The sequence below is a fragment of the Chiroxiphia lanceolata genome, chromosome Z (genome assembly GCF_009829145.1).
Source record: "Chiroxiphia lanceolata isolate bChiLan1 chromosome Z, bChiLan1.pri, whole genome shotgun sequence".
Taxonomy (NCBI): Eukaryota; Metazoa; Chordata; class Aves; order Passeriformes; family Pipridae; genus Chiroxiphia; species Chiroxiphia lanceolata.
In genome coordinates, this window is record NC_045671.1 from 56,040,897 (window position 1) to 56,185,075 (window position 144,179).

At 40.4% G+C, this 144,179-nt stretch overlaps 1 protein-coding gene across 6 annotated transcripts; it reads right to left on the reverse strand.

The window, feature by feature from the left end:
• Nucleotides 1-2,017: 2,017 nt before the first annotated feature.
• On the reverse strand, nucleotides 2,018-119,436 carry SEMA6A (semaphorin 6A). 6 transcript variants are annotated; one of them, XM_032675054.1, is made up of 20 exons: nucleotides 118,840-119,436; nucleotides 69,083-69,220; nucleotides 67,026-67,143; nucleotides 61,875-61,935; nucleotides 60,342-60,404; nucleotides 59,400-59,501; nucleotides 56,631-56,721; nucleotides 53,249-53,368; nucleotides 52,056-52,144; nucleotides 50,937-51,154; nucleotides 47,321-47,452; nucleotides 43,859-44,014; nucleotides 42,283-42,459; nucleotides 41,423-41,563; nucleotides 41,249-41,329; nucleotides 39,067-39,125; nucleotides 37,262-37,282; nucleotides 37,079-37,129; nucleotides 30,159-30,323; nucleotides 2,018-6,109 (listed from the first exon to the last, which is right to left on the reverse strand). In XM_032675054.1, exons 2-20 carry the CDS (start codon nucleotides 69,180-69,182, stop codon nucleotides 4,920-4,922), a joined length of 3,135 nt encoding a protein of 1,044 aa, XP_032530945.1. In that variant the 5' UTR covers nucleotides 69,183-69,220; nucleotides 118,840-119,436; the 3' UTR covers nucleotides 2,018-4,919. The 6 variants fall into 6 exon arrangements, with proteins under 6 accessions (XP_032530945.1, XP_032530946.1, XP_032530947.1 ...); XM_032675055.1 differs by lacking the exon at nucleotides 37,079-37,129; XM_032675056.1 differs by lacking the exon at nucleotides 30,159-30,323.
• Nucleotides 119,437-144,179: the final 24,743 nt, after the last annotated feature.

Below are 144,179 nucleotides of genomic sequence, written 5' to 3' on the forward strand. Positions count from 1 at the left end.
CATTTTGTGTAAAAACATGTATGCAAATTAATGCTGATTGGAAAGGAACTGCCATGCATCATTGATGACATGCTAAATAAGGTCAACATGAGTACCATTAATGCGATAAATAAGATGACACTAACTTGACAGAAGTGCTCAAAGCATCCTTGCTTTCTCTTGGGTTTCTTGTTTGCCCTGTTCAGCCTCAGGGAGCTTCTTCAGTGTGGCACTAGCAGTCCCTGTAGGGGACAGATCTCATGATTCAAATAGACAGCATGTAGCTCAGTGGTCTCCTCCCCTGTCAAAAGCCAACATACTGCAGGCTGAAGGCACTGCCTCTTTTGGGGTGGGGAGCTGTGGGTGCTCAGTTGAAGAACTATTCCTTAGCAGGGTGCTGCTGTGGGTGCCTGCACTCTGCTTGGCTGCCAAGACCCCACCAGGGCAGTGGTTCCTTCAGTTCCTCTCCCAGTCACTCCTGCACAGTAGAAGGTAAGACAAGTCTCTGTCAGAGACTGTTGTTCATGCCATCTCAGAAGTGTACCTTTGGGGAGGTGTTGCAAAGGAATAATTCTTTAAGGGGCTAGGTTCACACTTTCCCTTTGGCAGCAGGTTTTGGACACATAAGCAGAGCAGTTATCCCAAATGGCTTGTGCATCAGGGCACCTTCTTGCCCTCTCTCCTTTAAATGGACCCATGCCCATGCTTTAAATGGACCTTCCTTTTCCAGGCAAGACATGGAGGAGCTATGCAAAAGGAGTCATCCAGCACCACTACTAGAGACATTCCTGGGCCTGTCCCCCAGGTAGTAGCTTGCAATTGTTTATAGAGGAATATTTATATTAATGTTAAAATAGAGGTATATTGATTTTGAATAGCTTCTGCAGGTGTTGCTCATATGAAGCATTTCAAACATTTATAGATAAAGGATTGGCTGCAGGACTGAAAATGATACAGGTCCCTAAACACCCAGAGAGCTTTCACCTTCCCATTTACTGCAGCTCTGGGAGTTTGCAGGTCAAATGCAGCAGAGCATGGAGCACTGTGTGACTGTACAGTGCTTTCAGTCCCCAGACCAGCAGGTCCTTTAGCATTACTTGGGGCACACCCCAGTCCTGGAAGACATCCTCCCTGCATCCACACCACATACCTGCATGCTAGTGTGCCCAGCTTGAAGGGAGCCTGAACTGAGAAAAAAACCGGTGAATATGTGGGGAAGGCACTGAAAAATGGTTTTAGTAATGCTCTGCATTTGCATGTCACACATGCAGCACATATCAGGAGGGTTCTAGATCCAGAACAGGGTGTACTGGCAGGGCAGAAAAGCCCAAACATGATCAGAGGAAGGGTAGATTACTGGATTAGATCCCTTGTTTCTAAGGGATCACACTCTCACATTGCCTGTTCCTCTCACAAAACAAACCCACTAAGTCCAGTTACAAACATAACCAAGCATTTCTCTGTACTGTTGGTAATGGTTGTGCATAAGTGATCCCCATTTACACAAAATAAATGTGGAGAATGCAGCTATGTTTTAGTGACTCCCAGGACTAGGGTGATTTTACACTCTTTTGTTGTTATCTGTTTTCTACTATTTTCTTGCAGAATTAGTCTCAGGCATCATCCTTTAAATCAGCCCTATGAAGCACAACAGATTTATGCAGCTAAAAGAAAATACAGGCTCCTCCGTTATTAATATGTAAAGTCTGGAGATGAAGTCACATCTCTATGATCTATTTTGGTGGCCACGTGTGCTTAAATCCCAGGCTTGATCTTTCAAACTATTAAGTCTGCCATAAATATTTGACAGTGAACAAGCTTATAAAAAGAAAATGCAAAATATGAATAGAGGGAGAGCAAATGTGTGATTCAATTTTTAATTATCAGCACCACTACATTCAAGTTCATCTTCTTTAAGAGGCAGAAAGTAACAAATTTCTTTCTCACTATAACCTAAATGATCAGTATTGCATTTGTTTGTATTTTTAAAGGAAAAGGATAAATCATTGTAGAAACAACAGAAGCTGGAAACAAGAAACAAAGTAGAACAGTCTGGTTTTATTACCATATGTAATCAAGAGCTTTTATTTCCCATTTCTCCTCCTTTTTTGTTTTTCTTTCTTGCCTTTTTTTTTTTACAACCGACATTAAGTTGTGAATCATATGTTAGGGGGAAGTGGAAATGAAGGGAAACTGGTGACATCACAATACTTTACAACTTTACAACAAATGAGAGTCTGAATTTGTTGCATCTACCAGTGTATAGCAAGGGTGGAAAGCAAAGGCACACATAGGTTCATGAACCCCTCAAAACAGAGGGTGGAAGGGAACTGGGGGTGGGAAAGGATGAAAACAGAAGACCCACCGAGTACAAAATGCACATTTCAAGGTCAACTCATTAACTGTGGTGTACACTGCGAAGGCAGATCGCTGCACAAGCTGTTGCCGTGATTATTCATCTCTATGTTTTGGGAGAATGCTTTGAGGGATAATATCAAGGGAACCTGCGTGTTTGGTGCTTCAGGGGTTTGGAGCTTGGTGAAAAGGTTGTGAGTTGGTTCTTTTAAAAAAAATTACCTTGCTACCTACTGTTTTCAAAGGGTTTTCTGTTTTTGTTTTTATTAAAACGACAACGTTGCTTTGGATACAGATCTATCTACTCCAGTCTGCATAGTTCACTATGGGTGAACAAAACTGTTTCATAAAAGAAGCCATGATGAAATGAAAGAACATGCAAGCACCCTTGTTACACACTTTGGTGTAGACTATCCAGACCTTATATATACCATCTATAAACTAACGGACTTAAAATCGATCTTTTCAATCATTCAGAAACAAAACCAAAACCCTGAAAAACAAATGGAAGTATAAAATTTTAAAAAACAAATTGAAACAGAAACAACCACCTTACTCGAACATACTGTTCAGTAGAGATATATATATATATATATATAAAAAGCTTAGAAGCGATCCCCATCATTTTTCTACAGTATGTTGACACAGTTATTGTAACAGATTAAAAACACAACTACGTTTTTGCATAAACTGAAAGACTGGAAAGGAACTTACACACCTGCGCGCACACACACACACACACACACACCTGGGCGCGCACACACTCCCACACTAGCTACATGCACAGTCACACAAAAGAAACAAAGGAAAAAAACCCCGCGTTTTTCCCCAAAGAAGTATATGCAGCATCCTTCTGAAGCAGCAGGTAGCTACAGCAGGAGCCTGCCTGCCTGTCCTAGCTCCATGTGCCCTGCAGGCAGCAGGATGTGCGGCTGGGCTTTCGGCAGGGCTTGGCCCCTCTCACCGGTGCTCATCCCTGGCCAGGGGACATACCAGCTCTGTGGACATCATTAGCCATTTCCCTGCTGCCCAGTGAGAATGATCTCCATGCTGTAAAAGGGGAGCGGGAGGCGGGGCAAGGCAGAACCCCCAGCATGGTGTATTGGGAGCATCACCACTTGTGGGTGGTTTTGAGAGAGGACTTGGCACAGCTAGAAAGTCAAACTGCAGTGGAGGGTATGGTGCTAGCCTAGTTTCTTTAGGGATGTGGGGTTATGACAATAACCACCACGTTCTTTCAATGTCTTTACTCCAGTTTTTGAAGGGGCTTGGTGGAGGAGGAAGGATCAATAAATATTTGCATTACTCAAAGGGGAAAAAGAAAAAGGTTTTACATACTACAGCTCACAAATATACACAACTGAGGGTGTAAGGCACAAATTTACATGTGGAAGAAAACAGGCTATTCACAGATATATTCCCACGAAAAACCCGTGTGATAAGACCATAATTTATGCATGGTAACAGCCGGCATATTAGCTAGTTCACACTGTTTGAGGATTTTGTTTGCCGTCTCACATGCAAGGTGAAATGAGATGGCACATCACAAGCTGGTGCCTTCACAGAAAGTATTAGCTACTGACAAAGCCATGTTGATAGCAATGGTGCACAGATGTGCAGCTTTTAAGTTTCTCTTGCAGTTGCTTTAGAAGTTATGAACTCGCAGTATTTGTTGCTGTCTTAGGTCAGAGGCCCAGCCAGCTAATTAGCTGAGAGACTTAAATAGATATCCCCTTTTTTTTCAGCTAACCAGGCAGTCCAGGCACAAAGTTCAGAATTCCAGCTCCAACTTATCTAACTCAGTAAATTTCTTGGAAAAATAAAAGAGTTCTAATTACTCCAGTTAATGAGATTCACGTTAAATAGGTGTAATTTTCAAGGTACTTCTCTGAAAAGCTGCTCACAGGATGATATGCAGGTCAGTTCTTTAGGAAAAACAAAAGTTGATCAATAAATAAGAGGAGTTACTTGTGTTAACAGTCAAGTGTTATTTATTAAAAGAGAAGAGTAGAGGAAATCTATGACATAGTTTGCCCAACCCGGCATTTAACTGTTGTGACCGAATGGGTGTAACACTGATGGGCATCATTTCACAGTACCTGCAAGTAGTAAACTTCTGCCATTGTTAAGTCAGAGTTAGCTTTATCAATTGATTTTTTTTTCTTTTTTTCCTTCTTTTTTTTTTTTTCCCCCCGTTTGTTTGTTTTTTACATTTGTTTTGCTTTTCAGAGCACTCTTTCCCAGTTCAGGAATGCACTGTGCAGTTTGGGTGAGGGGGTGAAATGTCACAGTCATCTTTCACCTGTGTGCTTTTGGCTCAGTGTTTGTGATGGAGGATTAGTGTTTTGAGCAAAGAACTGGCAGGTTGTGGGGGTGAGTCCTGCAATTGAAACCTTCAACCATGGGTCATATGGCTCGGGTTTAAAAAAATATTCCACTTTTCCCAGAGAGCAGAAATCCAACACATTTTTAGCTTGCAACCACCATCTTCTCAGAGGAGCGAGTGATGACAGTTGCAGAACACTGGCTTTCAAGGGCAACTTCTGCTTAATTGCTGTCCTTGCCCCGCTCCCCCCCCACTCTGATTATGTACATGCATCGTTCGGCTTCATGGATGTGGAAAGAGGAGCAAAGGAAGGTTTGGGAGGTACGTCCGGCTTTAGCGAGGGCGTGCGTTTCAAACCTGACCTCGTCAGTGAGTTGTAGGTGGTGAGACTTGGCTGCCGAGATACAGTCACAGCCTGTGCCTGAGCAGCGTGGACTTGTATTGAGTCCACTCGCTGCGGGGCTGGTGGTGGGTTGTCACCCCGGCCGAAGCTCTGATTGCGGGAGAGGTGGGACGAGTTGGAGGAATTAGTGTTGTTTCTTTTGAGAGTTGATGCCTGGTGACTTCTTGTGAGTGAGTTTGTAGGGTAGCTTCTCTTGTAGTCCACGTTGTAAGCAGAAGAGTGCATCTCCAGCCGCTTGCTCAGGCCACTCTGTGACAGCGAGGCCCCTGGGGGCCCAAGGGAAGCTTCCCGCTGGGGTACTTTTGGTGGCATGCTGTCAAGATTTTCCACCAGGTTAACCCCATGGCTGGGGCTTTTGCTACTGAGGTGGTCCTTGATAGTTTTGTACTCAAGAGTGGCATTCTGGTCCTCCGCAGACATCTGAGCCCCATCGCTCATTTTTGGCTGGTCAACGTACTCATGCTGGTAGCCTTGCTGGGCTATGGGCAGGACCACAACACTGGGGATGTGGCTGGGAGAAGCCCTGAGCGGCAGGTCAGTTGGGATCACTGGTGAGGCCATTGGGGGGATATCTTTTGTGCAGGCATTGATGAGGTTCTGGTTTCTCTCCCATTCCCTGCTGCCTCGGCTGGGCTTTCTCTTCTGTTGCAGGGTTGGGGTGGACTCAGGGGTTGGCAGGGCAGCCAAGTCCAGATGGTGCTGGTCAGCTTTGATTAGCATCTTGGCAGTGCTGCCTGGGGTAGCCAGCTTCCCATTGTGCATCAGAGGCGTGAGGATAGCTTCAGGCTTTGGCTCCTTGGACTGAGCATCCCCAAAGAGGCCACTGAGCTTGGTAACGCTGCTCATGGAGCCACGTCGGGAGTGGGTCAGCTCCTTTTCCTTCCTCTGCACAACAGCCATGTCTCTGCGGCGATGGTCACAAATGCAGTACACTATGATTCCCGAAAACACGGCCCCCATGACAAAAGCAAGAATAACAGCAATGGCCAACAGGGTGACTGGCACCAGCTGATCATGACCCTTCAGGTAACTCTCTCGAATCACTCCTGCAATAAACAGCATACAGTGATTAAACAAATTAAGGACAAAGGAGGAGCAGGGAGGTGGGGGAAGCAACTTATCATTAACTACTTCATTTAAAGGCATGCCTCTGGGAGGTTAGTTTTTGTTTTGCAAGGTGATTTTGTTTATCAGGTTGCCCAAATTTGGAGACATACTGTACCTGTTAGCCACATCTTGCATGTGCAGCCTTGACTTTTCATTACAGCTTTCAGATCTGGAGCTGGAGACTACAAAGTTCGGGAAGGGAGAGGGCAAGTGCAATTGGTTTGAAATCCTGGCCCTGGGCAACTCACACTAACTTCAGCAGATCAGAGCTATTAGCTCTGCTCCTCTGACACACGGCTCATTCCTCGCCTCCCTCTTTCTGATATCTCCTTGTCTAACACCCTCTTATTTTTACTATGGTAAGCCATTCACGTTGAAAAACCTCTAAAAGGACGAGAGGAGATAGAATCTCTGCAAATACCAGAGAGGTGCATCCCACACTGTTTAAGGCTTCATTCTCTGCTCTTCCTTCTGTTATCTTTGTCATGTGTTTTTTAAGCCAGTGTCACATGCCTGAGCTTCAGGAGGATGCTTAAGTAACTATGAACAGCACAGTGTTGAAATTTACTGAGCCTGCTAGATGACTGTCCTTGCTATTTTAATTTTAAAAGCTGTCTCCTTTCTAAACACATGAATAGGTTGACCTCTGTGCTGAAGCCTATGCTTTCTCATCTGAGTGCCTCATCTTGTGGTCCTGTGCTGTGGTCAGGTCATTGTCAAATCTTACTTGGCCCTCTGAGCACCTGCTGTCTGAGAAAGCGTCTTTGGCAGAGTGCATCTCCTCCATCTGAAGTCCCTAATGCAGCATTAATGACTACTCTGAATTTCTGAAGAAAGTAGTTTGTTTTCTTTTTTTTTTCTGATATAGTTGGGCACGAAGCCAGCAGCACTAATGAAACACAAGCACAAAGCCTATAGTTTGCTTTTTTTCATTTCTGGTTTTGTTCTTACTGCTTAACATGGAGCAGCCACAGTCTGACAAGCAACTGAAGGAACATCTCTCCCACCTCTTTCTCCAGAGAGGACCTAAGTGCCAGGGCATTAAAACTCCACATGCTCAGCAGGAGACAGCAAGACAGAAAATATACCTCCAAGGCTCTCCTGAGACTTCATGAAGATACAAAACTTTCATGTTGTAAATCAACTTCTTCTAAAATAATGTCTTTTCATGTATTTGGTACAGAAGGTATTTGCAGCCCAGAATTAGAACCAAAATGCTCCTCAGCAAACTATGTTAAAAGAGCATTGAAAAGCTGCCTCTACCCCACAGGTAGATATAGTATTGTTCTATATATATATTGTTCTATATATATTCTGGCTAGATATAGTATTGTTCCTATTTTTCTGTCCCAAATTCATTGCAGCATTTAGCTGGACAAGAGATATTTGCTTACAAGACAGGAACTTTATATTTAAAAGCAAAGCTCTTGAAATCATAAGCACCTGCATGAGACATCACAGCTGGTTGCCACAGACATTATTGTGCTATGACAATATAGAGGATTATGATTTTGCAAGGTGAATAATTATCAAGAGTGGATGATCACTTAAGAAAATAAGATCCGGTATCCATATAAATATCTTAATAGTAAAAATGTAAGGGCAGGAAAGTAAATCTCAGAAAACAATATATAATTAGAAACAATCTTCAAATTAAGCGTTTCTAAGAGAACCCTTTTTTAAAGCCCAGCAGCTTCTTAAGAGGCAGATTTTTCTATTCTTTGTCATCAGCGCTTAACAAGCAGCAGCAAAACCTAGCTCTGTAATTTAAATCCATGTACAAAATTGCTGTATGTAGAAGCCCAGACTAGTGGTTACAGCACAGTCAGCAAAAACAATATTTCACTGCAAATGTGTTGGTCTCCTGTGGACTTTCACCTGCTGATATTTACGTGCTAGACTCTGCAGCATTTTGAGACCAAATTTATTTACACTGATAAAACTGCAGTCATTAACTGGAGAATCAGTTACAGATACAGATACTTACAAAGCCTAATTTCATGGACACCTTTCATGCACAAACTTCTCAGATATGCCCCTTTGGGCACTTAAGTCCAATGTTTTTTGCACGAAAAAGACTCAAAATCCCCACTCATTGTGTTGGAAATGATATAATTGTCTAATTTTTAATAGCTTTAATTAACCTTTTGATTACTTGTATTAATTAATCATAGATGCTGTGTTAGGTCTTAAATCACTTCAAGCCAGCATTTAGCAAGAAGTTGTCACGAGCTACTTTTGAACATAGCTCGGGAAAAGTACTGAAACTGTAAGTTTTGTTAAAGGTTAACCTTGATACGCTTCAGTGAACAAAGCTAAGGAGAGAGAAAGATGTATTGTTGAAGCTGGACATCTGGAACCCAAGATTTATGAACTGCAAGGACTTTTTGCAGAAATCAGCAGATAAAGAAGAAGGCTAACAAAGACTCAATATATGTGATGGAAAGTCCTTTCCAAGACAAAGATACTAAAAGGACTAAAGATGTGACCTAATTATTATAAAAAGCAAAAAATTAATAACTAATAGGAAGTAGAATACTAACTAATGAAAGAGAATTATGTAATTAAGAACCAAGGAAAATTACTTTAACTGTTTGCTAAAAATGTATAAATGGGTAGATAAATTATGTATTGGGGTCTATGTGGGACTGACTGAACTCTGTTAGTCTTACACACACACACCTCTGGCCAGAATTAAGGTAACACCTTGCTTTCTAATGCTAAAATGATGGTGTTAGAGAGTTTTATTTATCCCAGCAATTTCAGAGTATTTGGCAACACGTGCCCACCTAACGGTTCTAGCACCTACAGTCAAAGCCAGCATGGGTTCATGGAGGGAAAAGTCATATCTTAGTAACTTAATATTCTTCACTGAAAGGATGGTCAGCCATTGGAACAAGCTGCCCAGAGAAGTGGTGGAATTATCATCCCTGGAATTGTTTGAAAAGTGTGTGTCACTGCTGTCACATGCCACTTGAGGACATGGTTTAACAGAGACCATGGTAGTGCTAGGTTAATGGCAGCACTCAGTGATCTCAGAGGTTTTTCCAACCTAAATGATTCTATGATGCTGTTATTCTAATATCCTGTTATTAAAGACTTTACAGTATAGACTGTGAACAAGAGGCTGAAGTGCCGCCCTGTGGGAAGGGAAATGGCAGTTTTGGTTGATGGTAAACTCAATATGAGTCAACAACATGTCCTGGTAGATAAAAGGACCAACTGTATAAAAATATTGGAATGTGTCCAAAGGAGTGAAAAGACTACAGGGCATCACTTATGAGGAGTAGATGAAGATATTTGATTTGTTCAGCTTAGAGAAGAGGAGACCTCAGAATCACAGAATATTCTGAGTTGAAAGGGACCCACAAAGATCATCGAGTCCAGCTCTTTAGTGAATGGCCCATACAGGAATCAAACCCATGACCAGTACCATGTTCTAATCAACTGAGCTAGTTTCAGAGTCAACCACATGGCTGTGTACAACTTCCTCGTGGTGGAGAGGAGAGAGGAAAAGTGCTGTTCTCTCTCTCAGGTATCTGGTGATAGGATGCAATGAAATAGCTTAAAACTCATGTTCGTGCCTGACACTTCCTACTGGCTAAGACAAACTTCAAGTTCTACACTCTTAGCCTTCTGCTTTAGGCTAAATCTTACTCTGCAAGTGATAGCCTTAAACAGAAACATGCATCACTGCATACAAAAGCAACATGAAATCTTCAGTTTTAGGTTACCAACAGATATCAAATCATTAGCACTCACATTACAAAATTACCACACAGTCCAGACTGAATAATCATTTGTGTTCATGGGAGGGGTAGCTGGAATGAGACTGTGCAAGCTGCAGGTGTTTTATCTGCATAAATTTACGATGGTCTTAAAACAGCCTGATTCCAGCTAGTTCCGCTGGAACTCAAACCTTCCTGATGTTTGTTATGTTTTCTATACTACAGGATATTTAACATTAGTGGTTTTGCTCTAGGCAGGCGGATCTTCTCTGGACACGATGCCAGGTTAATGATATAATTTATTTTTTATCAGGGATCACATCCATGTATCTTTAGTTACGCAAGCAATCCCACTAACTTCAATGTAAATAAAATAAAATGGGTGAGATGTGACCCTGCATTAGTGTTAATGGAATGGATAAAACTAAGTAATGAAAAAGTAGGAAAAATGTTCAGCATTCTACTGTCATGACCACAGAGCAGGTGGGGGGTGAGGGGTTGGAATTTAATACAAAATGGGCTGATAATTGTGGTTATTGTCTATCAGTATCTCAAGCCCCTAACATCAGCAGTAACTGCCTTCACAGACTGGGATGAATAAGCAGGTGTGTGATCCCTAACAAGCCAGTTTGAAGCAAACAGACAGGACAGTGTTTATGCTGCTTTACAAACTGCATGTGCTTTTACCTATCCCACAGTTCTTAAAGAACAACACAGACCCCATGGCTCATTCATTTGCACTCATTATTCAAGGAATTAAAATGAATGGAGAAAGTAATCAGAAAAATGTAGGGCTTACATTTTTGAAAGTTAAGTATTCAGACTCTCACTTTTGAGGAAATACCTGCTGTTAAAAAAATCTTACAGCTATATGTTATCTGACATACTTCTAAGACATCATGTACTGCAAAACAGACTGGGCTGGCTGCATAAAATATAATGGAATGGGACTGTAAAATATGTTTGATATAATTATCATCACATTATTTTAATCTTATTTAATTATAAAACTATTATTTTAAATTAAATACTTTTAAAGTGTTATGTCTAGCACTTTCCTGTTTGCAAGGTATATAATTTTCAAAAGTGAAAATACATTGCTTACTTCATACTCCTAACTGTTTTCTGTAGTGAGACATCACTAGGGATAACAACAAGCTATTCTTTGGAAAGGGACAGTGTTGACAGAGTTACCTGTATTAACATTATACTCGGGAGATGTGTGGTGCTAAAGACGATAACAGTAAAACTGAAAATCTTACAAAGATGCAGATGACATTAAATATTTGCACCTTCAAGGATCAGACCTTACATGTCACTAATGCCACAAACATGCTGGCATTACCAACCTTCCTGAAGTCTTCCATTTAAGTCAAGCTCTCTTCCTTACGAGTCACAGCTGGGCTTACAAGTTCAGAGTCTTCCTACAAGTGATGCATTATAATTTCTAGCTACTAAAATAGCCAGTCTAGTCACCTGATATTCTCCCCTCTTCATGGCCATTCTGATTCTCACAGACAACCTGATCCTTCCTCCTCCACTAACTTTCTGTAATTTCATCCTGTGTCTTTTTGTCTGCATCTCCTAACCTCACCATTCATTTTCTTTACACCTGGTACTGTAACAGTCTGGAACATGCAAAATCACCTCTTCTTACTCATCTAATGAGAGAGAAGACCTGATATGGTATTGCATTGTTCTGCTATACATAATTCATTCTTTCTTCCGCAGAGCTGGTAGGTAAGGTAAACTGTTTTGGCTGGCTGGTTGGTAAGAGGACATTTAGAAAAGTATTTCCAAACCTTCAAAGTGATTAAATTCTAAAATGAGCTAGTGCTTTTGGATGAATCACATGAAGAGCATTGATCTAGCTTGTTCACTAAAGGTAGCTGGGGAAAAAGCAAGGAGACGTTACATTTTATGTCAATAATACATATACTTTTTCTAAAGTTCTGGAAAAGAAGCAGACTTGTGGCATGTCTCTGGGTAAAAATAAGACAGAAAAGACCAGAGGTTATACAGTGATATAGATCTCCTGTATACTAGATTATCATAAGCTGGAAGGTGAGGCTGCTTCTTAACAAAAAGTAAGGCTTTTCTTAACAAAAGTATTAAGGGCTAGGACAGTATATATGCTAAAAAACTCAACAAATTAAAAAGTAAGATGTGCACAGGGCTGAAAACATTACTGTATGAAAATGCTGATGAAGCTATTCTGGGCATGCTCTTCTCCAACTAATCCTAATAGAAAAGAAATTCCAAGGGCAGAAATGTAATTAGGATGAAATAATCACAAAGGAACAGAGTTCATCATTCTAAAGAATATATGGCATGAGCAGAGCTGAAAAAGAATAATGAATATCAACACAAAAATTTTCAATAAAGGAGGATAGATAAGGCAAGACATGGAGACTTAATTATTTACTCCTTTTCCCGCTTCACTTTTCAACAAAATTCCCCACTCTGATCTGTGATCAGAAATGTAATAAAGTCAGGGTATAAGTGTTGACCATGATAGAGAGAAAAAAGCAAACATATTTAGATAATGTCGACATTTTCAAATTGTCTAATAGAATCTGTCCCCAGCAGCTTAAGGAGCTAGCCAAAGCAATTTCTAGACATTGTACAGTATCTTGGACAACACTGGAGGTAATATAAGTAAGAAAAGCTCTGGAAAAGGACAAGCATACTATCTGCCTTTGAGAAGAGCCAAAGGGAAGACCTAACAAAACACAGACCTGGTAGTGCAATTTTAGAATGGGGATGACAACAGAACAAGTGATAAAACAATCAATTTTATGAGCATTCAAAGGATGATAAAGTAATTAAAAAAAAAAAAAAAGCCAGAGCAAATTTTTCAGTAATAAATTACATTAAACCAGACAAACTTCCTTTCATGAAAACACAAAAGGTTTACTTTTTCTTTGACTTTACTCTAAAGTCTTTGACTTATCTTCTCAGAAGTATATGAAAGTGAGATAAACCTGCTGAAAAGTTGCAGCTGAAAAGTACTGATCAAAGTTCTACCTGGAAGGAGATCTGAAGTAAGGTGCATGTCTCAAGAGAACAGCCATTAACAGGCATCTGCAGAAAGGAAGACCTCAACTCCAGAGGCCTAGCAAAAGAGCTGTGTCCTTTTATACTGTACAGTTTAAAAAGAAACATGTCATGATGAAGCCTAAATTTCCTTGTCTCACCTGTGATCCTTGTGTGACAAGAATGGCAGAACATCAAGAAAAAGCCCACTTCTTTTAAGTCTAGCTTCTTCCCAGTTTGAATAGCTTAATGTGAGGGTGTTTTAGTGATACAATAGCTTGGATGTTGCCTTGTTCCACAACCAAGCTGAAGTTGGTGAGGAAAACTCACAGGACAGATAGCAATACCTGGTCCGATCACTACAAGATCCCCTGTATGAACACCTTTCAGTTTGAGCACAACAGTTAGCTGTAGTGTGGAGACAAAGACACCTTTGTCCTTGGAATGATTTATGGCTGCAAGAGGCGTACCCTGGACAACGGGAAGACCACATCCCATGTGCACCAGGATCACTCTGTGATCAGCTCTGCAGGAAGCTGTCATTGCCCAGCTTTTCAAAGTTGCCTGCAAGAGTTCGTAAAGTAATAACCCAAAACGGTGGCACACTAAGCTGAAATATGGAAGTGGGAAATGAAGAATGATGTTTTGGAAGGGAAGTGAGGGAATAACTATCAGGAAATCAGGTAATATTTATCTCTAGAACACACATTAACAGCAATTAGGAAGGGAGTGTCATTGCTGCCTTAAACTTCACCTCTCTAGCTAAATGGGAATGCACCTACTTCCATCTACAACACCTACAAAATCACTCGAGACTTTCTACAGAACAAGTCATTGTTCCAGAAAGACACAATGATTTCTTTACTGTTATTATTTAAGGGGAAAACTTTGCAGATAATTTCACTCTTCAGTGCAAGCTTCTCTGTCTGTTGTACATCTTCTTCTCCTTAGGCTTGCAAGAAACACTGGTAAAAACCCATTATGAATTAAGACTTTTATGGGCTTCAGAATATATTTTTTAAATATCACTGAATAGTTTTCAACATGTGTCTCCAGGTGCTAGAAGTATGTTTACAGGCAGTCTCATGCTGCTAAAAGACTATTTCAGACTGGAAAATCTCTACAGGTACAAACAAGCTTTCTACCTCTTTTTAAACTAGTAATAAAAAGGCTGACAAATTTAGATTGGACAGCCAGGTTTAAAGTGATAGAAAATTCAGGAATGATCAGAGTCTACCATGGATTTCTGAGATCTCATCTCATGTTTTCCTGAAGGAATAATTTCAAGATTTGACATAAACAAAACACATTACAATCCCAATGATTTGGTGTTTGACACTTTAATGGAATTGCTTTCTTGAAAACAATAAGTAAGCTTTTTTCCTTCATCTTTGTTCCAGCTCCAAGAACTCATTCTGCTGATTCAGGGCAATACAACCCAGTACCCATTTTTCTGGACTCTCAGTGTCACCAGCTAGAAAAAAAATCAACTCAAACATTTGTAGTTAAACCTGCTGGCAAATGCTTTTTCCCCCTCCTCTCACAGTAAAGCTGTATTGTTGACTTGTAAAGGTCTGCAACTCTAAGTTTTGCATGACTGTGCTGAGAACAGTAATCCATCTCCCCTCAGATTCCACCCTAGGGCTCTCAAAGCCAGTTGCCTGAGCTAGTAGTCTGAGACACCCAACAAAGAAAAAGTGGATGCCTACACTTGTAGAGAATAATGAAGGTGGTAAAGAAAAAACCTTCAGTTACAAGAGACTGGAGGACCACTGGAGGCATAAGGAGAAATCATAGTTCAGAACTGTGAAAACAAAATCGATATATAATGTGACTGAAATAACACATAACAAAGCCTTGAAAAGTATCTAAGCAATCAGATCAGCCTTTGTTAGGGTTTTCTCTCCCTTTATTCGACCTATTTCAGAAACAATCCCTCGAGGATAGGTTCATCAATTGATCTCTAATAGCGGTTTTATTTCTCCTTTTGACTGGTTCAAATTACATCACTTCACTTTTCATGACAGACTGCCAACATGACTCTCTATAGAAAAAAAGATGGTTGTAACTTACAAAAGGAGGAGAGATGAACATGTCCATATGAGATAACTTGTGACTCTCTTGAAGTAACATTTTCAGAATGGATTTAAGTTATCTGTTTTTAGTTTGATAATGAGCCTGCAACATAATTTTTCTGCATGTCACAGTGGCCACACAAAACCCACACCATAGCCTTGTGAACTCACACTTATGAAATTTGAGAGATTAGAAACAATGGATTATAACAGATGGAAATGACAGGATCTAAACCGGAAAGTTCATGCTCAGACAACTCTCACATCCACTGAAGCGAAGGGGAGGTAGACCTGAAAAGACTGGAACAGCAAGATCTTAAAGCTTTTTTAATGGTGTTACTTCTGAGTAGTATCTCTGTAAATAAACCAGTTTATTAAGTTTGCAGGTATGGGAGAAGTGTTGTTTGACACAACCTCCTGCATATGTAATATAATGATGAAAGTCATTACAGTCCTGAAGCCAGCTCAATTTTGTTTGTCCCAGAGGCTAAGCTCAGGGCCAGCTCCTGCACTAGAAAGCATTTGACAACCTTTGTCCCACTGGCAGGTGGTATGCAGTGACTGATCACTTTGAACTCTCCTGATTTCAGTACTTTCCTTCACCTCTCACCCTTTCCCAGCGAGTGATGATAATTTTAGATGCCTGTGTGATGGCAAAAAGCAGACATAGCATGTCCTTTACAAAAAAGTAAAACACAGGCGTTCACAGTAGTTAAAACCAAGAAGTATAAAATCCAAATGTCAAGGAAAATTAATTCTTTTGTAGTTTGTCTCGGCAGAGACAAACTTTATGCTGCTGTGCTTCTTAAAACACTAATTTCCTTTAAAGTCTGCAGCATTTCCTCTAGTGACGTAAAAAAAGCTCAGTATACATTCTGGGATCTTTCTACTATGCCTGGGATGAGCTTAAACATATCCAGCTGCTCTTTATTAGCTTACTTCGGGGGATCTTTCACAGCTGGGTTAAAACAGATTTACATATGTTTGGCTGAATATGCATGATTTCAGGGCTCTAGAGAAGTTGTTGTAGCTTGCAAAGTGAATTTCTCATCTTCACAGTTCCCATTTCACTGCATGGAGCTCCTCTGATGGTGCAGAACAAATGCTGGGTGTTGTTTGTTTTTTTGTTTTTTTTTTTTTTTTTTTTTTTTTTTTTTTTTTTTTTTTTTTTTGTTTTTTGTTTTTTGTTTTTTTTTTGGTTTTTTGTTTTTTTTTGTTTGTTTGTTTGTTTTTTTCTTTCTTTTTTCTTTTTTCTTTTTCTATTCCTGATGTGAGCATTTTGTATTCTGGACAGCCCAGTGCCTTTCTGGAAGACGTTTTTATGAACAGTGTCAAGGAAAGAGAAGCTGTCGCTGAGAAATTCTGTGTCTTTTCCTCTCCTTTTATACAGCCTGTTTTGAACTATGGCCTTTCTGCACAACAGGGAAAAGTGAAGTTTGCAGAATGTCAACATTAGCAGCTCTGCTTAGCAGGCTGAAGCTCAAAGCAGCTTTAAGGAAGAATTCGGGTTAAATTTCAAATACTGCATATGACCTAAAAGTGAAAATTGTTTCCTCATCAGCTCTGATCTTCTTTAAAGGCACAAAAATGTAAATGCTAATTTTGAGCTACTCGTGTAACTGAACACATCACAGCTGAACTAACAAAGGAGTTATCTATTATACATTCAAGACATTTAAATAAGACATTACTCTATACTTCCTATTCCCTGAGGTCCCTGGAAATTATTATTAAACTGTTGAACAACTATGTGACCAAGCCAACAATGTTTATTCATGCACATAGATTGTATTTCTTAGGAACAGTCCTGCTGCCCACAGCTGGGTTCCTGGTGCATGTTAGAATATGGCTGGACCAGGTCTGCTTTTATACAGAGAAAGGATGAAACCTCTTCTGTCATTAAAATGCTACCACTGTATACTGCATGATAGAAAGCAAACACTGTGGATTAACTCTTAATTTCTCCCATACTCGTGAACACAGCAGGTGTAGTCAAAAGACCTGGACTTAAGAATTAAAACATGCCCCCATCACTTGTCAGTAAAAGACAAGACTTCTTCCAGAAATATTTGCAAGGCTGGTGATGTAGGTAAAAAATAGCTTATACATATCTGATATTAGGTCTATATTGCAATCCCATAGCCTCATCTGCCTATGGATACATTAAATGACTGAGGAACTGCAATGAGTTTGAAACACTGGCTACAGTCAGCAAGACTCATTTTACTGCTAGTTCTTCACCGACATCTCACTATTCTTCAGATATAAATATCAGCACACTTCTTTCTCTGTTACATAAATCTGAAACCACAGTATGTCCAGTAAAGCAAGCATAGTCACTCCAGCCACATCCTGAGGTAAAAGACAGTATTTTCCTGGTGGACTTCTTGCCCTGGTGCTGCTATGATCTCTCTCTTACTTAATTTTCTGTCTTCAGTAGTGATCTGCATTTTTCTGTATGTCAGACTTATAGTTCTTTGCTTTTTTTTAACCTAATTTTTTTAGCACCTCCCCACCTTGCAGGCAATGCATGTACATTTATACTTTGATGCCAGAACTTCATGGATGTTTCCTTTGTGCATTTTTTAACACGCTCAGTAGTTACTAGGGCCAGTCTGCTTCCCTGGATGAGGTGAACCTGTAGCTTAATCTGAGAGGACATACTTTGGCAAGTAGGTATCTGTCCCAGCTCCAATAAGGCTGCCCTGGGGCCAGCAGTAATCTAACCACAGTTGTGTGGGCAAGCCAGTGTCTTCTCCAACATATATTTAAACCCCATCCAGACACCCTCTTGACTGTCCAGCATACCTCTGTGTTTGCTTTACCAAATATCTCACAAACAGCAGTGTTGCTGCAAACATCAACTCCCCCAGCCTTCCAATTAGTTCTGGTTCTGGATCAAATTTCACTTTTCTGGATTTACTGTAGTTGTTTGTTTCTGCTCATGCTCTTTAACACAGCATTTTCCAATGCTGCAGGAAAAACAGGAAGTTTGCACAGCTAGTTAATGAACACGAATGTAGGTGCTATAACAAGGAATGTGACTGGCTTTTTCACATCTCTAGACTAGCTCTCAAGAGACGTTTACTCATCTACAGATATACAAACTTCTAAGTGGGAGGTTAAAGCCTCATTTTTTCCCAGTATTGGAACCCTAGAAAATTTCATCACAACCTCTTTTCCCTCAGTGACCTATATTTATTCCCTCTCCTCTTTTCGAAACACAGTGTAGGTGAGACCAAACCTTTCAGGGAAGCACAGCTGATGTTATCAACTTGTCTTGCTATGAGCAACTAGAGATAAACTTTGTCTTTCCAGGTCTTGATTCTGGGTATATGAAAGTAGCTGCTGATTTGATATTAGTAATTTAGTTCAATGACTGGAAGTGCACACTGAGATATACAAATCCCCCTGCGTACACAAAATTAATTGGTCTTACTGGATGACTGCCTCAAGACACTGCTTGTAGCTGATCATATTTAGACAAAAAATATATAAAGTGCTGCAGGACTGTAAGATTTCTTTAAGACACTGAATAGAGTCTACTGTTTTGTAGAGATAAAGTTGAATGCTCTTTCCAAAAAAAGAGCAGTGCTCTTTATGCTCCTTGTTATGAGCCATGATTGCCCAAATCCCTGGGCAGGCTGTGGTGAATGCAAGAGGTTCAGTGCAGAGAGCAGGCAGAAGAAGGGACAGAGGGCACTCCTGCTCTGTGCCCTTCTTTGAGAAGTACTGACTGGGACTCATTCAGCAATGAATACACATCGAGAATTGTTGACCTGTTTGATGGGGACCATATGCTTGTAGCAGAAATTCAATTTCTCCAGTGCTGGCCACAGGCTCAACGAAACTACCGATGGCCTTTTCTGCACCACATGATAAGACCACCTCTGTTGGTGTCTTTAAAAAAAAGTGGTACATAGCGTTCACCCAGCACTGTAACTTCTGTCTCACACATCCTTCTTTCTTCCAAACAGGAACTCAGTATAATTTTCTGACTTAAAGAATAAGGAAACACTTGGAACATATGTGCTTCTCAAAAGACTTTTGGAATTATTTTAGTGAAGGCTTTGGTGTAGTGCTGGTCAGGTGTTTCTGCACACCCTTAAATACCTTGTCTGTGCTGCTACTGTTTGTGTTCAGCAAATGCAGATCTTTCAGGCTCTCCAAAAATACCCCTCTGTTTCTTTCTACAAGAACATGATAGTGAATAGCAGTAGCTTTGTAGGGCTTCAAAAATGTGCCTGCTTACCCCCCTCCCTGTTTTTTTTTTTAATAACAGCTGTTCTTTTATTTTCTATCACAATTGTGTGTAAAATGGGATGGAACATGAACAAGATGGCATGTTATTGACAGCATGCAGCTGGCGTTATTTTCCAATTAAAAAAATCCTTGTTGGGCATTTGAAAGAACTGTCTAGTTTATGCCCAGTTGTGACAATGCTATCAAGCTGCACCTTCAGCTGAGATTTTATTTCACAGAAGATAGCAATCTTTGGTTGCTGGTAGAAGACAGTTTAATATCCTGGCCAACACAAAGTTGGTGATGAATGTGCTGTTAGCCATTTCCAAATGTTTGCTGCATTGTATACCTGTGCCAGAAATGCCTCTTAATGCTTCCTGAGCAACTACTCTATAAACCGCCCTAAGCTCTTCTAATGCCAATGGAGCTGTTAAAATCTACTTCAGCAGGGACTCTGACTTATTCTGCTCTGCTGGGGCAGTGAGAGCTGTCAGACTATCAGCTGGTGGTTTAGGAACACCTCAATGTACACAGAGTTGTTTGTGTATTTAGTTGCCTAACAGTGATGAATCTCTTCTGGGCATGAGGGAATGAGATTTAAAAAAAAACCAGCTTGGCCAACAAAACTCTTTTCTCCCTCATGGGGATGTCAGGATGCACATTTTTTTGATACAATAGTAAATTCAGATTATTTGCTGAAAAACTTCTCAAAAAAATGCCCATAAGACTCTTTTTTGTGTAATGTGAGAATAACAGCATATTTTTTCCCTATCCTCTCTCTCAGCTACTGGCACAATCTTGGAACACATGATTGAAGTCTAGCAAAAGTAATAGCAACGGTAATCAGATACAAGAGACTACAGTGTCTCACTAAATGACTATTAAAAAGTTCGAAGTAACACCTGCCTGAACACCTGACTAAACTAAGGAAACTCGTAGGAACAACTGCTTTCCAAACACAATGACATTTGTTATCTCTATTTAATGTTCAATAAAATTACAATTTTGAAATCTCAATTATGCCCTCTCCAGGTTTTTCATTTTTTAATTAACTACATGCTGTTGATCAGTGAGCACCAGCCCATGCTGACACAAAGAATTAAGTGTGCCTTTTTTACAGTCTCAAAGAACACTAAGAAAAATGGAAAAGAGTTATTTGAGATCCTTCCTACATACTAAGAGGGATGTTGATACCATTAACTAAAATATAATCTATATTAGAAAAATGTAGGTGGTGTTTTGTACATGGCATGTAATTAAACTACAGATCGTATTAAAAGTGCTCTGAACCAGGACTGTAGGTGTTTAGGTCATTGTAAAATTACTACAGAACAGCTTACTGGTTAATTAATACAATATTTGAAACTAGGCACATCTTATATGAGGAAAATGAATCACTCAAATATCTTTAACAGCATATTGACATTTTAATAGTATACTGGCATTAAGAACCCTAAAAGGTGCTTTATATGTCTTTCAGCTACAAGATTGTCAATTTTCAAATTTCAAAGCAATTTTAGAAATCTCCTGTTTAAAGGGCTAGGCTGCCCTTTCAATTCATCAACTTTGTATGGCATGGCATCTCCCTATAATCAATATAAACATCACAAAAATGAAACTGGGTGTTACTCAACATCCTGTCCACCAGTTATGCTTTGCTATTTCCAGATAGAGTAGTGGCCCTATGGGGCAAGCACATCCTACAGTGAATTCACAGCTCTTGATAAATATGTCAGTGCTACAAGGGTCAAACAAGAGCATAAGGCAGTCTGTTCCTCCACCGAGCTGTCCTCACTGGGTGACTGTGGATGAATGTAGCTGGGGATCTAGTCCATCACACAATAGCTCTAATGCCCTGAACCCTGAGCAGCTGCCTTGACAAATTAGACATGGCCTCTTTTATTGAAAAAGCAGATCAAGGTCCTGGGGCAATGACAGTTTTCTCTGTTTTAGTAAGACAAGCTTCTGCTGCTCATTCCAGCCTGGAAATGGATAGCCTGACTTGAAATCTATGCAGGTGGACAATTACGGGTCAAGGATACCTGCTGTTTCCTGAAGCCACATTTGACATTTGATGTTACCTATTTTGAACTTCACCATTCTTTTATTTGTAGGATCCAGTAATTTGGGAGCATAAGAGCTCTGTTTCCATAACTAGAGGTTGCAAACTGATACAGTGATGTCTTTTTTTTTTTTTTTGGGCTACTAAACAGCAAGTGGCTCTTGGTTCTAATCTTACCACTCACGCTTTGACTTGTGCTAGTTAAATCTGAAATCTGTACTGCTAGTGAAATGTAGAAACATTTTCAGTTCTGAAAATGTTGAGTGCCAGTGCTGAAGTATAGGCATTTCTGAAGTGTGGCACAGGCAGCTGGCATGTGTTGGAATATTGCCCCTCCATTATTTTGATTTACTTATCCTTGCCTATCTTTTGCAGTTAAATTTGTTCATTTCCTTACACTTTCAAACGGCTACAATAGAAAATCTTTTACTAAATGAGCTGGAGCTTTTTTTTACGTAAGGTTTGAAATTAAGACTTAGTCACAGAGAAGGCACTCTAAATCACTGCCCTATACTCTATTATAATGCTCATGTTTGACTAAAATTGGCTTAAGGATGTGGCCCTGCTCAGGGATTTAGTTCCTGACATCTTTGCTGAACGCTTTGTCTCCACACTCTCTCTTTATTCTTGTTCTCATAGAAACTTACAAAAACACAATGAAAACAAGTTTGAAGAAAGTCTGTTGTCAGAAGCATCCTTCCAGCATTCCTCTTTCATGAATTTTATATAAAATTTCTATTTTATTAATTAGTATCTAGTGTTCTACTGCCACTGTTTGAACTTGAGGATGTAATCTGAGATGACTAGTTGTCTGTAGCCCTGGGAGCAGACAGCTCATACATGCAAGACAGACAGATCAGTGTCATTTCTCTGGACAAGTCTGGTATGTTCCCTTAATTCTGGCTGTACAGCCCTCTGGTGCATGTCACAGGACACCAGCAATTCCAGTGTGGTGAAGTCATCAATCTTCTGGCATGTTTGCTAGTTATTAGCCTGGTTTAGTGACACAGGTATCTGGCCACTAAAAACTACGCTGTGCATTTGGTCCCATTTAACTGCTAATAGTGGCTTTCTGGTATTTATCTGATACAATGGTTGAAATGGTGCTCCACAGTAGGTATGCTGTGATTAGTCTATGAGACATTTCTTTCCTGGACAAGTTGCTCATTAGAGCCATTTCAGGCAAATATAGGGTTGTTTGTTCTAAAAAAGTGGTTTCTTTAGTATTTCAACCAAGCAACTAGTATATGTGACAAACATAAATAAGGCCTCCCTCTAGAAACATGGATGTTTACAGTAAGCTGATGCTAATTTACCTAAGAGCATTTCTGAAAAAAAATCTATAGGTCTCCGTTTATCATAGACTCATTCAACCAATCTCTGTTTAAATCCTAATGGAAAAAGTAAGTCACCTTGTCTTGTCTAGGTAAAATCCCTTTGTGAAGCACTACAGCTCTGAGTAACCACACCTCTCACTCCAAATCTCAGCCAAATACTATGTAATCAGAGACAGAGTCAGGGCAAATTCTCCACTCCCTTTCTCACAACATTCTTTGACTAGACTGTGGGCAAAAGACTTAAAAGTGTAGTAAGTGAATGATCTGGTCTGATTCAATCTTCATTATTTCCTCAGAACTCAAAACACAGTGATCTGCAAAGTACTTGCAATATGTTTTGTTTGTGCATACAATGGCTTGAGATATGAAAAAGAATAGCAATGTTTGCCTAGTTTTCTCCCAGGTGCACATGCTTTGAGTTTACATCTCTTCCCAAGGCCCCCCATGCAGAACTGACCATGGTGCAAATCCTTCTGCCATTAGCCTTACACTTTTCTTAGGATCAGTCAGTTCCTTCTGACAGTGTCAGGATGATGACACTGATGAAGTCCAAGCCCTTCTAATCAGACCTGCAAACACTGATTCAAAAGCTAAGTTTTCACAAATTTTGTGCCACTTTAATTCCCTATCTGAATTATTACATAATGCCAGTAAGATAATAACAATGTTCCTCTGCTTTCTCTGATTAAAACCCACTTTGAATCTTTAAGATCTGTGTACATATTAGCATATAACAATATTTTTGTGTAAAAACATACCCTGCAAATGTACTTCTGGTGCAAAACTCAGCTCTCCCATGGCGAACAACAGATGCTTAATTTATGCAAAAAAAAAGAGTCTGAAGCTTTGTTCTGCCAGGGATTTTTTTCCCCTCTCATTTCATGTTTACTTGTAAAGTATCTTGTTATATCAGCACTTTATGTTCTTTATCATAACTGTACCTGAAGTTTCATATAATTCTGTCTCACTGCAACAGAATCTGCTTGAACATTTGCAGACTCTCCAGAGACAAGCATTGTCAGCACTTGGCAAATCTTTCAAGTAGTGATAATCACAGTAAAATTTAGTAACACTGCCACTTGTGTACAATATAAAAATCTTCTTGAGGCAGGTTTTGAAAGGAACAGCTCTTGGGCTCCCCAAGAGCACAGTCCTCTCCAAATAAAGGAGTTGACTATTGCTAATCATGCCCAATTTTGTACCAGAGGAAGAGCTGCAGTTACTACTACTAATAATATAGATTCGACAATCTATATAGATACTGTCTCTAAAGGACCACTGTTGATATTCAAATAAACCAGCAACTCCTAACTCTGTAAACTGTTTTCATCACATGCTGCTTTTAATCAGCTTTTTTACTATTGCCACATGGATATCGACAAAAGGCTTGTTAAGGAAAGGAGATACCACCTCATAATCTTCACCTAATGAGTGCTGAGACAAGAAGGAATACAAACATTAAAGCCCGCTAACAGCAACACTACACCTTTGTCATTCAGTGCCCAGCTCAGGCCACTCCACCTGAATGCTGTGGAGAAGCTGTAGCAGAACCATTAAATCGTAAGCTCAATTTGAAACCAATTTATCAAAACTGTGATTAAAAGGCGGGTTCCAGGCAATTAGGGAGCAAGTGAGAAAACTGGGCTGTTGGCTACATTTGCGCTAATGAACCCAGGATTTAAAAGCATGAGGCGTTTCTGAAGGGAGGGCAGGAAGGACAGGAGGCAGCAGAGAAGGGCAGCGGAGTAATGAGGGACAAGGCCAGCTACTCTTGAAGAAAATCACTTTGTTTTCTTCACGGAGGCCTGTCACAGAGCTGTTCATCTCTACTCCCTCCTTCGTTAGTAGGACAACTACAGAGAGATACAGCACTACGGCACTACTGGGGTGTAGAGGGTAAAGCCTTGGAGTGCTCCACAGGAGGAGCTTCATGACTGTGACTGCAAAGGGAGGAAGACCAAGTACAATGGCAGCAGGGGGGAAGGTTAGACAATGAGGTTAGGGAAACTGTTTCAACAAAGGTGAGAAACACACAATTAAATCAACACTAAAACACAGCAAGGAAAGAAAATAAAATGTAAACATACTCTAGAGCATGTGTTTTGGGGATTTTTTTTTGTTTTTGTTTTTGTTTTTGGGGGGGTTTTTTGTTGTTTTTTTGGGTGGTTTTTTTTGGTTTTTTTTTTTTTTGTTAGTTTGTTTTTGTTTGCTGGGGAAGAATGGGAGTAGAAGAGGAAAGGGGGGTGCAGTCTGCCCAATCAGAGATGGTTTTTTGTTTGCATTGTTTTGTTTGGTTGGTTTTGTTTGGTTGGTTTTGTTTGTTTTCTTTTTTGTTTTCTTTTTTTTTTTTTTTTGGTTGGTTTTGTTTTTTTTTTTCCTGCAATAGAAAGGCCAAAATGAAAATGCCAATGGGATGGCAACGCATAATTCCCACCCTATGGGCGGCACTACACATTTTCATCTTGGCAAGAAATGTGATGTAGCTCCAAAACAACAGTCCCAGAGTATATTTAGCTACTAAAGCTGTGGCACACAAATGTCACATTCCCATGAGTCAACCCTTTTAAAGAATCCCTTTTCACACCCCCCCAGATCTTCCCCAAGATGCCTGCACTGAATTAAAAGTGAAGCATATGGATGGATGTGACATCATCAAAGCAACCATGTTACAGAAAAGAAAGCAGTAAGTGGATTCTATACAATTAGTACAATCAGTAAGGAGCCATTTGTGAGAACAGAAAAGGAAAGAAAACACTGTTCAAAGAATTTAACAAAACCAATGAAGAACAACACAAAGCACCTTGCAAAATCAGGAGAAAATGTTAAATTTTTTTTCTTTGTGAATGTGTGAAAGCAAAAGAAATCACAGCAAAAGTGAAAACAAAATTTTGATAAAGGGATAGTAAGCGTAACATTTCCTGATTTGATTTAGTGTAAGAACTCCTTCCTTTGCCCTGTTAAAACAACAACTCAATAGCAATTTGGGAGCCAACTGGCTCTGACTGGGCAAGGCAAGAAGTAACAACACACAAGTAGATGGTAATGGTAAACAACCATGCGGTCACCTCTGCCGCCATTGTTTTCATTGGTGTAGACTGCTTCCAGCTTTGTCAATATTCATAATTAGGCACCAAAGAATGTGAGAGATTTAAATGACCCTGTCAAGTGTTCATAAGGCTCTTTGGTAACCATCACTCCCTGGGGAGGGAAGTATGGAATGTAAGCCACCTCGTCAGTCAGTGAATTGAAGTGAAAATGATTAAATCCAATAGCTATACATTTATTAATATTGTCACTGCATGCGCTTCGGAAAGCTGCTAGTCACATACAAGATGCTTTTTAAGAGCTAGCTTTCCATCTATTAAGCGTTGCTTTGCAAAAGACTTGTGAAGCAGGGACCCACACATAACAAATAGTGCCATTAAAATGCATACACATCTCTGCATTCCTTTGGGTACATAAAGGGCCAGATTTTCCACTATTGGTTTCTGACACCGCTCTCCTGTCTGACACTAGCAGAAGAGCTGGGTTTAAGGATCCCTCCCTTCCTTCCTTCCTCCGTCCCTCCCTTCCTTCCATCCATCCATCCTTCCTTCAGTCCTTCATTCCTTCTTAAATCTGCTTAATGACATTTGCCCCTTTCAGGGTGGATGAGAGAAAGATACCACTTACTTTCAGAAGAGGGAACACTAGATTTTCTAAGAAATGTCCTCTCACCTGAAGCATTTTGAATAACAAGTGTTACTAGCAGACTGGACAGAGAAAGAAAAGAGCCTTATTTTTTGGCTGTCAGCATTCTCAATGATTTATTGCTGAGATGAAAGAGGAGAGCTAGTTAAATCACATACATCTTCAGGAGGGCATGCAAGTTTATCTGCCTTCTTTCCTCTCTATACAAGTGATACCCAGAAACTGCTTTTTTTCAGTTGTCTTTTCACAGCTGAACAGAGAGGGATGAGGAATTAAAAAAAGTGAGGATAATATTTCAAACTGGGTTTAAATAGGAATTAGGAGTCTGAGCTTTCGTCTTCAGCACCGTAAGTCACTTGCACCCAAAGTTACGGTTTTGAGTTTAAGTATTGCAGCCGCCTGAAATTCTTCATCTGCCAAAGCTCAGCAGCCCACAGGTGTGCAGAGTGCAAAGAGGCTCTGTGCTTAACACACAGAGAAGTCTGATCAGGTTCTAGAAATTCTCTTTTTTGGTTTAGATTTGCAGTTATTCTCCCAGAATGTCTACAGGATCAAGCTCTAAAAAAAAAAAAATGTTCAAACAGGGGTAGTTTTTCCCTTTTTTATAGGAAAAGCTAATTAGCTGGGAGGTAGGAGACAAGTTCATATCTTTGCCTGAGGGAATCGAAATCTTCATATTCCATTTCCTGCCAACAAGCCTAAAAGCCAAGGCTACTAGATTAATGTTTGCCATGGTATCTCAAGAAATTTTACTGAATCCCCTGCCTAATTTGACTGGCCTCCTCAAGTGGAAAAATGCTTAAGGCTTTGTCTCTGCTGGGCCAGCCAGGTGACGCCCATTGCCTTTATGGTTACGAACTGTGAAGGCTCTTTGAGGTCAGTCCTGGAGAGTTCAGTGAGAAACCCCGGATATCCCAGGACTGTGGGAGGCATCCTGTATCTGGGGCTGTTGTGAGTAACAGGCACTGAGGTCACAGTTTGGGTCCAGACCACCGGCAGCTGTTCATGCAGCTCTGAAGACTGTTCTGAGATGTTAGTGTGCTCATCACCCCCTGCTGAAAGCCTCCTCAGCCAATGCAGAGAATTCAAGATTCACTGGGTCAGATGGAGGGGAAGGAGTATGATTTAGTAATCTACTAGTTTGGGCAGACAATGCAAAGCATGAGGTCTAGCATGCCAGCAGTTTCTCCAGGAACAGATGATGCTTTTGACTAATGAGTTTTTCATGTAAAATGCATGAACAATAGAGACTGGAATCCACATTTCAATTAATATTTTAAGTGTTTTATATCAAGTATTCATAGCAGAAAGGACTGAAGCTCACGTGTGTTCCTGCCCCTGGTGAGTGCCCTAACCACTCAGCAAGTGAGTTTTACTCATACCCATCTTCCTTCTGACCCACTGAGTACTTAATTAGTCCACACAGAGCAAAACATCTTCAACGGAGCAGAGATTGAAAAAAGAGATCTAAGAACACCCTGGAGAAGAATAACAAGGACTCACATCTCTCTAGCAGTGGAGCTATTTGAACCTAACTCCTCTGTTTAAAAGGAACAATTTTAAACTCTTTGTGATACAGATTACAGATACAGCTGGGAGAGTGATGAGGGTCAAGATGCAATGAGGGGCATCACCATCCGTACCTAGGAGAAAAGGTTCTTTTTCTCTGAGTATGTTCTCGTGGCAAATTTAGGCAATTCTCTGCCTAATTCTCTGTATGTATCACAAAGGGAGACTGGAGGCCAAAGGGCTTGTATTAGACCTAGCTGGTCCAAGATGGAAGAGCTAGTGATCCCCAGGTGAAAGAAACTGGGCAAGAAAGGCAAGAGACTGGCATGGTTGTGTCAGGATCTGCTGGACAAAATATAGGGCAAGAAGGAAATGTGCCAATGGTGGAAGTAGGCACAGGTATTCTGGACCTGATGAGATGCATCCCAAATTCCTGAGGGAATTGCCTGATGTAATTGCTAAGCCACTTCCATGACATTTGAAAAGTGTGGCAGTTAGGTGAAGTTCTAGGCAACTAGCAAAAAGGGAAACTTGTAGTCATCTTTAAAAAGAGTAGAAAGGAGGACCCTGGGAACTACTCACCTGTCAGCTTCACCTCTGTGCCTGGGAAGATCATGGAGCAGATCCTCCTAGAAGCTCTGCTAAGGCACATGGAGGACAGGGAGGTGATTTGAGACAGCCAGCACAGCTCACAGCTTCACCAAGGGAAAGTGCTGTCTGACAAGTCTTCTACAATGAAGAGACTCCATCAATGGACAAGGAAGTGGCTACTGACATAATTTATCTGGACTTCCTTAAGAGCTTTGACACACCTCCAAAATCCTTCTTTCTAAATTGGAGAGAGATGGATTTGATGGGTAGACAGTTCAAAGGACAAGGAATTGGTTGGACAGTCGCATCCAGAGGATAGTGCTCAGTGGCTCAGCGCTCAGATGGAGATCAGTGACAAGTGGTTCCCTCAGGAGTCCGTACAATGTCTTCAGCAATGACAGTGGCATTGAGTGCACCCTCAGCAAGTTTGCAGGTGACACCAAGCTATGTGCGATTGACACACCTGAAGATGGGATGCCATCCAGAGGGACCTGGACAAGCTTGAGAAGTGGCCCCATGAGAACCTGAAGAGGTTTAACAAAGCCCAGCACAAGGGGCTGCACTGGAGTCAGGGCAACTCCCAGTATGAATACAGGTTGGGGGTTGAATGGATTGAGAGCAGCCCTGCTGAGAAGGACCTGAGGGTGCTGGTGGATGAGAGGCTCGACATGACCCAGCAATGTGCACTTGTAATCCAGAAAGCCAATTGCATCCTGGGCGGCATTAAAAGCAGCGTGGCCAGCAGGCTGAGGGAGGTGATTCTGCCCCTCTAAACTGCTCTGGTGAGACCTCACCTGCAGTGCTGCATCCAGTTCTGGGGCCCTCAGCACAGGAAAGACCTGTGGGAAGCACCTGTTGGAGCAAGTCCAGATGAGGGCCACAAAGATGACTAGAAAGATGGAACACCTCTCCTATGAAGACAGGCTGAGAGAGCTGGGAAAGAGAAGGCTCTGGGGAGACCCTATAGCAGCCTTCTAGTACCTAAAGGGATTTAAAAAAGAGCTGAAGAGGAACTTTTTACAAGGGCAAGTAAAGATAAAACAAGGGTGAATGACTTTAAACTGAAAGAGGGTAGGTTTAGATTAGATATATGGAAGAAATTCTTTACTGTGAGGGTGGTGAGGCACTAGAACAGGTTGCCCAAAGAAGCTGCTGATGTCCCATCCCTGAAAGGGTTCAAAGCCAGGTTGGATGGGGCTTGGAGCAATCTGGTCTACTGGAAGGTGTCTCTGGTCATGGCAGGGGGGTTGGAATGAGATGATCTTTGGGGATCTCTTCCAACTCAAATAATTTCATGGTTCTATGATTCTACGGTTGTTGAGAGAAGGAAATAATGTGAAATTAGCTGAGATCTGCTAGGGATTCAGACAAAGGCAACATAAAAGCGCACCCTTAAGAGCAATGGGAAGCCTGCATCTTGCTCTTTCAGAGAACAGATCAAATTTAAAGAGGGCTAAATCCCCACTATTTCCCTTCCTTTCATACATAAGACACTCTATAAAGGCATGCACTTCTGTTTGTTTTGTGTGGTTTCCTCAGGCAGTGAATTATCTAGGACTGAGTCTAAGATTGGCTGTTTAGTTTCAGGCTTTACGATAAGCTTTTAATTATAGCACAAGAGTTTCATTACATGTTACTCCAAGCCAGCTGGAAGCAGTTACACTTTAGTCCTCCTCCCCCTCCCTCCTCACCACAGGATATCATTTCCAAGGCCTTACCCTTCTTGTCTTGATGATTATGGGATGAAACTGCCACATATGGATCTGTATTTTCAGATGAACCAAGCGGATCCTTCCAATCCAGCAAGCGTCCCCTAGCATCATAACCCTGTCGAGCGCGAGAGTCAGAAGTGGTGGTGCTTGGGACTAGGGAACTGGAGTGTCCTGTTTACATTATAAATACAGGTAGGGAAGACAAGTCTCATTAGTCACTTACCACTCTACCTCCCCATGCTCAGGAACGCACGGACTGCTTTGCTTCCATGATGGGTGAACGTCTTGCCTTAGGCTGAGCAAAAGTCCTTCAAAACACAGCCCCAAGAAAGAGGGGATGTGAACCTTTCAGATCAGGGTGCTAAGAGGTGCTGCCACTGAGCTCGCAGTTCTTTGCTTTAACTCAACAGAGCTAAAAACGTGTGAAAGAAGGTAAGCACACTTCATTCAAGTCAAATATCCTTTGGCTGGATTCAGTACACAGCCTGACTGAAACTGAAGTGTCAGCCCATACTGTCGTGGTACTGGCTTAGTTAAAAAGCAATTTTAAAAAGAATTTAAAACAGAAAAACTTCTAAAATGGCCAAAACTGAATGGGAATGCCAGAACTACAAAATGGCAACATCAGTGGCACTCTGCCTCATGCCCCCAGGGGAATGAAGGACAGCCAAGCACCAGTGTGCTCACACTGTGGCATCCCACTCCAGATGGGATATGTCCAGGGCCAGCTGCTCACACCTGCTTGCACCATCACTATTGGTCCCGTCTGAGCTGATGGTCCAAAATGACTCTGAAATAAGCACAAAACTGAATATGGTTTCTGCTCAGAGTGACAGTTAAGACAATGTCTCACTATGCGGATCTGCCCAAGAACCCATGACTCCAGCAGCAGCTGGACTGAGGTCTCAGGTGCCTTTTATCCATTACAAATGCTCTAGACATTGTTACTGCTGTCCTGAATAAGGCTGATTCGCTCTTTGCATATCAAATACCCCAACCAACAGCACATTCACAGAATGTGCCCTGCTGGAAACATGGCACAATTTTAAAGGTGGATTGGCTCAGGTAGAGATGTAGCACCAAAACGTTTGAGATGCTTGGAGTCTACTGTCTCTGGAAGATGGCTAAGCTGCTTTGGGGAGGAAGTACCAAACACCATCCACACTACACCATTTTGACCTCAAAACCACTCTGAAAGTTTCCTTTCAGTACATGTGCCAAAGTGAGTTATTTTGAGCAGGATCCAAGGAGTTCTGGGCCTCCTTAATTTGAGGTGGAGTAAGTGTATTACCCCTTGCCTACTTTTCTGAGACAGCCTATCAAAAGAGGTGTTTGTGACACATGCTCAAACACAAACTAACAGAATTGGATTATTCACAGACAGAATGGCATATAGCGCTTTTTCTTCAGATAACACTAGATAGACTGACAGCAGCCCTTCTCCTTTTGAACAGCCCAGCAAACTAATTTTCCTTCCTTAGATGAATCTCCCTTGGAGAAGAGTCCAATCACCAGGCTACAGACTGCCCTAGCAAGGACCCTTTCCCTGCTCCTTCCCTTGATCTTGCTTCACTGCTTGGAAGAATAATTTGAGACTCACTGGGGCAGAGACAGATCAACACAAGGAGCTGAAATTTAAATCCTCCCAGAGAAGGCTTAGAGTTGGTCAGTTAGAGCCTGTGCTTCTATAGTTTATTTTAAAGTCACGTGGATAAGCACAAAGCTTTTGGAAGCTGCATCTCAAAAAAGCTGTTTAAATGCCTTCTAAAGCCACCCAGCCCCAACTCTCATAAGAGAAGAAAGAGATGATGAACCGAGATCCTCAATTCCACTCCAGCAACCAAAATCTAAATGTTGGCCACCAATGTCCTCAGGCTTTTTGAAGCACCCATGTGCTTCAATTTATCCAGCTCTTTCACCAGCTTCATGGTGTTGAGCTACTGAGGAAGTCAGCAAAATACTGCAACTTCTATTAAGATGCTGTTATGAAGTCCTGCCGAATATTAATGAGGAAAAAAATGTCTGTGCTCCTCTGTATGTTTTCAAGGAGCCCTTCTGATTTCCTGCACAGGATTATAGGTGGAAACAGTTTGGACTGTGTTTAGCACAGGACATGGACACAATGAACTCCTGTAACTTGTATGCTTAGAAAAGAAAGCCGGTAAAATTCACAGCAACACAATTTAGCTCTGGACTTCAGTCTGAAGGCTTATACTGACAAAGGCACTGGATTATTTTTTACCCACTCATGGTAGAAAGTCTGGTTTCTCCCAGCCATCTTTCTTTAGCATGGCAAATTAAAGGCTGTATTTTGTTAAGAGAGAGCTTTTAATGTCACTCAAATAGAAAAGAGAAGACAAAACATTATTGTCTTTTAAAAGGTTTCCATAAGCCACAGCATGGCTGGGAACATTGGTAACACACAGTTAGATAATGATGGACTCTGATCCAAATGTGCTGCCTGCTCCACAGCAGTCCTGCAGCAGGTCTGCTTGTTTCCAAAAGGACAGGTAGAGGTCCAGTGATTGAAAGCACACACATATTCCCTTGAAGTAAGAATATGCTGGAGCATGAAAGGGTTCACTCAACACCATTTTAAGCTTGTCAATTCCTGTGCTCATCCCCAACAAATAAGACAAATAACAGGGCAGAGAGCATGCTAGAAAATGGAAATTATGGGATTTTTATGTTTTCTTTTCCCTAAGGACTAATCCACAGTTGCAGCATTCATGGTGTTCCAGACTCTGAGTTAATACCTCATTCAGCAACCACAATAATGTGTACAGTATTTGGTCAGCCTACAAATAGTGCTGCACTCAACATAAGAAAGCAATTAGTCATTGCTTGATAAGGAGGTAAAAGAAAAGAAAATTTTGTCAAGTAGCAATCATGGTTTTGCCTGTGTTTGATATGCATTTATATACCCATATCTCTGTCCAGACACTTGCACTTTTAAGTGTGTTTAAAGGGGGAATTCTAAGGAAAAGCTATAAGTAAAGTCAAAGAAAAACATGTCATAATACAGTAATCTAGAGGAAGTATATGCCTAAGGGACACATTTTCTGGGAAAAAAAAAAATATTTCCTGAACCATATGTTGCCAATACACAGAGAACTTCCTTGTAATGGAAAGCTAAGGCTTTGTGAAGATATTAATGTGTACCAGATGGTCACTAGGTGGAGAGAGGTTTTATACAAAAGAAAGAAATCAGTCTATTCTCTCTGTTACTAATGTGTTAGTAAAGTACACACTAAGAAGCAAGCTTCCACAGCTAACTGAGATAAACTTACTTCCATTTGATTTTCAGGAAGCAGGGCAGGAGCAGATTAAACCTGAGCCTGTCCCAGTTGTGCTAGAGCAGTATTCTGCAAACACTTACTACTGGGCAGTGATACTGCTCCCCTAAGCAGTATCACAGTGCCCTGTAAGTGTCTGAATAGCCAGTCCCACTGGGTGAATTTCAGTTCTGAGCAGTGGCACCACAAATGCGTGAGCTACTTAAGTTTCTCTCATAAACAGAAAAGACTGAAGTGGCAGGCAACCCAGTCCTGGCCCTCTCACACACAGCCATTATTAAGCCTTTACAATGTGTTGTATAGTTTGCAGCACATAGTGGGCCTTTTTTTCCCATTACACCATTTTTACCACTCTGACAATAGGCTTTGCTGAAATTTAAAGAGGCCTTTGCACATCTGAGATGTGGCCAGTACCTCTGTGTTAATAATAGTTAATACAAAATCATCTGAAAAAACAATTCTGCCTTTGTTTTAAAGCAAAGAGTCCGAATAACTGCACACATAGTGCTTTTCAAATGTCTTTGTTTAAAGCAAACACGTAAAAATCAAACAGACACACTTTTTAAAAATCTGGTTTAGGTGCTTCCATTATTTGCAAAAACTTTTCATTTGGAGTGCTGTAATCAAGTAACAGAGGCAGAGTAAAAGCACTTAGTGTCTACAAGCACATATAATGATTCAGAAAGGCTGCACTTCTGTAACTAGAGCTTGTTCTGAAGTGCACTTGTAAAACGTAAGCAGAATTTTTCAGGTTTAAAACAAAGACAGAGATTCAATACGTATTTGATAGTTGCTCTAATATGCACAAGTCATTAGGATCTCAGAGGTTAAGATGTCTGCGTGCTATCCTATTAACAGCTATAGCAACCTAATTAGACAATTAGAGGGAAAAGCTAAATCAATACTACAGAGGGAGAAAGGACTATGGCTAGAGGGTTAAATAAGGGCCCAATTCACTAAGAACTGATGTTTCCAAAGGTAATTGAAGCTGCTTAGAATTTTGCAGAGGAATCTAGCCTAATCTCTTTGTTTAAATATGTGGCTCTTGCATAATTTCTCTCTGACCTTCTGCAGCCAGACCTTTAGTCTGCTATCCTCTCCTTGGGTGTCACTTGAATAGTCACCTGCGTGGACTTTGCACTTTACTTGTAAGCAATTGATCATGTAAGACTGCCCTAGAAAGAAGCCCACTTGCCAAACTCATGAGGAGTTTGGTGCCAAGAATACAAAGATTAAGGGCTTGGTTCTCCTTTCATTCACACCGCTACAGATTGGCTGTAAGTCTGTTGAAGGAGGGTGATTTATAGTGGAGAAAATCAAGAGAATCAGGCCTTAAGACTTCTTTTCTCTTAGTTTCAGATGCTTTTGGATATATTTGGCCCACTGAATCAAAAAAAACCCTGAGCATTCACTTGGTTGGTATTCTGGTTTATCCCAGTGTTCTGAGGCTTAATCTATTACAACATGCCATTTACTTATGCATTAAACTGTACTCAGTAACATTAAAATAGATAATTCATAAAATTTTCATTTTCTCAAGAAAAAAAAAATTACTCAGATCAGTTACTACAGCTAGCAAACATGAATGTGTTTACTAAGACTAGTTTACTACCTCATCCTAGGATTTTTGCACTTCTGATGTGGAAGATCAATAGAGGTGACTAGTGCATTTTCTTTCATATTTTGCCATGATAGGTGAAAAGAAAGACTGACTGCAATAACATCAGAATGGATACTTTAACTAAACTCATAAAAGGAGGAACTGACTTGCCTAGCAGCCTTGTTATCAGGGTGTACCTGAGAAGGGTCAATGAAATAACCTTTGAAAGACAGGGCATGAATGGGAATCCATGTTAAAGCTGGGTCAGCATTTCTCCAGTGCATCTGTCTGTAGGGTTCTGTTTTAAAAGCTTGGTTCATTTACGGAGTCTGTCTTTGGGCTTGACAGTAAAATGAAGCCCCTTTTTTTAACTATACTCTTTTGGATTCCAACTTTTTTCACTTCACTTGAAACACTCTTCTGCTTTTTTAGTCATATCAGTTTATACTGAAGTTCCTGCTAATACTGTAGTTGGCAGGATCCAGAACCACAATCTCACAGCTATAACTTTGTAGCCTATGAATTCACTTAGAAACAGCAAATCTAGAACATTTCTGGCATGTCAGCACTATGTCCAAAACCATTTTCTTATCTTTACATTCAGCAGTATGGATTTTGTTATTACTCTTTTTCAATTGTGGCTCTGTGCATTGGAAATACAGCAATTTTATAATGAAAGAAAGTACAAACTGTATATGCAAATGAAACTGTGAGTCTTGCATATAATACAAAGTCTTAACTTGCCTTTGATTTAGTACACTCCCTTCACTGGTTTTCATTATCATATTTTCAAACAAGTTTCACCTGCACATTTTTCATTTCCCAGTAATAAACAACAAGGGGAATTTGATTTTAGTTTTACAAATGTCGAACAGCACTACTGTGCCTCCAGTTATTTATATTCTGCTGTACTGAGCTGTCATTGCTTCTGTTTTACACCTACATATTCTGCAGGCATGAGACGAAAGGATCAATTAAAAGTTCATCTCAACTTCACATTAACCTATCTCTTGCTATGTTCAGCCAAATATATGGTGAATTTGACCTAGCCTTGCTGAACTGCTAGTCTTGTACATCCTGAAAGCAACACTACAAGGAAGCTCCAACCCCATATGGAAATTTCCCACTGACTTCACTGGGAGCAATACCACATATTCTCAGCTTGTGAGAACTTATCTTTGTTCAGAATGTCTATAAAGAAAAACTATTGCAATGTATGCCTAGGTTTGAATTTAAAGGGATTATTTATTCTGCAATGATTCCTCATGAAGATATTTGTTCTTCACTCTTGCATAATCCACTTCCAAATATCCAGAACAAAGTGATGAAAAGCACTGTGAGCACAGTTTAACAGCTGCCTCATGGGAAACTGGTACTGTAGGCTTGTAGAAATGATCCTCTTCAGCTCAGGTAATTTAATTTGCTATATGAATTTCTTTTATTCTTTTTTACAGACTGGGCCTCATTCAGGCAATAAGATACTGCAAGAATGGACAACATAAATGACTCACCCTAGAAGCAACAAGAACCTTCAGGAATTGACACATAATCCAGTCTCAATTCACATGGCTAGTTTTCCTTATGAGAGATCTTCCTACCCAAGGGTAGTTCCCCTCCTTTCCCTAAGGTATCTCTGACTGGCTGCTGTAGCAGTAATGACACCAGCCTGGACGGCTCATGAGTGGGATGTGAGCTGCTGTATTGTTTTTCCTGGTGAACAGGTAAGATGCATCACTGTACCCAAGTGTTCCTTTGAGTGTTCTCATGAAGCATACTCTTAATCATGTCTGCTGGCATGCCATTAAAATAGGCCTTATCTGACTTTAGTTCAGTGGAGACAGTTTAGAGGGAGGACAAGAAAAGAGGGATTGAAAATCAAGAGGTATGACTTAATCCTAATTGTGATTAGTGAATCGGGCCCTAAAAACCAACATAAAAGAAGTAAAAAAGGGTAACAGCTATTTGAGTACAGGAACTACTAACTAACATGAGGATCTGGGGAGAATTTTTAAAAACACTCATAAACTGACCATACAGTGTGTCGTAAGACATTTCATGATCAGGTGAAGCAGTTGAAATGTCTATGAACAAAATAAATTGGGAAGAAACATTTAATACAACAGAAGTATGAAAATCCTTAAAAGTTTAGTAAAAAGTGATTCCTCCAAAATGTATTTGCTGTCAGTAAATAAAGAAACTAAGAACTTCCTTACCATTCAGGGCTACGAAGGAATCTGAAAGACAAATAACAGGGGAAAAATCATTATTTCTCACTTGTTTTTTCTTTTAAATAGTTTCCTGCTAGCAACCATTTATGTTTCAGCTGACATTTATAATTATGTGGTTAGTACACTAAGGACCCAGGCAACACTAATATTCAGACATACCCAAAAACAATGTTGGGCTTTGAAAGTGTTCATGACCAGCTCTGTACAAGGAGTAGCAAGTGGGAAAGCCAGTGTCCTCCCTGCCATGGCTTTCCTTACAAGTCCTAATCTAATGCAAGGCATTGCAAGGGATGCAGCCAGCAATAAGGACAAAACTCAGATGACCCATGACCACATGAAGTAATAAGATCAGCTGGCTTAGCAGGGAATGAAATCTACCCCTGTGCAGTGTCAAGGTTCAATGCATCATTCAGAGCTAAAGAGGGATTTAAGCAGGGCATGGGCTTTGTTGCTTTCTGCACAGAAGCAGATCTCTCTCCAAGAGCACAATGTGGTGTTCCTGAATAATTTCCTACCCCTTCTTTTATATATATATCAGGTACACTCCACTCCTGCCTAACCTATTTGCCTAAGGAGAGCAGAACTGGCTGAAAAGGGCAAAGATGGACCAGCTGGGAACTGACCTGATTTTGGTTCTAACTCATTTTACAGGGAACAGAGGGCAGAGTATGTGTACACCTCCTTCGAAAATCTTTTCAGACAGCCTACACTGCCCTGTCTTAGGGCAGAGGCTGAAATCCTTGTACTCCTTCAAGCACAGTGATCACAGTAATTAACAGCTCTTGAATAAGGATGCACAAGGCATGAGAAAGCTCTGGCTTTCTACAAAGCAGTTGGCCCACACTGTATCCCATGGCACACTCCAGCCCTCCATTATTTTGCTCTGTATTACAGCAGTAATGACTCTCTAACTGTACATTAATTCCTCAGCTTCATCAGTTTTATTGCATCTACAGGCATCAGTGCAAATTGCACTGAAAAGAATGTGTCTTGATTTCATGAGGTTCATAAATAATATTTGGGGCTCAGAATTAAACCAACTTTGGAGAGAACATTTGGAACAAGAGCTGTCCTGAACACAGATGTTGGTATTCCTGAAGGCTCAGAAATCAGCATGCAAGGTTCCTCTGCATGTAGTGCAAGCTATGCACTTTTACGCATTTCAGTGCAAAACCGTAAATGTTTAAAGACTGTGTTTAAGCTTTCAACTCTTGGTGTCAGTACCTAAGGTTTACTATTGAAATTTCTTAAGCAGAGTCAGTGGTACATAACCCTTAATACCACTAAGTTGTCCAGACTGTGTATAAAATCCTCTAAGCTTCACAAACTAAGCAGTTGTCACTTCTTGATTCAGATCCAAAACTGAAGATATATTTCACTGTCTCCCTGTGCTGCATGGGAATGCAGTCCACGTCACAGACTACACTAAGAAACCAAGCCACTTCTGTACATAAACAATCCAACCACCATGGCTAATAAAGACAGTGAATACCAATTCATTATGTCATTGCTGTAATCAATATCCTCTAGAGCTGAGCTTTTCTCACTATGTAAGTGCTTTGAAGTCTGATGTTTGTATAAATTACACAAACAGGGCTATTTTCCTCAAACACATTTAAACAACAGTTCCTCTTCTGAACCTGCATAGTTAGCTACTGTTGCTGTCCCTGTTGGGGCTTACACTGCTACAAAAGAATGCCTGACAGGTAATGGCATTCTGAGGCATCCTTCTGAGGCATTCAGAAGGATACTGTGACACATGGTAAAGAGAGGGTAAAAGCTTTGCTTACTTTGGCAGTCACCCAGGCCATCTGTATTGCCATGTTCTATGTCCTGTTCAAACGCCAGTCTGAATAATATAAAGAAACAAAACAGTATGAATAACAACAGTCACAGGCATAACCAGAAAAAAATTATCAAATGTGCAACTGAAACTGACCATTTCTTTGGAAATTCCATATAAAGATTGAAAAATTTTAATACAGACATTTGAGTTATTCATCATTGCTTAATGATTTCTTGGCTTCTGATAATGCTCTGTCTTTATATTATTACCTCTAAAAAATCCACTGCATGCCTCACTACCAAGGGAGGAAAAGAGATTTGTGTTTTTTAAACTGTTAAATATGTGATATTATTGGGAGCAACTATAATCTAACCTTAACTTCTTCACAGAGTGGACCAGGTGCACTGATACTTTGGTGTGAGAAGGAAGCTAACCAACTGGGCAGGTACTGCACTGGGGGAAGACAATCTGCATTCCAATCATTTAGGTACTATGACGGATGAGGCTGCAAGGTACATGGTCCAGCCCACAGAATGTATTCCCTTCAACTCAAGGTGCTCTACTGAAAAACACTCACAGGCTTTTCTGACATCCTCAGTTTACGCTCCCAACCTCTGCCTGTGATTTTGGATAACTATTGAAGCTGTTCTTCCAACTTCCTGTAAGGTCAAAAGCGAACAACAAGAACCTTGAAAAACTTCCAACACAAGCCCTTGTCTACATTAGTTAGGATCCTGCCCTTGAGGTATAATTACCCTTGCAGAAAACTCATTCTCCACTCCTGGTCAACCACCACCTGCTCCAGGAGGGCAGCTCACATCTCTGCCTCCTGGTGGCTAGCTTAGAAGTTCACCAGACATCTCCACAGCTGATCTGGACCCCTTCCTAATCACTGGGCAGAGCATGAGGTGCCTTGCTCACTTCTGGACTTCACCATTGCAAGCTGCACTGCCTGTGCCTCGATGGATCTACTGATGAATGCGGAAGCTGCATTCCGTAAGGTACGGAAGTCCCATAGAGCTTGTCGTGGAAGTTCAAAAGGACTCAATGACTTTTGGAATGCTGAAAAAAACTGATACAGGCACAGGTGCATTTTAATATTATTCTACCAAATGTCCAGTCAGGAACAAGCCACACTTTTGTAGTAAAGCATATACAGACACATATATTAGAAACAATTTCTTTACAGAGAGGGTGGTCAGACATTGGAATGGACTGCCCAGGGAAATGGTGGATTCTCTGTCCCTGGAGATTTTTAAAAAGAGACTGGATGTGGCACTTAGTGCCATGGTCTAGTAACCGCAGCGGTAGTGGATCAATGGTTGGACTTGATGATCTCTGAGGTCCCTTCCAACCCAGCTGATTCTATGATTCTATGATTCTATACAGCTATAACTTCCTCAGTGGACAAAATAATTTTAATTGAAACAGCAAGTTAAGAACAAGATAGAAGCACAGGGATTGTAACTTGTCCATTACATACCAAAGACCTGTACAGAAGCAGGGTTGAGTGAGGCCAGCTGTGGGGCTGTCAAGGCTATGCTTGCGATGTCTGTGCTACACTTCCACTACTACCTTGAGGAAGTAGAGCTGTATACCTCAGAGTGGGCAATCATGAGGTGTGTCAGAAGTGGCCAAGAAATGTGAGCTCTGAAGTGGGTCTGCTCCCTGTAGCCTTCACAGACTTTCATTATTTTAAAATAATGAAATTTTACTGTTAAGCAAGGGGAGACCCAGCACTTCCCTAAATCTGTTTTAAGCCCTTACTGTGCTCTGTGATTCCTCATAGTAATGCACAGTAAATTAGAAAGACTGGTTTTGTTTTCAGTGGACAAATTGCTTCAGTAATTTAATTTGGATTCTATTGCCTCTTTAATCAGCTGTGATGGCTCCAGTGTAGGCTGGTCCAGACATATCCATCCAGTTTGCTCCTTTCAGTAACACGCGGACCTTAGTACAGCTCTTTCATTTTCTTCTTCCTCCTCTTTCAGCAGTTACCAATCAGCTGACACTTCACATCAAAAAAATTTGTGAGACATTTCAGAAGCGAATGCAAATAAGGTAGAAACAAACACTTCCCACATTTTTCCTTCCCTAAGAGCCCCATGTTTCAAATAGCTGTGCCCAAGACTGCCTGGCGCCACTGCCAGAGCTTTGCGTCCCATCCAGCCAGAGCTCTTACTCACTTGGAGCCAAGGACCAGCTGTGTGCACACCCCGCTCTCCTTCACCCATCCACAGTACGGGTCTCTGGACGCTATGCAGGCCCTTGTGAAAGAAGAGCACAAGGTGGCATTTGTGAGCGCTTCCGACTTCCTACGCCTACTGCTCAGGCTTCCGACACCATCAGAAAACACCTACTTTTTGCATTTGCCGTGACGCTCACAACGGCCCAAGGGAACCTTGATGACACAGGTGGAAAAGGCAATGTACAGGGCACTGCTGGGCTTGTCAAGCTGCATGCCCACGATCCGCTTGTCCTCCATACCATCATAGCTGCACCTGATTAGGAAAAAAGTGAGCTAAGGTTACAGATGGGTTCTCCTGGGAAACCAGAGGAAACCTTAGTGATTCCTCAAGCTGAAAAAAAAACCCCACAGAAAACTCCCCCCAAAAACCCCCTAAGAAAGGTAGAATTGAACAAGCCGAGGAAAAAAACCTTACAATAGCCACTAAAAACACTGATAGACACATAAGCAAGTATTAAAAATGCATGGGACAGGGGAATAAGAACTGGAGAAAGACAGCACACCAGACAAGCTTCTGAGGGCCCTTCATTTTTTGTGTTTATTCTTCTTCAGTACTCAAAGTAGCTGAAATTTCTGCATGATTATGGCCCACTTCAAAGCCCCCTTAGGCATATTTCAGGAAGACTGATGTTTGGAAAGCTTCCCTTTGAGAGCAGCTTCCTGGTTGTTGAATTATTTGGAGAGAAATCAGGGTTTTTTTACGGGATTAGAAAATTAATCTTCCTTTGCAGAACTTCACTTTTAATTAGTCATCAGCTGCTGCATAGGATGGGCTAGTTTCTACACATACTAAACAAAAAATCTTATTGCAATGTAGAGACTGATAAGCAGACATCCCCTCCCCAAACAATTTAAAAGTACTGAAAATACTTGGCTTCTCTAACCACTTCCCTTTCTGTGGGACAAACTACTCTCTGGGAAATCAGAAGTTCAAAGTCACCTATACATGACTACAAAGAATCAGATACACACTTTTCAGGATTGTAAACATTGATCTCCTCCAGGAAAAGGCTGTCATTTAGGAAACCAGTGTTTCCTGTCCGTGCTAAGAACTTCAGGATGATTCCCTTCTCTGACCCCAAGAAAACCACAGTGTAGTTCTGATAAGGCCCAGCAGCAGAGTCCACAGCAATTTTGGTCAGTCGGTATCTAAAATAAAAATACAGCATTTTGCATCATTTGAGGTTAGATGGAAATTTTTTAATCACTTTTGCCACTTCAGATAGCTGCATTGCAGCCTTCTAGCAACCATATAACATACTGAAGCACTTTTCCTACCTGCCTATAAGTCAACACAGACTGTACCGGTTTGGCTCCCCAGATGTTGGGGAATTTTCATGTGTTTGCATGTCCATATGACCAATAGCAAGCAGAATTCTCAGCAGAAAGCTGAAGGGATGTTAAGAGTCTGAGGGCATTTAGGAATTATCGTTCTGATCAAAAGGAAAAGCCTGGTAATTTCTTCAGGCAGGGAAAGACAGTCAGCATGGTGAACTTCTTCAAAATTTCATGCTCTGTCACATTAAAAGCAGCAATAATGATAACTGAACTAGATTCAACTTTTTTTTGTTAGGAAAAGCTGTGCCAGTACAATATTAAAATACTAAACACCATTTTACCTCACTAAAAATAAAACCCTCACCAAGCGAATTCAGTACTGGGATGATATCGAATCTTGGGATGACTCAATTTATTGAAAATGAATATACTGGTAATTTGGTAGCAGTTAGCTGGTACTGGCTATCAAGGGGAAGCACTCTGCAGAGTTTGCTGCTCTCATCTTTGGTTGGAGGCATAAAACTTGACATAAAAACCTGACATAAGACACATTACTAAAGTCAGATTCTTCAGAGCTAAACGCTGCCCAGCACAAAACTCCACCCTTGTTCAGAGGAAGAGAGAAAAATATGGCAAAAGTTAGTCATATTATTCTGCTCACAGCTGGAAGGTAGATAAGTAGTATAGTGACCACAGTAAAGAGTGAGAATATATTTTGATAGGAAAGTGATGGTGTATTTACCACTTGCTGATGTATGAGCCTTTCTTCAAATCTGTTATTATTTATCTTTTGTTGCCATAGAAAGGATACAGACTATGTGATTACTTATGCCTATATACTTTTGCAAACATTAAAGCATACCAGTACATAACCTGACATACATCTACATATCCTGTGAACATATCCTGGCAGACGTTTGTATCCTGTATACATATTCCTGAGTTGTCTGCTGATCCTTGCCCAAATTTTTCTACAGAGCCGTTCTCAAACACTGACATATAACCTGGCAGGTGGGTCAACCTTCCCTGCACAGCATTTCCTCCAAGATCTGGTTTCAGCATAGCATGGTTGGAAAGGTCTGAGGGTTTTTCCTGTCTTGAAAGCTGCTCAGGGAGTTCTGCAGCATCTGCTCAGCTCTGCCACCACTCCTTGCTGGATTCATGCCCAGCACACCAAGGACATTTACAGAGTTGGAGAGTACTTGGAACAAGGCTATTAGCACAACTTGACAGCTACAATGAGGACAAGAGTTCACTTAGTGGTACGTACCTGACCATTGTTCTCAGGAACCAGGGTCGATTAACAATTGAAGGTACAGCTTCATCCATCAGTGGATGTGTTTTGATGAAGTTCAGAGTATCATCTGGGAACTCATTAGATGTCACATATTTTTCTAATGATGCAGAGCCAGCACAGCAACCAGGCCTACATAAAACAAGAGAGTAAAACCAGAAAATTTATTTGACATCAAGAGCAAACCTCCTTTTGTTTTGAGGCCCTCATTGAAATCTGATGTGCTTTACAAAAGTTTAAATGGAGGATTGAGAAGTCTAGTGGACTTGTTCAGCCCCTCAAAGTAAGCCTAAAATCTTGTTCTATCCTCCATTCAAAAGAACTTCACGTCACCTAAAAGCACAAAGGCATTTCTTCATCAGGAGTGTTACACAGAGCGTTTATAGTTTATCCACTCACATGGAACCTAATCACTGCATGCGTGCACTCGGCTTGATTCTGCCGACTGGCACAGGTACTTTCCTATTTGTAACTTCCCTAGTTGACTGCTCTTTCGTGGGATAAAAGCAGTCCCTATAATACAGAAGGAAGTTGATTTTTTTAACAAGGTGTGAAAGAATGCCACTTTCAGTCCTGTCTGGTAGAAAGCAGAGTACAGGAGAAGACAATACAGATAGCATCCATGTAAACATTGGTTTTACCTTTCACTTAATTTGGATGAGATGATTTAAGAATGATAGCACTTTGAGGACTTTCACTGAAATGTTATCTATCATTCTTTGCATTTTAAATGCAAAATGGCTCACCTTATTTCTAAAATCTACCCTGATCCTAAGAGGTAGCTTAAATTTCGTGCCTGGACAAGCCATCTCCACAAAGGAAAGAGAAAAATGCTTTCCCTGTCGTTTGTATTTTGTGGGCCATTTTCTCTAACAAAAGGTGCATTTGATGTCATTTTCTAGAGCACTATGACTCTTCAAATCCTTGAGCCACTGTGAGATGGGAAGATGAAAGATAGACCATTCACTCACAAACACACAACAGCATCCAATTTTCATCTACTTTTATGTGGATAGTCACTGACATCAATGGAGTAATGTCAACCTGAACAAAATACAACACTGGTCCTATCATATGTGTTGCTTAAATTCAGATAAATATTCAAACATTAGGTAAATAAATCTTATGTAGGAAGGTAGCATAGGACTGGAAGGAACCAGCTGCATCGACAACTCTGGTCCCATATGAGCTGAGGAATGAAAACTACATGCAGACACTGTGTCCTCTTGCCTCTTCATATCCAAAATATTTTGGTTGTCTTGTAACTGCACGTAGAACTAGCAAAAGAGGCAGAGAAGGAGAAACCAAGGGTATCACTAGTTTCCTAGGTCCCTGCAAGGGCTCTGACTCATGAGGTAACATTCCCAGAGAACTCGAGGGAGCAGCCTACACCTTCTGGCACCATGGTGCTTAGGCTTTCTGTATATCTAAGCTGGAGGCCTATTTACTCCTAAATCCTAATTGCATGATTGGATTAATCCTGTTTTAATCTCAAAACTGGTTTAATCCAGTAAACATAATGCCAAGCAAACCCTGCTGTTTGGCCAAACAGGGAAGCAAGGCCCCTGAAAGGCTCCAGTAGGTTTTTGAGAAATATTGGGATCAATAGCGGCAGAATTGCTTCTGCACCATTTTGAGATATTAAAAATGGTCTTATTTCAAAGGTGCCTCTCATATACTTCAACATGAGTTAGAAGTAGTGATTATTTCTTTTAAGCGGATTGATGGCCAAATGTTACATGAAATAGTGTTCAAAATTCACCTCACATTATCTCCTGCAGGCTTAAAAAGAGAAGTATTATCCCATCATTATCATAACTGTTAGCCTGTTATTGGCTCACCCCAAACTCATAATGCAACTTTCTTATCTTCCTTCCCACTGAAAGAGATTTGTCCTTCTCCTTTCCCTCTTCCCTGACAATATTCACTATCTGAGTAAGTTCTAAACAAATGACCTTGGAGCTGTCGGGCAGCCTTGCAGTCCCATGGCAGCCTATCATGTCAACAACTTGTTGAAATACTGAAGAATGCAGAAAAAAATCCAGCAACAGTGCTTGAAGGTGCCTTACCAAGTCTCAGACTGAAAACAAACACAGAATTTGCCAGATTTCTCAGTCACCTCCAAGTTCTTCTCTTTAGAGACAACTTCAGAATAAAGACAGCACAGGAATGCTACATTTGGCAATTCCAAAACATGGTGGACCAAATTCAGATTAGGCAGAAGCTCAGTTGCCACCATAAAGCTTTGTAAAATCATAGAATCACACAGTATCCTGAACTGGAAGCGATCCACAAGGATCACTGAAGTCCACTTCCTGGCCCTGCACTGGACCACCCCAAGAATCCCACCATGTGCCTGAGAGTGTTGTCCAAACACTTCTTGAACTCTCTCAGGCTTGGTGCTGTGACCACTTCCCTGGGAAGCCTGTTCCACTGCCCAACCACCCTCTGGGTGAAGAATCTTTTCCTGATCTCCAACCTAAGCCTCCCCTGACACAACTTTAGGCCCTTCCCTTGGGTCCTCACCACAGAGAAGAGATCAGTGCCTTCCCCTCCTCTTCTCCGTACAAGGAAGTTGTAAATGCAATGAGGTCTCCCCTCAGTCTCCTCTTTTCCAGGCTGAACAAACCAAGCGACCTCAGTCACTCCCTGTATGGCTTCCCTGCAAGGCCCTTCACCATCCTTGTTGCCCTCCTTTGGATGTCTCTAATAGGTGACATATTGTGGTACTAAATACTGCACAGAGTACTCCAGATGTGTTTTTCTTTTAAAGTTAATTAAGGTATCACAAGCAATGTAAAACATGCATTTAAGTGATAGAGCTTAACTGAGATAAATGAATTTTATTTATCTACATGCATATCAATAGCTCAGAGCAAAATGAGACTGGTGTAAATGAGTTAGCAACTGTCTGTCAACAGCATTTTGTATGAAATGGGTACTTTCAGGAAGTACAAAGAGAGTGTAATAGAGGAGGTGCATGGAAACATGAAGGAAGTGGAAATAGGGAAAACAACTCATAGGAGGAACGAGGCAAACTGAATCTCCAGTTTGGTGGAATGCTCTTTTTTTCTTTCCATAATGCATCCACTGTGGCACCTAAATTCCATGTTAACCATAGAACAGCAAACTACAGAACTGGTGCAGGCTTTGCAATGAGATATATTCATTACCGAACCAATTTGCAACAGGTGTGTAATTCACACTACTCTTAAGTGATTATTCTGACCAAGTGAATCTGATGTTGGCCTGATTTATGCTACACAAATCTTCTTTAAGTGGAAAAATTCTCTATTGTATACTTTAGATCCAAATTCAACTGAACTTCTGTTTTACTGTTGCAACATGTATAATTGTATCTGCACCTTACAAGGCTCTTCAAATTACCAAAAAACCTGCATGAAGGAACAGAACAATACCATCATACATGAAACGTACCTGGGCTTGGGCACTCGTTCATCAGGAACTGGTGTCCATGTGGAGTCTGGAGACTTTTGTTCTTTGAATCTCCCAGTAAATACATTGGCAATGTCAAGCATGTCATAGGCACAGACTGCAGAGCCAGGGATGCTGCAAAGTAACATTTCCCAGAAATTGTTACTCATTCCGCAGTTACGCATAAAACCTTGAGCAAAAAACATGCTCTGTAGGAGTCTTAGTGTTACAGGCTACTCACTTCTGAACTCTAAATCTAGTATTGACAGGAAAAGCCAGCCCCATGGAAAAGCCTGAAACATACCAATCAGCTGGCAGACAGCTCCTGCCAGCAGAATTTGTTTCAAAGCCTCTACAGAAAGAGGTAATTGCAATGATCTTGAAAAAGGGAAAGAATCTGGGAAACTCTGGCTACCACTGGCAATGCATGAAGAGTAATGGCCAGTCTCATTCAAAGCCCATTATTTGGAAATCTACGTTCCTGTAAGTCATAACATCTCTCAGTACTAACTCTCACAGTCCCTGTCATGCCTCAAAAAAATATACTGTAGACAGTTCAGAAGTTGGTGCTAATCAAACTGAAAGTGTGCTGCAATGTGCCATTGACCTGGCATTTATGTGTAATTACTCCATCCTCCCATGGCCTGACCTCCACATAGTTTTCCCAATGGAAAGGAGTTAACTGTGCTCAGGAATTTGCTGTACTCAATGAGGTGTAAAGAGCTTACAGAAGCAAATTCAATGTTGTTTTTAGATCATAATGTTGCAAATTTCAACTTTTTGAATATTTACATGCAACTGTACAACAGCATTGTCTAAACATAATTATATTCTTACCTACATAGTTTCTGAAAGTCTTAGGGGTTTCCCATGGTCAGTCACTTGGAAACATGAATTATTCATTTATCCACCTTTCCCTTTTTTTTATACATGAACTACTCTTCTTTCCTTTTTTTATACATGAACTACTCTATTTGTGTCTGGCTTTCACCACTTGATTTTATTGTGTAAACAGCATGAACTCAGCTGGCTGAGGCTTTCAATCCTGCTTTTATCTAGTAGTTTATTATACCCAGAGACAAAATACAGTAACTATAATACTGTTATAGAGAATAAAACTAAACTCATAAAGGTATATAAATTGATAGAAAAATAAGTTTGCATATTAAAAGGTTTCAAAATGAGCGTTACTGAAGAAAAATAAGTAGGGGGACAGTATTAGTCTTATTTTGATATCCACAGATTGTACTTTTACAGGGAAGGAAACTTCGAAGCTCTATATTAATGTGATACTACACAACAGAAGTCTAAAATGGAGGCAGTCCCACGTATGTTGACGTAAAACATGGTCAAGGGTATATGTGGCCACAGAGAGGCCCTCTCCCTAAAAGACACCTCAAAATCCACTCTAGCAATAAGATTTTGCATTTTGCTGAATTCAGTTGTAAAGAAAAAAACAACGAACCTAAAATATTGGGGTGTGTTTACAGAACTAAAAGTGCTGAGAATTGTGCTCAACATGATGGAGGGATTGCTGTGGTTAGAGGATTGCAACATCTTTTACTATTAAGGATGGCAGTTTGCAGGTCTGTAGCACAATGAAGTGGTAAGGATGGAGTGCTGTGGGTGGCAGCCATGCCATCTCCGAGCCACTGGACTACAATCCATCACCAGCTTCTACCCTGAGTGACCTTAGACTAGATTGAGGAATCTCTTACAGTTCACTCTAGGGGGAAATTTTGTTCCAGAGACCAAAGGTATTTGTTGCAGCTTTTCCTTAGTGAAGGAGGAATGAAAGAGATACATCCATGTTAGAGATTTCACAGAATCATAGAATATCCTGAATTGGAAGTGACCCACAAGGATCACTGAAGTCCACTTCCTGGCCCTGCACTGGACCACCCCAAGAATCCCACCATGTGCCTGAGAGTGTTGTCCAAACACTTCTTGAACTCTCTCAGGCTTGGTGCTGTGACCACTTCCCTGGGAAGCCTGTTCCACTGCCCAACCACCCTCTGGGTGAAGAACCTTTTCCTGATCTCCAACCTAAGCCTCCCCTGACACAACTTTAGGCCCTTCCCTTGGGTCCTGTCACTGGTCACCACAGAGAAGAGATCAGTGCTTGCCCCTCCCCTCAATCTCCTCTTCTCCAGGCTGAACACAGGTGACCTCAGTTTTTCCTCATACGGCTTCCCCTCAAGGCTCTTCACCATCCTCGTAGCCCTCCTTCGGATGCCCTCTAATAGTTTAGCATCCTTCTTACACTGTGGTGCCCAAAACTGCACACAATATTCAAGGTGAGGCTGCCCCAATGCAGAGCAGGGCAGGACGATCACCTCCCCTGACCAACTGGTGATGCTTTGCCTGATGCCCCCCCGGACATTGTTGGCCCTCCTGGCTGCCAGGTCTGCCTAACAAGGTGTCTCCAAGAATATATGCTTCCTATCATCTTCAGTGTCTGGCAAAAACTGGGGCCTATAAAATCGTATCTTGATTTTTACACCAAGAACTTAGATTTTAAAATGCAAGCTTTAAGGAAAAGAGTTATTCATGACACACCATGGGAAATACTAGCAGAATGGGAAGACAATCTTAATTTTGAGATAATTGCAAGATACAATCTATTTTCTGATGTTGAATCTCTGTTTGTTCATATGTTTTTATTAAGCCAGATTGCATGCAAAGAGATCATCTTAATTTAAGCTTGTATTCCCTACTGGTAGCATAATTATTCCATTGCAGTTCCTATTGTTTTGACGTCAAAAGCAGTGATTATACATTACAGGCTCAGGCTTACTCTCATTTGAAGTCAGTTCTGTGAATGACCTCATTGAGGTCAGGCTTTGACAAGTGTATAGCAAAACTAGATGAATTTCACTAACGAAGCTCCCATTTTGCTCAAATGTTACTCTGTGAAATTGCAATATAGTTTTTAATTAGAATGTTACTATTTTATTTTAACTTCTCCGGGAGTCCTCAACAGTTGGATAAAACTTCTATTAAACTCCGGAGAAACATGTTATAATGTGTAACAGTAATAAAGTCTTTGCAGGTAAATGCGCACTTTTGGATAAACATGCAAACCATGAAATAGGTGGTCTGGGGACGCTTCTTCCCAGCCAGCAAGACAGTTTAGGACCTTGAATCTCCCAGGAGAGTCAAAGGTCAGCAGGGTCAATGCAGGGTCAAGGATCAATGCAAGAGTCAGCAGAGATGCAAGAAATAAAGGGAAGGAGATAATGTGGTTCTTGGCAGACCCAGTCCTTTCTTTTGTGGGGAAAAAAAATGGTATTTTCTCTTTGGAATAACATTCTGCAAGTTACATGCTGTAACACTTCTTGGTGGCTGGTGTGAATTATTCCCATGGATAGAAAAGTATGTCCAAGGAATGTGTCCCAATAGTAAATGGCTCAAAGCTGCTTTTAGTCATCAGATATAAAATGCAATAAGCAACACCAGGGTTCCTTAAAATGAAACACAAACTATTGGTAAGTGCATGACACATAATAATTATAGTGTATGAGCAATCACTTCTTGTACCTTCATAAAGTGAAAAGAAACTGCACTGAAAAGCGAAACATAGAGGAAATAGAAGGTAAAAGGTTATTGTGCCTATTACCTATTATATGGAGTGGAGAATGTAGCTAAAACAACATCCCGGCCATTGAAATGGATAACATCTGTAACTGCCTGCAGTATGTTGAAGTAGAAGTGTGAATCACCAGGAACTGAGCAGTTCAACCGGGCCTTGAGAAAGGAAGTCCACTGTTTTTCCAGCACTCTCTGAGATCCTCCCATGTCATTTTTGCAAACCTGGGCCACCCTTGGGAAAACTACCTGGAAGGAATAGAGCAAAAATAATGGAGAAAATTAAATGACTGTTTGAACCAAAGATTTTGCTGGAATACTGCTTTTAAAACATTTGGAATAACACAGCAAGGTGCTTAATTTAATACCACATTTCTGTAATTTGTGACAAATAAGAAACAGAGAAAAATTAAGCTTTGGAACAGTGTGCTATGAAAGATAAGACTGTGGCATTTACTATACAGCCATAAATCCTTCAGGAGATCTGTTCTCAACCCATATAAAACTCATTTCCATACAGACTGCTTAGCTTTCTATTTCCCCAAACAAAAGCACATTTCATATTCACAATCCCTGCAACCCACACTGCCTGCTCTGACTCTTGTGTTTTCAGCACTTAAAAACTATGCAAATATTGCTGGGCTTTTATTCCTGCTCTCCACCTTTGTGACCTTGGTCAGCTTTTCTGACTGCTTAGTCAGAAAGCTATTGTGAAATTAGCAAAAAAGCAAAAAGTGTTTAATTATTCTTTGCAGAATAGCAGAGCACAAAATTCCTACACCTGTTTACTCAGCACTCCAATTCATACTTCTTACAGAAAAATATTTCCCTTCTTTGGAATCCATTTTTAACAATTATCTATTATACTGAACTAACTACATTAGCCTTAAGCTTTTTATAATTTCAGAAAAGTGACTCCAGCACTCTATCACTGTAAGAAACCACAGTTTCCTTTCAAGACAGTACAATGTTTCACACCAACCAACCTTTTGGCTTGAGCAATAGGAATCCTCTCAAAATGATGACCTTGTCATCATGATTTATAGTGCTCATTTCAAGGTCACTCCTAACAGCACTGGTCCAAGAATAGCATAAGTTTTCCTCCTCCTGAATCTGACAAAGTCATTCACGGCAATGTTTTTGCCCTTACCTTTCCCATGCTGTTGTACTCCACTGCTATTTCCCGGAAGAAGAAGTATATGTAATTGCCATAGTCCACTGCCTGAACAAAGTATGGTTCTAGAAAAAAACAACCGAAGATATCCTATTTAGGCACCACATACAGCATATAGCATGCCAAGAGAAGCCAAATACATTCACACTTAATATCCAGAGGTGAAACATCTGCATTTGACAAACTTGATCGGTTTTCAGAACTAACAATATCACCACAGAAGAATCACTGCCTGGGGACAGGAGAACTGGGGCCAAGTCTGTGCAACATCACTGCAAAGTAGTTAAGTCTTTGCCTCTAATATGTCTGCCCTGCATGGAGCAAGAGGAGAAGTAAACAGGCATTTATAACTGTATGCCTGAGGGGTCCAAGCAGTGCTCTTTATGGCATGCAGGCTGTGAGTGGAGTGAATAACAAACCAGGTAACTGTTTCTGCCCACATGTGTCTGTAGCATCAAGCAAAGTGGGACAGCTAAAGTTGACATCTGGCAAAACATTTCTGCATGCATTTCTGCAAGACTTCAAACTATGGCTTTGCTCACTCTAAAATGCTAACTTAAAATCACTACAAATGCTAACTATTCCTAACACCTCCATAAAGCTAAACAGCACAGTTCTTAACAATGAGGGCATTTAAAGCACAGAAATTACCTAATCTAATGATAGCAGTACAGTCCCTAAGAACTATAACAGAGAATATTTTGTGCAATATTCCCATAATTTATTTTCATTAATGAATTTTCATTAATGAAAATTAATTCATTAATTTTATTTTCATTAATGAATCTTAACATTACTGGATAAACCTTCTATACTTCATAAAGCCTTGACTGTTACCTAAAAGTCCTGTGGCAGGACTATTTTCAAACACAGCCAAAGCACACTGAGCCCTGCAAGTTCCAATCCAACAGATGTAAACTGGTGGATTTCAGCTTGGAAAGCTCACTGGAATACATATTCTGATCTACCTAGCTCACAGGTTCTGTCAGGTCCAGTAACTTGGGATCAGGAGAAGAGAGAAAGAGATAAACAAATCAGGGTAAACAAGAGATGTAATCTAGTTCCTTCTTTCTGCCAGAAAGCACTGGTGAAATGACAAAGAGGTCTGTCAGGAATCCAAGTCTCTCATCAGAGATGCCGCTTTTTTCATTGTGTGTGTGTTTATCTACCTTTCAACCACTTGGAGTCATGTTTAACTGTTCGCAGAGTTGGGCTGTCTCCAAGGCTCCGGTATATGACTGCATCTATTGCAAGGAAGTCAGTCACTGTGGCAGAATACAGCTTTCCCTCTGGGGAGTAAGGAAAGAAGAAACAAAGGGGAAGGAGCATTACAAATAATACAATTGCTTTCTATCACCAGTCAAATGAGAAGGAGGACACAAAACCATCACGATCTCCTTAGGAATACCAGAGAGAAAACAACCCAGCTGGGTAAATGGGACTGAGTACTGAACAAAAGCAAGTCATTAGTTTGCAAAATGGTAATTTCAGAGGGATGCTGTAGGAGAAGAAACCTTATGGAATAATTCTTCTCCAGTTTAGGTGTGTCATACTGAACTACCTTATCCAGTTTTTCTGCACAAGCCTCTGGTTCAATGCTCAGAAATCCTGCATAAGTATGTAAGCAAAACAAATATAACAGAACTGTTAGTTTTAACTGGGAGTGCAAAACAGACAGGTCTTGGAGACTGTAGGCTAATTGACACTTACGAAAAATTCTCCTCTTGAGAGCACTTTTCCTCTGCCAAAGATCACTAGGAAAAAATTAAATAGTGTGCTGGGAGCCCTGCCGAAACAGTGATGCAAAGAGATGGAGGAGGATTGCTCGTCAATGTTTCTTTTCTAACATGCATTTTAGGCATGAATTATGCATTCCTCTCTCTTAAGAAGTGGAGGACTAGTGATAAGAAAGGGTCTATAAAATGGCACCCCAAGGACAACCAAAAGATGCAACACTATCAGGAGGTAAAACCACGAGATTTAGCAACATTTTTAAATTTTATTTGTTGCCTAATCTGTTTGCAGGTCATGGTAACTGTACAGGACTGTTTTCATGTGTGAGGTAGATCTTGAAACACGATGTCTGGTAGGCGCACAAGCATTGCAGCATGAGGACAGAAACTTGTGCCTCTGTTGCATTGCATAAAAACTAGAATTGCCTACATCTCCTTTGACAGAGATTATGTTGAAGGCAGCAGCACTGGGGACATACCCAGGACAAAGCACAGAGGCTTTTATTGGTCAAGGTCTCCTCATTGTACTTTCAGACATCATTTACTTTAAGACTGAGAGGGGATCTCATTAATGCATATAAAGATGTCAAAGGTCTGTGCCAAGAGGATGGTGCCAGACTCTTTTCAGTGGTGCCCAGCAACACGACAGGGAGCACTGGCCATAAACTAAAACACAAGAAGTTCCACCTCTATATGAGGAAGAACTTCTTTACACTGAGGGTGGCAGAGCACTGGAACAGGCTGCCCAGGGAGGTCGTGGAGTCTCCCTCTCTGGAGACGTTCAAAACCCACCTGGATGCATTGTATTACCTTCCCTAGGTGACCCTGCCTTGGCAGGGGGGTTGGACTAGATGACCTTTAGAGGTCCCTTCTAACTCTAACAATCTCTGATTCTGTGAATTTCAGCTCCAGATTTAAAATTCAGACTGTTCGTCATTAGCAGAACTGTATGCCTTGTTCTAAGTCATGTAATTCTTGTCCTTATCTGGCTACTTCAAAATGAGCATTTTTATTTAGCAAAACAGAAAAAATAATTACAACATCCCCCTCTGCTGATACGAAAGCCAAATTTAAAATAGAATAAAAAGCTGAATTGTTTAGATATGGATGTCTGAACTCCTGTTAATACAACCACACATTTATTTTCTTTCCTGCCAAGTTCCTGAATACCATGTGACCAATTACAATTCCCACATATCAGCTGTAATAGCTACAGGCTGCAAGAGCCATATTCACATAAGTGCACCCAACAAACTCAGATGACCTGTATCAGTGCCCCAAACTGCTCTGAAGTGGCTTTTCACTGCACTCTGAAAAATTATCATGGGTATCAATATGTATGGCTTGTAAAACAGTGATTTTCTGAAGCTAGTAGATTTACAGGGTATATTCTACAAGTATTTATTTGAACAGTATCAAATTTATTCTGAATCACCATGAAAGAGTATGCCCATTTCTATAAATATTCTCTTTATTTTCAAATAATACGAAGATTTCTTATTATGGCAAAGTGGGAGTCATCTTACCAAACTTCATCTGCATGCACAGTGAATGTTTACAATAGGCTGGTCACAAATGCTTTCTTGGCCAGTATAGTGAAAAAGGCCCTTCTGAAAGGTCATTCAGACTGCCCTGAGGATAGGGAATCTGAGATACATGGGAAAATTATTTCTCTGAAGCTGTTTTTCTCTTTCCATGCTTTGTGAATTACCTGCTTCAATTAGAGAATTTCTCCTGTATGTTCTTTTAAGTGTAATTAAGAAATTACATACTACCACCATCATCACCATTATTCTTGAAACAAAAGGACTCATTTATTTACACTATAAAGAGGGAAAAAAAATTTAAAAAAATGAAACCTGTTAAAGAAACTCTCCTTTGTGAGGCAGATGATGATACCTCAAACAAAGTAGTGCTTAATAGAGCCCTTTGGCCACAGACTCAGTTGAGAGTGGCTGAAATACTTTTGCACTCTTAAGTCTTAAATATTTCCATGTGAACACCCAGGCTCTGCTTTCTAGCATCACAGAAGAGGACTGACATTATCCTGGATGACTTCTTTATTTTCTTCACCGCCTATTTTACAGCCAAATCTAAAAACAGATCACCAGGATTCACTCTAAGAGAAGTTCAATAAAGAAAAAATTTAATCAGAATTCATGAAGAGACATACAAAAATACTACACAACCACAGCCAAAATTAACCCCGTTATAAGCTCTCACTTTTTCTAACTATTTTCTAACTATTGTAGAAGAAATTAGAGCTAATTGCATTCTGCTGCATTCAGTATAAATCACCTCTAACTAACACACTTCTCTCCATTGCCTACAACAGCTGGTAAGACCATACTGAAATGTTTTCAGCTTTAAAATAAAATCAATTTTCATTGCCTTCTAGCTCTAGAAAAGGGCACATCACAGCATTTTCCCTAACTTCTTTTTATTATGAATGTTAACTTAGGCTTAGAGTTGTTAAAGAGAACATCCTGCCCAATCCTCATTGAAGTTCACACAAGCTTTGACTTCCTTTGACTTTTACAGAAGCTGGATGCCACCAGAAATTGTGCCTCATTGGTCATATTATCAAGAATACAGGAAATACCGAAATACTGAATCAGGAAACTGAAGTTTCAGGCAATGTTTATGAGCAAGGAAGGCTTTTTTGCTAGGGATTTCCTTATGCCCGCTATTTTTAGTCATCGTTCACTCCCTTTGCCACCCTTTAGATTTAGGCATTCTGGATTCAAACAAGAGGCACAGTGTTATGGCAAGCCTGGGCTTCAGGACAGAAAGCAAAAGTTTATCTCCATGAATTTACCTGCAAACAACGCAACGTTGGCATGCTTTGCATCATAAGGGCACCTGGCCATTCCACTGAATTCATCTCCTAGGAATTCCAAGGTATCCATCTGAAAAACCAAAGGGAGCTCCTCAGAGAGAGAAACAGAACTTCTTACCCAAAATGAGGCTTATGACAGTGTTCTTCTTATCTGGGCAGGGAGGAAGGTCCTTTCTCTAACTCTGCTCCTGACTATGAAGTAAAAACCTGAGAAAAATCATGCTGTTAAATAAAATCAGTCTGAAGAAAGCGTTATCCAGTAAGTCAGGCATTCTTTTGGAACTAATCACTCTTAACACAACATATTTTACAAAAGTCTTCAGTCTATATTCTATCCGTACACAAGCTTTGTTTTGAACTGTAGCAGCTATGTGGTCTATGGTTCCGGCAAGGCTTCAAAATTTATCCTCAACAGGGACCTAACAGAGATGCTCTTACACACACAAAAGACTGCAAACCACAGCAGTCAGAAGAAACAGCATTAGAACAATTATCTCTATGTGCATTTTCCTCCTCCAGGTTCGGAGATCCTTCTGCTCTAGTCTCAACACTGGTGCTCTCTTCCTTGATTTGCATACTCAGAAAGATGCTCTTCAAGCTTTACTATCAGTTGAGTCTGTCTCATGGAGAAATCCTCTTACCATCAGGCAAGAATTAATCTGTGCAGGAATTGTAAAATCTGAGGCTTATAAGTAACTCTTGGGAAATAAATTCACCCTGGTCCCTGACAATGACACAAATATACAGATTGACTTTATGCTAAGTTCAAGAAGGTTTAATGAGCTAAGGAGTAAATGTACACCTCTTACCTTCTTAAGATTCTTACACTACTGTATTTTTGGAATAAGGACCTTTCTAGCATATTGAGGTAATTTGAGCAGCTCATACTGTATAAATCACATACAGTGCAGATTCACAGAGCATGAAAAGTAACGCACATGGCACCATCAGCTACTTCAATCAACTTCTAGTTTGTATGTTACAGCTTCCACATCCTCCACTGGATGATTTTTCATCACTCGTTTTCTGTTTACTCAACAGCTGAAAAGCATTTCATGTGATAGTGAGAGGAAAGGAGTTACAGTCCTTAGCAACTTTTCCTGCACCAAGCTCCACATGCTAGGCTCATCCCCACATCCACTGGCATGGCTGAGGGACAGCCCTGACTTCTGTTTAGCACATGTCTAGTTCTCTCTCTGTATAATGCAGGAATACATGCAGGAAGCCAGGGCAGGTGTCCAAGGGACCTTCTGCAGACTGTCAGAGGGATCACTACCCAGTCCTGTGGCTCAGCAGCAGGTGAGGCAATTTGCAGAGGCTGTGCATCATGGGGAATGAAACACCTGGAGTAAGTGTAAGGAGGGCCATTTATATCCCTCACATCAGGATGGCAAAGAAATCTGTAGTTGTATTCAAAAGACAGCTTTCTATCAAGGGGACTGGCTGAGATTTGTTAGCCTCATTAATGACATTGAGAGTTAAAAAATTACAATTTGCACTAGGAGTGGGCAAGGAAAGAAAGAAAAAAAGGAACAGCAGTTAACAGAGCGGCTACCTGTACCTCACAGTTACCATGACAAAGGCTTGTATTTTTACTCCTCCACAGACTGAAAGAAAACATTATCCTGAACTTCTCTCCTGTGTTTCCTAGACTGCAGCCATCACAGCAGATAGACAAGGTAAAGCAGCACTGCACAAAAATCGAGGAAGAGCAGCAGTCACAGCAAACACCACTAAGAAAGTAGTTTTCCTGGGTGTTAACATCTTTATTTTGTTTTTTTTACAATAACTCTGAACCCAAAAAGTAAATGAGAATTGTGCTATGACTTTGTCAGAAGCAGTATTAACAAAGCTGAATTTTCTTTTGCCAGAAGAAGAATGAGAAATGACCTGTGGGACTTAACAGTGCCTGGAAAAGCAGGGTCTGGTTATCAAGCACCTAAGTAAAATCATTCAGCTACTCCAGAACCATCCACTGTTGGGAGTTATATCAGAATATACTGATGAAAGCCTGAGAAAATAGGAAATATTTCAATAAATGGGTCCTGTTGAAATGCAAGTAACAGGGACACACTATATCAAAGCAATAAATTGGGTTCAGGGCATTAATGTCAAATATGCATGGACCAGCGTACTTTTCTTCACTGCCCTAGAAAACGTTTTGGCTTTGCACATCCCCAACTAGTGCGGAATACATCACCGTCCTGCTGTATTGTTCCCTATGGAGATTTACTGTTCAATCACTTCCACAGCACACAATGCCACAGGGTCTTCACAGCTTCCCTATCTGCTGGGTCCCCAACACTAAACTCAAGTTTTGCTGTCCTCAAGCAATGAGAGAACTCATTTTGGCATTGAGAACAGTATAACAGAGAATTTAAAACATGCTACTCCAGAAGTAACCCCCAGCACTAGTCTACGACTTGATCAGTGACAAGCTGAGGATCTTACTGAGGAGTGACTACATCCCCAAGCAGAGATCTGAATGACTCTTGCACTTACTGAGGGCAATGCAAAGTGGCAATGCTCTTGATGGGTAGGAGTTGTAAAGAAGTAGGTAATCAATCTGAGAAATTCTCAGAAATCCAATCAACACCGAACTCGACAGCACTGAAATAAGTCAGGAAAAATGCTTCAGAGTTGAATGTTGCATAGCTGAATGACAACCTCATGCTGCTGCCAGCAGAGTCACAATAAATCCAACCAAAAGACAAGGTATAAATGAAATTCCACAAACAGATCACATACCTTGTAGTTCCTGCAAGAAGGGTTAAATGCATTTGTTCCACAGATAAACAGTGCATCCTCACTTCTTTTTAGAAGAACCTTAATAAAGTTATGACATTCATCCTGAAGAAAAATAATAAAAACTATTTCAACTACTGCATCTTGGGTATCTGTTTGTATTTTTATACCATGATATTTCATTGTCAGGTTTAAAATGAAATTGGCTGGTAGCCACTGTGATTTTCTGACCTTTATTTTTTCTGTGTTTAACTGACAATGAGCAAGTTGCAACTGATTTATATTCTAGTAGTTTAAAAATTACAAAGAACTGAAGATGCGACATTCACATTACAGCTCATATTTTGCTATTGTTCGCATAGCTGAATTTTTTTTGAAAGATGTTGCTTTACTCAAGACTGAATATGATCTTCTCATCTATGTTGCTGTCAGACAGTAGCATCACCACTACAATGTACTGGCATAAAGCATCTGTAACTATAAGGGGAACTAGATGTGCAGAATCAAAGAGTCTATGTTTAATTATGTTACTACTTGTGTTAGTCACAGGTTGCAGCAAGGTGAAATTGGTGCGAGAAACAGTCCTTCTACAACCACACATTCATGCTTTCTGATGCTTTACACAAACGTCTCAGTAAATTCCTGCAGGGAGATGGACAGCAGCATTAAAACAATGGTAAGCAAAATCAGTACACTAAGCAATGAGTCCAAAACTCTCAATGCTTTAAGCTTTTCAGGATATTACTGTGGCTTCTGTCGTAATATTTTATCACATTCGAAGTGAATTATTTTTGCCAATTAAAGCCTTCAGTAAGTTGATGGAAAAAGCAATTACTGGCAACAAGTGAATGGCATGATCCATTCCACATCATAGACAGCAGCCTGAGATAATAGTGAAGCATCTAAACTAAAGTAGCAGATGCAGACAAAATGAAAATTGCCTACCTTATGTTTTCCCTTCATTCTGCATGTGTCTACATCAGCTTGTCTAGATTTCCATGTCAATTTCTGCAAGGATCAAGAAAGAAATCCATTAGAACTCAGAGGTATTTTGCATTTGATTTCAGAAGTAAAAGTCCCTTAGGAGGGACTAGCTGTTGAACATATATTTATCAAAAGTTTTCTACACTCTCTCCATGATTAATTCACCACAACAATGAAAGATCAGTGATGTGGAGCATCACTTAATTTTGTTTTGCCATCTATTCATTAGACTGGAATCCTATCCCTCTTTTTTTAAGCCTAAATCAACAAAACTTAACAACAGCCAACTTTGAGAAACATGTACTTTTCTTAAAAGTACTAGATGCTCTCTTCTTTTAAACTTATATTGCTCTGCAAATCAGAATAAACATTTATGGACTATGAAGCTTTAATGGATTCTAAATGAAATATGTATTATGGAAGACAACATTTTAGATCAGCAAAGAAATCAAATTCAGGTAATTCTTATCAGTTCAGTTCAGCTGGCAGGCTCAGAAAGCTCTACCAAGACACTGCTGACTTTATCTGCTAACACTCTCTCTCACCTGGATTTTTTTCCGATGAGTTTCAGGAATGGCCAAATGTGGAAGATTCATTAATTATAATAAAACTTTGGTTAAAATCATATGGCCTAAGACACTATCACCTTAGACACTATTGCCACAGCAGTTCCGACAATGTTTCTGATAAGTAAACTGACGCACTGTGTATTCATGAAGGGCTCCAAGACAAAAGAGTAACCATAAACATAAATGTTTATTTCAACTAAAGGCCTGTGCCCTCACTCTTTGATGAGTAATTGGGCATCAGTTCATCTTCAGCATCATTCATAGTTAAAATGAAGCACTGTCCTCTTTCTACAGTGGATTTCATCCAGTGTCCAAATTTGTATGAGCTTCTGCTGGACCAAGGCTGTGTTTGGTACACATTACACAATATGACTGCAATGCAAAGGAGCTGAAGGGAGATTATTTTCAGTATGTTCACATTAATATACAATATGGTAATGCAGACAAAGCTCTTCTTAGTTTGAATGTAACTTCCCATGGAGATAATGTGAACGCATCTACACAGTGATGTTACAATAAGATTTTATTTAGTCAGTATTTCCATGAGTCAAAAAAATTTGTGTGCATGAAAATACGTAACTTGCTTTTTATGATGAAGGTTTCAGTATACTTAATTGGGATAGTATAAATGTTATAGAAACCTGCTGCATATAAACTAATACATGTTTGACAGATGTTCCATCAGGGACCACACTGTATTTCAGCACAGATTGCTTAACAGCCCAGCTAAATCACTTATCAGAAATTCGCAGAGGACATGATCGCTCTTCTAGCTTTCCCCAGATATGATTAGCAATGCCATCTCACTTGCTTATTACAGTTTTTACAGCAGCACTGGCAAGTTCTTTGAAACAATGTCATCTTCCTATTTATTTGAAACTTGTCTAGTGTTCTTGGTTTCTGGATTATGATAAAAGCTACTTACTTTGCTAAAATAAATTTCTTCTGTATGTGATGTGTCCATATCAACAGTATAAATATGGTCCCTGTAAACAAAGGCAAACAAATACAAAGTCAAATGTAGTAGTCAGACAGTTCATTTTCTATAAGACAGCTATCTATTAGAAGATAATCCATAATACATTTTTAAAAAAATCACAGGTCTTACGAGGAAACACTACTGGCAGCATAGCCTCCTTCTCCCAGAAAAGCACTTTTGCATATAAACTGTTTGCCTTTGCATTAAGAAAAAAAAAAAGAAAAATTATACCAAACTTGAAAGTAAGATTCTTTCCCAAAAGCAATTATTTGAACAAATGAGATTTGGGAAAGTAGATGAGTCTCATAAGATTTCTCTTCTATCGGTCCCACAGCAGATGCCATAATCTAGCATGCAGATGTTTTCTGTATCCTGAAATCAGCTGCAATAGCTCTTGGGCAGCCTTTGCCAGATTCCTGTGCTAGCAGTCACTGCATCACATTTAGCCATTCAGGGTTAAAAAGAGGTTAATGCTTCTTTCTTTCTTTTCTTCTTTTTTTTTTTTCCTTTTTAATTATGTGTCTAACCTCAGCTGTTATAATTTGATTGACAATATAGTAGACAAAAGGCTGACAGCCACAAAACCATTCCCAGAAATCATTCTTCTCTTCACACACTGCTGGCCAAACTAAACTGTAAAATACTTTTCTGACAAAAAGTTCATTTTTTTTTCCTCACATTTACTGAGAACCTCTCCCTCTCTAAAATTAACCACCAATCTCTTCTTGGAAAGAGGAAATAGACTCAGGTAAAGAGATATTTTTAAGCATTCTCCTCTGTGTAAGCTGAGAACAAAGACAGCTCTGTATGGAAAACAAAATTTGAAAACACCCACCAACCCACAATGCTGTAGTAACCAGCACATCAAACTGGGACTAACCATCTCATTTTTCCTTGAAATAACATTGGCTTTTTTGAACATGCAGGAAGCTGCGCAGCTGAAGCACGATCCGCAGCATTTGAGGGGTCTGCTGAAAGCAGGATACAGGCTGTTTCCATTTTGGAAATCCCTGCTCTCAAGGTTAGCTTTGTTTTATTGGGTTTTGGGGAAACAGTACTAGTCTCTTCAACAAAGCAAACACAAAATACTGCTGTAAGAGAAATAAGCAAAACTTCTCTCAGGTGGAGAAAGAGGCAGCACCGGTGTGGGGAACTGGTGTTTAAAAATTTGTCTGCTATGGACCTTGAGGCTGTTTGCTTTGTAAGATGCCAAATTGAAGAGTTGTGGGTTTTCTTCTCGTCCAGACTGTAAAACTAGAGCTGTCATTTTCTTCCAATATTGGTTTAATGCTTCAGTTTATTATTTACCTGACTTTAGTGACAGGGCAGTGGTCAGTGTTGGTGTTGGACTAAAATTACCTATTAGCATGATATCTGCTTCACATATTATGGCACAGTTCTCTCTTTATGTACATTGCTCTCTGTTGCTGTCACTCCTGCTATATAAACAGTGGTGAAAAAAAAAATCTCTTGAATTGTAAATGAGGTGCTGGTGGACCTCTAAAAACCTTCTTCCAGCACAGCTCTTGATTTTAATCATCGGTCTTGCTTTCCAGCAGTTACAATCTTTTCGTTTTCAACAAGACAATTAGAAAATACAGTGGTGGTACTCAAAAAGAGTAGAGTTATTTAGTTCCACTCTCAATAAAACAGCTTTCAGAGGACTTATTTCTGGTTCAAGAAACAGTTCAAAGAAAACCCAGATGCTAAGTTATGGGATTGAAAGAGGGTTAGCATCAGGAAAATTACATATAATTTTCTCATGCCGAATGTGAAACACAGTTGCTGACAGTGTCAGGAGAGAGCGAAAGAGCTGTCAAATTCGGAGGAGGGCCAGCTAACCACAGACAATGTGGGATTGTTCTTGCCCTCCTTTTCCCACTGCCGCCCAACTCCTTCTATCTACTAGCTGTGGTATGTGTACAGCTTACTGCTAATTAAGTTATTCTAACACAAATTTACTTAATCCTAGAGCTTCCGTTTTTCCCACCTCCAATGAGCAGAACCGAGTTTTGTTGCCATGGCATAATCTGGTCGAGGAAGGGAATTTAAATAATGCCACCGGCTGTGCTTGACCCTTGGCCACTCAGTGCATCGTCTGGAAACATGTAACTGCAAATGAGGAGGGAGCCATCCCATCCCAGTGCTCCGAGATCTGTTTTGTACATACACATGAGGGGTGGCAGATAACATGAACAAAAGCTGGCACTGCATGAGACAATGGGAGGAGGAGACACAGCAAACTTAGAAAAGGGGGTGTGGGCGTGGGAGTGAGCGAGTGCAAGTGAGATGGTGAGGGAGTACCCTTCCCACGAGAAAAAAGAGAAAACAGAGCTGGTCGTTTGCAGACTGCAAGCCAGATATTCAACTAGTAAGGCTTCCTGGGCTTTGGCTGAGTTATTCTGATTTATATTGGTTGGGTATCTCTGCCCGATAACATGAAATAAAGCCTTTCTGAAGTGACACAAAATTTTACTTGGTAATAGCTAATACTGGAGTCATGTATCCCATACAAAAAAATAAGCAACTGACAGAAATTTTGCTCTACATCAGCTGCTCATTAATAAAATGTTAGCAATTCTCAAATCTGAGTTAGCCTCCCTGGTGCACAGAAACTGTCTGCAAAAATCAACACTGGATTTTCTAAAACAAGCAAACAAAAAAACCCCAACCTAAACACAACAGTCCTAAAATAAATACTCTCAATATTTAATCACTTGTTTTGATTGCTTTTCAGATAATTGAGTACAAATATAAACTTCGCATTGCTATATTTCAATGTCTAAAAAAACCATGAAAGCAACATCTGATATAACAGCCAAGAGATTTATGTTAGCTACAGTTTTCAATGAATCTTGTTACAAAACTCTTTGAGAAACACCTTTGTGTACAGATTTGCTTTCAGTCTCTAATTTACTACTGTCTCTGAAGGAGATGTGGTATTTGAATTACAAACTTTGAATCACACTAGATACTGAAGGATGACTAATTTTCTGAAGTTTATTACTTAAAGATAAAAATGGCCTTCGAATTTTAACTTGTATTGCATATACTTCTCAGCTCAAGAAGGACCTTATTCATGGGGAAAAGAATACGTCAAAGGGTTTTTGAGTTACCAAAGGAAAAGAACTGTAAGAAGATTTTTTACATGCTTGTATAAGCACAAAACAGACAAGGTCTTTATTCTTTTTTGTAGGTCACAAGACCCTAGTGAGAACTTCATTGTAGCAAGTTGTTTTATACAAATACAAAAAATGCATATTCATATACTAGTACACATGCTGTCCCCCAAATATTAGCATTCTTTATATAATTTGTGCACACAGTGGTTTCATATCCCAAAACTGTTTATCTGTGTTTTCCCATTGTAATGCCAGTTGCTTGGGCACTGCAACACTCTAATTGTGTCAATCTCAGTCTGGGAATAAACTGTGAAAACAGCAAAGTAAAATCCACAAAGCAGATTTACCACTGTCTCACTGCAAATGATTTTCTAATTTAAAGGGAAACAAATAAGGAGAGCAAAGGGAGCTCAGCCATGAAAAGAAGGAAATCCTGCCACCACCTTTCAAATCTCTTTACCCCTCTTCCCTGTCACACTCAATAATGACACTAAATGCAGCAAAAATACTGTCTCTGAGTTCAGGTAAAGCACAAAGTGGCTTTGCCACTTGGTGCAGGGCTGCCCTCTCCTAGGCTGCCCTATAACCAACACCACCACAGCTACTGTGGAAGGATACTTGCTCTCTGCCTGGACTTGATGAGAATGTTTGGCGTGAGTGAGAACCCTGAGCTCTGCCACCCAGACCCTGTGCAAAGTGGCATATGCAAGAAGCCTGAAGAAACTGCAGTTAGGCCGTGCAGCTGCAATGGCTGAGTAGGGCAACAGTTAGAAGTGTATTCTTCTAGCAGCCAGGGACATGACTGAAAATGTCACTCAGTGACCATACTGGTGTAACACAACTAATTACTTGGTGCTGGATGGAGATCCACAGGCAGATCTCCCCCACAAGATGCATCCGACCACCCAGAAGATGGGGAGTGGCTGCTTGAGAAGAAAGCCAGGCAGCTCCTGGAGGCTGCCAAGGGCTTTGAGGACAGGGTTGGTGGTGAGAGGCTGCCTGTTCAGCAGCTGTTCCCTCTCACCTCCTGGCCATCCCACCCATCGCTTCTCCAATCTGCAGCAACTGCCTGGCTCTCTGTGGCACATGCAGAAGGCTATGTATTTCTCCAATGGAGGACCAGAAAACAGGCAGGAAATGAGCTGCTACTGAAGAGGCAGCTTGCAGGGAGGTCCCAAACAGGATCTGGGTCCAAGAGCTCTTAACCTGGACTAACCACCCTTGCTACTCTGGACCCATCTTGCACTCATTCTGCATCCCTTGTATAATTCCCACTCTAAAATCCCCTTTGCTAACAACAGGCAGGGAAATGAAGTGTTAATATCTGATCTGTGCCAGGTTGGCAGCTGTATAATGGGTGTAGCTCCACTGAGGCTGATAGTGCCAAGTTGAGCTATGCAAACTGAATGAGTGGTTCTATATGCAATTTTTATAATAAGACACGTGCTTGTGTCTACACAGTATAGCTCTCAAAAAAAATCCAGACACTAAATTCAGTTAACCTTGCAGAAGCATGTTTGCTTCTTTTTTTTTTGTCTTAACACAAAAAATCATGCCTAAACCAGCAAAATTACATTTAATAAGACTTATCAAAAAGTGCATTTGTACACCAGCAAAATCATTCTCTAAAATTATCATTATTGGTGAGCACAAGCAAAATAAAAGGATGAGGACAGACTTGCTCCTCCATGGGAGTAAGAAATTTCTCTGGTATCTTCCCTGTTTCAGGACTTAAGGGGAGGTTGAAGTCTGTAGTCTTGAAACACAGGTGTAGCTCGTCACAAAACTGAACTTTAGCTGACCAACTAACAAGGTTTCCAATCTGTCTTACTAATTACTTGCAAAGCTCTCTCTTAGTGTAAGAAAATCCTAAAAATAACGTGTCCATCAGAGAAGAACTCAGAACATTCCTTGTCTTCTCCTTCCTCCTCTTTAAAGCAGTAAGGGTGGGGCATCAAAGCAGGAGACTACTGACCTAGCAGCAACGTAGAGGGTCCTGTTCATGACCATGACAAGCTGGATGTCCAGCCGGTGCCTCTGTGTGGTGTTCCGCCCTGGTTTGTGACCCACAAACACCGGATACTGTCTTGTATCTGTAGGAAGGAAAAAATGTCAACAGGGTCAAAAGAGGACAACAAACTGAAATGTGCTAACATGGGTTATGGGGCCCAGCTATAGGAGAAATCTGTGGCTTCTGTTCTGTTCTGGAAACACAGCCGGGGGTTGGAAGGCAAGAGCATAGGGAGCTGGAGAGTTCTTCAAGGTTACAGCCTCTGCAGCTTCAAAGGAAAAAATCATCACCTTTGTAGAAGACAAAAACTGTGAATACTTGAATACTGACTGGAAGGCCTATACTGAGCTTATGCTATCAACAAGTCAGCTTTCCCCCTCACTCTATCAGTCAACAAGAGCATTTATGGCCTATTCCCATGATATTTTTTCATGAGTATTCGTCATACACAGAGTGTGCCATTGCTCCCAGATGATTGGTGTGTACAACCTATAACAACAGCGGCCACTTTACAGTTAGACCTATATGTATACATCATCATGACATCTACATGCACAAACCAGGGAGCTAATTAAGTAAATGAAATGACAAAAGAAAGGAGGATAGTCCTCTGACAAGCATCATCATCAGTGCAGAACTGCTGCATGTGTTGTATAGAGCTGACTACCATGTAGCTATGCCTGAGCCTTTTTCCCATAAACATGCTCTCCCAAAAAACTTGCATACATTTGAGGAAGTCTATTTCTTCAGAAACTCACCCACTGCTTTAGTGTTCTCCGCTATTGCCTTCTAAAAATATTCCACTTGTTAAGCTTGGTCAAAATATTGATTCACAGCATGGCTTCAGCTAAATACCTGGAAGTGCCATGTGTCCAGAAAACTGGACAGAAACAGGAACTTCTCTGCAAACCAGATGCTGAGAACTCTTGAAGAAACAAAGTAAAACACCAGGCAGGATTTATGTTCAGAAGCTTAATTCTTCTGAGCACGTCCTACATGCAAAATGCCAAGATTAACTGTCAGGCTGTTTTCTATCCAGTAATGTTTCCTCTGTAACTCGGGGATCTAGCACGAGCAGGGGGGCCTGTGTGTTCATGTGCACCTCAGCATGCCATGCTGCAGAGGACAAAGTTATTCTACGTTCCATTTCTCCGAAAGGATCAAGGCTGGCTATTTGTATGTTAGCACGAATGATTAGCACCACCCTTCTGGAGCGAGAAAATGTTGGTGCTGAAGACCCAGTGGTCAGTCTAGACACTAGGGGTTTCAGTGGGGCTTGCCTGAGAGCAGTTCTTCCCTGTTCTTCTATCCTAGATGTCTATTAGCATTTGCAGAACATCAGGTGTGCCCTGGAGTCTTGTCTTTCAGGTGGTGTCACACAAGTTTATGGGTGCCAAGGCCATCCCTGAGCACAGTAAACAAGAACAATCAAGATTCACTTTAAAGTCAAATTCCTGACCAAACTTAGGCCTAAACACAAGCCTGCTCTTGGTTGAGTTGCTACTCCCCAGGATACTTTTAGAGGCCCAGATCCTAAAGACTTTCTTTAAAACATACAAAACCTTGGGAATCAGTTAAGCTAAGCCTGATGTGCAATGTGAAATTCTGTGAAATGCACAGAAAGTTCTCCACCTGTTTAGCCAACAAATCTCAATATGACTTGCAGATGTTGGTGTTACCCTATGTTTTGGAGAGTTTGCGAATCTCTGCTGGTAAGAAAGGAGGGAGATCCTGTGAAGGAGATGCTTTGTCTTGATTTGGTTTTTAGCTACATTTCCAGCTAAGAAAAAAATGCCTAATGCTCAAGCAGAACTTAATGAAGTAAGTTCAATTATTTGTATTAGATCAACAAACAATAAGACCACGTGAAAGATCATGTTCCTATATTAGTATCGGAGAATTTAAATTGGCTGATCTGGCAGAAATCAAGAAAAACAGCTTTATTCACTGCAACTGTGATAAAATAATGTTGAAGCCCCCTAACCAGTATTAAATGAAGTTCTCTGTCCCCTTATACTTACAGTTGCCATGCGAAATACTGATAGGCTCAGAATCTTCTGGGAAACCAGCCCCAGCAAAGTGTAGCAGTATGAAATATAGCAGCAAGGCTTCTGACCTCATAGTAGTTCAGCTGTGACGCTTCACTTCTTCACTTCACCCTGTGGAAGACAAACAAGAATTTAAGTACCTTCTGTTGAATCCGTTTTAAAGAGTCAATGAAAAGCAGAGGGAGCTTTTCCTCTCCTCAAGCCTCTCACTGTACTTGAGGATGCATGTTGTGTTTCTAAGAGGAAACAGCCCTACTAGGTCAGTTCTTCTTTAGCCCATGCCCCAGGAGTGCCACATCCTACTCAAGGATAGACTTAAATACCTATGTGTTGCAAAGAATTTGCTACCTCTGCTGCTTATATGCAATAATGACACTGCACTGATCAACAGCTGACAAGAGTTTTCCAAGAAATATTTTATTTCCCCCTTTGGTTTATAGAATTAGATGATGACATGATGACACACACCATAAATAAAAAACCCCACACTACATTATTCTGGTTAAAAGGAGATTAAGGGTTATACTATGGGACTCATTCATACCCTGCAGAGCTGTGAATCAAGTGAAGAAACACTGAGAGAACTTGATGGAGCATGCAGAACATGTCACTGGGTTTTACTATAAAAATATGTACCCATAAATTTAGGTGCTGCAAAACCAATACCCCAATTTGTGATAAAATAAGGGAGAAAGGAACTGTTCAAACCCAGCATTTTTCCCCCTGTGTTCCACTGATGCATTCATTCATTCACATTTCATGTACAAAAGTATCCCTAAATCTTGAAGATAAAAGGAACCACAGGGGCCTTTGGATACAGTGAAAGAAAACAGCACATAATACAGTAAATAGTTCATAATTCCCAGGCAAATTTCACAGAGACATTGATCCACAGGGGAAATCAGTGCAAAAGTGGGGTTTTCTTTTCATCCCTTCAACAGTTTCAAACCTTTGATGCTGCCTGCCAAAGATTCCTTTTGAACAAAGCTATTTTACAGTAGTCTGTCAGTCATTCAAGATTTATGGGCAGAAAGTCAAACTTCATAACCTACATAGTCTTTGAAACTTAATTTGGCAAACAAAGTGCTAACTTGCCCTTCTGCAACACTATTTAATATTAGATACCTACGTCTCCTTTCCTGATGCCAAAAAAACCATTAACAAGTCTTGAGTGTTGGATTGTCATTTGTAATTTCACAGATACGGCTGACTCCTCATTTTTTAACCAATTGAAAAATGTCAAAATAATTAATTTGCCTCATCAGATATTTGCTTTCAAATAAAATTTCAGTTCCTATAAATGGATTGGAACAGGGGCTCTGTTGCAGGGTGGTAGAGTCCATAAGGACTAATGATTTATTATACCCTGTGTTAGCCTATTATTATTTCAACACACAAATTGGAAATCTGGTTGATTCTCTATTTCTATTAACTAAGTAACTGAGATACAGAGTTAGACTGAGACTGGGGAAAAAAAATGTAAGGCAATGACTGACATCTTAACTGAACAAAGTGTCAGATGGATGGCAAAGGATAAAAATAGCAAGAACAAATGCGACACAATGCAGACACTGTCTGTCTATTATACCTTATAGGAAAATGCATACTAGAAGATAGTACATACAAGCCCCAAGAGAACCATTTCAATCTACTACTGGTTAGGCCAATAACTGTGTATGATTACTGACACAGCTATGTCTGCCCGGAAACACCTTTCTCTACCTGATTCCTCCATTTGTCTCTTTAGTCACCTCTTACATTTTCTCTTGACTGCTAGCTCTCTGGGGTAGGAACTGTTTCTTTCTATTTGTTGTCATTTGGGGCCCTTAGGAATGCCCAAAGTAGAAATAAGCAGCAGAAGTAAATAGCACACTTGGAAACACAGTTCCCCCTCAAGAAGTGTTAATTAAAAGTAAGCTATACACATTAAAGGGGCTTATTCCTTTAACTCTATGTAATGTTTCAAAATGTCACTTTGCTGCTCAAAACATTTTGCCCCTATAAGCACACTGCAAAGTGACAAAGCAAACTACCTTAATACATAAATAGATTGAAATTCTTTTCTCCTTGAAATTCCTACAATCCAATGCAGAAATCTTTTCTGAAATGCACATGAGGAACAATTGTTTAATGGGAAGAACTTATCAAGCAATCCAAATCTTCCACTTAAACTGTATTCATGTACAGTATTAGTCTGCAGGCTGACAATTCAAACTGCTTGGCCCACAATGAGACTGGAGCATAAGAAAAGTTGCTTTCTGTTACTCCCTATCAGCACATAATCCACTATCTAACAATGTGCATGCTGTGAGGAAAGCATCACAGTACTGCAGACATAACTCTGCCACTCCCGTTTAGAGCTTGAAAAACTTTTCCCATGGGTGAGTCTGCACCATCACTCCCTGCTTCTCATTCAGACATGTGTACTGCTCTATGTAAATATGCATGGGAGACAGCTTCCAGGAAAATGAACAGTGCCCAGCACACTTACTTTGTGATTTCATGTGCATGCTATTGGATCAGATCTGTTTTCTTTTACCTGGCAAATGAACTGACATAACTTTGTAGGTTTTTAAGCACATGAAATTCTCTGTCATTCTTAAGGGGATTTTTCTGGGCAAGAAAAGAGGGAGAAGAGAGAAAAAATCATAATTCTCTGTTGCTCTAGTGCCAACATAATTGTTCCAATTCACACAAAGTACATGCAAAATGTCTACTTTGATCTGTTAATGATTTGAGTGGATGACACATATTTATCAATGCCTGTGCCAATAAATTAACACTGAGGAAGAGGACTCAAGTTGCACCTAAAGGCAGCTTTTTACTCAGAGATAATTATTCAAACATATTGTTACTTTTGCAGTTCTTACGATGGTGGAACAAGCCATACTGGCTCAGTGGAATTTCAGAAAAGTGCTGATTCGAGAAGGTCACACTTATTTTTGGTACAATTTTCCCTCTGGTTGGGCCCCTGGGAGTGATGTAAATGTTCTCACTTGCAACTGCGCTGCAACTACTTTCTAATCAAAAGTGAACGCAGTGTCTGACGAAACACGAGCAGTCAGGCAACGATACAAAGCAAGTACAGGCACTGTCTCCAAATTAAAGTTTTGCAAACATCAGTGAAGAACTCTCCATCTTCCATGGAGAGATGTGAACTGCAGTTCAGTCTGGCCTGCATTAAGCCATACTGGCTGAGAGAGAACTGGTTCTGAGAACTCCAGTTCTCCCTGTTCAGAACATTACTACTAGTAATGTTCTAACATGGTTACTACTCTTCTTGAAAGAAGCTAGTGGTGACAAGAAGAGTGAGTTTTGGTGGTCTTTTATGACCAAGCATGCTATCAAAATACAGCCATGCAAATGTTTAAGGGCATATTTTATAATCTATGTCTAATGCAATGACTTGTAGCCATTGAGTTGGCAGAGTAGATCGGATTTCTTCCAAGGTTCAAAAAAACCACAAATAAGCTGCTTTTTGCATTCCTACAACCAATGCAAATACAACTTTATACTTTGGTGCTGGTGCTCTGATTCTTCTTTCTGAAGCTGATGGCTTCAAATACTTATATAAGACATCTTGTTGTGGCTACTTCTGTGCTTCCCTCCTTTTTTTCATATTATAGTTAATTATAAATAAACCATATGATCACAATGTATATAGAAATCAAAGGTTTCTCTTTTTGTACACTTCAGCCCAAAGATGAACCACTTCTAAGTAGGATGTTTAGATACTAGTGCAATAAGTTGCTATTACTACTATTTTTACTTATTCAGAGTCTATGTATACATATACATATTCATATCCATTTATCATCCACATATAAATGCTGGATTTAGGGTCATTTAATTTTGTAAAATTCTTGCTGTTGGCATGAAGGAGTTTCTGAAGCTAAGAAAGTAATGATCATTTCAAAACATGTAGAAAAGTCTGACATTTCTGTGCCAAGTGTTTTCCACTATGGCTATCCATGGCTATCCAAGCCAACAAGAAGCCATCATGATAAGCTCTGCTTTTTGCTGCCTGATATTTTTAGCATTTACAACAGTCTGGGTGGAAGTACACATAGAATAGCTGCTTGGCCAAGGAATTCATTACGTGGCTTCTGCCATAATACTGTAGTAACCAGGTTATTTTATCTATGGCTTTTAAGTTCCAGAATGGTTATACAAATCCAATGAAAAATCTAAATGGAAGAGCGAACTTCCTGGTAAACTCCATAAAAGTGCAAGGCCAGATTTGATCTTGAGATCAAATTTAACAGCAACAGCAATGACACACCTCTTCCATATTAGAAAATCTCCTGTGTTGTTGCTTTGGCCTCACTGTATGTTCAGCTAATCCCAGTGTAACTCCAAGCAAAATCAAAGTATGCAACCATGTCAGAATTTTCCCATGGCGTAGTAAGCCTGCTCAGTAATGGACAGATCTTGTTATATTCACTTTTTACAAACCTTCTTTTCACCATGATGGGTTGTGTTCATACACAGCAGCTGCACTTTGATCCACAAATTATGAAGCTTAATGTGAGAACTACCAGACAAAATTTAATGGTTTGTGTTATGCATGAAGCAGGACCAGAAACCCTATCAGCCCTAAAAGTCCATGACTGCCTTAAACAAGATCTTTTGTTTCTGCAAACATGTAGAATTAACTTATTCTTCAAAAGGACAGTCTAGTAAGAAGGAACAGCATTTAACCAAATAGTGAGGAAATTAAAAAGTAAAGCCAGATGAATCTGAACTCCTACATAAGGAAAAAATATGACTGGCAAAGCAGCAGCCTATGTGAACTGGTCCTGGAAACACTCAGCAAATAGCCCTTAGAATCATATGCAGCAAAAACAAAAGTACCATTAAAAGACAGGGAAGAAACCAATTTGAGTTGCATAATAGAGGTAAAAAAATTGGAGATTCTCCTGTGGTAAGAGTTTTAAAGGCATATAAGTGATTTAGGAACCCAAGTCCCACTTAAGTGTCTCATCAAAAGAAACTTACAGAGCAAGATCTACCCTCACAAAAAAGCATGTATTGATCTATACAGCACACGCTTTGCTGTGCTGAAGGCAGAGTGCAGAAACTAGTCAGCCAACCTGACTGCTGCTTCCTGCTATGGTACTGATTTGCCATGAGATGCTGGCAAGTATCCTTCAACTCCTTTGGCTAAGCCTTTGGAAATCTCTGGGTGGAAAACACCGTTAGTTCTATTTACCCCTTTAAATTCACAGTTCCTAGAAAGTGAAAGACAAGAGTTCTGTACAAATCAGAGGAAGGAATTAGGAATAATGTAACAACAAAAACAAAAAGAGAGGAATACAACCTGAAGGCTGCAGCTTCTGGAGAATGAGGAAAGTTAGGCCAGAACAGCAGAGCTGTTCAGAAGAGCGTCCTTTGTCTATGCCTGTCTGGGTGGTGGGTTAGCTGCTCAGCCACCTCGCATGGCTGCACCAGGCAGCAGAAGGGATCATAAAAATGCCCACGTCGAGTGGTGCCAAGGGGATCAGACAGATGTGAGCAAACAGTAGATCAGTGAGTGCTTGGGGAGCTCAAGAGAGTTGAAACACAAGTGGCTATCAGCAAGACACAGCATGGAGTGCCAGACATTACAACTGAACTGGCACATGGTAGGACATTGCCTAGGATGGACAGCTTTTTTGCCTGTGTTGTCCTTTCTCTACTGATTGCTGCTCAGTCACCTGAATGGTGGTGCAGGTGGCCACAGAGACTTAATGCCTCACTACCAACTTCCAACATCTTTATGTGACTGATGATGCGGTCATCATTTGTCTTTCCTCTCCTATCCTGCTCCTGTTGTCTCTACAGCTGGCCATTCACTTCATGTGGCCAAAAAAGCACTCTAAGCACTCCAGGTAGCTGGCCCTTATGCCAGACAGGCTGGCGCATGAACACATTGGGGTAATCACCTGCACTCCTTCAGATCTCATGATAACTCGAGGTTGCTCCTGAACACTGGTGAGGGGAGAAAGGCAGTGCCCAAGGGAAGCCCTCACCTGTCTGGCAACACTGTTGACCCTAAATTATGTGTATAAAGTGTACTCTCTCTCATCTTTGGTGTGTATCAAAAAGTTCTCACTGACTGTAAGAGGACTGCATGGGTGCCCTCTGCTATACACGCTTTACTAGCACTTAATTGGATTCAGTACTGCTTACTCATTGCCCAGCTGCTGTGGGCTGCATGCCAAGCATGACGATTAGGCCCAAGGGAAAGACACCAATGAGAGTGATTTTGCCTCATATAGTAAGCAACAGCATCTACCTTCATTAAAAAGAATAATACAAACTTCATTGCTAGTTTGATGAAACACAGATACATGGACCATGCAGATTTTCCCACCAAGACTTGAAAAAGTGCAAGTCTAAAATAAAATTTTAGCCAAAATACAAAGTATTTTCGCGCAAGTTTCAAGAGTACTTGCTTATTTTGTTCAGGTTTGTACAGACCTGAGTCTATACCAGCTTACCTCTCCCCTCGTTTGCACCTTTACAAGGCCATACCTCATGCACAATAATGTCAGCTATGATATGTAACATCACTACCTCTTGCCTCAGTAAGTGACAAACTGAAAAGATCTGGACAACCCCCAGATAGCAGTGATGAGCCTCGGCCTGTCGAATGGTAGTAGCAGGTGTCAAGTCAGTAGGCAAAACTCAGCATGCTTAATGCTGGCAACCTGTCCTGTCAAGATCCACATTGCTGTTTCACCCAGTGCAGCGCAAAAGGAAAATGTAAAGAACAAATGGAGGCCTAAATAGACAAAACCTTCTGCTGACCCGAGTGAGACATCCCTGATGACTGCAGCGTTAATAGGATGCTGCTGTTCAGAGAGGGAACTGTCAGATGGAAGATGAACATCTCCCAGATGGAATTAGAAGCATCTCAGGCCTATCGATTTTGGTTGTAACCTTTACAGTAAACAGTCCACGGGGGCCTCATCAGCCACCTGTTCAGTGATATTTGCATTGAAATATAGAGCCAACGCAAATGAGAAAACGGCCACAGTTCTCGCTAAAGCATCTGCTCTAGCAAGATGCATCTATCTGTGCATCACCAGTGGCAGTAATGGTAAGGTTTTAAAGAAAGGGGTAATGCAGTGGCCCTAGCTCTCTCACATGGCACCGGAACAACAAATGCTCCATTTGTCATGATGCTGATAGTGCTGGTAGTGGTATTATATCATGCAATATTTCACTTTCTAATAATTGCTCAGTTTTATACTGAAATCAGACTTGCCAAAACTGGGAGGAAAGCCATCTGTGCCTGAAGGAGGACTGCCAGAAACATTTGCAATTTTATTTTGGGGTTATAAACCTGCAAAATGGAACAAAAGCAATGCCTGTATAACCTCTTTCACTCAACACCCCCAATCATACAGAGCAATAGACCTAACTCTGGAACAGCTTGGTCAGTCATTACAAAGATGTCTTTATTATTTTTAAAAGCCTCACTCATCTAAGAGATAAAAATAGGTCTATTGATTATTTGCGGAACTTCAGCAAAACTGTGTCAAGATTCTGAATTGATTTAAGAGCTAAATGTAGCAATCACTGCCTTTTGACAGGAGAGAACACCACCTCTAATACATACTTTGCTGTTTCATCTCAGCATTCTTAATAGAAAACAGATACACTACTAGCAACACCATTACTCTCTCCAACCCTCATTTTGCCTGGGAAATATCAGCGCCAGTCAACTGACCTTCAATTCCCTTATCTGATGGATGGAATTAAAATTACATAGCTGCAGGTGACCCAAAACTGTAATGTGTCCTCCCTTTGTTTTCTTCTCCTTTTGGACAAAAAAGGTAAAAAACAAAGTCTGGTACATTTTCACAAAAATATTTACAAATGTCACCGATTAAAAGTTTGACACAGCCCTGCAGACATTGTCTCAGCTGCCACATGCCTGCTTGTAAACATAACATTAGGATCAGGTAGTAATCTTGAAACAAATCTCACAGCTCAGCCAACTCCATTTCCCGCAGATACTTAGCATTTGCTTCATTTCACTGCTAGTACATACTTATATGGATTGCAGCCCTTCTTCACCCTCTATCCAGGAGGAAAAGCTTATTTTCCAGCCTTTTTACATCAGCATAATGGATCAGATCGATATATAACGGCATAGGTTACCTCTGAAGAAAAAGTTAGGATCTATACAACATTGCAACACACAGCGATAGGACAAGGGGGAATGGTTTCAAACTGTTACCCAGTGTGATTGTGGATGCCCCACCCCTGGAAGTGTTCAAGATCAGGTCGGATGGGACTTTGAGCGACTTGATCTAGTGGAAGCTGTCCCTGCCTATGGCAGGGGAGTTGAAATGAGACAATCTTTAAGGTCCCTTCCAACCCAAACCATTAAATGATTGTATTATTTTAATATCACTCTGTTTAATGCTTAATGTAATCACAAATATTCTCCTTTGCTTTTTATTAATGCAAGAAACATTCAAGCACTTAAATATGAACCCTGGCTGTATTCTTCAGGACTCTTGTCCCATTCATTTGAAATTAAAGTGTCCATGTTTTAATGTGATCTTCACATTTAAGTCAGCTGTTAGTCAGAGCACACTGCTTAGGTGTTGTGCAATTTGGCCAGTTCTGTCCCTAAAGCCATTTATGTAAAAATTGACTCATTAACCTGCCTTCATTTACCTTGAGTGAAATGGCAAGTTTTGTCAAGGTATTTTTTCAAAAGGCACCAATCAACTTTGTTATGAAGTGTTTTGACACAAAGTCAAACTACATATCTACACTAAAATGTGAATGAAATCTATTGTAACACTGCAAATGCTCAAGAACAGACATTACCATTTATGTATTAATTATTCCAGCTGTGGACAACATAGTACCCAAAAATACTTTACCCTGACAGTCACTTCTGGAGAGTCCACCACTTGTTCCACACTGAAATAGCCCAGTCATGGCAGGAAAACTCAAGACAAATCTCAGCATTATATTCTGGGGAAGGATGCTCAGCACAAGGACACATAGACACACTGTAGTCAGGCAATCTGAGTACAACAGAAAGAAAAAAGGGGAAGGCGTTTCCTTCTGGAAACCTGGTAAACTCTTCAAGGTAAATTATGTTTGTCTGACAGATTTTAAAAAAAATTCAGATAAGCAAAGAGTTCTCAATATGTATTTATAATTTTAGCCCCTAATTTGTTTATGAAATTAGTTTTGTCAGATTTCTCTACACCTTAAAGAAAAGCGTGAAGGAAAAGCATGAAACAGATTACTACTACAACAATGAAAAATGTCCACAAAACAAATGCAGTCCCTGAGGGAAAATTTTAAAATAGTTGTGGATAGACACAGATAGGGGGAAAAACCAGAAGACTCTGAGTACTAACAAAACAATCAAGTTAACTAGGAACATTGTCTCTCAGCACCACCTCTGAAATCTCTCCCTCAGACAACCATCCACTCACATGTGCCTATACCATCACTGACATCCACTCAAATTTAAAAGGCTCAAATATCAAAGGAAAGGTTTTCTTGTTGAAACTTTAGAGGAATTACACAGATCTCTATCTTTCATGATTAGTCTTCATTGCTCAATGGTTTTTTGCTAGTATTTTTGGAAATCTGGAAGGAATAGAATAAATCTAACTCTGAGACAGAAAATCTATGTAGTTTGCTTTTCCTCCAAGATGAGCACAAGGTTTATCATAATCCAGTTCCTCCAGCTTGCTAGTAATTGCCAGATGCAAGTGGCAGACTGAGCTTTACTCTGCCTAGATTCATGCCCAATAAATTTCCAAATTTTACATCATATATAATCCAAACAGCTTTATGGACAAGTTAATACAAGAAAGTACCCTATCCTCAAGATTGCCTTTCAGTAAAGAGATCACCTCAATATGCCAACATGACATATTTTTCACTCTGCTCTTCATTCCACCACTTCGGATTTATGAAGAAGACAGAAGGTCTAGCAAGAAGTCAACAGATACCTAAGAAAAATCCTGTTTCTAGGATAGTGCTGAGACAAATGATACTGTTAACCTGGACATAGGATTAATTACTGTAATTCAGTATCTTTTAAGGGAAAATACTGTATGCAGATATAATCAATTAACTCTTGAATACAAAAATCACAATTCCTGTAACTAATAGAACAGTGCAAGATAATTTTAATGACTGAGGGTCTATTATTGAGAGAAAACATGATGTGATTGCATGGGCAAACTTAAAATTGAGGTGGTGTGGGTCAGAAAAAAATAAGAAAAGAGACTACAGTTAGTGATGAGCCCCTGCACCACAGAAATACACTACTCCCCCTTCTCCTGACACACATTCACCCACATACTGAAGAATACAAGCATCCTTACACATTTGTTCACACCTGCTTCTTACCATAGCATGAGGGAATTAGAGCAGCATAGAAAAGGAAGTCAAAGCAGTATTGACAAATGCCTGTAGTACAAATTACAAAAGCAGTTGCTCTGTTATTATTTGCTTTGCTTCTTTAGACATGCTGTAGAGAAAAAGGTTCAGCGTAGCAAGAGGGAACGAACCCACTGAGTATGACTGCCTGAATGGGGCATGATAGATGAGCTCCCTTGCAGATAGGAAAAGCCTCTAATCTGTTCTCTGGCTCATTGCTAGAGCAAGGCAAAGTCATTCTTTTCTTCTGAGGGAAATAACTTCTGCCTTTTCAATACCACGTGCAGGGTTTTGCAAAGGACAATCCAGACTGTCACCCAGACGAGACAGCAGCCTGTTTCCAGGTCCCACACTAGGGTAGGCTCAGCTATGCAGCTTAAAACCCCGAAGCAAGACAAAGATGTTTCTATATTGCTTGTGCTTCCTATGGCTATTTTAGGAATGATTGGCTGCATTCAGGTTTCCACTACAAATAATGAGATACACAGAAAGAGAAATCATTTTCATGGCACCAGTACACAGCTAATGACTGAAACTGAAAACATCACTTCTAATATTCCAGATAATTTTATGGTATTGAAAAAACCTACTCTGTGTGCAATAAACAGAATGTAGACATCATCCCAGCAATGAAATAACATCCACCAGCATCAGGACAGGAAGACTCTTGCTCTGGGGTTCATTGAAGAAAGTGTGACTCCAATCAAAATACTAAGGCTTTCTCAGACAACCAAAGACTTATTCCCAAACCTCCTCCTCTTCTCTCCCACATCCTGCAGCTTCATTCCATAATGCTGGGTGACACAGGAAAAGAAGTGATTCATTAGCTGACTGCATCTAAGTGAATTCAGCAAAACTGCTTGACGGGTAGTCACAGACAGCTATGGTTTTTTAACGAGTCTGCCAGGTGTTTTTGAACCCAAAAGAATCCTTCCAAGACTGCCTGACAGAACAGAAATTCCTGTGCAGGAACCAGGAAGAAGACTGCATAGCTGACAAACTGCTGCTGTTATTTCTTACTCTGCATTTCTGCTGCTTATGTGATTTATATCAAATGCTGCAGAGAGACTTTCCTCTAACTCTAGGTTGGCCTCCATAATGTGGACATAAAGCTGCCAGGAGCTGATCTACAGCCAACACCCAAATTTCTGCCAGTATTTGGAAGGGAAAAAATGCACAAAAGACATTAGTCCAGAAAATCAAATTATTCTTCAATGAAACTTAAGGCTGCATGCACGGACTGCTGAACCCAAGAGAAAAGACTGAAGAGATGCAGGCAGACATCAAGGTGTGATGTTCTCAACTGGATTCCGATCCTGCAACCCCCTGTCAAGCCTTGCCCACATGTATGAATGATGTCTTACAGACTATGCTTCCCTGCACCACAGAGCAGTGAGTCTCCAGCTTGCAGCACAGTCACACAGCAGTTACAAGTAAAGGGTATTGGCTTGTTTTTGTTTATGCCAGTGAAAATGCTGACACTGACATCTGCTAGATTGTGGAACACTGATTCCCACCAGACTTCAGAAAGACCTGTAACTGCTCTACAGCTTGTACAATCACGGATGCTGCTGCTTTACCTATTTATAAGCCTTCCGGTTACAGAGAACTGTATATATTTAATACTTTCATCCTCATAGCAGTATGCATACTTCAATGAAGACTCAGTTAAATTCTGCTAACTTTATATGGGTTTTGGGCAAAGTCTCCCATGTAATGTTAGGAAATGGAAATAACCACATCCAAATTTCCTGTGAAATATAATGTTATACCTAATCTTTAAAAAGAAGAAATTCTTATTTTGGTTTGAATTTTTGCTTTCTTAGAGAAAGTAAATCAGATGGTCTTGATCATGGTCCACACTATTTCTTCTAGTTAAAATTTTCCTGTGAGCAATTCAAAAGAGAATTATTCTTCTGTGGTAAACATCACTATATCAGCTTGAAGTAAAACACATTCTTGACACATCTTTATTGGAAGCCGTGAGGGACCCTGGTATCCGATACCTGCATTACCTCAGGGTGGTCAGCAATAGCTTTTCCTAGACACCAGCCATAGAGGTACCTTGATGAGACAAACTGCCCAGAGTTTCTCCATGTTTTCACAAAAATTTCAGAGAGGGGAAGGACCTTTATTTAGCTCACTTACCAGTAAGCTTTACTTACTGCACGTGAAGTTAGAAATATGTCCAGCCCTGGAACACATGGCACTCTGAGAACATGCTGAAGAAAATTTTGTTTAAAAAACTGCAACACATAAATATTGAGTATGTTCTCACATATTTAAAGCATTGGAGAAAAAAGGTGGGAATTCATCCATAATTTACCTCCTTGAATACTGGTGCCTACCACAACACCACTCCTCCATGTAGAGGTAGTAAGAAATTTTTTTCCCCTCAGCAAATTACCATACCTTTTTTCACTGGTATCCTTAAAAGTCTTACTTATTGTCCCAGGTAGGAAGAAACAACCTGCACAGGATCTGCATGGAGAAGCACACGGACAGGAGGGGCAACACAAACCTATGACCAGCAAGATGAAGTTGTAAAGTGACAATGCTCCACGATAAACTGCTTTCATAAAGAATGGAAGAAACTTGTGAAACTGAAAACTCTGATGCCTCCATGATAAAGTCTGTATGGAAAGCCTGTATGCTTCCTTTCTGAACCCTAAGGAGCTCCCCACAATCTCTTCCCTTCCCGGCACTTACATATAGGGTCTCTCTCTCATGAAAGGACTTGGCTTTCCTCATGCAAGAACAGATCTGGCTTTCCTTAAAACAGAACAGATTCTTCCCCTTATTCACATACCCTTACATTCCCCAAAAGCTGAGAACATTATTTCTGCTGCAAGCTCATGGGGACGGATTGTATCTTCCCTCCTTTTTTGGACAGCTTAAAGAAGATTGCTAGTACTTCCCATAAATAAAAAACAGCACTCGATGGTCAAAGGATGACTAAACTTGGAATATATCTTTTAATGTATTTTTTTAATAATGCTGACTTGTGACTTAATTTCTCTTAGCTCAATCCAGATAAGCTCTGAATGCAGGTATTAAACAGTAAAACCAGGACAAAGAGATATGGTTGCCTTCTCCCAGGAGTTGGGCAATTAAAAAGATGGAGAGCAAGCTCCTTGCTCCTGGAGCCCACCAGGCATATGCTTTCTTTTTCCATCATGGAGACAGATCAACTGTCATGCTCTTTCTCAGTTGACAGAGCCAGGCACCCTCTCTTCCCCATACCTGCCAAGGATAACTGTTTCCCTCCGCCAGGAACAAAGCGCGTTTCCCTCTTGCGTGTTCCCCAAGGGCAGGACACAGTCATCCAGAAGAATTTTGCCTGACTGGAAATGCAAATGAGGACAGAAATGTTTTCAGCACAACTTACACTTCAGTCTCTTCTCTTGCTATGCACGCTTAGAAGGACACAAAGTCAAACATATGAAGACAAAAATGCTAAGCCACACATCCCCTGTAGGGTCCTCCTGCCTAGTTCTCAAGTAGGACTAACTGTTCCACAATTGAACTAAAACACAAACTAACTAAAAAAACCTTTCCTTTTCAATATGCCATTTTTAAGGTATTTACAATGTAAACATAGACAAAAGGTATGCTCTCTTTTATGATAAGTCTGCAATAAAGCAGCTCTAATTAGCAACACCAGATATGGTATCAGAGGTAAGACAGTTTTCAGTGTAAGGATAAGAAACTTCTCCTTTGAGCTTATTCAGCAGCAAGTAGACATCCACCTTTCCTTCTTCTTATACTGTTTTCTCTTTGCCTTTGCAAATCTGTACAATAAATGAATTGATAATTTCCTGCAATAGCAATATGATTACTGCTTGCTGCTTTGTCACAAACCAATCAATCACACATCATCTACAGTCAAGTGATGTCCTGCATCAGCTGAACAATGAAGTGCAATGCACAGTCCTATCAACACCATAATTTCTATCACTGGCTGGACCCTCTATAAGCTAGAAGACAGTAACCTACTTTCTGTCTGCCTTTGTTGCAAAAATAAAGTTTGGGCTACAACTCAAATGGCAAAAAACTGCTTGGGATTAAATCAATGCTACCTACAGAAAGAAAAAATAAGTATCTTCACCAGCAGAAAATACTACTGTACTGGAGCTCCTTTTTATTATTCTTTCCTCAATTTGTGTTTTACCCCATGAATGCTTTGTGCTGTACAATTTTTATTTTAAAGAAAGCCTTGTCTCAAAAAGTTTACAATCCACATAGACAACACACACATTTGTGGATAAAGGAGAGTTTTCTTTTCATTTTTGCTGGTACAAGAAAAACTGTTCTGACCTGCAATTCTCATGATTCAATTCTGTTAGTGGTCTTGTTCTTTCTCTAAGCAAACATTTGAGTTACTAAACTGCAAAAATATTGACAGCATTTCTGCAGCATAACAGCATCCATAACCGATTTCCAACATCCCAAACTGCTCAGATCAACATTTTGGGCTCAAACAAATGCATTCAATTGCTAGTCTCCATCCTAGTACCAAGTCCTTAAGAACTGAATCATGCACACATGCACACATATGGGATGCATTCCGCAAGATAGAGGAGTTATTGCCTGCAGTTTTTCTTTCAGCGAGGACATGGCTTTGGAGGACAGTTTGGCAGTTCAAGGAGCACAGACATGATGATTCATTTCAGTGAAAATAGTCAACTCATAATCTCATATTTGTTTAGTTTTTCCATCATTACCAACTGGTCAGTCAGAGTTACATCTTTTCTAGTTATATGTACACAAGTCACACAAATAATAAAAGAGTTGTTATTAAATCTTTTTCCTAAACAGATTTTAGAAATACTAATGTTTGAGAAACCCTGTGCAGGGTCTGGGAACAGATGGCAGAATTAACCACTCAGCCTTGGTTCAATACCAAGAGAAATGATGACCCACATATTTAGTTGTCTTATGAAAGATTTCCATCATTCTGACTAATCAATCAAGTTAAATTATGTTTAATTATTAGACTCCAACATCTGGGCTTAACCAGAATAATCTAATCATCATAACAAATCCAAATTTAAAAGCAAACCTCAGTTACAATGTCTTGGACAATATGAAGGTTTAACATGCAAACAGTTACCAAATTATACAATTAAAGAATATGGTTTCACTCAACAGTAATTAGGTTTAAATTCCAGCAGTAATGAAAAGCAAGATATCAAACATTACCGTTCTTTTTTAAAGAAAGAAAGAAAAAAAATTCAGTACTGAAGGAGGAGAGTGCCACTAGTATCAGGGACAAAACAGAAGAGCAAGAACAGCCATCTCAGCACATCAGAGCTTTCTGCTAAAGCCACAGTCAGATCTGGTACAATAAAAACAGCAGCAGCCATTCTCTTGGGACTGCAATGTTGTGTGAAGCTACACACAAAACACTTCATTGATGTCTCTAGAGGACCAGAGGAGGCTAAAGGTCTATTTCAGCTAACTACTCTAATCCTCCCATTGCCTCCTCCCAAACCAACACTTACCTTCTTCAACAGCTGCAGCTGAAAGCCTAACTATGCACTGCTTTGAGGATCTTGCACTTAATAAAGCTCTGTAAGTTTGATTTCTAAGTAGACGGTACTAAAAATAAACTTTATAAAGCATACTAGTCTGTATCTTTGATATCCAAAAGCAATGAAGACTTCTGAGACACTAGCAGGTATCTCTGAAAAAAGTAATAAACACTATCACATCTCAGTCTTTGCATTGCTTACCATTTACTCCTCCCCCTCCCCTTATTTTGTTGACAGCAAGATGGACAATACATGAAAATTTGATTCTTGGTAAGCCGAGTAATGTAAATTAGCTTAATGAAATAGATGACTTTGTGTATGTCCCTTTGATACTGATTAAGCTCAAGTATCCACTCAGCTAATGACTAAAGCAATACTATGAGAGCTCTTGTGGAGGTGTCATAGCTATACTTCTTTTTTTTTTTGAACAGTCCTTTACTCAGCATTTATTTCTATCTCAGATGCCCCTGGCCAGGAAAACAGGCCAGCTTCCAAACGGCAGACAGAAGCAGTTAACAGCTTAAGACACGAGTGATCTAACATAAAAATCTGCAGTTACTTTGCACAGCTTGGGCCTCAATATATAAAGGAGATATGCTTTTGTGCCTCCAGTTTTCAAAGCAGATTACTAGTGTGCTGCAAGAGGATGCTTTGACTCCGTAATTATAGCCATCTTAATAATGATCTGCTCGATGGCTGCCTACTGCTGGTGCCCAGACAGTTTAATCACCATGCATTCGGCTGTAGAGAACTACCTATCCTTCCTGTCATTTGAAACATGGGACATGTTGTGTGAAGGCGGTGAAAATGAGCTTCCTCTCAACTAGTTGGCTAATACACTTTCATCATTTAAAGCCTAAATTATAAAATAGACCAGTAAAAGTGATAATGTATTGCCTCTCATTACAAAAAGATGTTTCACCTCAGTTGCACTAGATGAACAGTCACTCCTACCAAGCCCATATATATATTATTCATTGAGCACCAGCTGTGTGCTCAGCACTGTACAGACACACAGAGATGTGCTCCCTACTCCTGGGAAGCTTTTACAGTCTAAAGCAGCGGAGTTTGGCATTCATTCTGTCAGTAGAAATCCTATCGACTTCACTATGGGGAGCAGTTGCAGAAGTAGGTATTGAGGAAACTACTGTGAAGACTGACACAGAAGAGGTATGAATGTACCTGAACATATGTGTAGGTGCAGAAAGATGATGCAGTATTAAAAGTCCTAACAACTGTTTGTGCTGATGCTGACTGCACGTTTTCACAGCCCACCGCTGTGTGGTTGCTGCCTTAGTATTTTCTCATATTATGATGCTTTCAAGGCAATCCTGATCCAGTAACACCTAATATTGGAAGAAACAATATCCAATGTCCTCCAGTGCCAGGGATTTGTTAGGACTCCTAGCTAAACACTAGGAGTAGGCCTAATATGAGTGAGAACGAGAACCACCAAAATGTATTTTAGACTTGATATGAAATTCTACTCCTGGATTCCTATAAAGATTTCCCACACTAAACAAAAGAAGTGACTGAAAGTACAGTTTTATTTATATACAGTGGATGGAAGAACCTGGAAAAGAAATGGGGAAGAACAAGGCTAAAGTGGGGAAAAAAGGAAACAGATCTGAGTATAGGCACTGGGAAACAGAGTACAAAGACTGAAAACTGGGAGCTGGAGGCTCAGACAGGTGAAGCAGGCTAGGGAGGGAGAGCTGTCATGGCACCTGGGCATGGAGGGACAGAAATGATTGGCAAGTGGGAAACAGCAAAAAATACAAAGATGAGAAGGACATTTCAAACTGAATATAGCCATAAAAAGACTATGAGGCAAAAGGACAGATGCAGGTATGTGTAAAGGGATCTCTAAAAGTGAAGGAAGGCAACTATGGGTAAAGGGAGAAGAAAGGGAAAAGATTCAGAAGATTTCTAAGAAAATGGACGTAAGAGAAGGACATCAGCTACATGGAAGGAATCAAAAAAGTAAGAAAACACATAGTTAAGGCCACTGTTGTGTATCACACTCTTTTTCATCCGGAATCTATGCTTGAAAATTTGGTCTCTTAGGTGCACAGTATTTTTGTTCCTTTACTAACTCATCAACTTTTTATCTCAGAGAAGTATTTGAGAACAGAGAAGGATAGAAGGAAGTCTTCTGTGTTATCAAATGATGCCAAGATTATCGGGATGTATTACAAGAGGCAGTGACGTTTCCCTCCCAGCAGCTGGCTCACAGGAAGGCTGTACGTATGAATACTGTAACTACATCAAAACACAGGTTCATGGCTTATGTTCTGTGGCTCACTACAGGATGAAAAGACAACTCCCCAGCATTTCTGTCTGCATCTCTCTGATCACAAGCCATCTAAATCATTAAAGTACATCAAAAACTTGCTTAAATGCACTCTTCCATGTCAGCAATCGTATTTGTCTGAGAGATGGAATTTAATCATAAAAGAAAGGGAAAGTAGCTTTTAGATCATGGGTGGGAAGGCAGGTGGTCCACCAAACAACAGTATCACTTGTGAGATTCACACTGAAAAACCTGGAGACTTGCTGAGCCAAGAAAATTTTGCCTATGCATGAGAACTGTCCTTATGCTTCAGAGATGAAGGATTTGGTGTCTGGGCCCAGCTCCCTGTGTGTATCCATGTGTGCCTTGATTTATATAGTAATCATGTCTGTTGCCTGAAGCACAGGGACTTGTTACAAAAACACATGAAAACATCCTCCTGCAGAGCATTTTCATACACCTCAGTTAGCAGCCTTCTTGGAGAGGACTGACAAATGGCCCACAAGGAGGGAAAAAGAATTCTGAATCTCAAGGTGGAATGGAAGAAGAGCAAGACAGAAGAAGGACAAAATTAGGGGAGAAGGAGAGGCAGAGTGAAGGGAATCTGCAAGAAAGAAGAGGGAGCAAGGTTACATACAGAAAGCCTATGGGAGTTGGGTAGATGGATCTAAATGGAACAGGCCTCTATTTTCATACAGCTGCAAAGAAACATGCTTCCCATGAAACCATTATAAACCCTTCTTCTTCAAGGTTGATTTAAAAATTGTAACTCAGCTGTTGCAATTTGTGTCGGACTTGGATTTGGCAATCCCAGACATCAAATCAATTCCAACTGAGAAGGGGACTTACAACGCTCCATTTTACAGCCTGAAATTGTACTTTCAAGGGTTTAAAATGTTTTCTACCACCAATACAAAGTGACAGGAAGATTATATTAATTTTTAACATGAGCGATCAGTTTAGCTCTCAGTAGAGTCAGTAGAAAGATTTCCACCAGATTTATAAGATCCAGTTGGAAATACAGATGATGATCCTTCAGAATTTTCACTCTCAAAAACACCAATAGCGAAAAAGCAACAGACAAAGCACAGATATTTAAGGCAAGAACACTTAATTCCTTTGATGTTGGTATATCACTTAACAGTCAATCATGATGTTATCCAACTTACCGCTTGATTATACACAGTCATTCATTAATTTCTATGCATTTTTTCAAGCTTTTCTTTATCAGGAGCTGTGGACTGTTACACTTTCAAACTGTTAAAAATATGCAAACTGTGGGTCTAGATCCTGAAAACTGTAGACAGACAAAACTGCCATTTAACTTAATAGAGTCAATGGGACTGTAGCCAGCAAATAAGACTTTATGAAATTAATATTCTGCACTAGCTAGTCTGTGAGTTTATGTTATAGGATGTGTTGGGCAGTGTGAAACGCAACATACCAAATTCAGCCTCACACAACCCTACAGCAGGAATGTTCTGTTTATTTATATGGAAACGTTACTACTAAACAAGCACTGGAACCAGCGAAGCCTGGCTGTTACAAATTTGTGTCCTGATGCTGATGCCTTTAAAAGGACAGAATTCCCCACACGCCCTTTGCCAGTCTTTCACCTGCTTGCCTGGTTTCAGAAGAGGCCTTGTAAAACCATTATGCTGCAATCTGAGCTAAGTCAACCCAAAAATTTACAAGTTACTGGGAGCTGACAACCACCTATATAGAGACAATACGATCACACAAGTCTTGTTTCTTTAGGACGTCAGGCTATAAATATAAGTATATGCATTAACTACTCAGAAAAATTTCAGCTCTGCACTACAGTGGGAATTGTACCCCTAGTTGCACGGAGACAAATTTAGCCTGGAGGATGAATGAGACTGAGCTTATCTCTGGTCCCCCTCCCTTCTGTCGGTTTCAGACTCTTTTTTTCACCCTGTCCTCACACAGTTGTTTGTGCTTATTTGAAACGGTTGAATGTTGTGTTAACTAGTAAGCAAACAAAGCACCCTCTCCACCAGCACTGGGGTCCTTACTTCTCTGACTTAAATAGATGAGCCCGATCAGATACTGAACATCAGCTCAGTGAAGAAAGGGCCATTGTGTGAGAGACCTGCATCCCCCCACCAGGGACCCAGACAGTACACTGCCCATCACACTCTCACTGTCAGCTTTGAAAAAGTGGTTTTGGAAGTCAAGAAACATGGATCTTCATTATGTTGGGAATCGCAGAACAGGGCTGCCAAGCAGATAAAAATTCGTTATTTATTTACAAGGATTTTAGAAAGGGAAAGACAGGGAAGAGAAAATACCTCAGCTCTGCACACAGTGATCTGGAAGATCCCCAAGCCCAGATTCTCTTGAAAAGCTCAGTATGCCAGTGTTTCCTGCAGGTACTACTTCAGTGTCGACAGCAAGATGTTCTCAGCAGCAGAATAACAGCTGCACAATACGAACAGCAACTGAATGGTTGAACAGCTCTTTTTACAGGCATGGTGTGATAAAAACCTGGTGTTCTTTTGTGCTTCACAAAGCCCCTACTTTGCTGACTCCAAGTTCAAATCTCACGGGCTATTAGGAGAAGGAAGAAGGACAATGCATTAACATGCATGGTAGAAAAGAATGTGCTCTAGTCTGGAAACCAAGACTGCACTAGGAGCTGTGTTATGTCCTAAATACCAAGCCAGAAGCCGCTTTCATGTCAATTAAAAGGTATGCATTTTGGCATGCAAGGATCACACACTTAGTCACAGTCCAACTCAAGCCTGCTTTTCATGATGAAATGTTAAGTGGACCATTTTCCCCTCACTAGTTGTGCTCCCTATCAGGGACAAACACTGGAGATATAAAGCTCTCACCAACTAGTGGTCTTGCAGTTTATTTTTTAAAGGTTGGGAAATGTGATTTTTTCCTAGTTTCCAATTTTTTCTCCCCAAAGAACAAATCATAGTCAAATAACTCATAGGCAGAAAATTCCCTTAAGACTGCTGAGTTGAACCCCGTGTTAGCAGACAGCTAAGCCACTGCTAAGTGATTTAAATTGCATTTGGAGGAACAAGAAGAAAAACAAAACAAAGTATAAGGAGAGACAAAAGCAGAGCGGAACTGCAGTGGCTCTTCAAAGGGGAGAGTTAGTAGCCAAATGAAATACTAGGTCTCCAAACTTTTTTTTTTTTGGTGAGGGGATAGAGTTTTTTTAATATTTTCCTCTTAACATTAAAGGCAATTTTTATCCAGGAGATAAAACTGGAGTTGTAATGTCTGCCACGCAGACATGCCAAATTACAACTGGGTGGTTCACTGGTAACCACCAGTCCACCAGTATGTCAGCTCATCTTTGCTCCCCTTTATAATCTCTCTTGAGAATACTGATGACTTTGCTGAGTGCCAGGATTGCACAAGACCTCTGTTTATATATTTGCAAATCAGTGTTGTAATGTAGTACCTGCTTCACAAGGGTGTTATGAGCTTCCATTAATTCCTGTAATGTACTTCAAGTTAATCAAATAAACGATGCCAGGCAAGAGTACAATAATGTTATTGTGCCCTGGGAATCCTCCCTTTTCCTAGTTGGCACAATTCTGCCTTTTCCCTGCTTAATTTTAATCTCTCTTAGCCCTTGGGCTACAGTTTATTGCTCTGTCTCTAAATTGAGGCCAAAATCCTCTTTGCAAATATATTTCTACTAGCAAAGTTGAGTCAGTGTCAAAGTTTTCAGTGTAAACTTCAGGAATTCAAACCTGCCATACCAACAGTAACACAAAAATTCATCCCTGCTGCAAAAGCTCTTAACAGAGCTCTCTGAAAAATGACAAAGGTCAACAATCGTTTTTGTGCCATGTGGGCTGATGGCTGAATGTCCCTGTGAACACTTGCACAGATGTGGGGGTGGGGGGTAGGTGCACGATGTAATGAGGAAAAAAACCCCAGCAATAAAGGAAAGCTTGAATTACATGCTGGCCTTGCTGAAGCAAACTACTAATTAACTGGAATTAGCTTAGTCTAAAAATCCTGAACTTGTTTGAAGTGAAATCAGACAATGCAGTCCTTCCATCTATCAGTCTCACAAAAACAAGGTGTCCATTTTGAGGAGGAAAAGAACAACTGCAGAGAGATTTCATTTGAAAGCCATGATGTTCTGAATGATTATACACAGTATGATCACACAAAGCATACTATGCATATATTATACAACTATACATACTGAAAATTTAGCTGAAGTAACTGCTAAAAAGGAGATTGCCATGGGCAATCTACTCACATAACTTTGGTCTTCCAGTACTTAACATGTTATTGTCATTACAGGTTCAAACACTTTAGTAATTCTAGCAGACTTGTTGCTACCTTACACGTGGCTGTACCTCTAAGGACAGGAAAAGCTCTAAATTCTGCAAGCCATAAAGAAGGCTGAAGTATCCCCATGAGAGATCTCCTGCCTAGCTGTATCATGCCCTTGTTGACATGTTTTTTTCCTTTCTGCAACCCCCATTACAAAATGTTTTCTTATTTCAGTGACTTATTTCACTCTTCTTCCAGGTTTCATAAAATCCCTTCAGTCACAAAAAAAATCAAAAATGTGCAGCAGACCCTACCCTGGCGGACTGCAGAATGTGCTGAGGACTCCCTCAACCCTTACTGACATTTGTTCACTGACATGGTGCTCCTTTCAGCAGAGCAAAACAAAGTACTTCAAGCTTCAATTTATCAAAAAATACGCAACCCACTCGTCCCACCAAGGAATACTGTGATAGCAATAGCAAACACTATGCAGGAACTCTCCATGTTTAAACTCTCTGCAGGAAAATTCCACATTAGGTTCCCACTAAAATAAAAGACTGTTACCTAACTGCCACGAAGTTGATCCATACTAAACACTGTAGTGGCTTCAGTGATGTAATTCCCAGCTTCCTCTGCTGTGAGAATGAAATGAAGGCACAACATGCTTTTTACTAGAATTCAATGGACAACTCAACTCCATGGTCCTAATTAGAAACTGTACATTTTTAGCCTTTGCAATCCTTAATAACACGGTGTTTTGCTAAGCCAGCTTTGGGGGTCTTTCCCTCTGAAATAATAAATAATATATTTAATGCATATTTTCTATTGCCCTCATACACCAATTTATTAGCTATTTTTGTCTTTGCCTAATGAACTGAAAAGCTTGGTTTACAAACAGTTAAGAAGAACATATAATTTCAAGTATGAAGAATTCTTTTTTTCAAGAGTCGCACACATGAAGGTTATGGCATTTCTCGCGTCAAGGAACTTTCAGAATACCTTAATTTCACTTTTTTTTTTTTTTCTGAACAGGTTTTGTACTTCATTCTTTGCTTCTTAAAAAGCTCAGTTGTCCAGTTATGAGGCTCCCTTCTCAAGACTTTCTGCACTTACATTTGTTGACTCATCTTGTGATGAATAATCAACATGTTATAATAAGCTGATAAATCTGAGTTTCCATAAATCTCAGCATTGTGGCTGGAAACCTGTTTGATCCTATATGGCATTTTTATTTACTTGAAGATTATGGAAAGTTTTGCAGATGAAACAAGGGCAAAAGCATATACCTTCACCTTTGAGCAAAACGTTCTTTCTAAGGCAATGAAGGTGATGACAGGTTTGAAAGAGTGCCAGCTGCAACCCGCTCAACTTCAGAGTACCAGAGGGTGTGCTTGTTATTTTTTTCTGTCCAGACCTGAGGAACTGTATCTTGGATACGCTCCTTGTTAATGTAGTGAAACAACCCCCATCACCAGGGATTGCAGCTGGACTGTTTCTGGGATCTACTAGCATACTGAACCTGAGACATGAAAGGTCATCTGACTTTTCCAGTTTTCTCATCCTCCATTTCTCTTTCCCTTTTGAGAATTTATTTTCAATTGAAAATATCTCTGCTTCCACCTTTGTCCATCATTAAAATCAACAGAAGAAACTGCAAGCTATGTACACACCCGAGTTAATATAAATACGCTTAAACTGCTACAAGCTTTCCAAACCAGGAAGTATATACTGCTCTTTGTTACAGTATATACTGCTCTTACATACACAACAGACCTGTGCACTAGTACTTCTGAATTTCAGCTTTCAAAGCAGAGAGAAAGCCTTGATCTAGATGTGAGCAAGAAAGACATGGATCTGCACCAGAGGTAGTTCTGTCTGCTGCCAGTTCAGAGGGCTGAGACCACAGGTAAGGAGTAATGAAGGGCACCCCTGCTGTTTCATCCCTGGATAAATCCACACGTTCAGAAAAGTCTGTCAAGAACTGGAACAAAATCCCAGTTAGTGAGAGTTTTTCCACTGACCTCACAAGTGCAAGTATTTCTCTCTTGCTGTGAGGCTCACACTCATACCAACACCAATAGGAAAGCACCCGCTTTTCGTTAAGATGAAGAACAGGAAAGTACCCATTCTTTTAAGATGAAGATACGTTGGTGGATATTTCTGCCTGTTTTGTACATAAAGTTCATAATCTAAACAAAAGCTTAAAAAGATACAAGTTTTACAGCTAATCATGTAGACAGATGTACAGATGACTGGTTCCTCTAAGCACACGCCATAGGTAACTCTTCTGTTGCTGCAAAAATAAGCATCATTAAAAACTATTTAACTACCAAAACAGCTCTGCTAGTGATGATTCTGTTCATATTAGCAGGTTAGTTATTAATTGAACTATTTTCAGTGATACAGAAAAATGAACCCAAGTCTTTTCTTTCAATATAACATTATATTTTTGGTTGAGTAGTTACTTTTGTTAGGAAAAACTAAGAACAGGCTGCAACTGGAACTCCAGCTCAAATCCTGAAACCCATCTACATTTTCTTCATATTTGCATAAATAATGCTTCATTTCTATGCCAGACTCACTATTTTTACAGAATATATATACATATGTATATATATATATATACAGAGAGAGAGAGAGAGAGAGAGAGAGAGAGAGAGAGAGAGAGAGAATCAGCACAAAAGTTGCCTGCTTCTCAGGGACCTCCTAAACTCAGGAGATTTAAGTTTTCCTCAAAGACTGATGGTACAATGCCTCAAAGAGCCTGAAGATCAGACCTTTGGAGTCGCTGTCATATACTAGAAGACAAGGGCAAACAATCAAGTGTAAGGAGTCAGAAACTAAGCAAAAAAAAAGAAGAATAGGAAGGAGGAGGCACCACTGCAATCAAGATGTAGAGAGAAACGCAGTTGCAATTAGAGAAAAAAGGAGAAGGTTTGAAATATGAATCCTTCAGAGGAAGAAAGGATTTCGTTTAACTGCAGTAAAGATTAGGGGCTTGTCAATACTGAGATAGGGAGGAAAGTCAAGACAATTGAAGAAAGATGTGAATTCAAAGTAATTCTTAAAACATACTAATCTTCTGAAGCATGCAGAGTTAAGCTGTGGTAAGATGACTTCAGAGTAAGATCACTCACACAGGGGCCAATGAACTTTAATTAAAATATAAATGTAGATAATGAGTCTTAACCTATCTATCCTGGAGAATAAGCACATGGTGACATACAGAAAAGGAGATATAAAAAGATAATACACAAAGAAAATAAGAGACCTGAAAAAATGAGAGGCCTGAAAAAGCCTGGTTGGTAAGATAATAGTAAGACTTTATCCTAAGCAACCAGATCCTCATCTCTTGACCATCTGTACTCAGTTTCTCCAGAACCTGTATATGCATTGCCAGTAAATTGCAAAGGTTGATTCTGCAGGTTCAGCAAGAGATTACATCCTAGAAGGTTCCTGTAGATCACATAGCCTGCTGTGACTAATCAGCTGGATATCCTGTGTATTACTACAGGAAATAATGAAAGCAGCAAAGGCATTTCAAGTAAGAGAACAGGATATTTCACCTCCCCTGTTCCTGTTATTTTAAAATTTAGCTGAGGCAGTAAGACTGCAGGACTTTGACATGAATTGGACTGTTCCTTCACACATGAACCCACTTCCCACCTCAATCCTGCCAGAAGCAGTTTGCAAGTACCACTAATTCCTTTCCAGCTGTCCATGCGACATTTGGACACACAAGTTGTTTGTTTCTCTTCCTCCTTTCAGACAAAATTTTGTGGGATATTTTTAACTATAAACTACAAAAGCCTACTGAACAAATAAAACAAAAGAAGTTCCTTTTCTCAAGTGACTTGTTCTTGACAGTTCTCTGATAAGGATAAAGCCAGTACAAACAACTGCCTGATGTGGAGTAACTCTTTCCACCATTTCCAGCCAGTCACGTCTGGAGTCTCTATTTACCCTGGAAGAAGATGGCTCCAGACCCATCAGTGGAGAATTCAGTCCTGTGGAGTGCAGGTGCTGTACTCCATAAGGCATGTAAAAATGCTGAGGTCTACTGTAATTAGTTTTCAGATTAAGTCTGGCAGTTTAGTACGTCTTATGTGCAATGAGTAACAAAAATAAAATGTGTTCTAAAATTAAAGGGAGTTGAAAAAGAAAACAAAGCTAAGAAATATTTCCTTATCTCTTGTTTCACAATAAAGAACTATTTCTGCTTTTGAACTGCAAAGCATAAACAGCACTTTCTTCATCAGCTCATAGAATTTATTTATGGTTCAGACCCTTTCAGTGCTGTCATCGCAGCTCTGAGGGCAAACTGGACACAAACCTCTGCAGCTGAGCTGCAACGAGACGTTTTCAGAAAGAGAACTGTCTGATGTTGGCACAGAGCTGCCAGGTTGTGTCCTTAATTACTGCTTCCCAAAACACCACCGTATGGGAAGTAAAGAAGGGAGAGAGGCTGTGAACAATGCCTCTTTGTGTCCTACCGATTTCCAGGAATAGTGCTGCTGGCCCCAGGCTGTGACACGGTTTTCACACACCTCTCCCCCAGCAAATCCGCAAGCTAGGCTTTCATAACCAAGGGCTGCTCTAAAGGGTCACTATGCCACGTGCAGTATTCCTGCAGGTTTCTGCCTTTTCAGGGATCTTATAAGCTATTATGGGCAAAGGCAACTTTCTTCTGTAGAGTCAAAGTCTATAGCTTCCCCCCACTCCTTTCAAACCCTGAAAATTACAGTATTGTTACTTCTCTAAGGAAGGAGTTTCAGAGTGCTGAAAATAAGCTATGTGAGAACTAGGTTGAATAATACTTTCTAACCACTGTGAATTCCACTAGGAAATTAATTCTCACTAACTGACTTTATTTCAAAAGTGTTAATACACTACAATGGTTGGCTGCAAATATGGTTTCTACGTTAACTGAAGAAGGAAGTTTTTTTCAATGACAAGTAATTATCAAATATTTCATTTTCCTGTTAGGAACAGAAATACCATTAGTTTAACATATTTACTTTACCTGGAGATTATATCCTGTTGTTGAAAACGTGCAAAATCTTAATAACCCTAATATCCGTAAGTCTATCTGATTCATTTGTGAACATCACCAGAAAATATCTATGTTTAAAGCTTTTATATTCCTTTTCACTTTCTATATAGAAATATTCAAGTAAATGAGTTCATTTCATGAAATATTCCATAGGACTGATAAGTATAATTTTGTGTGTGCTTTATACATAAAGTAAAACAACAGTGAGTCTACATCAAACAGGGGTGTGAGTGTATTACAAGACTTTGAAAAGCAGAGTTTTTCCACCCTGACAGAGCCTTGTGCTCATAAAGCCATGGAGGTTCTGCACAAAATCACCAAGCGACAACTGGTAAACCTCTGCCTACTGAGCTGTGATAATGCTCCTCCTATTTCTACACTTCAGTGCCTACATGCAGTGGGGTAAAAATGCTGTTCCTTGTCAGTTAGCTCTTGCAAGAGCATCTAGCTGCTGTGGGCACAGGGCTGCTGCAAATTCATTCATCAGACAGTGAATGTATTTGAAACAAATTTACTAGTCCTATTCCCAGCTCTTTAGCAAGTTTTTTTAGTGGGGTCATTGCTAGATGTGCTGGTGACTGTGGTATCACCTTCAGTCTATTCACAGCAACCTTCACTTTTTCTACTATTTTCCTGTGTCAGCTGATGTTCAGTAGCTTTGGTTCCTACTCTCAAACCAACATGACTGACAATCAGAGTTCTGAAAACTGGTTTGTTTTTTTTTCCTGCATATGATACTTCTTTTCCCAGTGATAATATGATTGCTGGTGACAGTCTAAATTTCTTGTACAATTTTCAAGAGGCAAACTGCAATGTCACTGTTCTTCATATTCTTTACAAGTTGCAAAAAGCTATAAGTTACACTTTTCCCAATTTTTGTTTGTTTTATTTTGCATTTAAATACACAAAGCAGTTGCATTTTTCAATCATTTGCTTTAATAACTAACTACAGAATGGACTCTATGCTGATCTTGTTTTCCAATCCCCTAGTATATGAATAAAAATGTTTAAATCATGAGTTAAATCCAATGACTGACTAGCAAGAAACCATCACTGAACAGTCTGAAGGCCTACTATTAGTTTCACACACTGTTTGCTCACAGGGAATGTTTCCTTTTTTACTGACATACCTGACAATACAGTAACATCAGAGTTTACAAACTCTTTATTTCTTTATTTTTTCATCAAGTCATCTTATGTGTTAAATGGCAGGTGATAAAAGCACACACCTTTTTGAAGATAACTTAAGAATCAGAATATTACTTGCCAGCTAATGCAATGTATGTTTATATCTTTAAAGAAAAGTTTTCCTCTGTGCCAGTGTTGCTAACTCTTATAATTTTTTATCACAAGGCTATATAACATTGGGTATTTTCCTCAATGCTCTGACTTCTGGAACAAAGACATTAAATTAATTTTCCAGCAGTAAGGGAACTCTTTGGTCCCTCAGGACACGTTGCAAGCTTCTCTATTTCATAATTTTGAATATCTGATCAGCAGAACTTGGAAACACCATGTCTCTTCGCATTTCCAGAGACTCCAGAAAAACAACACTCCTATGAATGTTATGAAAGACTTTGTGACGTATTTTATCACCACTTGTAAGCGACCCAGGCTAAGGAATTCAAAACACTGATAGAAATGAGCCTTCTGAGTACCACTTCTTGCAGACAGAGCTGAGCTTGTTCTGGCCCACTGGTAGAGCTCAACAGAGCCCGGCGAGGGGCTGGGATGATAGCACCAAATGGGCTGATTCTGCCTGATCCAAATGATCCATGTGGATTTTGCATTAACAAAATGCAAAGGCCAGTGCTGCCTATTCTTGTAAGCAAAAAGCACAGGTCTGTGGCCTGCCCTGCGAAAGCATGCTGCACCTTACAGTGCCACCGACTGCACCAGGACTTCTTGAATATTCAGCAGTTCTGAAAGTCGTGACATCTCTCTTAAGCCTCCACAAATGCAAATGAAGCTAAAATCATAAGAGCAAACCCCAGGAGAAAATAAAACATTAAAAACACTTTATGTGTTAGGGGGGAAAAAATTATCAAATGCATCTTCAGCAAAAGATTCCCTTCAACATTAACCTACTACTATTAAGCAAAATAATAAAACCTATAGCTCCTTCTTATTTCTATTAAAATACAAAGTGAGTAATTAATAGTGCACCCATTCATGTCTCTGTATAGGAAAGAATATTTTTTTTTCCTATTTTGAAGAAACTAGAGATTATATTTAGTGGTCAGCACCAATCCATGATCCTGAGGGGATCAGAATGAAAATAACTGTATCCACAGTGCCTTCCTTGCCATGTGCAGCTCTCCCACGTACAATCAGCAAACAGGTCTCAGATAATTAACTCACATTCCTCTTCTACACAATTGTACAAAGAAAAGGTATTCAGCCATATTTCCATTTTACTTCACAGAGTCTAGATCAGTCCTCATACATATTAAATATTAATGAACCACCAAGAAATAGAAAGATCATCCCGAATAGCATACATATATCCTCCAACACCTTTCATCTGAACACAAATTTTAATGTCTGCATATTTTCATAATCTCAGTCTATTTCCAATGCCAATTTCTGAACTTGCCATTTTCTCACACAGAAGACACAAATGTGAACAGCACTTGTTTTTCATCTAATCTCTGTAAACGAACCATGGAGCCTGATGGTTGCCACATGTTCAACAACATTTACCAGGGCTGCCAAAAGGTTACAAAAGGATCTACTCTCTCAAGTATTACTTGATACCACTAGGCCTGCAGTCCTTTAATTCTTTGTCTTGAAATTAGCATTATGAGGAAAGACACAAGTCATTCTGCTGTATGAAAAGTCCATGGAAATTACTGTGTTACCAAGGTGGCTCTTATGGTTACCTCAGCTTTCCCCTTATTATTTTTTTGCCCTGTTCCCAGCAAGGAGCCAGAGTAGTAACACTGTATTTTTTTTTCATTCAATCTGCATACAAAACTCCACCAGTATGTCTTTTGCTGAACAGCCGACAAAGGCATATGTCCAAATCTCTCTATACCATCAAAACACTGGCATTGAGATACTGGCTATTATGACCAGAAGTTCACATACCCTGGGTATCCCGTCTTTAGCAACAATCATGAACAAACCTCCAGAGCAGAGCCAATAACAGAAGCATTACCAAATGCTTGTAGTATTTCACAAATTTAAGCACTTATGGCTTTGTGCCATTTTCCACATATTTTTGAGAATATCCAAATTTAGTGCTTTAGGTACCTTCCTTCTATCTACAGAGGTGGATAGGGAGGGGAAGAAAGGAAAAACCAGTAACCAACTTAAAATTCTAAACTTTGAAATCACCCAATCTAGCGTTTTTTCAGGCACACTAATGCTATACATTCTGATACCTGTAAGTCACACAGCGAGTAGCACATTTCTCCTTGGAGGTATGGAAATCTTTGGCTCTGCATAGTGCAGAGCACTGATGTTTGATATGGGAGTACTGAGTGAGCAGATACAAGTCACCTGGGGGTCCAGCCATCTGCCTCTCTCACCCTACCACATCAGAGGATCTCAGCTTTAAACCTATTTCCTACCTCAGCAAAAAAATATGTTTTACCCTTGGCAAATGTGTGCTTAGGTAGGACATTCTTCATTTCCTCAGTAAAAAGGCAACCTTCCTATCCCAGGCTGGGTTATCTGGTTTTTTTTTCTCCTGTAAGAAAATGGCAGCCCCCTGAAGGTGTTCAAGAAGGCTAAAATGGTTAAAAGTAATCTTGAGGGAGAATTAGGAGTAAAGTAAGTAAAGTACAAGTAAGGTGGTCAAAAGTGTGTAATAGATGCTATTTAACCTCTGACTGTCATTTGTCATGGATGTCACTGAGCATGTGGCATACGCAAAAATATTAAACAAGGCCTTTCCCATATGGTGGGGGGTTTTTTTGTTTGTTGATTTTTTTTTGTTTTGGTTTTTTTTGTTTGGGTGTTTTTTTTTTTTTTTAGTTCTGAATTTTAAGTTTGGTCTGAATTAAGCTTTAGCTTTTTTCTTTTTAATTATATTGCATTAGCTAGTTTGGAAGAAACAAAACAGTATTTTACAAACTTTATTTCAATGTTGATAAAGGATAATACAAACTCAGCAATTGCTTACCATATCTCTTCCCTCAAGACCACCCTGAAATCCTAAACAAGTCAAAAGGGCCACACTGAGAATAAATATCAAAGACATTGCCAAATTTGCCTTTCTATTTAATTAGCTGACAAGCTCATTAGCAGAAGAGTTGTATAGGAGAGTTTGCCGGCAGCCCTTGCTCACATCAAGGACTGCAAAGAAGTAGGTTGCAGTCGCACATGCTGAAAGCCACACAGTGCTGGCAGCAAGAGCAGTAGATAGCAGAACTGGGGGCAGGGAGGTCTGTCCTGCTGCAGGTGAAACTCTGCAGCACACTGAGCTGAAAAGTGAGACTTGGCATCTTTGTGGGGGAGCCAAACAGTGGATTCTACAGCACAGAGCACAGCTAGCAGGGCACATCCCTGGTACATTTCCTGTATGTGGGAGGAACAGGTGGGAAAGACAACCCATGTCTACAGCATCCCAACTCTGACCTGTCCCACGGAGCACCACATGGTGAATAAACCAACACAGTCACAGGTGGTAAACAAACACTGCCATCAGAAAACATATGCAATATTTGTGTGCATGGGAAGGGATGAGTGTCTGCACCCAGTCTGCATGGCATGAGGCACAGTGGCCTGCTTCTGGGTAAAACAGCCTGTCACTGAGCAGCACCATTTATTATTTTGTTGGATTTTAGTACTTGTTCAGCATGCAGCAGCTAATACTCAGAGAGTGCTCTAGGAACTGAAAAGACTGTTTGTCTTCTTTGAAGTAAAGGCAGTTCATTGTACTCTTTCCAAGAATGAGCATACCCATGTAATTACTGCTGGGATGTTGTCTAGCACATTTTAGCTTAAAATACAAACAAAATCTTAATTTACAATAATTTGAGGATTTCTTCAACCCTTTTCTACTGAGAAAATAAAATTTGGGGGACGCGAGGAGTCACAGCTGTTACTAATCATATTTATTTAAGAGAGTAATGTGAAACATCGTGTTTGCGCAAGTTCATAATCACAGCAGAATTAAATCATTTTTACAGAACATTTATTTGAAATATTCTGTACACAAAGTTTGAATATGGCAGAAAGTATTTCCCTTGCAGTTTAAGTTTGATTTCATTCCTGGAAACTGCTACAAAAAGCCTGCTCACTTGCAGTAGGGTTCTTTATTTACGCTCGGTTTTAGTTTTAAGACCTGTGACAAACACCAGATTGCTCACGTTTGTCACGACACAGGCAGAGTCACCACACATCCTGCCCTGCCTCCTGGTACTACCCTGCTAGCATGACATGCTCCTGGCTCACCCTGGAGCAGTTGGTTCAGCAGGTTTTCGCCTCTGTGGATATCCAGGTTTGGAACTGGAAAAGGGAATTTGAACTTCATATGCCTCCTGGCACATCAGCAGTTACAGCCACAGTGTCAAAATCATGTCTTAAAATGATGATCCTCATACTGATGTTACCCTTCCCCTATTACAAAGATCAACTCTGTACTGGTTGTCTGTACGGAGACAAGTCCTGCTCATCTCAGCAAGAATTTTAGGTCCAGCAGAGACCTGGAGGCCTCCTGCCTTCAGAGCCACCCAGCACCCTTTCCCATCCTCACCCTCAAACCCCTCTTTTCAACAACACATGCTACTATTTTTTAAAAAGGTATAATATACCAAAATCTAACTTTTAGGAATTTTAACCTTGGTGCTAAGCCAGGCTTTTTTTTGTCCGATGAGGCTATCAACAATTTTCCTGAATAGTGCCAGGTGCAAGGATTTTTTTAAGGGAAGCTTTACTAGTTCAGTGGAAACTGGCCAAAAGCCACGAACTTGTTCCAGCCAGCTGACCAGCCAGCTGCAAAGGGTGATTCCAATGCCCTTCCCTCATGGCTGCAAACATGTCAACTCATCATTGGCCTGTCAAGAAGATCACACAGCCCATTAGCAACTTTCCTCAAAATGCACGTATTGTAAAGCCTCTTTCCACGTCTTTGCCTAAGACTTAGTACAAAAAAATTGCTTACTGTACTTGTCTTTAGTGCCTCTTATCTCTGCATTGCTATGTGCCAATCTCTCTTCCCCATGGGAAAAAAAAAACCACAACACCTCTCCAAGCCAATCACACGACGTCCTTGGCAATGGTGGAAAACCTTCTTTACCAATAGCTTGTGACAGAAGTTGAAGGAGTCTTGTGAGATTTCCCTCGGCAAGGAGAAGAGTGTGGGGATGAAGAAGAACCTAATCTGGACCTTCTTCCTCCCTCACCTACCAAATTCTGTATGAAGGGTAAAGAAATCAGGCAGAGAGACAAACGATGTCACTTCAGCTCCCGTGTGCCATCTGTTTTTTCCATTTCAAGCTTCCCATATACTTTACATGGTGACAGCTCATCAGAAAGGAATCGTCCCACAGCATACTGCTGGTCTGTAAGGCAGAGAGAGCGCTTTCCTCCTGCTCTACCCTCCTATATTTCGGCACTTCAGCTGTCTCTCTGTACCAGTCTGACTTTGTACCTACAGCTATTCCCTTAATCCCTCTGTTTCTAGAAACATTCCATTCCCCTCAGCCCTGACCTTACAGCTACTTTCCTTGCTAAGTATAAGCATTTTTTCCTTAAAAGTTACTCTAACATAACTGTGTTTGTCCCACCACTTGTGGGGGGGCGGGGGGAGGGAAGCTGGGAGCCAGCAAGAGCTGTATGGTACCACAGCTGCATACGCTCATAATTTCAAGGTTTGTGGGTTTCTTGTTGACGTAGTCACGATGTTATTTTTAAAAGATAATATTTTTGATAGATTACACATACCAAAAGCACTAATATTACCTATCAAAAACATCTTTCTCGTTATTAAAATACTTTGAGTGAAGCTTCAGTCAAAGAAAAAAAAAAAAGTCAAGACAAAATGATACCTCAACCAGGACCATCTTCATGGTTTTGCTATGGGGAAAAAAAATCTGCAAATTATTCACTGCTTGCAATCTCTCTTGCAAGCTCATAGAGCACACATTAACCTGACATATAAACTTTTACAAATATTATTAGCACTTCAAAGACACCACAAATATTGAAGCAGATAAATTCTCTATTACTTATTCTCCTCCGATATATCCTTAAGCAGGACAACACAGCTTCTCATCTTTTGCCTGCTGAGTTAAGGCTGAGAATATGCATTAGGTATGATGTACTTGGTTCAAGAAAAGGGTTTCATTTGAACTGATAAAGTGAGAATTTTTTCTGTAGTTAAGGGAGACATCTCATCCTTAAATTTTCCATTTAGTCCTGTAGGTTTCAGAAAAATGTTTCATCGTTTTATATCTCACACTGTAACATACAGTTTCAATGGAGTTTTAAGCAGAGAATGATGGCAGTGACCTTAAGATATCCTAGTATTTTCTAAGCCTACACCATGGTCAAAGACAGTGACTCTGTTTCACACCTGTTGATATAATGGAAATACTCTGTACTTTCTTGGGAGGTTACAGGTTCCATCATTAGAGTGTATTATAATATTTTATAGAGTATCCCACTTATTTCTTAAAACATAATCATTGTAGTTAGCATGAACCACTCAGTGGCACTTATGTTTCATTCTAACTGGTTTCACCACACTGTTGCAGAAAGCACCTTTTCTTGGTTGAATCAGTGAGACCTAAGCTGGAGCTACCAGTGTGTTGTCTATAGAGCCAGGGCTGCTGAGGCACCACTCAAAAAGATGACCTGGTGCTAGGACATACTCTCCATGTCTTGTGTTTGTTGTCCTGAAAATGCAGCACACTCTTCAGTGTCCAACCTCTCTATTTTCCAGGCTATGCAGTGAGATTGAGATGGGCTATTGAGATGGGCTTGGAAAAGATGCCGGCAGAGTCTGTGGTTTGTACTGAGAAGAACTGGAGGCTTCCAGACTTAACTTCTCTATATCTGAAGTTATGAGCTTGCACAAAGTAGAAATCTAAGTAAACAAATGCCTGGTCTTCAAAGTTTGGTTTACCATCAGGTTACAAGCGTGAGTGAAGAAGTCAGGAAACATCTTTAATTGCAGATGAACTTCCATGTAACACCAATGCATTTCCAGTACAACACCTTAACAATGTACCCAGAAAGAGAAAGCTAGTCTTTTATCATTCTTTTGGCACATCTGATTTATTTATGTATGCATTGGAGCTGTATCTGTTCTAAGTCTCTAGACATTTTAGTCATGAGACATTTAAACACACACAACTTGCTTTTTTAAAAAAATGACACCTGATCAGATGAGACTGAAGAACTAAGTGCTTTCTTTGTGAACACACTGCCTTTCTTCTACACACAATGCCAGCTGCTTGACAGATCTAAGACTTGAGGTGTGGATTGAGTGGTGGACAAAGGTGTGAACTCAGGTCAGAAGCAAGCATCTGTCCATAGAGCAATTGCAGGATGCACATACAAACACACCACACTTTCAGAAAGGTCTTCCCCAGATAGGAATCCACTGTACCCTGGTAAAATGGATTCAGAAAGGGGGCACAAAACACACAAAAGTTTTAAGCCACAAGATGCCCAAAATCAACATGCATGAGCACAGGCATCTTGATCAGCCAGCTGTGCCCTTCTGCTGATCTCTTAGCCTGTGTGGATCTGAGGAGATCAGTAGGAGTGGGAGAAGAATGATTCCAAAACACAAAACTTTCTCTATGAGTATCTTGCTCTGAAGTAAAAAACCAACCAACCAACCAACCAACCACACCCCCAAAACATTCTAACCCTTGCAAATCCTTTTTGTTAAGACTTGAGCATTTGGTCTTGAGTCCTTAATGCAAAAGCAATTCTTGGGTGGCTAGAAGCCCACTCCCAGAATCTCCATTTTACATTCCCTACATCCATAACATGACTATTATAAAGAAAACGAGGACTGAAAGATGCTTTGTCTCTAGCAAGACACAAACGAAATAGTTTGAGATGAGCAGTGTGTTCAAATGGGACTGACCTGAGGTAAAATCCCAATCCAAATGCACAATATTTCTCAAAAAAATTAAAAAAATTAACTGGAAAATTGAAAGTTAAAATGACCTTAGATTGGTGGATCAAGCCTATTTTTAGCTGATTTCTAAACCATTTTTATAATTCTTATAAAGAATTACTTGAATTAGTATTTCTTTATTTTTCTAAATACAGGCAACATATAGCTGCTGCAGTCCATTTTTCTGCATCTTGCAAAAACTTTATATAATTCTGGAAGCTCTTTAAACATGAGAGAGTATTTAAATACTCTTTTGAGATACAGAAAATATACTTCATAGGAGCAAGGGGATGTGGTAGAATTACTGCCAGAAACTATTTAATGGCTTGAAGCAATTTCTATCCTCCTGTTTGGAGAGAAAAAAAAACAAAACTGTTTTAAGGACATGGAATATCTTTCTATCTTCCCTTCTCTCTCAAAAAAACCCCCAAAACAACAAAACAGAACAACCAAACTACTAGTTTGCCTTAACTTTATCTGTGCTTTTAGCATCCCTTCCCTGTGAATATTGAAGAACTAAACAGTAAGAGGAGTTCAAGACAGACCTTGTGAAATGTTAATCTGGGACACCGTTTTGCTAATAAGCACAGCTGCTGTTTCTGCTCAGTGTAAATTGTATTATTTTGTGTTCAATTGGTTGCATTTGTATAGTTTGACAGCCTTATCAATCCTGTAGGGCTGACGAAAATGGCACAACCACTGAAACCAAACATGAATTCATTTTCTGTGAAAGCAGGGCTGAGACATGGAAGCTGTGAAAGAATCTTGTTAGCAATTCCTTGTGTAGGCAGCATGTTTCACTTTAATCATATGCATTATGGCCTTTACCCATCGCTTCCATCTCACTCCTAGAGCTTTTCTGCACATCAGTTTGGCTAACCCACTTTCTGATGTCTGTGCCTCTGTAGAGGAAAGCTGAAAACTATATTGCTTCTTAGACTGCAAACAGCAAGACAACACACACACAAACACAGAGGGAAAATCAGTGCCTTTGGAGAGCGTGGCTTGTGCTCATCATCCCTTGGTTCTGCTCCGTGTTTTTCATTCTCCCGTTGTCACCCGGACGCCTGTCGCGCCTGCACTGAGCTATTTAAACACAAGAGGGCAGGCGACAATGCAAAGGAAAACATTTCTCCGAGAGTTTTCACAACGCAAATAGCCAATGTTGAACAGGTTGCTGGAAAACTTTAAAGAAGCATTTTTCACTCTGAGCATAAGGAAACATGTCACCAAGCTCTTCTCCGTTTCTCCAGTCAGTACATTATTAGTTACAGCTGTACCTCTGCATTTAGAAACTATGTCAAAAGGTGAATGGTTTTTTTCTCTTGAAACCTGTAGCAATTTCTAAGGCTACTACCCAACAGTAAGAAAAGTTGCTTTCTCTTTTTCCAAGACTTGACATGCAGTCTAGTGAATGCAACAGATTCTCCCTCAGTATATTCCACCTGCTGAAATATTTAAGGCTCTCCCCACCATAAATGTATTTCGGTGTGTTGTGCTCGTTCTTACACAACCCTGCTATTTAAATGTGGGTAGTTGTTAGAGCAGGCTGTCATAGGACGGCTGTCTAGAAGTAGGCAGTGCAGCTGTGAAGTAGCACTCCAGCCCCCCTACTAACACATTCTCTGCTGGTTTACTGTTGAAAAATTTCCAGTACCAGAATCTTTGAAGTTAAAATACCAATTCATTTTACAGATGCCATCACAGTACAATGTATTTTGCTATTATTATTGATATTTTGAGCTTGTGAGTTAATTTTGTCAATTACAACAAAAAACCCCCCCAAAACAGTAATAATTGACTCCTAATAAAGTCAGCAAGTTTTATGGCACCAATATGAACAAGTCACAGGTTAGCTTTTCGAGACAAATTCCATGCCTGGTAAAATAAATATGGAGATGCAATCTGAAGCAAAATTGTGCCCTCGTTTTTCTGTCTGATGCTAACAGATCAAAAGTTAGATCCTGCTAACCCATATTTTCTTGTCTCTGCCCACCTCCTCTGCATTTATCTACATAAGCAATGAAGTTGGTTCTGATGACACATTCATATAAAGAGACTTGTTTGAATTGTTTTACAGCGGGGAATTCAGATATTTCAATATTTGGAGCCTGGCATAAAGGAGAAGGTCAGGATTAGTCCTTCTAAAAAATACAATGGTGTAAGCATCTGTGTAGATGCTCCAGTTTTTGAAAAGTCCTTGAAATTCTTTGACTGTGACAACAACGAATTCTTTTATCTGCTTCAAACTAAAACAGATTACTGACCATTTATGGGGGAAAAAAAAAAGAAATCTAATGAACTGATTTGCTATTCAAGGTAATTCTTCTCTGACATTAGTAACCATTATACAGTTCTACATTTTCTACAGCACATCACCAGCATTTATTGCACCAACATGTTACCAGGAAGGGCCCAGCTGAATTGCCCCTCTCACATAAACAACACTTGAGCTGGGTGTAATTTCTTTGGGTTTTTTTGCAAATGAAGTAAGGATTTGGAAGCAAGGATCCTCCAGGATTTTAGCTAGGCAAGTGAGCTTATGACAAAGATGAACAAGACCAAATGGCAATAAACACAAAAGGAATTAGAATTCATGTGTCAGCGAACTTACTCTATTCCGCAGTTTGCCTTATATTTTCAAAATTTTTCTCAGATAGATAATTAACACATGTATGTAGTACTCTTAAGAAGAATGCTCTGAAAATCAAAACTGCATTTTTCTCACAGTCATCCAGCCAGTCACCAGCCTTCATCTCACACCTTCAGGCCATTAGCTCCAGGTTGGCTAAATCTGCCTTTTGGACTACACATGTTGATGAACAAGAACAGGATCTTTTTTTGTTTTGTTTTGTTTTTATCTTGGGAAAGGAAGTGTTCTGGCAGTATGTCTAGGTCTTATGCTTAGAACAGGATAAAGCAAAAAAGACAACACCACCCTGCAATATACGTGTCTCGTGATGGAATTAATCAGTGTATCTGAACAGGATGAACTTTCCTACAATAGAATAAAAAGGAAACACCTTGCAGATAATAATGAAAAAGTGTAGTAGCTCATGCAAAAACCTTTCCTTTTCCCACAACAGCTCTTTAAGGATTCAGTTCTTAATTTCTTTTTAAAGAAAAAAACAAATTCCTATTCCAAGTCAAGAATATTTTCAATGAATGAAAAAAAAAAGCATTGCAAAGAATCCCTAGAATAAAGTTTTATGTAAAGTCTGAAATGATTCTCCACTTTAATTCCTTCTAAAGAACAAAACCAACAAAAATATCTGCACCATGTATTTCTAGAAAACAAAGACTTAGTGCACGGACACAGTTCTTAAAAGATATGTTACATAATCACCCTCATATAACAGACTACAGTAAATTTTTAAAAATCAATTTAACTGTAGTAATTTCTGATTTATTAGAGTTTGGATCAGCACATTGTAATTGTAAAAGCTGTACATTTGTAATTAACGAGTACAAATTATTCGGAAGTGGAATGGGTTGAATATTATTAGAAGTTTATACACAAGCACCAATACTGTTCATACAGAAAACTAAATTCAAAAGTTGATTTTAATGCACAATGCCCTTTTTCATTAGAGAGCTATGACGAAAAGCCAGTACTATAAAGATTATGACCCGAGGTTCAAGACTGAAGTTAAATAGCCTCTAATCCTCTCTATATAATAAAAAAGGCATTTTGGATCAAATACATACCATGCTCATGGTGCGAACTACTACTCAACAAAGATAATCCCATGGGACTCCACCTCTGCTCTGCCATCAGGCAACAGAAAGGGTGCATAGAGCAACTGGTGGAAAAGGCATTTCATCCCAACCTTTTCCTTGCTGTGGTATTTTAGGACAGGATGCGCAGCAGTACGCTCCTGGCCTGTGCCGACCACAACCACTGCATTTCCATGGAGACCCAGACATGTAGGCCAGGACTCCAGCAGCCCTCCAATCATTCCTCCCCATCCACCTGCTCCAAAGGACCAGTGAAATAGATGTGCTCTGCCCACACCTAGTGACCAGCTGCAGGCACGAGGGGAGCTTTGAGGCTAAACAGAGGACAACTCTCTCTCAGGTCTGTCCATGAGCACACAACTCAAGACAAGCTTCAGCCTCCCAGGAATACTCAGACAGTAAGATGTGCAAGATTTGTAAAACAAATGCTGTAACATTGCTTAGAAGACACAAATAGAACAATTACTTTCCCAGAAATTATTACTTTCTTTTCTTGATAAGATCAGTACATTTGATGCTAAAATTCAGCTGCTTGGGGATGCAGACAACCTTTTACTGTCAACCATAAATAAACTGAAACAGCAATATTCCCAGGGAAGTGGCTGAGTCATCAACTCAGGTATTTAAGAGATGGGTATAGGTATATAAAAGATGTGTAGATGTAGCACTTAGGTACATGGTTTAGACTCAGCTGTGTTAGATTAAGGGCTGGACTCGATCTTAGAAGTCCTTTCCAACCTAAATGATTCCATGATTCTATAGTGAACTATAAGTGGAGTAAGGGCTGGTTGCTGAGGTGTTCAGTAGAAATTCTTTTTTGCTATCCACTGGGAACAAGACTGGCCCTTTATACTGATGTATCACCCACCTCTCTGTTTCTTGGAGGTAAAAAACAAAAAACAAGACAAAAAATGTCATCATTGCTAAAGGATGTACCTTACAGAACTGCTTAAATTAATTTCTATACAGAGAGATTCTAAATGGAGTACAGTACATTCTGAGAAGAAAAACACAACAGAATTTGTACCTCTACAGCTTTTGATCCAAGATATTTCCCCACTGCAACAATTTTCTTACTCAATCACCACCTCCCCCTTCCAAAGGGAACTACAAAATGATCATATTCTGTTCTATCAGACTGCCAATCTACTAGAGACATGCACATTGTGAGTTTATTAGGAAAAAGGCTGAGATTAATGTAAAATATTTGTATACAACAGAATAGGCAGAAGTCAGATTATAAACCAGAAACTATATATATTAGGTAGGAGTATAAAATTACAAATACAGATATTGTGTGCAGCTACCAAAAAAGTTTTAAAATTCATGTGAAATTTTTGGACTTCACTTTGTTCAGTTTGTAGGACTCCTGAGGGTGGATTACATGTAACAGGCACATGTTCTCAATCTGCTTGTTGATCTCACTTGAAAAATTGATAAGACTGGGTAGTAAAGTTCTAAGCTAAAGTTTTAAAACTCATCCTTGAGCGCAAGCTAACCATTTGAAATTCAAAAAGTGCCTAATTTTCCAGACTAGTTCCACTTATACTGAATTCTTTAATCTAAATTACACAGCTTTTTAACGCTATACTTTGATTGATGTGAATAGTCAAGGCTGGCTTTTTCTTTTTGTGAACAGAAGGTACCTATCAAGCTTATCTGTGCAAGACTCAAATTGCTTATTAGATCTAGAAGGAAATCACACCATTCTGGAGGCACTGTAAAATCCAGAAGAAAAGAAGAAATGGGATTTAAATATCTGCTAAAACATGTAGCTTACTATTGCTCACACAGAAGTGATGAAGCTTTTTTCTCAATAGGAAAAGAAAAAGGAAACCATTATTTGCTTATTGAAATATGTTTGTGCATTATTTCATATTCTGCACAACTGACAAATCAATTAATACTGAGTACTACATTGACAAGTCAGTCTTCCAGGTACTTTCCTGTTAGACATATTTACTACTTTACCGTTTTTCTTATTCATCAAAAAAGCTATTTCTAACTTCTCACAGATCTGCATTTCTGAAAGTATGTATGTTTTAATACTGAGTTTGTGAACAAATATTCCAAAAATACTGCCAGTGCCAACACAGTGCTGTAAGAGCACTAGTTATGTCTGAAAAAAGTTTATTTCCCCTTTTTTACTTTGTAATTCAAGCTGCTCTGCAGCTAACAAAAGCGTTCTTATTGTCATTTTATTAAAGGTAACAATAAACATTAACTCAGTCTCAAACAGGATATGATGCTGTACGTAGCTAGATTAAAAGGGAATGTAAAACAAATTACCTGGATTGCTTAGGAAACCCTAAATGCCCTAATATACCCAACCATTTCTCAGAAGAACTAATGAAAAGCCTCTTTTGCTCTTGAAATGAATTAAGGTAGCCCAGCAGTCTCTGAAATGTACCACTTTACCAGCAAGAAAAAACAAAAAGCAAATCTTGAGAGTAAATATCAGCTGGACATTCACATAACAGGGTCCAGAGAGACATATCCAGAAGTTTCCGCTTTTAATCCAACTCTGAATAATGTTGGATGCTGTTCTCTGTTCCTTCAGAGCTCTTCTACTGCCAAAATAACTGCAAGGCTTGCAAGTCCGAATGTATCGCAAGCCTTTCCCAAGGCACCCCAACACTATCTGAGGCACTGAAACTATGGCAACCGAATAAGAAAGCAGCTTCCATGATTAATAGATGAAGATCCCAGCGACAGTGCCTTGCTAGGCCATAATTCAGGAATGCTAGAGGAATTAGCATAGAATCTATCTCAATCTACCAATAAAAAGTAGATTTCAAAAGGCATCAACAAAAATCACAATTTTTTTCTGCTCAAAACAACAACAACAAAAAACTATGGAACTATAAACTGTTCAAAATCTCATTAACATTTCAATGAATGGCTGCCTCAAATGCAAGTAATGGATAAATGTTCATGAACAATGGTGAAGGAAGCAACATAGGAAATTTCCCATACGATTACCAAAGCCATATGAGGAATATATAAAACATCTGAGTGAAGCTGAGCAGACAGAGATAGAAAAGCAGAAATAATGTTTGCTGCAGTCAGGAATATATTTGGATGCAGCTTTTCCCATTGTGCTGGGGATTCATAAGGGACAGTACTTTTTCCATCTGCTGAACTGGAACACACGACCATATCTATTATATGTATATTCTACACATTTGCATTATTAGAACATCCCATGAGCCTGTCAGGGTCATTGTAAAATTGATGATGGTTAGGAATACCTTTTCTTTTTAAATACATAATAAAACTTCTGCTATTATCTCTAGTAAAAATAATAGTATAGTAGTCCTTATCCAACTAGATGGCCTCAGACTAGGGTGAAAGGGTACAACAAAAACATTCTTTTTTTTTTCCTAATTCCATAAACATTACGTTTTCTCTAAAGGCAACTGGTTACAGAGATCACAAAAGCATAGCAATGCGCTTTTTTTCTGCCTGCTTCATGGAAAGGGTATAATCCTGCAGTCAAGGCATGGCTCTAGCTGGGGAGGGTGAGAGAGATGATGCCAAGGGCCTCTCATACTGAGGACAGCACACATACTGCCATGTCACATGATGTACAGCAGTGCTGTGCATCTGCCCCCGGAAACGCTTTAAGTTCAGAACTTCAGGCATGTTGCAAAGTGTATTTATGTAGAAAGATCCTTGGTAGCAGTTTTGTCAGTAGCTCAAAAAATAAAAAACCAAAAATGGCATGGGGTAGTCCATGATATATGAATTTCAAGTATGTAGTGTAAATACTTTATATAGAAGTGCCTATTATTAACAATACTTTTAAAGGAAAGGTCATCACTGAATGTAGTGAATTACCACATGTCTTCACTCTAGAGATACAGCAACTGGCAGTTCTGTTAATAGCTGGTTTACTACTTCATTTTACATCTCTATTTCAGCCACTGAAGAAACACTTTGGGGCTCAGAGAAAAATTCTTTTCATACAAAACTGACCCTGTATTCACATCAAGCATAGCACAACCCTCCTTCCGGCTGATAAATAACTACCGTTCTATACTGGGAAATACTTTGTAAGGTTTTGCAGCAAATCATGGGAAAATTTATGTTGGGTTTTTCTCATTTTCTTCTTCCTTTTTTGAAAACTGTTCTTTTTGTTAAGTGAAATCTACTTCCTTTTTATTAAACTGTATCTGGAGTTAAACTTCAGATTTCAGAGGGCATAAATCTATTAGCCTTATTTATATTCATCTGGTGCACGAAAGCTGAGAACATGATTATTTTATGGGGGGAGGCATAGATCTCTCATCCCCTTTCCTATTTCCAGTGCCCTCACTATTAACTGTTAGCAGCCTGTGTAAGTCTGAAGTGACAAAAACTGCAAATGCCTCTGTGTATGCCTGTCTTTCAAAGAACCCCTTCCAAGACCTCCAGAATATCCTGATTTTGTAGGTGCAGAATGCTTTTCTATTTTTTTTCTTTCTCCGTTCCCATACCAGATTTAATTTTGAATCCTTTCACATCTTCCAGTGGCTAAAACAAAACAAGCAAATGAGCAGCTTGGGAACTCCACAAAGCAGACGGGAGGTGCAATATCTATAACTCTAACACAGTAGGTGGCACTCTTCCCTTTAAATCCTAAGTCTGTGCCTTGGAGCTGTGCTGCCATATTGCAATCCAGATCCAAAACCAAAGCATCCTTCACCATGGACAATTAAAGATCCCTTAACACTGTATAAACATATGCATTCAGTTATTTCCATGGCCATAGGTAACACAGCACATAAAGAAAATAAACACTCGTAAACTCCAGTCTGTCAGGTTTCCACTTGCACTGGGGTAGTCCACTTCTGTCTTCACAGAACCTACGCACATCTAAGCTGTTCTTCACTCAAGAGACTGGTGCAACAGGACAAAAATAAAAATATTCCTTTAGAGACCCATCTGGCTCAGGACCAGGCTTTCCCCCAGTTGCTTGTTTCTGCCTTAGAACACTGTTCACAGTTGCTGTATGCCATTGATCAGCAGTCAGACTGTGCTATAGACTGTATCTTACTGCCAAAACATTTCACCGACCTCAGAGTAATCCTGATAATCAGAATTTTTGAGCATAAAATGCTCAAATGGTCACCATTAAAGAGCACTGCTTATTCCTCTTATTTTTCTGTTGCCCCGTCAAGCAAAGCTTGTCACAATTTGTCAAATGTGATTTGTTCCATGACACGCAGACCTACATCTGATTTAACATTAAAGATCCATCCAAAGCAAATGTACTCACATGGTAGCTTCAGGTCCTTAAGAAGTATCAATTCCCAGCAGAGAACAGTATTTTCAGTTTGGGGCATAAACAAGAAAAAAAGTCCCCATTTAAGTAATATTTCAGCAACTGTCTTTACTCTCGGAAAATTACTCAGGCAAGCAAGGCTTTCCTGGGTCAGCAACATTTACTTGGTTGAATGAGGGCTAAAGATTTACTTCATCAATAAATGAATAGTAGGAGGTCAAACACTGCAGCATCTGTATCAAATTAGGATAATGAAAACTTCTGGTTTACTACGGTTCAACTTTTCTCTAGCATATGCTGTGTGTAATATAATTTGAATGTTGTTTTCCAGCATTTACTGGCTTGTTTGTTTTCAGCACTCTGCTGTGGCGTATGGGAATCAGGTACTATACACTAAACATTTGTTTGGGTAGTATTACAACGTGTTCTTGCAAACAAGTTGGATGTGAGGCATGTATTAGCTCAGGTCAATTTAATCCTAAAACATTTTATGTCTCCCCTGCTGTAAACCATGTGAACTCCTTTCATGTGTATTTATGTATGGCTCTTCAAAACAAGATGACAAACTTCCCCTTCCCTTCACAAAACATGCACAAGCAAGTTCACAATCACCTACTTCCTTTTTAATGCAAACAGTTCTAGTCTGGATTTTTCACAGGTCATTAATTTTATCTCTCTCCTTTTCTTTCTTTTTTTTTTTTTATTCTTTTAAAAAATGTAATGAAGGCAACTCCTCATCCTTAGCCCAATCAACTTCCTTCTTCAGTTTTAAACTCCAGTAACTGCAATCTTCTATTTACAAACATTAAGAGGGGTCTATGGCTAACATATAATATTCATTTTCATCTTCAAGCAGCTAGAAATGTTAGCTAGCCATGTTTCTCAGAGATGTCTGTGCCCAATTATTTTTTGGTTCAAGTAGTATGAGTTCTGTTGATAAGGTTGGTTTTGCCATTAAGTAAGAATATACAGTTTTCAAGTTGACTAATTGAGTATACACAGAACATCTGTGACTGCATAATTCGTAGTCCCTGAAAGTATTCACCCATCCTTCAAGCATTTGATTCCCACTACATGAAAAGCAAATGTTGCAAATATACATTACGGTATTACTTACTATTTTAAATTTTGTTTAGCATTGAAACAGAAATCTCATTTGGAAATTCTGCTCCTGAACTAAACTTCCACAAAAGCCAGATATTTTCTCCAGTGAAGAGTGGTGGAGAACAGAAATCAAATTTTTAATGCATAAGAACATGTTTGACTTTAAAAAGAGTTAGTTCTCTTGGTCTTATAATTTTTGAGAGCTACGATATTAAAACCAGGCTCCCGCTAGATAAAATTATACCCTTGACAGCGAAACACTTTGGCAACTGTACTTCTCTAATAGTTACAAACCTTCCCAATCTCACTGAAGTAGGTATTTGCTTTCAACCATGTCTGAGGCAATTCCATGAAGAAAGGGGATTGCTGGAGCAGACCCACATTTCTTCACCATACATTGGAATAGTCTCATTAAAAAAAAAAAAAAAATAGAAGCTAATCATAGCAATATCATTTTGCTTTTCTAGTCTGAAATGGCAAAGGAAACCCTAAGCATGATAACAGCTACATAAACGTTACTCTGTGAAAAATGCCACAGATTTCTCAAAATGAATTCTGTGATTAAAAGAGCCTGACTCTACTGGACTTCATGACATTGATGCCAAAGGATTTAATTGCCAAGTAAAAATTACTTGGATGAGAATGGCTTACTGGATGATACAAATTAAATCAATGTACACCAAAAGCAATCACTGAACTAACTGTAGTGAAGGCAGTGCGAAAATCACACCTTTAGCTACTATCTTTGAGGTCAAGTTAGTAATTAGTATCGTTGCTGTATGATATAAAACAAGTGAGCAGAATCTATGGCAAATAATAAGCCACCTCCTGCAACCCTGTGACAGAAATTGGTTGTATAGACTCGTTATTTACAACACCTGCATGTTGTGTATGCTCCTTTGGAAAATGAAGCATTCACCTTGAAACGTCAGGAAGTGGCATCTTTTACAATATATTACACAGCTAACTAAAGCCCTTATTTTTTTGCCGTTCTATTAGTGAAATAATTCTCCGCAGCAGCTAAACATCCGCGCTGTACAGACGCTGGCACAAACGTGCCTGTTTACAAACTTCAAAAGCGGCAAATAGCTCGGGAGAAGAACAGGAGAACAAATTACTCCCTGAACACAGAGCGGTCAAGGTTAGAAAAAGACAGAGCCATTTGCCTAAGGAAGACCCTTGCGACTCACCCTGAGATGAGCCAGACAGGGCAGAGGCGCGGATGACGGGCAGAAGGGCATCTCCACTACAACTGACCGGGCTGCAGCCTCAGACTCACTTCCCCCGCCAGCCCCCGACCCACAGGCCGTTCGGGCCACCCCCGGGAAACACCTCCCTTGGACAGCCAGGCACGAAGGGAAGAGGCGGTGGGGCGGTCGAGCCCACGCAAAGAGCAGGTACTTTCTCCACGCGTGATGGAGACCCGAACTTTTAACCACCCTCGCCGGCAGCGGAACGAGCCGTGGTGTTAACCCTCGGCCGCCCCAGGGCTGCCCGAGCCCCCGCCGTCGCCCCCCGTGCCTCGGCGCCGCGTCGCCAGCGCACCACAGATGAAGGCACAGCCTCCTAATTCACCCTGCCCTCGGCCGGGACTCTTCCCTGCCCCTGCATTTGAGGGGACGCGGGGGTGCGAGTGTGTGCAGGGGGAAATTCCTCTTCCCTTGTTCAACACCGTTTCCCCTCAGCAGCATCCTGTCCCCTCCTCGGCATCAGCGGCACGAAGGAGCCCCGCTCCCAGTCCCCGCCCGGCCTCCCCGCGCCCCGGAGCCGGCCCGGCCGCTCCGCGGCGGCGCGAGGAGTTCGCGGGGCGCCGCCAGCCCGCGGCCCCTCCTCGGGGGCCGGCCCTGCTATTCTCCCTTAAAAAAACTTTCCCTTTTCCACCGTTTCGTCCAGCTCCCACAGGGCCCGAGGGCGTAGAGGGGCCGCTGGAGCGGCAGGGCGAGTGCTGGGCGGAGAGAGCTGGGCTGCCTCGCAACGCTCCCCGCCCGCCGGGCCGCCCCGAAGGGGTCCGACCTTCCCCAGCCCGTCTGCCTGCGCTCCCCGGCCGAGCAGAAGCGGCTTGACACAGCCACCAGCCCGCGGGGTAGAGGTGGTGGCGCCAGGCAGAAAGGGGCGGGCAGCATCCCTGCCCCAGAGGCACCCTTCTCCGCGGGGCTGCGGGAGAGCAGTCGGCAGCCCACCTTGGCCGGGGGCAGGGCGGAGGGTATGGCGGCCACCGTCCGCGGGGAGCGGGCGGAGAGGGGAGCCCGCGGCCCCAGCCCACAATCGCGAACAAAGCCCGCGGCTGCGCCGAGGGCTGCTCCGCGGAAGAAGTTGCCAGGCTACTTCCCCCCAAAAAGCAACCCAGCCTTGGAAAAAAACCCAGTAAATAAATACATCGGCCGCGACCCAACTACCTCGCGGGAAGAGCAGAGACGGTGGGGTTACGCCTCTGCACGGAGCGGCCACATAGTTCTTGTAACAAAGACCCCACCACCCAGACCCACATGATGCCCGGGGTGGCGGGCGGCGGCCTCGGCCTCAGACCCGACGTCTCGCGGCTGCCCCCCGCCCCACGGTGCCTCGGCGGGCGCGACCCCCTGCGAACGGGACTCGGCAGAGGGAGGCGAGGAGCCCCAGAGCCGCGCATGCAAGCCGTGCCAAGGGCTAGGGGAGGCAACTGGGGCTAGGTGTTAGGCAACTGGGGGAAGGAGAGTGAGGGAAGAATAAGAGGGGGGTGTGTGAAAAAAAGATAAAAGAAAGACGAAGCCACGAGATGCCGGGAAAGTGGCAACAGCAAGCGCAGCGTGTGCACTTGCGGGCGGCTCTCCTCCTCCCTACCCGCTGCAAACGATGTCGAGACAGAAGGCAGGAGCCAACCTCAAACCACACACCACCCTCGCTCCTTCCGAGCCTGCCGGGGCGACCCGGGAGCCTTCCCTTCCGAGCAACCCCAAAACAGGGATACGGATGAGGGAGTACTGTACCTTTTCGGTGCATGTATCTGGGCAGCTAGAGGACAACTAGCTGATGTAGTGTCCCATTTAGTAATCCATTTTAGGGGATCTCTCTGGGAAACTGGAGCCACTCTCTCCTTTGCAATCCTTTGTCATTACTACATGTATGCTTCCAAGGGGACGATATATTTAATATTTCTACTTTCTGAATTGCAAAAGCAATTTGTTCATTTCCAATGATGGGCGAAAAGGGGAGGGATCAGGTAGAAGAAAAGAAAAAGCAAAAAAAAGCGTTAGCAACTCCTCTCCAGACCCAAATTCCACTAGGATTCCACTCCAGCGAGTCCCCTTCAGCCGAGCCTCGGGAGGTAAGTCATTTCGTGGTCTCCTTCTGGTCCCTTTCTACCAAAAGTGCTCCCGTTGTGACGGCTGTTTCAGGAAAACTCCGAGGCAGGAGGCACTCGCTGTGCCACGGCAGGAAAGCGCAGTCGCTCCTTGCTTCGGGCTGCCGGGCATTGGACTGTGCGCGGCGAGGACCCGGGAGCCGCTACCGCTACCTCTCTTTCTCTTTCTCTCTCTCTCTCTCTCTCTTTCTCTCCCTCTCTCTCTTTCTCCCGCCGCTCCCGCTCCGCCGCCCGTCTCCCGCCGCCGCTGCCCCGCCGCCCGCGCGCTGCCCCAGGGACGCGGCTCCGCCGGCGGAGGCGGAGACAAAGCCCGGGACTGGCGCGCGCCGGGCGGGCGCGCCCGCGCCCCGCCCCGCCCCGCCCCTGCCGCCGCCGCGGGCGGGGCGCGCGCCCGGGAGGGGGCAGGGCCCGGGGGGGCGGGGCCGGGCGAGGCCGAGGGAGCCCGGCCGGGAGGGGCGGGAGGAGGGTCCGGCCGTGCGGGACGGGGGCCTGCGGCGCTGCTGCCGCTGCTGCCGCTGCTGCCGCTGCTGCCGCTGCTGCCAGCGACACCTCGGGGCCGGTGCCGGGCGGCACGGGGCTTGTGCCGAGCAGGTGCCTGCGCCGGGGACCCGCCGCGCTCGGCCCTCGCCCGCCCCATCGCAGATGCCGCCGCCTCCAGCCATCACAGTCGCTGCACGCCGGCGGGGCGCGGAGAGTCGGCGAGGGGCACCTTAGGAGCGCAGTGGGGGGCAGAGGGCGGCCCTCCGCAGCCCCTCGGGGGACGGGGGAGCGGCTGCGGTGCCTGGGGCGGCAGCGCAGCCCCGCGCATGGAACCGGGCCGTGCCCCCGGGCGCATCCCCCGCGTCCCCGGGGGGAGCGGGAGCGGGGCCGCAGCTGGCCGTCCGCTTGTCGCCTTTCCCCCTTCCCTCCGCCCCAGTCCCGCCGCGGTGGTCGCTGGCTGCGCTAATCCCTGTCTCGGAGCCGATCCAGCCGGGAGCAGGAGCAAGCGGCGCTAATACATTAATCCACCCTCTCCCCGTCCCCGCCCGAGGCCCCCCGCCGCCGCCGCCGGCAGTAATCCCCGGACCAGCCCCGGGGATGTGCCGCCACCGCTCCCTCCCGCCGTGCACGGTGCCAGGACGGCGGCAACGGGAGCGGGAGGTGTAAAACCTATGCGGGGCCCGCAAACCTGTCCGGGGCCAGGCAAGCTCAGCCGCTGCTCGAGGGGTTCGTCTCGCCCGCCCGTGGGTCCGTCCTGTGGTTCTTCCCCCTGCTCCCGCGCGCCGCTGACCTCTTAGAGCATCGGGGCTGGAGCGGACAAGCTGCGGGAGCGGGCTGCGCTATAAACCCTACAAAATAGCCCAAAGTCTTCGAGCTGCAAAACCCGCGTGCTCGTTTCCTTGACGGCGGCATGCGATTCCTCAAGAGTTTTAGCAGCAATTTCCACCCTGTAGATCTCACTGGAGTTAAGGCTGCAAAGAGAGCCTTTAGTTACTTCAGCGGGAAGGTATCTGACTTCCAGGGGATGCATTTACATGTGGAATTACTTCAACATGATTTATATTTATTTTTTTCCCCAACCAGATAAGTGAAAGAACAGAATGCAACTAAGGGATTTGCTGTCAGGTCACGAAGTGTGGCATTAAAATTAGAATAACTACTTTTTATCACAGTTACTTTTTCTTCCTTTTATTTTCAGATCATGAAAGGACTCTGACACATTGGTTTTGGTTCTGTACTTGATTTGGGTTCTAAAATTAACCACATATCCATTAAATTTCTAGTTAGATTACAAGGGAAAACATTCATCTGTGTCAAGGAAAAGTTTCTTCTTTCCTTTCTGACAGTTTAAACTGAATGTATACTTAGTGTAATTTTTTCACCAAAGGAACTGAGACTTAATATATATTTTCTTTCTTTCTGCGCCTATAAATCTAAACCAGAATAATTGCTGGGGACAGATAAATTTTAGTGAAACAAACTTACCCTAGTCCTGAAAGCAATTAGAGAAACACAAGTGGTACAAATAATTTCTGGGTACCCAAGCGTGTGTCAGAGGCGTAAACTAGATGAATGTACCTTGATTTGCAAAGACCCCTAACCCCATTTCCACAAAGAGGCCCTAGATCGTATCATGATACTTCTCCCTCTGTCAGGAAATGAGAACAGAGACTGAACATAGTCAGGATTTGTGGAAAATACCCATTTGACAATGCCAAATGGTGACATCCTGTCATTCTGTTATGTTCAATCACTGCATACGTTTTGAGGTGTTCAAAACTGCCACTGACTTTGTTGTGGTTTTGAACTGTAAGCAGATCTAGGTTTGGTCTTTACTGTGTGCTTCAGACACTTCACGAATATTTCCGCAATACTGAATGGTTTATTTTACACTTACATTTCTTCAGTAATCAAAAAAAGGCTCTCTGACAGAGAATACTTTCCCCTCCTATAAATAGGGTTTTGAAAAATACAGACCAGATTTTTATAGAATAAAGTTCTGTAAGAAGCAGCACTACAAAAATCCTATTTTCCAGACACTGGTACTAGCTAAGGCATCAGTTACTAGAAGTTTCATGTTCAAGTTCTTTTACAAAAGTGTTTTCTATTCATCCATTTTCTTTCTCTGTCTTTAATTTCCAAGCCTGCACTCCCTAACTTCTTCACTTAAATTGCACATTGTAGCCCTTTTTCATATAGCCATCTGCCAAAATGACAACCAACTCTTCTGTCCTTTGTTGCTGCTCCTTCTGCTCTTGACTTACTACAACTGGTTTACAAAATCAGACTTGTCTTCATTGCTTAAAAACCCACTGTCTTTTGTTTTACCTGACTCCCTGTTCCCTTTCTCATTTGGTACCCAATCCAATAAACTATTCTCCTCAACTTTTCTCTCCCACCAAGTTTTTTAGGCTCTTTTCCTGGAACTTTAATGTCAATCTCAATTCTCCATGCTGTCAGATTTTCTGAAAACAGAGACACAACCTTATTTGTTTTGCCTAGACTAGTTAACTGCGGGCTACTCACACTCACATGGGCTTGGGGAAGGGAATTATTACCCTTATTGATGGGAAAAGACATATTTTTTCACTGGCTGCTTTTTGGCAGCTGCAGCAGTAGAGTACAGTGGGTTTTCCAGTCACAAATTCTTAGTGAGGTCTCCATGGAGCTGTGCATTTTAAAAGCCCTATCTGAACAATGCACACAAGCTATAGAGAACTTCTCCAACTCATTCCAACCCATTTGCAGAGTAGATCTCTACCAAAGATTTGACTTGGGTTCATAAGAAACCGTTACCTCTACCCTTCCTTCCACATCATATATGAAATATGTTGACTTCAAGTTTGTGGAACACATGGTTTATATCGAGGAAGGGATTTGGGTCTCTTTCACTGGCAGCAACTGCCACGTTCAGTTGGGATGTTCAAAATTCGAAGCTAATTGCCATGCTGAGCCCCACATTGTATTCATCTGTATTTCCTACTCTACCAACTTCCCAGAGTCATGTGACAGTATGAGGAACATCCCCTTAGATATAGCTCTGAGGAGCTGGGATGCAGGGTTGCAATGGTACCTCGTTGAGCTCACCCCCGTTCATAATCTCCCTGCATGAGAATAACATGTGCAACATTCCATTCAGCTTGTTCTTACCCCTATTTCAAAAGTTCAAAGTGCAGCAGAGTTTTACATTGTCAAGAAACAACGCACAAGTGGTAGAGCTGAGGATTTTGACAGCTATCTGAGAAACACAAGGGGGTTTTGCCCCACGGAAGGTATTGGGTAGTTTTGATGTCCATGAGGCACTTGAAGCCTGTAATCTAAGAAGGGCTTGTACTCCTTTTTTATCTCTCCTATTCTGGCATCAGAGGAGATGATTTTACCTGTGGAGATATATCTCACCACAAATAAAAACAAAATGTTGAATGCAGGCACATCTTATATAAAAGAAGTGTTGACTTCTTTAATCTTACAGCAATAGTGAAATCACATCAAACTGCAAATATGATTTTTGTCAAGACAAGATTATTGAATGTCTGGCAAAGTAATTACTCCTACGCAGAGAAAAATAAGATCTTTCTTTTAATCACTTCAGGGGAATTCACCAAACTTAGCTGTACTCTGAAAATGTGGTTGAGAGTGGGCAGATTTTTCTTCAACCAGAAGCTGTTCTTGGGCATAGTGCTGCTAAAGTAAAGAAGACTTATAAAAACTAACACACACACAATTCTCAACCTCCCAAAGTAAAATGGCAACTGGTCTTTTGCCAAATTGACTCCTGCAGTGAGATTCATAGTTTGAAAGTGTGAGCACTACTAGACATTTTACAGATCTTTCTGAACATGTAAAATGAGATTAGATTAAGAACAATGAGTTTCCTCCATGGATGTGATTTTTAATGTTGAATCCCTGCAAAATTCTTTCTGTAACTGAGGACCTTACTAAAAATGCCACATTTTTAGGATTTGCTTTTCCCAATCACTTTGTTCAGACATCTTCCAAATGGATACGCAGATGACTGTAGGCTGACATGACATGCTTAACGAGGACCACCCAATGTTTTGAAAGGTCAGCAAAATAGTTCGAAACGCTCACTGGAAATCCTTTGCTGAAGGATTTGCCTCTGCTGGGAACCCAGAGTGTTTCTCTGCCAATTCTGTGCAGGTTAGTCTCTACAGCTATGGAGGATTTTGGAAGGCAAGTAAGGCTGCAGAGCAGATGTTTTATGCAGGAGGCTACCCTGGTCAGCCCCTGCTGTACTGTGCCAGAAAAATCAGCAGAAATTCATGTTGCGTTGTGAGCAACATTCACATGTCACTGTGTCATCTAATTCCCAGGAGAGTAGAGTCTTACATGATGGTGAAATGAGCAAAGAATACTGTGGATAGCGGCTGGACCATATGGTGAAGGGAGTGGTTCCCCTTTAAAAAAAAAAAAAAAAAGGAAAACAATATAGCATGTAAGATCAATATGGATAAGTGATGTAGAATTTAACAGTTGTTAAAGCCAACAGAAATTTGCAGTGATTCATTATCAAATTACTCTAAACACACGTGGGCCAAATCCTCCTGTGGTGTAAATTAACATAATGTTATTAATGTTGGTGCATCTGTATTGATTTCACCTGCTGATGTTCTGTTTTGTAAAATTTCATGAGGAAGGGTTCTTAGAGTGCTTTTTAACTAGCCTGAAGAGCTCCACAACAGGAATATAACTGATCTGTTGTATTCCATAGGCACTTAAACTTAAGTCACTAGAAAAATTATTTGCTATTAAACTCTATTGGATTTTCCATAAAGGGAAACTTAATTTTTTCACACAGTGGATGTTGATGATCTCACATTAGTCTCTTCTAGTTAGAGTCTCTGAGAGGAAAATTAATCAGAAACTATAGAGAGAGCATCTAAAGAGACTTTTCAAATTTTATTTCCCCTCAATTTTACAATGAGAGAAGACAGCATGCTCCTCAGGTACTTCATGGTGTTTTAGTTTCAAGTATTGTGCTCTACATTTTTAGTTCACTATTTCAGAAGATCCACACACCTAGCGATTCCAACATTGTGCTTAGGTGTTGCATCCTTTTTTAGTACAGTGAGGAACTGAACAGAATAAAATGTTTTGGCTGTTGTTTCTCATTATATGATTAAGGTTTGACGCTAAGTATTGAGTTGGTTGGACAGCAAGTGAAGAAGTGGAGACTCTTTGAAAACTTGCAAAATATATTTTGATTGGAAAGTTAAGTTAAATTAATAGAGTTTTCTTGGGGTAAATCCTCTGTTCTCATCAGGACTCCCTAAAATCAGGCTTGGTCAAGAGCTTAAGGAGACCAGTGAGGAAAAACATTTATTTTGGCTTTACCTATGCTCTTGCAGAGGCTAAATATGGTCCAAAGTGAACCATTGCAGTGGCTCTCCAAAAAAACAATGAACATTTCAGATCTAGATGGGGTAACTGAGTGTAAACTTATCGTAATTGAAGACAGCACTGAAAAAAGTAAATATTATAATAAAAATGTTTTACATACAATAACAGCATCAAACTGAGAGCAAAGCCAATTTTAAATAAAAAGAAATGGTTAGTTTACTGAGTCAAAATCATTGCTTTCAGTGTCCCTTCAGCTGAACTGAGCCCTTAGGAACATTCAGTATGTGGAATTGCCAGGCAATACAATATTACCAAAGAGAAACCTTTAATGGTTTCAGTATCTGAAATAAAGAGGCTTTATTCCATCCTCCTCCCCAACACACAAACTTTAATTCATAACATTAAACCTCATCCAGCTGACTTCTTCTTTTTTTTTTAACCCTCAAATTGATGGCAATGGGTAGGAAAAAGGATATACAACTGACAAACTAAAAGGAGAAATGTGAAGAACAGAGGGGAAAAGAGGAGCCAGGACAAAATGGAAGAGACTAGAAGAAGGCTCCAGCTGAGAAAATTTATGAAGCAGAGTCTGCAGTGGGCAAGAAGGAGGGAAACTAGAGAGAGGTGATGGGAGGAAAGAAAAACGAAGGAAGAGAAACAAGGAGAGAGGAAAGCAAATAATCTCTATGTACTGCAAAAGATTAGCGAGATATAATAAAGCAATGTAGGAAAAATGGGATTGGTTAAACCTTGACCATTGAACAGCTGACAGGAAATGATCTTTTAGTCAGGTTTTATCCTTCGATCTTGTGAGATTACTGAGTTGAAATATTCAAGAAATGAGAGACTGAGTTGTTCTAAGTTTACAGTTGCTTTAAAATAATATGAATATTTTTAAATACTAATGGAGAAATTAATGTCAAACACATTACGGCCTGCTAGGATACAGAAGAGTGACTGAAAATGTGTTGAAAGACATGACAAAGTATTTGGGAAGAAAAGTGTGTGTCCTGATTTTGGCACAGCAATTTTCATCAGTGTCAATTACCTCCCAACACAACTTATTTGGACCCAATTCTGTGTGGAAAAAGTGACACAGGATAGCCAGGAAACAACAGTGCTCCAGGACACACGGGTTGAATGGTGAGTCAATCTAGAAAGGCACCAAGGTGACAAGCAGTCATGTATCCTGTGTGGAATAGATGGAGTTTGGCTCCTCTTGGCTCACACCTGTGAGCAAGGCAAAACCAAGTGAAGGGAAATGTTCACATTCTCCTTATGCACCTTCCCTCACCAAGGTTCAGTTAATGTCCCCAGTGTCTCACAGGGAAGAGCAGAAATTTATTCCTTTCCAATGGAAAATATGGGATAAGGGGTTAGTTTGTAGCACAGTGTGGTTTTTATGGGTTACAGTGGGTAGTTGATGGGGTCTTTTCAATGATTTCTGAGAATGCTCTGTCTAGCAAAGATATTACTCAGCAAAAAAGCTGAAATGGATATTTTCCTTTGTCTGCTTGTCTGTAATAATTTTTCCCAAGAGGAAAACTGATCAAATGGTGTTTCTAGCTCTAGTTCATGTAACTGGTGTAGAAAGGGCTCTCTTTTGGCTTTTCCCTGTATTGCATTGAGCCAGGAAAAGTAATAATAAGAATTCTGGACACTTATATTCAGTAGTCTAGATTTTTCCAGACCTATACTCTGCCAATGGTATTTGTATTTAAAAGGGTTTTACTCCACAAGAAGCTTCACTGAAGGTAGCTGAGGAGTTAGGTATTTCTTACTGTATGCAGAGGTGATAGCTTCTGGCCCATCTGAGAATGATGATGAGTACAGCATTACTGCCAGGTACAACCTCTCCCTTCCTCACTCCCTCCAGTCTGGTTGTAATCTGGAGTTTCCTGGTGATTATTAGAGCTGAAAAGCATTTGCTAATGAAGTCTGCACTATTACCAAGGAATGAGGGAAGGGAAGCAGAGACTTCCTGTGTTTGCTCATTCCTGGCAATCATTACCTAGCTGCTGCTCCCCACTGTGCTTCTCTCAGGTAAATCACAGCCTAGACATTCCAGTCCTGCCTTAGTGAGTTTCAGTCACTCTGCTGTGCTTGATATTCATGCAACAAGATTAAGAGGAAGTGAGCAAAAGCCATTTGGAACATTAGTCACTGATCCAACATAAAGGACAAGAGACCATGAAGAAACTGACTGCTAAGTCAGTTTGACTCACGATGAAAAGTGTTTCCAGTGTTTGGAGATGCATATTTGATTCCTGGCTCAAACCATTGTCCTTTCCATAAACCATCATACCAATCATAGTCTTTTAGAGTGTACTTAACAGTGCATATGTGGAAGTTTAGCAGATAAAGAAGAATACCTTGTAGGTGGAGAAGTGTCAAGACTATGCCTAAAGAAAAAGGAACATGGAGGAAAACATCAGCTTGCAGGCAATAAACCACAGGCATCCTCGTTTTTGTGCCATCAGTGATGAAACTCCCACTACCTGAAGAACAAATTAACATATTATTGGCCAGGGTATCATTTATAGCAATATGCTTGGTCTCTTTATTTGGTCTGTCCTGAAGACAACATTGTTTCTCACTTTTGGCAAGGATTTCCTGTGGATGTTTTTTGGATTGTACTTTCAACCCTGTGTGGAATCGATGTTCACAGAAAATCAGCAGAAAACATATGTGCATTTTAATATCTACTTACTCTGTCAAAGACACAAATAGGGCTTGATGTTGGAGTATTAAATTTTTAGTGGGGCCTGTGTTCAACTGAAATCTTTAATTTGGATGTTCAGTTAAATAAAAATCAAAGTAGATTTATAAGTGTGCTATGTTTGATGTGGACTAAATTGCTTGGGGAAAAGAAGTAGACTTGGAGAAGTCTTTGGGAGTTTTGTCATGGACTTTCATGGGACCAGATCATCACCCAAGATGCAAAATCTGTAACATTAACCAGTTTGTAAACATGCCTCTTAAATATGTGAAAACAGAAAATTAGGAAGATCAAAAATGTGAAATAAAATACCCTCTCCCCTCAGACTGTAAAGTCTGGTTCAATCTTGGTCTTACTCAAATCAATTGCAAAACTGTAGCTGACCTCAGTATAGTGAGACGGTGATTTTCAATTTCAAATACAGATTTTGGTGTAGTCTTTTTGTATATTAAATAAGACATACACAAACCACCTTTCCCCACAGTCTAAGTCATGCTAATGAAATGAATATATCATTCCTACCTCTTGAGAACTGATTTCACAGTGACTTAAATCATACTATGTTCTCAGGCACCAACAGATAGATGTGAGGGTTTTGGTTAGTTGGTTGATTGTTTTTTGGTTTTGTTTTGTTTTGGTTTCTTTTTTTGTTGTTTGTTTTTGTAGGTTTTTGTTTGGTTGGTTGTTTTATTTTTTTTTTGTGGTTTTTTTTGGGGGGGAGGAGGGGTTAAAATTTTGTTTTGTTTTGCTTTTAAATGTCATTTCTGTTGTTCTTTTTTGGTTTGGCTTGTCCAGAATTTAAAAGTTGGCAAGACTACTGAAAAAGTACTCCTTGGTTATCCTTAAACTTGCCAGCAGAGTTACAAAACCTTGTAAGCAGGGAGCTATAGTGAAAACTCTACAGTGACCTTAGTGATGGTGGCAGATTATAAAATGCGTGTTGTTAAGATGTCTGGTTAATGAATGTCAGTAGGATTAGAAAATGATGAATGCACTTTTTAAGGTTGCCCTGCTGTGATAGATTTCTATCACTAATAACAATGAAAGGTGCGCAGGAATCTGTGGACACTGCCTCTTTCTCCCAGAAATCAGCACTGTCTCTTATTAATTAAATTGATTACAGAACAATATAAATCTCTCAGTGCTTATTCCACTCATTTCATACATACTAATGAGGATGAGCTTCTGAAGCTGGTGGTTGGAATCATTTATTCAGTGGTGGGAAAAATAACATCAGGATTCAGACCCCCTGCTGACTTTGCACACTGTTGTGCTAGATTTATATTGGCCTACTAATAAGTAACTGAATACATTAAATGAGGCACTCGTCACTGCAAGGGTTACAAGGGACTCCTTGTTTTTCTTCCTTGTGTATTCTTTAGTGAGGAGATTAGGGGAGATGGGCCCATTATGTAAGTCTCTCCTCTTGGTATTTCATCCACCAGTTCAAAGCCCTCTTTTCCAAACAAAACTATGGCAAAGCTCTCATCAATCATTAAAAGTCCCAGCAGTTACAAACTCTCTGATTTTGATGTGAAGTGCAACAGTCCTGCATTTTTTTCACATAAGAAAGTGAATCACACTATGCTTAGCAGTTCAAACTCCACATTGCACAGTATGCATGATTAGTGAAGAGAGAGAATACAGGACATTTAGCAGCCAAAGAAATGTCTCTTAAGAGCTCCTCTTTGGGAGGAAATACAATGAAACAAGCAAGCTGGGTAGTCCAGTGCAGCATATGTGGCTGCAAGAAAGTGCTGGGCGAGTCCTGTATATCCACATCTAATTTCAAACTGATAAACTCAACTTCTCAGCCTTCTGGATTTAGGATGGGAAAAAAGTATGCGCTGTGGTGCCAGACAAGTGGCTCCTGTTACAAACCTAAAATACAGCAATATGACCACATTTTGTAGGAAATGCCCTGTGTTCAATTCATCAGGTTGGGTAGGGAAGTGTTGAAAAAAGTGCTGTGTGGAAACGACAGTAAATGAGGACTTTTAAATATCTGTGACTTGTATTTTCTCTGTCCTCCACTTGTTAGAAGACAGGCAAAATTCACCAGCTATTTAGATCAGTAAACTGATGCCTTCTACAGATGAGTTTACTGTGAGACATGGGAAACTCAATTAGCCTTATTAGCTTAGCTTGTATAACTGCACAGGTAATTAAGTCAGGGTGACCACCTCTTTGAAAAGTCCCATCTGAACTATGTGGCTTTACACAAAATTGGGAGGCACTTTTAACGTGTTTTGCAAGCAAATCAACAGGAAAAAGACAACAATTTCTGAAGAAGAGGTAACATATTGGATGCAGATGTGTGCAAGTAGGACTTCTATGTATCCATTGTCCCCAAACTGGCTAAACAATTCACTTTTTTGGATGAGTTGAAGAGAAGGTTCCAGTACACTACTAATTGCCTTCAAATTATGTGACAGGAATACTAGAATTGAATGATTGTAGCGGTGAATGAGGGAATAAAAAAAATAGTGGGGATTAAATAGAGTCTATTCCTTATTTGCATTGTGTGTGGCAATACAAAAGTGAAACTTTGTAAGAGATTTTAGTATATGTTCCAATTGACTTTGCAGTGTACATATCACCCTGTGAAAAAAAAGTACTTTCCATTTTACCATGCTTCTTGCTTGCTATGTTTTCTTCCATCTGACAGCTCTTGTTGGTAACTATTTTGTGAATGGATCTACTCTTTCTTTTGAAGTTATTTGCCTTGGAAGAACTGCCTGGGAAGCACTCTTTTATTGTCAGACCTTGAATCAGTGTGGGGATAGTTAGTCACCTCTGAACACTTGGGTAAATCAAAAATTGTATCTTCTATCTTAGAAGTCAAGTTTTACATTATAACTTTTTTCATTGAGGAGTGATGCTGTTACACTCACTTCCTTGTTTATGGAACTGAACATTTCAACACCAGCACAAAATATGATTTATTTAGGACATATAACCTGTCAAATCCTAGTGTATCTAGATATTAATTATGAAGTAAACCAGCATTTGAAAGAATTCAATGAGATATAGACATCAGTCAAATAATTTTGCTGTAGTGATAGCAGCAAGGTGTAGAGTTTTTTATGCAGAACGGATCTTAACTCATTGAACTTACCTCCCTTATCTCCCTGCTGGTTTTTTTTGTTTGTTTGTTTGGGGTTTTTTTTGGTTGAGTTTTTTTGGTGTTTGGAGTTTTTTGTTTGTTTTGGTTTGGTTTTGTGTGGGTTTTTGTTGGTTTTTTTGTTTGTTTGTTTGTTTTTCTTGTTTGTTTTGGGTTTTGTTTTTTTCCTCATTTTTATTGCTATGTCTCAGAATCACAGGTTTTATGGGTGTTTAACTATTTAGAGGAGGCACTTGGTAATAAATGACTTGTCAACACCATGAACTCTTTTTTTGGCTCCAGTAGCTGTAGGACAAACTCTCTATAATGGACACAAGAAAAGAAATAAAAGAAATTCCAGAAACCTCTGATACTTACAGTATGTGTAATAGATATGGACATAGAGCCTTAAATCTTTTAGTTCACCAATCCTTTTTTGAAATCTTAAGGATTAGTTGCCCCATGTATTTACTGAAAGTGTCTATGAGTGGATCCCCAAAGTTTGGGCAGAAGGAAAGAGTCAGCTGTATGGATGAAGTAGAGATGGAAGTTGCTATGGGAAGTCTGTAAGAAGTTGTTGGACCCTGAAGATCTTTTCTGGATGATATCCAGTCTTGGGATGCAAATTTTCCTGGCTGCAGTTTACAGCATTGAGAGTCTAAAATTATGGCAGATACTTAGCACTTGAATGTCTGATTCCTAGACTTTTGGACCTAAAATTATACCATTGCTTGCTGAAGATTATCATCCATTCTCTGTTGAAAGAATGTTCATTAAAATTACAGGTGTTATCATTAATCACTTATACTTGCAAATCTATATCTATGCACTATTTACCTTTAGCATTGCAAGTATAATGAGAAAAATTACGTGTAAGGATTTGCTCAGCAAAATATCCTATGTGATTGGCACAGAGTATACAGAGGGTGGTTAGGTGGAGTCAGATCCAGAAAGGGATGTTGGTAGCTAGCATGCAATTAAGATACCATATCCACACTGTAACCTGTATTTGAGCATGCAATTAAGATACCATATCCACACTGTAACCTGTATTTGTGACTACTTCTAAAGCAAGGGACTTAACTAGACACAGTGATACTGACTATTGCCAGTTATCTGTGTATAGTTTATTCAGGCATTTAAGTCACAGAGTTTTCTTGAACAAACAAGTCACACTTGAGAGGGGTTATACATAAACGAGAAAGCTTATAAATTCTGGAATTCTGTGTTTTAGATCAGGAGCAGTATAAAAGAAGGACTGAACAGCAAAGCTGGACCCAATGCAAATTTTCATAAAAGAATAAACCTATTCAGACATAGAGTTTAGATTAATTTCTGCAGCTCAAATATGTTGGAATCATTATAAGACTTGGTTTTATATGGATTTGAATCCATTGAATTCTTAGGCATTATTCCTTGTTTCCCCTTCTAGTGATGTACATTATATTATTGGTGTCTCATATTGAATAAATGCTCAGTTCTCTCTTCCTCCTTTTACTTTATGTGTATGCATATAATATATGACATCCAGGAGATGTCTTCTTGTCTGTGTCTGATAGAAATTATTAATGCATTATGCTGTGACTGAATTCATCTATTTATTCAAGGAGTGCGCAAATGTCACTTTGCTGGTTTAGGTCTCCTCCTTTGGCAGCTGATTTCTGTCCTTGCAACACCCATACACCTCCTAGAAAGATGAGATAAGCAGTTTTTCTCATGGAATCATTTTATTACTCCTTTAATTAGGGAGCACTAAGAACACACCTGTGTGCATGATCAATAGGCCTTGCAGGAGGTAAGGTGTTTAATCTCTGTGACATCTCTGTGTCATCTCAAGCAGCCTTGTGAGCTGGGATGCTGGGACTGTTCCTGACACTGATCATTTGGATATGACCATAAGGTGAACAGGTTGGACTGACCTCCAGAAAATAATTTTTAACTGCAGCTAGTAGCAGAACACTGTCAAAATTTCAAAGGATTTAACAATGTTTCTGAAGGAAACATTTAAAGGGCCTTGTTGAATCAAACATTCCCATCTAGCTCTAGGGGCATTCCTCTCCCAGGTCTGCAATGTTTGCTTACTCTTCTATTGTTTGATGTAGAGCCTTAGATCTTCAATTAATATGCAATTCAGTGTTCACTGAGACAATGGCAGGATCTACTCAGCATTTTGGCAGCCTGTGAAACAGATAAACTCTAACCTTTGCCAAATACAAAGGATGATAAAAGCAGAAGTCACTTTTTTAGCTGAATTAAAATAAACTGCCAGTGTCTTTGTAGTCCTCATCTTTTTTCCTGCTTTACTGTTGTAACCTTCAGCTGGCATTGCATGGTGCCTATAAAATACATACTGTAGAATTAATAAATAGAGTTGCAGCAGCAAGCAGGAAGCCAGAGACATTGAATTTGCCCTCAACTACTACTCATCCATTAGATTCAAAGTGTAGTGTATGTTGCTAGATTTCTCTAGGCTGTTCCTGGAAATAGGTAAGGAGTCCAATGCCACAGCAATCTACCTTAAAATGCCTTTGAGTTCAGTGGGGCAGGATTTCACTGAATCTGTTAAATGGGAGTAGGTCATGATACCGTCATGGAGGTCTTTTCATGTGCCTATCGCAGGGCTGAGATGTTGAAAAAGTCAAGTACGAAAACTGTATGAATACCTGTGTTCCAGTTAAATTATTTGAAAATTAAGAGATCACTGTTTTCTGCAAAGAAGATAAAATTTAAGGTTATTTTTTACATGGGAGTCAGCAGGCAAAGGCAGAAAAAGCCCACACCCAAAAGCAAAAACAAAGCCCTAAAATACGTTTCAGTGTCATTGGTTTGCATTTTACAAAAACCTCTGTGTGTGATTTGATAGTTCATTACTATATCTCAGGGTTGAGATCTAGTCCTGTGTAAAGCAGGACAGTATATTTACAATAGCTTTTCTCTCTTTTTAGCAGACAAGGGGAAAAAATGGAAGTTCCTATGACGTGCTATTTTTAGTCACTCGCAAAGTTACAGTTATTCTACATTTCTCCTGCTTAGTGCAAGTGTTTTGTCTTTGAAATATGTTCAGAGAGAATAGGCATGAAAGACCCTCATGTGCCTGTTTAAACAACATTTTATCTGCCTTAGACAAATCAAGTATTATGGCTTTGCCAGTCTGACACGTCTATATTGAAACATATTAAAGAGAAAATCACACAGATCAAGGAGGGTGATAATCCAGGCGGGATGCAGAAAGCTGACCTTTGAGAGCCAGAGTTGTCACTGGGTGTTGGAGTATTTAAAAAATCAACTGATTAACGACAGTCGTTTGGTACTGTGCATCCAGTGGTTAACACAATGTGAGTTACAGGCTGGGTAAGCAGACCTGGAAGCTGAGGGGTGAAGTGAGGAAAACTTCACATGCTCTGCTTCAAGTTCAGTGGAGTCTACTTTTTGGCAGATTTTTAGCATTGATGTGGTTGCAGTGGCATAGTCTGGGACTGGTCTGTACAATGGCTCAGGCAAGGCTTGGATTCAATCCTCTCCTCTCTCCCTCTGAGAAGACTCAGTGTTGGGAAGCCCCAGGGGAGTGCTGCTGCCTCTGACATGCTGCCAGGCTTGGGAGGAAGTCACTCCCAGCCCTGCTTATGACACTTATCCCACTTCTTGTGATGGATCCGAAGAGCCATTGCACCAAGACAGCAGTAAGGCTGACAAGATATGGACAGGGAGATTGATCATCTTGGAATAAACTTCGGCATGTTGACAGAGGTAGTGTGCTGCAAAAGATGTCATGTGAAATCCTCATCGGGGGACAACAGAGATGATCTTGAGTGAGCACACATATTACTAGCTCATGACATGAAAAGGGGCATAGGCACCATTGATATTTCTTCCTTGGTTTTCTGAAGCCTACTTTGAAGATTGCTAGGGTTGGTTGGTTGGTTGTTTGCTTTTGGGGGGGTGGGGGTGGTGTAAGTAAACAATGATTTAGCAAGTTTATAACTGGTTTCAGGACCATGAAGCCAGGGTTATGGCTTAAATAAATGGGCTGGTAACTGGTTTCAAAAGGAAAAAAAACATACCCAGTCTTAGTTCTGTTATTGTCTAATTCCTGTTAGGTGATCACATGATCATACTACATGGAAGCCATTTTAAACATATAGCTTATATTCACAGTTATTTCACTATGGAAACATGAAGTCAAATGGAGGCATTTATGAACAAACATGTTAAGATTATTTTTACTCATAATATGTGTATTAAGAAACTACTGTACCTCTAGAAGTCTTGAAGAAGTACTGGCAGGAAGGCAGTTGAAGTTCACATAAAGTATCTGTGATCAGAGGAGATGATACCAGTTAAATCACTGACCATTTAATTCTGTTCACCTTTCCTCTCTTGATTTACTGCTTTAATTTCCTACATTTGATTTCTCCAGCGATTTTAAATTAGCTCCTCTTCAACTTAAAAAAAGGGCTAGATTGTCAAGCTTTCACGTGAGTTTGCTGACCAGAAGAATCTCTTAAGAGACTCACAGTAAATCCAGTGGAACAGTGTGGTTTCTTTAAAGTGCTTGTCATTAAAGTTTGGAGTGCACAGTAGACTTGAAAAGAGTTTGGAGGACTGATTCAAGTAGTAGCATTATTTTTCACATGAGTGCATCCAGAAAGGGCATAGAAGTTGATAAGAAAAAATTTGAACCATGGAAAAAAAAATCAATTCATATTCTCATCTCTTTTTAATTAACTTGCCTTCTTTTTAGTCTTTGTCATTTACACATAGCTTGGGTCCCACAGCTTTGATAAATAGAATGAGAAATTCATTTATAGTGGTTGATTTTGCCTATATAATAATTATATCACTGAAAAAGGAAAAAAAATCCATGATGACTTGAAAAAAAAGGAAAATTATTAATCCAGAATAAACAAGAAGATACTGCTGTTTGACTGATATAAGCATGTTCAACATCCACTGAATATCTTTTCTCTTGGCTTGCAGTATCTGAAGTTAGGCACTGAGTACTACGTTTTCAACTTCTTCCTTAAGAAAACTTTATGATAAAGCTATGAAATCTCCTGTGTAAAAGCTTTACTCACAGAACTAGCACAAATCCTCCCATCCAACATCATGCATTTTAACTGAGGCTGACAATTTCTGGCACAAACCTGCATGCTCAAGACAACTGTAACTCCCTGCACAGCACAGCACAGCGGAGTACAGCACAGCACAGCACATTACTGCTTGGAGGAGCTTAAACTGTTGCTTTGTGATTTAAACAATGGGTTGCTAGAAGGACAGGCTTGACATATCCTCACAGCCAAGAATTTCCTTCCCCCTCTCAGTCCACTGGTTCTCTTGACTGTTTTTTTTACACCTACCCAATGCTACTGCAAAGCTTGCCTTCTCCTTCAGGCTTGTGAGAGTGATAGATGTGAGCAGCACGAACAACCACAGCACCAGTCAGAGATAGAACCACATCAAAACTGACACCACAGCCAATGGTTTTCACTGCAATGCCTTCAAGCTGCACTCTCTGTCTCTCCAGTGGAGCTCCTCAGAGCTGTATGCTGCTAATATGTTGCTTTTCCCCCCCCTCAACCACTGCCTCTCCTGCACTTTGAATGACCATTGTCTTCTCTTTTTCTGCCTTCTCTCCCTCTTATTCTCACTCTTTTGCTCTCTTTCTCCTGGTACATTTCCAGATGTGCAAATACACAATCTTCCATTCAAACACCTCTTACCTACCTTTCTTTGATAGTGTGCTATTGCTGCTGCAATCCTTAAGCCTGACAGTAACCATTGGAATTAAATGAAAGGCATTCTATTTAATAAGAAAGTCATTAAATATTTCCTTATTGGTTCAGCACTCCTCTCAGCAGAGCCCTACACTTGGTGGGAAACACCAAATAACTGGTGACTGATGCTATAGATTTGTGTATATGTTTATACAGTGGCAATTATGGAATTAAAAGATCTCTGCCTTGTACCTAGACACATATGCTGATGGATGCTTCAGAATATGAACTTTTACTACATGACAAAATGTGTTGAGCTTAAAGACTGCAAAATGCGTGGATTTATAAATCAAAAGAAATAAAAATAAATTTACCTTGACAGGTTCACTATCCTCCTGTTTTCTGAATAAAGTAGTGCAGGATAATACACCTGTCTCTATTTCAACTTATAACTGAATTATTGTTCATCATTTTGATCTGACATAACTCCCTCCTTAGCAGCATTTCGTTCACCCAGTGAGTCAATCAGTAAAAACAAATCATTCAGTAGGACAGACCCTCATCTGAAAAAATGAACCACTTTTCTTACTATCTAATGTAGATATATAACATACTGTATCTATCTGTCTAATGGATACTTTACACAATCTGAAACAATTTTCAAAACTAGTTTTTTTTGTTTGTTGTAGGGGGATACTGTTAGAGCAGAAGGGATAATGATATAGCTTGATATACCAGGAGCCCTTATCAGAGATTTTGTCATCATAAAAGAGCCTTAAAGGGAGAGTTACACTGTTATGGAATACTAATAATGACTAGATGTTTCAGAGGTTTCTATGGAGAATAAGCTAGAGCTGGGAACTTACAGAATAGATGCAGATTTTCAAAAGCCAAGTATGAGAAACTGGTTTTATAGACAATGGTACAGCTATTATAAATCTTTTGAAACAGGAGCCTGTATACAGCTAAAGCAAGTGTAGAAGGTGTTGAATAAGAGTCAAGAATAAACATAGCTCAAATAGCTCCAATAATGAATATCTGCTGAAGCTTAATCTTTGGTTTATGGATATTAGCTTTGAAAATTAATTGAGAATCTCCTATTGTGATCTTCTCTTCTCAGATCGAAAGTATAATTATGTCATGTAACAGTTATTGACAAGGGCAATTGCCTAAAAGAGAAAACCAGAATGGAGATATGTCTGCAACAGAATGGATTATGAAGAGAGAAGGTTCTCATAAACCATATGCTTCTATATTCTGATTAAAAAAAAAATCCTTTATAATATAATAACTTAATGGTTCAGGATCCAAAAGTCAGTCATTAATGTTTGTCTTCAAGGATCTAAATGTATCTTAAAAAATGAAGTTTTAGTTTCAGATATTATCTTTAAAAGTTAGATATTTATATTAAAATGTCACTGCTTTTTCATAGATATATAGACATTTGAGTGTTTTGAGAACTAGTAAAACATGCCATAAAATAACTCACTGTTATCTCTAATGGATCTGTGCTTTGAATTTTAATAATCACCATCACAACTTTAGTTTGCTGAATACCACTCATATGCATTTTGCATTCCAACATCCTTATTCAGTTTTGCTTACAATATCATCACTCAGAATCCAAGTAATTGGGTTTTTTTAGCTCCTTGAGCTAAGACCAGAAAATGGTTTGGCTGTCAATTGTGAAAGGAAAAAATGAGGGACAGGTGCTTTGGGGACAGGTGTGAACACAGGAGTGAGATGAAACAGCTCACCCAGAAATTATGAAGTATCTCAAAATGCTTTAAATTTATGCTGTGCTTTTCACAGGACGAGCACCTGCAATTATCTAAGACACGTGTTGGTCATAGATCTGACTCCCGTATTTTAATTTCCTCTGTTAAAAGTGCAGGAGATTCACAAATGTTTGTGTAGAAATCAGGGACAACAGTGCATTTGTGGCATAAAACCTGTCTTTCCCAGTCAAAGGACACAGCTATTGCTGTGTCACATATCCCGGTGTGGGCTGGCCTAACAGAGGTATTCAGTTGCAACGATGAGGCTACACCAGCATAACTCCATCCCCCAGAGTCTGCTCACGCTCCTGTACAGATGTGGGCTTGTGTGTTACTGCTGGTTTTGTGAGCATGTGTTTGCTGAGGACCTGGGAAGACCACACAGACACAGTCTTTTCAACAGAGACCTTCACAGAGCACAGGGAAAGGCTTGTTTAAGGATCTTCCCTATTTCTAGGCACAGCTCTGTTAGCAAACCCTGGCTGCATTCTCAGTGTATGCATGCCTGTACAATACAAAATCTCCATTGCAACAGTTGTTTTAGATCATTACTGAGGAGAAAGACAATTTATTGGATCATTTGGAACTAGAAGGAATATAGATCTCAAAAACTATTCTAAAGAAGATGGTTTTGCATTCGGAGTTCCGCAGACCCCAGGCATGGTATCAGCCCATTTAATAATGCAGATAGTCTATAAGGCAGTTTTTACAGACGGGTAAATCTCCTAACAAACTAAGTCAAAATTACAGGGTTCACAATCCTTGAGTTCAAAAAGATCAGAAATCTCCTAATTCCTCTGACACTTCCAGAAAGCATTCTCACTCTCTGCCTAACACCACAGATGGTCTTCCCTCTATGTAAGCCTTTCACTGATTCAGCAAGATATCTGAACAGTAACGTGCAAGTAAGAAGATTGATTGAACATTGAGGAAAGAGAAAGGTATTCCCTCAAAATTTTTGGCAGCAGGCAACTGCAAGAGGTCCACGTATCTTGCAAGGAACTTTGTGCTTCATGCAGAACATCTGAAAACATCAGTACTTCCAGTTCTATAAGTCAGCTAGCGAGACATGTTGAAGTTATCTATCCATCCATCCATCCATCCATCTTATCTATGCATTTTGTTTTATTTTTTTCAGAGGGGTGGTGTGGGCGGGAGGAGGAGGGTCAAAAATATTGTCTCCTTTTAAATTTGAGGAATAAGAAAGTTTGCATGATATACTGTGAAACATAAGGGCAAAGTGATAGGTATTCCTTCAAGAAAATAAATAGATTAGATACAACTACCCACCAAAATATATATTCCCAATTAACAGCAGAGTTAGACCATGCCAAAGAAAGTAATTGATTTCTCTTTAATTTGCAGCATTAGTTTGGTGTACTTATTGTTTAGAGACTGTGGGACCCATAAATTTCCAGGCATAAAGCATTATGCTATTCAATCCAATGCACATAGAATATAAACCCCAAACTCTTAAATCAATAGACAAAGGGATTTCACTGGGAGAAAGGAAAATAGTGGCAAATTTTTTTTGTTAAAGTTTGTACAAAGGTAGGTGGCAAAGCCTGTGTGATTCGTTATCTGCAGCAGCAGCGAAGCTAGTGACAGGAAATGACCAGGTGCTTGACAGTTTCTGTTGGCTGCATCAGGTTGTCTTCCTGTAGGATGCAGCTGTTCACGTATTCTTTAGTGAAAGCAGATGGAAAATTCATGTAGCTAATTGGTACTACTGACATGGGAGTGAAAGAAACGTTGTTGCTTTTTTTTCCCCCCTTTGACTTCCTTTTCTTCACGCTGAGTATTAACATTCCAGATGGGGAACATTAAATTATGTGGAATTTCAATCAGAAAATGTTTGTAAGTTGATGAAAAATGTCCATAAAATAAATAAAGTCTGGTGAAGACACATGCTATCTATTTCTTCAATTACTCATGAAGTCTTTGTGGTATTCTTAAAGAACTGTGGGAGCCCTGAATGAAACATTCATTATTTTTGAGGATACCACTGTTGGATGAAGGGAAAATAAAATTCCCAAACTGAGCTGTGGAATGATGTTGCTTTGTAGATGCAGAGGTGGTGGTAGTGAAGCTTTATATAAATATGGTTGATGAAGTACTTGTACAATTCTTTCTCAGTAGAACCCTAAGAGATTATTTTAATCTGCTGAGTTGAAAGTAAGACAGATCACTCGACTTTGTTTTCTGAGAAAATATGAATTTATAAAAAATTAAATTTAATATGTATACTGTGTCTAGGGCTTATTTATAAAGTCTTCTCCAGCTAGAATATGCAGGATTATTGAGAATAACTCTAGAAATAAAATGATGTGACTTGTCTACCTGCTCATATGATTTAAATACTCAAAAAGATTAATGTACTTTGTTTTCTCACAATGCCTTGAGTTTTGATTTCCTATATATCCTTAAAAACAGAAACTTGTGGAAAGCTTTAGACCCAGAGAAGCCTGTTAACAACTTAACAATAAAAATAACAAATTTTAGTGTAAATTCTGCCCTAGTTAAAAATGCTGGCAACTGATAGACATATGTCCTGGGATAAAAAGTGTTTTCCCCTGGAGTTAGAAAAGTGGTTAACCCCGGGGGGTGGTGTTCCTGGTGTGCCAGGGCCACTCAGAAGCTACATTTCGCTACTGTAAAAATCAACATATAGCACAGGCCAGAAGAGAAGGAAGTTGAGGTAATTGAAAAAGTTGTAGTCGTGTTGTGAAGCCACGAGGGAGGGCCAGCAGGCCCTCCCCTCCAGCCCCTGGCTGAGGGGCCTGGAGCAGCGCAGTAGCTGAGTGGAGCCCCACCCCCCCCAGAGGCTGGTGATCAAGGGGGACTCCAAAAGAGTCGGAGAGACCCCTGGATCACACCTTCTTTCCCCTCTTCTGTGAGGGGGAAGGACGACAGCTGCGTGCGGAGCTGAACAGAGACAGCAGTGGCTGAAAGCCAAAAAGATAGCCAGCAGCAGCAAGATGGCATGGAGCCAGGCTCAAAGACGCAGAGAGATGTCCTGCAAGGAGGGAGAGCTGGCAACAGACCAGAGAAAACTCAATGAAGACTGAATTAAATCTCCCCAAAACCCCTTTTAGAGACCCTCTTTTGGAAAGAGAGGTGGACTTCCATTTGAAGTGAGTTCTGAAATGCAGCAGCACGGGAGAGGAGGAGTGAAAGTCTCTAAGGAAGTCCCTCGAAGGCTCGGGCTCGAGGGATTGGGATTTTCACACAATAAGAACAGAAAAATTCTGACTACAATACTCAAATCTGCTGCCTTAAAAATGAAAGACATTAACTAATACCACAGAAACTAATTTGAAGGAACTGTGACCTGAAAAGTGACAAAAGGACTTTTCTATTTTCTTCCTGGACCCTTGTTGAAGAAAAAGAGAAATTTAATCTGATGTAAATATATTATTTTATCATAAAAAAGATAGTTAGGTTGTTACCTATATATATATATATGTATGTAAATAAACCTTGTAGGTATTTTCCCCTTCCTCCAATGCTGAATAGTTATGTTTTGTCTGAAAACCCTCTCACACTGAAGCAAATTGTGGGAGGGGGGCTTGGAAATTGGATTTTTGAGGGATCTCAAACCACGACAACATATGAGACTTCCTTTCTTTAACAACCATTTTTAGTATTATTCATTTTTCATACAAAAGTAAAATATTTCATTGTATTAGTTGAACTGATAAGACTGGCTTTTCTAGGGCCCTCGCTGTTCTCTTCCCTTTTCAGTTAAAATAAAGTTGAATAGAATTCAAATAGAAAAAGAAAATCCTTAATTTTTCTATTATTTTCCCTTTTGTTAATGCCCAGAGAGAAAAATCGCACAGTTTCATTATTCAACAAAGCACTTGATTAAAATATTAACTTTACTTACATGCTGTATATTTTTTCTAATTACTTGGAATCAGCATCCAAAACATTGAGGTATCTTAGAAAATGTAATTCATTTACAGTGGAGGGTCCACATTGTTTCCCTGAGAAATCTGCGGTGAAGTGACCTGTTTTTTTTTAACCTCAGTGAAGGTGTATCTTAATCCCCCTGCCTTCCCCCATCAAATCTATTGGGAGGCCTCTGCGAGGAGGGCTATAATAACAAGATAGGACAAGGCAATGAGTAGCAATGAGAGCATTTTTTTTCTAGAGTTTTCTTGGACTGCGGCTGTTCCTCCAAAAGTATTGCACAGCCTAGACTTACATTGCTTTGATATGTTCCTGGGAATAAAGGAGCAATTCCAGAGTTACACTTCTGAGGAATAAGGGAATGGGTGCCATAAATGACTGGGAGACCTCTAGATGAACACACATCTGATTAGGGATCTCTACAGATCTCAGAGAGAGGTTTAGTGACTATTATCTGCCGGTCAGCAAGCTATATGGTGGGAAAACCTTAGTGAAGGCAAGCCAGCAGAGCCACAGGGACAATTAGCTGGTGTAAAGTCAGAATGAACTTCTCTGGCAGGTTAATACAGTACTGAAAAAAGTGCTAGTGGCTTGGCACAGAGGTTTAGCAGAGTTTTATGCTACATGATTAATGCAAAGATTAATCAAACTTGCCTAAACATCTTTGGATGAGAAATGGGCCTGTAAATTTCTGGAAATGTAATTCCACTAAAGATTTTTTCTTTTACAATATTTTTCTGTTTGCTTTGGCTGAAATTAGAAAAAAAAAACAAACAAAAAAACCCCAGGACAGTTACTGAAAGGAAAAGAAAAAAGGTAACCAAAGCAAGGAATCCTGTGACATTAACAAACTTTGTAGAAACAGGAGTAAACTGAATATAATGAAAGCAAGTACACCCCACTCCCTCACAATGGATGGATTCCAAATGAGAGACAGGAATCATCAGTTGCCAAATTAGGACTAGTTTTTGACTAAACACATGTTCAGCTCCATCAAAAACTGAAGTTGTCAGGGGATCCAGACAGTCCAGTGCTACAAAATACTTGTTTTACAGGCATAGTAGTAGGTCGATCCGTCCTTCCTTCCTTCCTTTCTTCCTTCCATCCTTCCTTCCTTCCTTCCTCCCTCCCTCCCTTCCTCCCATCCCTTCCATCCCTTCTTCCTTCCTTCCTTCATTTCTTCCTCTCCTTCTTTCCTTCTTCCTTCCCAGGAGAAGCAGTTTGGAAGTGCTATACCTCACTGACTGCCTCATTGACTGGCGTGCTGGAAGACAACATACAGCATCAGACACCCTGCAGTGCAGTTTTGGACTGATGTTAACTGAATGAACAGTCTGAATATAGGTCACTATAATCAAATTCCTTTAAGTTATTAATACCTTCAAAATGTGTACTTGAAAATGTGCACATTTAGAGCAGACAGTCTGCCTTATTCTTTCTACTTAGGTGTTTTACATTAAACAGTCATTTGATAAAATATCTGATGTCAATACACAGGGACTTTTCTTAGTATGACAGATGGACAGGTTCACACTCACTATCCGTCCCCACTTTATTTTGATATATTCAATAGCAAGTGGATCCACAACAGGAAAAACTGATGATGGAGTCCCTCTCTTACCAGGGCAGGTGACAGAAAAAGAGGGAAGTATCTGGGCAGATAATTCAGGTTCTTCTTAAGTAGGGAAGACAACTAAAATAGATTTTCCATAAGCAGCAGGAGCAGTGGTGTATCCTGTCTGTCATCTGACACATTTGGGAGAAATGCAATGGCCATGCCTTCTGCGGGACCCCATCTGAAAGATGTGCTCTCACTATTTGGATTGTATTAAACCACTCAGCAGAAAAGATATCTGGACTTAGGGAATCAGCTGGGCTTGCACAAGACACAAATTA

Bases quoted from the DNA above. Each gene is read 5' to 3' on its own strand.
- SEMA6A (XM_032675054.1), bottom strand. From the start codon at position 69,182: ATGAGGTCAGAAGCCTTGCTGCTATATTTCATACTGCTACACTTTGCT. The intron at 67,144-69,082 runs GTAAGTATAAGG...TCCTTCCTACAG, and splicing joins CAGTATTTCGCATGGCAACT to ATACAAGACAGTATCCGGTG. The intron at 52,145-53,248 runs GTAGATAAACAC...GTTTTTTTCTAG, and splicing joins TGACTCCAAGTGGTTGAAAG to AACCATACTTTGTTCAGGCA.